This window comes from Nyctibius grandis, chromosome 2, assembly GCF_013368605.1.
Source record: "Nyctibius grandis isolate bNycGra1 chromosome 2, bNycGra1.pri, whole genome shotgun sequence".
Lineage (NCBI taxonomy): Eukaryota > Metazoa > Chordata > Aves > Nyctibiiformes > Nyctibiidae > Nyctibius > Nyctibius grandis.
Window position 1 is genome coordinate 12,193,811 of NC_090659.1, and position 144,179 is coordinate 12,337,989.

Genomic DNA, 144,179 nt, shown 5'->3' on the forward strand with positions numbered 1-144,179 from the left:
CCACTGCCTGGGAAGCAGGAAGGTACTTCTGGCCTTTTGCTCCTCACCTTATTACAATCCTCCATTTTCTAAGCTTTCACTTGTAATCCTGATAAATGGGATCTTACAGGGTACCTCCAGTGAGTCTAGTAAGATCTATGGCTAATCAGGGCAGGAGTAACCTGTAAACACTAAAAATCTCTCTCTTTTTTAAGAAAAAAATTATATTGCATTTTCCCCTAGTATACAGGATACTTGCTGGATATTTTCTGCTGCTACCATCAGGCTCACTTAAGGTGTTTTGCTATGACCTTGCTTCTGATATAGAATCTTTCAAATAGTGGCAAATCTTTTTTTTTTGTCTAAAGATTTTTTTATTTTCACCCATGTAGATAATGCCAGTGAGCAACTGGCAGGCAGCTAGAAGAAGAAGAGCAAATGTCAATGCTTGTGGAGATCTAGAAAACGTACATTTGTGATTAAAGTATGAACCAGGACTTTCCATACCAGGAAGGTGTGACTGGAAGTATCTAGGCTAAGGCAGACATTCCTCTCCTGAGAATTCAGTGTGAAACATATGGAAAGTAATATACCAGGCTGAATTTTGAAATAGCTATACTGAAGACATCTACAGAATAATGTGGGAGCCAACCAGCTGCTGTTTAATTTATATGGTGCAGTGGATAACCAATATCACCTGGCTACAACAGTGTAATAAAATGTTAAAAAAACTCCCTAGAACCAAGTATTACAAGATGGAAACTTTCCTACACTCCTCTGTCAATGTAAATCTTGGTTATTTCAGCCCCTCTGCTTAATTGGAGATTTCACTACTGGTTATATCAAAATATGTAGATTTGAAGCAGTTCTAGAAAAGAAATTCCTACACAACGTGAACTGAAATAAACAGCAACCTGGTTCAATAGCAGTTATAGTAACTTGCCCACCGTCATAATGAGTTTCAGGAGACTTGTCTGAATACATAAAAGTAACTTAAACTTAGTAACTTTCTCAGTTATGTGAAGACAACAATTTTGAGATAAATGTGTGAACACATGTTAGAATTCCTCACTCTTAGTTGAATCACTGGGCTGCAATCAAAAGCATGAATCCTGGAAAACAGGTATAAAACAGCGCATGAAATATTTTTTACATCTATTTGTTGAAAAAGTAATGTTTTTAAGAATCCCCACGGAAAGTAATTTCCTGGCATCCACAACCATCAGACATCATATCTCTTTGCTTATGAGGGTATTTTCATAGCAAGCTTTCACATTTGCTGTGGTTGATTGCATCCAATCCAGCAATTCCCATTGACTTCTAAGGGCTGTGGAGAAAGCGATCAGTGACCTAATGTTTTCTACCTCTTCTGTTTAAGTTGCTTTGAAGTCAGAAACGGATTTTTCAGTAGCACATCTTTCCTTCTTACATTTTCATTATATTCAAGCCACTAATACGTTACATTGAAAACATATACAGCTGTGATACTTCAAGAAGCTGTGGCATGCTGTTAACACAAACCTTCAGTGCTGGATGCTAAACTGCGGCAGAGTTCTCAGTTCTCAGCTTTATTCTAGAAAATGTGCTTCTGTAAATAGAAGATGACTTGTTATTTTCCAATTATTCTGAAACTTAAACCAGATCACTACTAATATCTGCAGACCTTCAACAAACTCGACAAAATAGAGCAGTTTTCGTTTCTGTCACTAGCAGGATAAGTCTGAGAAAAAGGTTTGATGACCTACTGACTAACAACAAAGATCATGGTCTTACACTTACTTACAAACTACTGATAATCTGAACCAAAGCAGACCAGCATTGGATAGCATTTGACCAGTGAATTCATATGACACATGCCATGATGCTCTCTACATAAACTGAACTGATATGCTCTGAGGATACAATTACACTTATGATCCTAAAATACATAACCTTGGAGAGAGTTCCTATGAAGGAAAACAAGAAAAATGAGTAATCAACAATTCCACTGGGAAAACAATCTGACTTCACTTTGCAGTCACCGCCAAATATTGCTGCAACCAGCTTCAGCATGCTTTCGAGATTCACATGCAAGTCTAAAAAGTACTTTTTTTTTTTTTTCCAAACAGAAGATGTACATTTATTTTACCAGGTAATGACAAGCACTAGCACTCTGTTGCTTTGCAAAATCAGAATGTATTTATAGAACTGTGAAGCACAAATCTCTTTCTTTGGTCCCAGGGTGTGGGTTTTGTTTTTAACTGCTTATGGCGCAGTCTCAAGTTTGTATTCAGACATATGGAATTGGAGAATTCATTTTCCATTGGTCTCTAGTGTGTAACGAAGTACTTTGAATAGCCACAAGAAAAGAGAACACATGGGTGGCTAAAAGAAGTGGTACTGGGTTTGACTGAGAATTTCTTTTGCTGGAAACAGGGAAGAGGAGGAGATGGCACTGTTGTATTCCATTCTGCAGCAAGTGACAAGCAAGTATTTAAAAGAGGTCTGGAAATAACTCATATCCTCTGTGGAAAGCCCATGTGTAGTGATTTTGGATGAAAAACTACATCAGGAATACGCAGCACAGGACTCATCTCATCCAGACTCCCAGTCACAACTCAAAGGCCTTACTTGGCCACTTTCTGCCAGCCGTAATTGAAGCTTATGACCTGAAGAGCCCTTTCTCTTTCCTGCTGCCTACCCCACAAGCAGCTGCTTCTAACTGGGTACTGACACGAGGTACATGGTACAGCTCATGTGTCTCTCAACAGCGGCAATTTTGAGAAAGAAGTTAGTATCTACATATCCAATAGAAGCTGCAAATCTGCTGAAGCTAACCCACGCGTGCCTGCCTAATAACGGCAAGACTATGTGGCATTTCCGGTGGGGGCTCTCAAATCACTCTATAATCGTTAAAGAAACTACTTCCCCAACTTACCAGCTATATATATGCTGAACTCTTATTAAATTATATTGAATTTACTGATCCACACAGAATTGTGATACCGACAATTAATGGAAGATACCATTAAAGCCCAGTTTATGCTACAGTATGTATCAGAGTTTGTAAAGCTTCTGTCTCAGTTTTCAGCAAATTTCTCTCTTAACATTTGTACGGCATATTTTTTTCCATCTATGAACTATCTTTCAGAATTTATCTGCTTGTTCACGCTTTTCTATTGAGAAGTACATTTAAAATACTTAATCCAGATTTGACCCTTGTCAAATTTAAATCTTAGCTTCCAACTGGTGACATATTTTAAAATGCTATATTTTTTCTCACACTAAGACCAAATAAGTGGCTCCTTCAGTAGGGCTGTTCAGATCCAAAATGTTTTTCAAAAACCTGAGGCAGTCTTTAGCAGGATTAAAAAACTATAACAGGATAACTCCTCAGAAATCAATAAACAAACATCTAATAATGTAATGCACACCACTCAACTTTTCTACATCAGGTGAAACATTTCTCAGTAATTGAATTTACCTCAGATCCTTTAGGAATGTTGATCAACCACATAGCTGCCTGGAATTAAAAATTGGAATATGATTCCAAGTAATTTTATTTCATACACAGTAGAAATTTATCACTGAAAGACTTGTGTCAAGGGTTCTTCAGCATCTTATCTAAAAGGATTGTAATGAATTTTCACTTGATTCAGAAGATGCCTATGTTTTTATTACTAAAGCCTCCCAAATACCTGGTGAAAACATCGCTGACATGATGAAGTACCACACAGTGAAAGCGGTGCTGCATACTAAAAGAAATCCAGACTGGTGTATGTCCCCAGTGAAAAATTCTCAGACCAGTTCTCTGCTGACCTACCACTCCTTTCACTGCACTTTAACATGGGACTGAAAAGAAGAACCCTGCTCTTTAATTCCTGGCATTATAGCTGGATTGGAGGTGAAAAGAAAGTAAAATACTGTATTCTGTTTTTTGATACTTCAAGGAATATTATTCTTTTTCCTATGGAGTAACTAGTTGGAGATAGGAAACCAAGGAATGAACCTGGTAGGACTGTACAATTAAGAGCTGTCCATTGAAATAAATCTATGCTTTTGTTTCATAGAAAATGCAGTTTTACAAAAGCTCTGTTTTCACACCATGTCAGCTTTTGGCTGGCTGCTGTATGCGACGTATTTTCAGAAAACTCTATTTTAGCAAAAGATGTATTATTGTAATTACCCTGCTAACTGAAAAGAGAGGCACCAGAGGTATCTATCAGCTGATGTAAATCAGCAGAGCTGCACCAAAGGAAAGATCATGATGCCAGTCTAAGACTTTTATCCCAGTTTGTTTTGTGACTGTGTATACCTTCAGCATACATAGAGTAGCCTGTTTAAAAGAGCTGTTCTGTGAAATTTGAAATGATTTTTGCTTGAGGCAGGAGGGATAATAAACAACCACCCTTACAGCAGCCAAACAAGGAAGGGGTGGACACTACACAGTGAGGAGTAGCAGCAAACCTGTGCAGTGGCTTCCTACTGGAGATACAGTCTCAGGTTCAGCTGCTTACACCGGATGCACATTACCACTGTATTTCAACATGAGAGTTGAACAAAACTAACAAGGAACAAAACCGAATTTGATGTTTTTAGAAATGAAGTCATGGCCTACTTTTACTTCCTCACCCCAGGCAAATGATTGACATTGGAGCAGACTGTGACCTGTTTCGACTGGTTTAGTGTGTCAACTGCCACCTGGTTTTATGTCATTGAACATGTAACGAGGCTCACTAAATAAGGCAGACCTAACCTAGAAAAGTGCATCAGTCTTCACTTATATTTTTAGGTTGATTTCTTCTCAAATAAATACCAACCTGAGCCATTCACTGTGAAAGTCTGTACAAGCTTTCCTGCGCTATCAAGAGAGATTAAGGCTTCTAGTCAGCTATGTGGTGTCACTTTATTCTGGGTTGGGTTTTTTTCTTTTTGTCTTCTTTTTTTTAGTTTTCTTAAACTAGCTCTCTTGTTTTGGGCTGAACACCTGCAGAGAAACAGAACCAGAAGTTTCTGTGTTTTCAGGAGAGAAGAAATAACAACAAAAAAAGGGAGAAGTCACCTGCCAGCCCCAGTAACTGGCCAATGCTGCTGCTCTTCCCTAGTAACAAGTTAACATTAACTCTATTTTTATTACTAGCATTGGACCCATGTGAGGAAACAGTGATCCTGCTGCATGCTTTTCTAATGGCGATTCTGATAGGACTATCCCAGCCTGCCACATTTCTGGGTGCCCTGCTGGGATCTCAGAGAGGCATTACCTCCATGGTACTAACCTACATTGCCCAGAGGAAGCTGAATACTTGCTACCTTTTATTCTTTACGCTTTGGTAGCCCTGGCTGTAAGTAGGCTCTGCCCTTGCATGAAGCAGCTGGTGGTTGGGCAGGACTGAGCCAGAGGGAAGGACTGTGGCACCACACAAATCCCAAGGTGGGGCATAGTGGTGTGACTCAAACTCCAAAACCAAGCTTCACGCTTGTCTTGCTCTCACAGAGATGATTCTTATCACTGTTCCTAGCAAGCTCATATGAGAAGTAGGGCACGTGTCAGTTGAAGCTGAACCCTTTTAAATTTTTTTCCCTGACTGAACACTTCTTAAAAAAGGATGATGATTTTGTCTCATTTTCTATGTTATTGCAGCACTGGAAGGTCTTGGATCAGACTTGTGGATGTTCAGTTGACTTTTGGATCTGCTGCAAAGCAATGGCTTTAGGCAGTGCCTATGGCTTGAAAAATATGCAGATGCTGTCTGTGAGTTATTCAAACTACAGTGCTGGGTCTAAACTCACTGACCCACTTTAACTTGCTTTTTGAGTGGCTGAGTTTCAGGCTTATCTTCATTTTATCTGAATGTTAAATATTGCTTGGTTTTCAGAATTATTGTGCATGGCTCCTTCTGTAGTCAATCTCTTCTCTAGGTAGGTGGTTTCCTGTCCTAAATTTCCGTTAGTAACTGTAGTCATTCCTAACGCACACAAAAAGCACCATCCCAGGCTACAATATCACCAATGCATGCTCTCATCCCCAAGAGACCTTCAGACATCTGGGGCATTATCCAGTTAAGCACTTCCACAGCTGAACATACTAAAGCAAGCGCATGCAAAAAAGAATAATTGCAAAGTGTTTGTTTCCTTAAAATCCTAACCATTGGCAGGCTATCAGAGCACCCAGTTTGCAGCAATGGAAAGCAAGTGTATGGGGAAAGATTAGCCACCAGGAGTATTACATACAATCAGGCTGTCAAATGGCAGAGGAGAGATGCAAATCTTTGAACACCCTGCGTCCAAAGGCAGCGGCCCAGACTCTGTCAGTTCATTTCAGTTGTTTGAAGAAGTGGCCCCAGTGCTTCATTCCTGGTGGGCAGATGTTAATATTCTCGTTCAGTGATCCCATTTACTTCCTGAGAGCCGTCTGTCAGTGTCTCTGGTCTGCGAAGCATGCCAACTGCTATCACAAGTTTTTCTTGCGAGGAATTTTCGTGCTTCTCTGCAAACGTAGTTGTACAGACTTGAGTTTCACCAACGTGAAAAAAGACCAGCAGTTTCAGACACAGAAACTTCCCCTCCCTTCATTGGGTGCATTTCAGTCTCTGTCACTTGCTTGGTTTGTGGAGTGGCTGAGATTCCTCCCTATCTGGTGACACCAATGACCGGCAGTATTGCCATTTCTCTGCACCCAGCATATCACCCCTCACTCTTGGAGAGAAAGGGGCAGTGAAACCCCTGGTCAGGAAGCCAGTATCAGCTTGTGTACTGTCTCCTTTATTTCAATAGTGTCTGTCTCCAGACTTTGTGGCAGCTCTAGCAGTTGTCAGGTTTCCTCAGACTACCTCAACTCTGTTAAATAGCTCATAGATCTGGGCATGGTAGAGATGCCGTACTAGCTCCAGTATTCAATTTTGTCCTAGCAAGACCTAAAGACACAGTGTCGGTGGCGATTCAGCTGGCTGTGAGATTTTATCAAGTTGTTGGTGGAGAAGAGCTGCCATCAGCAGAACCACTCTCCTCAAGCCCCGTCCCCCCCTTTCTGAGCAATCTCCAAGTGCCCCTGCGAGTTCTGGCCCCCAGAAGCCCTCTCCTGCGAGTGGCACGGTGAACCTCTCTCTAGCTCCCAGGACGGGAGGACTTGGGAGGAAACGCTGGCAGCAGCACATTCCCACACTGGGCACCTGTTTGGTTTTTACGTCTGCATCATACCTGACCCGGTCAGAGTGGCAGCATGACCCAGCGGAGTAGCACATCGGTACACTCAGTGCCAGGATAAGAGGGTGCGAACGGGTTTGACATGGTCCGGACAAGCCCAAAATAATCTCAGCTCTTGGCAGAGCTGACAGAATTTGTATCAGGAAACTTCAGGCTAGTCAGTACTCGTCATAAGACACAACAGATCCGCTGCATTTTTTAAAAGTGCATTTGAAAGAAAGGTTTGAAAAGTTCTTCGTCATCTTGGGGTTAGTTTTTTTTTTTTCCCCCTTTCAGGATTTACAAAAATATGTCAGTGGATGGTGCACATCTTGCAAGCAAATTCCATGCACCTTCCAGAGCTCTCAGAAACCACCACCAAACGCCCTGCCTGGGCCCCTGCCCTCTGCTCCTCCTGAACAAGGAAAAGTGCCTCATCTGAGAGCTCGACAGATGTTATTTTCCCCCACTCCTGCCATGGCACAGGGCTGCTGGGGACATGGCCCAGGCCACCCTCTCCAGCAGGGCATGGTAGGGCATCGGTGGCCGAGCCTGTCCAACCACCTCCACAGGGAGTGAAGGTGGCCCAGGGGCAGCCCCAGCCCCCATGGCCGCCGTGGGGTGGGATGGGCCCTGCCATGAGGGAGGCAGGGACAGGCCTGCTGTGGTGCCGGCACCCATGGTCCGGCCCGGCGGGGCTGGTGCAACGGGGCCGGCAGGGCCCTGCCCTCACGGGCGCTGTGCCTGCCTCCTGGAAAGAGGTCATCTGTGCCAGAAAAGGTTTGTCACAACGGCCCCAGTTATATGTATTTCATAAACAAACAACTTCACAGAAGAAAATACCAGAAATTTAGCATCAGCAAGAACTCAACCAGGTGTATAACCTGACGGTCAAGACAAATACTGTACAGCAACAGAGCCAGCTCCTGTGCTTCAAGCTACACCCATGTCTTTGCAGATGTAGGAGTTAATAAGTTTTCTTCACTTAAAATCCCCCTCCTGGTAAAACCCTTGTCAGCTCCAGTGTGTCAGCCACCAAAACCTCCTTACAGCGTAGCTGTCGCATCATGCCAGATGCAAACCCTTCCTGCACAGCAGCCCTGATTTTTTTAAAAAAATGGGAGCATAAACAGAAGCTTCTTCAGCAAACCACAAAGTTTTAAAAACACTCACGTTATGAACGCTTGCCCACTGCTCCCTCAGACAGCCCGTTTCCCAAAAGGGCTGCGTGGGGCGGTGGGCTTTCCCTCCAAGGAGACAGACCCCGGAGCTCTGCCTTCCTGTGACTCTGCCCCAGAAACTTTGCCTTCTGCACTGGAACCAATTGCTTGTCTATAAAAACAGATGATGGTCTGATCAAAACACAGGCGGTGTTCAAATTTGGGGGAAGGACCGGTGTATGTCCTGTGTGTTAGTGTAAGTATCCCTGGAGGGTGAGTTTCTCTCCCATAGCAGATACCCAAAGGACAGGACAAGAGTATTTGTACTGAAATTAACTTACACCACTGGGTGAAAAAAAAAACAACCCACCTTTATTAAAACCTTTGGTAGCATTTCTAAATCACAGTGACAAGAAATGTACAAACATAAAAAGAAATATTACCCCTGCTTCACAACGTTTGCACGCTCTCTACGTTCCCCAGCATGCAGACGCTCTAAATATTGCTTTAAAACAACCTTCTCCCAAATGGTCTATGATGCAGATCCATTGGAAACATAATGGATTTAGACATGCAGATTCAAAAGCCCACAGTTTCTTTTGCAAGAGACCTCTGCGTCTCCCTGGAATGGAGACGTGGGCTCAGTCAACTGCCCAGGCAAAGCCACCTGCAAGCGCCAGGAGCTACTCACAAGTGTGCCTGAGATCTAAATTTCACAGACTTCATACTGGCAGCACGGTTGCATGCCTGACCTTTTAAGTCGGTAAGAATCAATCACAATAGAGTTTATCAAATCATTTCTTGTTTACGGAGCCATAATTTACTTGTGTATAAAACTGTAAGACCCAGAAGTGTTTGCAAATTTAATGCTAAGTGTGCTTTTCTCTGTTTAAGTTGGGGCTGGAACAACTTGCTTTAAAATCTGTAGAAGCAATTCAGAGTGACAGTGTAACATTTAAAAAAAAAAAAAAAACAAACCATGGGAATTATAAAAGATGGGGCTGGCGTTGGAAGTTGAGATTGAAATTCACAAGCACGGCTGAGTTTGGAGTTGTCATGGTACCAGTGCTACTATGTGTGATTCACAGTACCATCAGATCACACTCTGAAAAGCAGCAGTTTTGCCTGCATACAAAGCGAGCAAAACCTTGAAACGAACTGTTCTGTACCTTCAAGGAACGCAACGTTCACTCCAATCTAGCAGTCTGGATTCAAAGTTTAAAAAGTGGTGAGATTTTGGATAAATTGGTGATTTTCTGCAAGCTAGGCCTGGCTCCACACTGCCATGGTTATTATGGAGCTGCAACTCTGCAACCTGTGGATTAAGTCAGAAGTACCAGAAACCCCACAGCTCTTCTCACAGTGTTGGCCATAACACAATGTTGAAGAAACACATGGCTTGCTTAGGAAACTGCAGCTTGTCCATGGCAATAATAAAAATCAACAAAATCCCTGTCTGTAATCAATGCCTGTATTACTATTAGCCCTTTTGTGCTCTGCAGAGAACCACGCACATTGTAGCACTTATAATCCATCACTATCTTGTTAAATTTATTTTGCAAAATTTTCTTGAATATGTAGGCTAAGGTTTGCTCCCTTTATTGCTATGCTCCTAATAACAGTGTGCAGCCAAGTGTAAAAGATCTTCTGTCTTCTCAATTAACAGACTATTAAACTTTCCCCTAAGAGTAATAAACTCCTGTAATCTGGCAGGGGCAGTAGTCCACAGATGCATTTTTTTTCCCAAAGTGCAAGCTTGTGTTTCCAGATCAGTGTGGTTTGTTCTAAACAGATTTTGCTGAGGAGACACACAGAAGGTATATTCACGCTAACTGACATGCTAAACAGGTGAAAAGTCATCTGGCATACAACTAAATCTAAATTGTTTCAAAATATTTCTTTTCATTTCATCAAGTGTTCCTGCATCTTTTACTCGTCATACATGAATAATCTTCAGAGACTGCCTCTCAACTGCAGACATTTTCCTAGTAGGGCCATAGAGACTCTGAGCATGCCTTGAAAATGTCTAAGCAGCCTATGAAAGGCAGCTAGAAAAAGCAAGTTTTTTGTCAGGACGGTCAAATTCACTGACATAAAAGTGTCTGCACTGTTATGAAATAAATGCAGGAGCCCATAAATTCCAGAACCCCTGCTCCAAATCGAGGAGTTGAGGAATGCAGAAACTGAAGATAATGGCAAATCCCCCTAAATGTAGCGTCAGATATCTGGAGAACAACATGCAGTTCACCTAAATTTATATCTAAATGCACTGTTGTTCAGTCTAAGTCTCAATGTTCTCCATAGAAAAGGCAAGTGAGGTTGGTCTGCAGAGGTGAGGTGTTACCAACACTCATTAAGTTACATCAAAGGAAGCCAAAGATCACACCCAAAAGAAACAAGCCTGTTTTGTTTTCACAGTGGAAAAGCAAAAGCTAGGCATTCATAGCTCAACAGATCCAATGGCAGAAGGTGTTCTTGGGTAATTTAAGAAAAGGACAAAGAATTCCTTCTTGAAATTTATGATCTGAAGACTTGAAGAAACCTGCCCCTTCTCTCCACAGTTTGCTGCAGAAAACAACCAGGCTCATCTGCTACCTGTGCTGCTTGGCTCCACTGTATGTGTGCAGCCCCAACGAGCACACAGTAACATTATGGAACAAGAGAAGGTGTGGGTAGGTTCTTTTACAATTTATAGAGCAAGTAAGGTCATCTGCTTCATCAAACTCTGTATAAAACCACGGCTTGTTTGAAACTCTCCCAAGAGCTATGCTGTATCAGACGTAATTTGTTATTTTCTTGTCCCTTGAAACCAGAAATCAGGAAAATTCCCTAAAATTCACTACTAGGAAGTCCCATTACATTTTTTTCAGCTTGCAGTGATAAGATGGTACTGTCAGCACTAACCTTTAACAAAACAAAGACTAGCATTGGGTTGCAATGCAGGGACCACCCACACGTAAGACTATACTTTTGTGCTAGCTAGTTAAAAGCAACTAAGAAACAAAGAGAGCACCCACAGACTTGGAGTCAGCTCTCTCCACAAAGCCTTTCCTGTTTTCACCTTGGTACTGCTCATTTTTCAGATCCAGATGACACTTCTCTGCTAAAATCTCAAGGCTAGTCTCATGCAAAGCCCTGAGAGCACGTCTGCGTAGCTCTGCCACTGTGGCTGTGCCAACATACCCACACTAGCTGTAAATGAGTTGGCGTGGGCACCAGCAGCATTTCCAAGAACATCGGAGCTTTTAGCCAAACACCTCAATGCTTATTTTAGATTTCTTAACCTATTAAACAAGGTTTTTTGCACTTTTTTCTCTCTGGGTCATTTAATAAGTAACTTCTCACTCCACTTTTGATCTTCATGTTTTTTCTTCATACTTATTTCTGGGTTCGTAGAATTTGTTTTAAGGGATCACTGGGGAAACCCACAGTGGCAGGCCCCTTTCCTGATCACCTCCATGATACAATCCATAGATAATCATTCGTGTTTCAAGCTAAGAAATAACACACTCCCTCCTGAAATAAGGAATCCCAATGCTGAGGCAGTAAATTTATCAATCAAATAAATCTTTCTCCTCCTCTACTCTTGTTTTATTTACCATTTTTCTACATTTCATAATATTTTGAATGCTCTGGCTTAACTCAACTCCTGAAAATCAGCTCAGTACCATCTGGAACTAGTGTTTCTTCACTAGCTCCAAACTAAGATCAGTTCTTATTTTGTAGTTGCATACATCAAAATTCTTCCTTCTTTCCCTTCCTACTCTCATCTTCCCCTCATCACCTTCAAAAGTTGCCTTCAAGTCCCACCATAAAACCTTTCCCTCCAGTTCAACCTGCTTCCCTCTTCTCCTCCTCTCCCTGACAGCCTCTTCAAATGGGAAGTCATCTTTCCCCAGCGTCAAGGGTAAAATCCACCCCATGCAGAGAAGCTGGTGCCAGGTCCACTTAAGTCTTCCAAACAATTTCACCTCAGATGACTTTCCCCTCTCCTCCTCCTCTAGACTTATTCTTTTCACAATACTTTTCAACAACGACCTCAGCCAGATTCCTTCACTACTGCTAACTTGTACCAGCACTTAATGTACTTTATGTGCCTCCAGTGTTTTTTCTGAGTTTGTAATAGGCTGCAAATTCCTTGAAGCATGTCTCATTGTATTTTTGTACAGCTCCACTCACTTTGTCTCTACTTAATAAATAATGGCTACTCTACAAGAATGTGCACTATACACCCCTACTGTTTTAAATATCAACCCTTGCATTGTCAGCTTTCTTAATTTTCTTTTGTCTGCATGAGTCATTGTACCCATCTTCTGCATGTGTTTATGTACACGTGCTCATTCACGTTTCTCTTCACAGAAACACTAAAATATTCCCCTGCACCAAAATTCCTTATTTTGCACATAAATCCAAATATTTTGTATTAGCTGGAGACACATTCAGCTTTAAAATTTTTCCACATTTTTTTTATTCTTAGAAAAGTTCCCCTTCCCTCCCAAAAACCTATCAGAAAGTGTAAAAGCACTGTTTGTGTTTGTGTTTGTGTTCTTGTTCTTCATGAAAAGCTATTTTAGACATGAGACTCCATGTTATACTTGCCCTGCTGTTGATATAAGAAATAATATGGCAGATGATAAACAAACAACATGCTAAAAATAATACACTCAACATTGGAACTAAGCCTAAGTGAAAGAGCTTTATGTTGAGGAAAACACAGTGAGGTGTAGCCCAGCTGAGAAAAAAAGAGTCATCAGGCTCCCACAAGCACAGTCACAATAAGGCACTTTCACTGCTGCAAGGTCTGATTTACTTGTCTAAGCCTATTAGGGGTTAGACCTGCTATACGATCGCACGCCTGGGGTCAGCTTACACAGGTTTCAGGTACAAACCATAGCCGGTGCCCTGCTTCCACTTAGGTTACTCTCTGGCTTCAGAAACCTTTCTTTCATTTTCTTCATCCTCATTGGCTTTTTAACTTGCTTATTTAATGCATTGTAATTGAGTTATATTTCCAAAATATTTCTCTTGCAAGTACATTTTAACCTAGTTTTACTCAAAGGTCTCAGGTGAGATGACCAAAGCAGGGGCAGGGTACAGAATGTGATTTAAATAACTGATGCAGACAGGAAGCAAAAGAGACCAGAGTTGTGGATTTTACCTTCTACTTTGTGATCTGTCACTTGCAAAGACATTTCTGAGAGACAGGTTACCAGATATCAGAGCAGTTCCATCATCTCCAGGGATTTTCCCATCTGATGGGAATCTTCACATTTAGGTGCTCCATACAGGAAGGCCAAACCACACGCTATGCCTTTTAACACAACAAAACTCGATACAGGACAAATGTCTATCTCAGGTACATGTACAGTTGACATTCTACTAGCTTTGAAGTCTCCCTAAAACAAGGAGAAGTCTTTTTTTTTGTCTATTTAACACAGAAATCCTGACATGCAGTATGGTCATATGCCCCACCTGAAATCTCATGAAACCCCACAGTCAACACAACGCAAACCTAGGGTTTCTCAATCATAATTTGGGGACCATCCCTCTTCTCCTGGTGAGGATGGTGGTAGGAAATATGACCAGCCATGACAGGCTGCAAGCACCACCTGATAGTAATATAGACCTTATCTAAGCTATGTATTTCCAAATACTGTGGCAAGGAGCAACTCTTGCTCATGGCAGGAAGACTGCAGTGATTGCTGCTGAACTTAAGTAAACAGTGATGATGTAGCAGCTGTTAACTTCTATGGAAAAAGAAAACAGCAAACAAGGACTTCTGCTTTTATAGGAGCCTTAGCATTTTGGCTCTGTAACCTGACCTTGTTTGCTCAGATGCTAAAGCAAAGCATCCTGGTACCACAATACTCCTCCTGAGGTGTTTTTCTGCATCTCCCTCTTATCCTGGACTCTTTCAGCAAGCCCAACCCAGACGTCAGTCCCTCCAGGCTCAGGATGATAACATCTACTCAGTTGGCCACTGTGTATCCCCCACCCCACTGAGCAGCAGTAGCAGCTGCAGCCAGTGGGGCCCCATTATATTGCCCCTTTTTGGTACCTCTTAATTCCTGCCAGGTCCCAGGTAACGTCTTTTAATTCCTGCCGGGTAACCAGATAACCATACTAGATAGAAAAGACAAGAGCATCTTTCCAAGCTCTCCTTCTTTGACCAATCTACTTCTGGAACTGTCTTTTGGCCTTGATGCCTTTTTGGACAGAGGTCTCTCTGCTTCACCACTGTCTGATCTGGTTCCTCACTCCATGGACTGTATTTAGCCCTGTAAGTGGTGTTCTCATTCATCCAATTCTTCCCCTCCTGGTTCCCAGCCCAGAAAAATACATGCAGCAGTGCATTAAGCAGAGGAGAGCAAACTCTAAGCATCCAGCATGGCTCCTCAACAAAAAGGAGCACTACCCTGCCCTACAGATGTTTCTACAGTTGTCAAGAGTTTCATATTATATGCTGAATCCTCTACTTGCCTTCAAAGCACAGGGCTCCACGCCACAGGCAGCCATGTGCCACATCAAAATGGACAGCACCATCTCAGCTCCAGTATAATCATGTTTGCTTTGGGTCAACTGGGCACATGCTCAAAGGGTGACACTGGCACAGCTGTGCCGTTAATGCAGGGTAACATGAATATAGTAGATGCCTGGAAACTGGCTGCTACTTCTGCAGCCCACGCTCTATGTACTGCCAAAAATTTCCGTATCCCCTTGATCCAAACTGGGAGATACAAAAACTGAACTAGGCAGATATACAGCGCTCAGTACGTCACACCACTAACGTTACCACTTACCGCTCCAGGCACGCTAGCAGTGAGGAGCAAGTTAGCCTGGGTCAGAGGAGACTTCTGTTCCTTGCAGGAGGTTCCCGGTACTGTCAGGAGACATTTTGCAGGCACAACTGTACTGTGTTACAGACATAGTTTGAAATCAAGCAAGTGATAGCAAGCCATATTTTTGTAGTGTAAGCACAACATAAATGTTTACGTAAAAAGAGATACAAAGATGACAGCAAAGCGGGAATAGCACCTTTCTTACTAAAGTGAACCAAGTTTTCAAGTGCTAAGCAGATGTGGGAAGACAATGAAAAAAATCTGTTAAAACCACTGGATACATTAAAAAAGTCATCTTTTTATGTAACTAGCTTTATCCTTAGACCTTCTATGTAAGTTTTAAAGAGTGGGATGTATTCAATACAATAGCTGCTGTCTGTTTCTAGACAACTATTCCTTCCGCTTCTAAATTAATAACCACAAATCTATGCCATGCAAAAATACAGGATGATTCTTTGGGCTGTTAACATTTTTCAGCAGGGGATTTCAGTGCCTTCTCTTCCTCTATCAGCAGCTGCCACTGTTTTGTTAGTGGTAAGAACAGCCGCCACCAGCTCCCAGCTCTCTGCGTCAGATCTCATGCGAATGGCAGCATTTGGCCCCCTGGGAAGCAATCACTGCCTGCACCACCACTGTGCCTTCCCTCTGGGAAACAGGTGGTGGGACAGAACAGGAGCAGGCAACACGCTGCCAGCTGGACCACGATGAGGACGCTTAAAAAAAAATTCCCTCTCTCTCATTTTCCTTCTTACTCTGCCCTTGGACTTACACCTTCTATTCTTTGTCACTTTTAAAAACTCTTAAATAGCGATTTTTTTGGGGAAAGGAGGCTTTGTGACATACACTTTGCTTCTTTCTGCCATGGTAGGCAGCATTCTAAAATAAAGGAAAGAGATACGGGGGGTAGGTACTGTTAGAGATCATCACCTCTCTTCTCAGTATGCAGGTGCTACGCAATGTCTTGGGTGAATACTTTCAATAGGAGAGACCGAGACATAGCATTCAGTACAGTCAATGCATAACATAGTACCTTAGGCAAGTACTTACTTCAAAGCATTTTTTTGTCTAAAAACATATACTTTATATGTCTCCTCTGCCCTTCATGGGTGATGACTGGGCTCCCATATAGTTTAAAAATGAGATGAAAGGACTCAAAATAATAGGAAAGAGGAAGGGGAAAACCGGCATGAGTTAGCAGTTGCTCGCACAAGAGATGGACACATCAGTACATGCATGGATTAGCGAAACTAATTCCTTTTAGATTTTCAAGCATGTTTACAGGCCGACCAACCAGCTCTTGGTACTTCTGCATAATGGAAATGTAAGGCTTCTTTTGATTTTGGACTAGGAAGTAAGTAAACTTGCATCAGTAATACTCTGAGATTTAAGCAGTGATACTGAACTATAGTTAGTATATTATCTATGACCTGAATAGCTGCATGAGGTTTTTGTTTCCTGGATGTATCTAATTCTTGCTGCAGATGCTAACGAAGACTTTCTCCCTGTGACCATTGAGATGGGATTAAAAAGTAAAAGGCACATAAGAATTACGTGTAGCTTGCTACCCTATGATTCTCCTTCCCTCTCCTTTTTCCTCCTCCCCTTAAACAAACGGTGGCCCAAGAGGTGAGTAACACCCCCCAAGTCGCTGGTTCACCACAGCAAACACAAAGGACAGGCATGCAGATACATAGAAGCATGGGGGGAGCGTGTAGGAACTGAAGGAACATGGGCTTCCTGCATGACCGAAGGTCAATCACGTGCTGAGCCATTTGTAAGGCATGTGAGTCACGTAGGTTTCTTTAAAAATAGCAGGGGTTTCTTTCAGAGCCAAATGTGAATAAGATATTTGGAAAAAAATTGCACAATAATAACAGCTAACAGAGGTATTAGAGGAACTTTCTTCCATCTTCCACAAAACCCCTAGTAAAGCTTTTCCCAAGTCACAGCATCCAAGGCACTGTGCATCAGAGCATTCAACTCCAGAACATGCTTGAATTTCATCTCTTCCTCTCTCTCTCTTGGTATCAGTGATGAGATTTGGGCATGGGTTCTAGTCAGGCAGAACTTGGAAAACGAGGACATTTTGCTGGAGTTAGAAAGGTGCAAACAGGCAAATACTAAGAGATAATAGCAACAGATTGGATGTATCTATGTCCCAGTGGCTACCCACAACTCGTTTGCAGAAGTCACCTTTGAGGTCTGTACTGAAATTTTCAAAAGAATTTCTGAGCATGCAAAAAGAGTGTGACTTCAAAAGCCAACACCAGCTTCAGTAAATACAGCGGCTAGATAGCCCCCACGAACTTACAGAATAGTCCAGTTTGCTTCCCATTTAGTGAGAAAGTATCTCCACCTCACCAAACTAGACTAGGCAAAGAGAATCAAGATCATCTAACACTGTGAAGGGGGACAGAGTTATTTTTCCAACACACCAAGGTGCACTGAAGGGACATACCGAGTTTAATTGCAGAGGTAGGCACCAAGCTTATCTAACTGGCACAGTCGCAAGTCAATAATGGTCATTTTTGCATTCAGTTAAATTCTGAGTAGTTTAATCAGAAAAGTAATCTGGAAAGAGTGACAAATCTCTTCACTCATTAAGAGCAAGCAGTCCTTAAAAAGGCAAATCAAAGTGGGCTGCTGTGAGCTCAGATCAGCATATGCTCTTTCATTAGCAGCATTGATATTTACCAGCAGAGACGATTTTCATGCCCCGAGTTTGTGCCATGCTCCGAGTCCCTCTGACAATCAAAAGGAAATAAAAATATTATCAACAATCGTTACCTGCGTGTCCTAGCCACTGCTTGAGGCTCACAGCGAGTCCCTACAGACGTTCCCATGGGTGCATTACACATGTCTAATGCACGGAGCTGCTTCATACAGAAAACCCTTGTCATTATATTCTCCAGTTTCAAAATCACATTTTTCTTGACAAAGTTTACAGTCAATGAACAATAATTTGCTTTACTTTTCTTATGTGTAGACGTGTTTGTATTACTGTTTCTACTCTGATAAAGGCTTCCGCAATGCACAGGCCTGCAACTGATCTCTCAGAGTCCATGTTTGTCCTTGATGCCCACAAGACTAGAGTTAATTTAATTGAGGAGCATGCGATTGGGCTGCCAAGTCCCATGAACACAATTGCTGGTTTTTTTTCCCCACATTTTGAAATCTCTGAAATAGAAACTTTAATTTCTTTATCCAGCGGCTGTTTTGTGAAAAATCATCAACATCACATGCATCTTTCATTTTGTGAGGAACAAAGTGAAGATCAGGAAGATTCCGCATGACCACAGGTCTGCCTGTAAAGAGTTCACTGGTGGTTTCAGGCATTCTTGAGGAAGTTTATTATGAATCACTAAGCAAATGTTGTTAATGCTCACTCAGAGCGAAATGTTTCTCATAATATTTACACCCATTCAACATCCTCATCACTCCCCAGGCTGTTTATCATACCATACGCTCAACTCTGCAGGCCTGTTTGTTCTGGGTAGATACAAAGCAAGTTTTCCTTGGTGTTACAGCACAATAAACTGAATAAATATAGTGAAGTTACAAGAGCCTGAACTCCCCCTGCGTAATAAAACAAAAATCAGTGACATTCAGGTGCACCAAGGAACTGTCCTAGGGCACTATCACTTGAGAAATAAAGGGATAACCATTGGTTTTGCTTGGTGGGTAGAATCAAAACCAAAGGAACCATTTCAGCGAGGAAGCATGTATCTCAGAAATTATTTGCACTGCCATTAGAAGACTAGATTGGCTCCTCAGGTATATTGCTTTTTCATGTGGCTGTATTTTGGCTTAGCCATTCATCCCTGCTACCAGGGGTAAGCCTACTTACAGAAAGAAGAGTCTATGCAGAAGCTGGGTCAAGGGTCTTCTCCCTCCGAAGCACAGCTGAGTATCGCTGGTGGCATTATATACGTACTTTAAGATGACATATCCAAAGACAGCCAATATCCCGATCCTGTTCCATTTAGGATATCAAACAATCAAAATGCTCAGTTACATACTTCATGAAGCCCTAGCTGAGATCTATGCAGCTGGAATTACTGTTTTTAAATTAACTTTATGGATAATAATTTATGCTTTCCAGAAAGCTTCCACAGAACCGCAACCTATTTATTGCTAAAAGATCAAAAAACATAGGATGATTCATGAAAATAGCTGTTACTGTTACCCAAGACAGTCATGACCCAAGTGCCTGCTTGCAACTGTACAGTTCCAGACACAGCGTGCCTACACATCTTGGAACAAAAACTCTCTGCAGAAACAGCACTTTTCACTCATGTTGCAATCCACCATTTGCACTAATGTCATAAGCTAACCTAAAAGCTGCAAAATATGATGCAAGTGCACTGTTAAATCTTTGTATAGTCTTCATGGGCAAATTGTGTTCACTTTTCTACATGTTTGCTTAAGAACTTAAATTGAATACAACTAAAAAGTCCTCTTTGTGATATGGACCAAAGCTGATTTTAGTGGGAAAACATACCTTTCCTGCCCTACACAGGGGACCTGAAAAATGGTTCGGCATCTGTTTAAAAGGATTTTCAAATGAAAATTCCCATTCAGAGGTTTCTGGTTTATGGTCACTGATTTCAAGTTAATAAGCAGAAGGGTATTTGAATAAAACATAATACAGTGCTTTGTAAAGTAAAGCTGCTAATCTGATTCAGATAGTTTCATTTCCAGCTCCAGGACTCTCCATTTCCAGTCAGTAGCCTTGTTGAAGGCTATGTGTCCCTAAGTTCCTTGAGGTATTTTTGCTGTCAGAAATTTATGTTAATAGCACTGATGCAAAGAGCCCGCTAACACTCCAATAACGGAAAGTACACATGAAATAAAGCAGATTTAAAAACCATCAAGACAATGCATTTTTCTCGTTTATTCAAATATTCTGCAGGAAGTAAACACTGAAAGATTTAGAAAAACTTCACACTGCAGTATGTACAGTTTTGTGACATCACATGAGGAAATTAATTTCTAATTAAAAAATGAGACCAGTGAGATAAATTACTGAAGACGCATCACAATAAAACTGGTTGTGGTAAAACCCCGAATTCTTATGTATGGCAATGAAAATCAATATTCGTTTGTTTTACAGGGATGGAATAGTCCTGGTACAATATTTCAATTATGCAAAATGGAGTCCTGAACTTACACGACTGATTATAGATGTATGAGTACTTCATGTTTTAAAAGTAGCTTTGCGTTTGTTTTTTTTTCCCCCAGACCCTTTTGATTTGAAGCACATTCTTTCACAAAGCTAAAATACCACAGCAGAAGTCATGTCCAGAAGTGGAATACTGTTGTGTTTTGAACTGACCTGACTTAAGACATTTTTTTTTGCCAACGCACAGATGCACAGGGTCCCCCATGCACTTTTCATGCAGCAGGTAATCACAACTTTAAATAAAAGTACTTTTCTATACATTCTTCCAGACTTGCAACTGTATACATACATGCAAAAGTTTTTAAGCCTATGTGATCATATTTACACTTATACATGGAATATACATAACAAAAAAGATTAAAAGGTCTTTTTTTCCTTTGCATTAGAACAATACAAAATATGTATTTTTCATTAAGGAAACCACTATTTACATCACCTTTTAAAAACCAATTTCAACATATTATAGGTGTAATAAGTCAATATATTTACATTATATATAAATATATATAATATATACTTACCAGTTTACTCCTCTGTAAGATGTGGCAGAGAACAAACTGGTAATATCATGTCACTGACGTCAATGAGAGCTGTAATACTTTCACCAACATTTAACAGGGAAAATTTAAACCATTCATTTCTTTCTTTTAAAAACATTTGTAAATTAAAAATTTAAAAACATTACTAAGAGTAAATGGCTAAGAAAAGTGAAAGTTATGGCTGAATTCCCTTTTGATCTGATAATGTTTCTAAACTTCTCAAACTGAGCCACCCGGTTATGTGGTATCAGTAGAGAAGCCCTCCAGCAAAACACCTCTGATTCTGTGGTCATGCGTTACCCCCCATCATTTCCTCAAACTTTGGCAGAGGAGACACTAGAAATCTGGTTATCTTAGTCCCATACAGTTTCCTCTGGAAAGAAAAGGCATATCTGCATGGCAATTACAGGTCAATCCCCAAATCTAGCTAGCTTGAGCACTACCCCACCGCAGCTGGTGAAGTGGCATGAGCCTGTAGATGCCCCCTCGAGCAAGGCACCGGGCACTCAGCAACCTGACTGCTGCTGCTGCAACTGCTCCGAGTTAAGCGAGGTTAAAGTTAATTCAGGTGTAAGACCCAAGGGGCTGCAACTGAAGTGTGGTATAGACACATCCCTAACTTAATTCACTGCTCCATGGGGTGGAGGCAGCTTTCTCCCAGCAGTCTCACCCAGCTACATCTGGGATGTGATCTCCTCCCCTCCCTCCCTGCTCCTTTGATGGTGAGATCACACAACAGCACCCATCAATCCTGCACCTCTTTGCCTACACAGCTGCTGCTGTCAACATCTGACAAGGCCCTGTTTTCCCTCAAGTCTATAGTCTAAAGGCCTAGCTGAAACCTCAGCCTCCTGAGTTTGCAGAGCTATCTTTGAAGCTTCCACTCCCACAGACTGAGGAAGCATATTGGGGACACCCAAAATGCATATCCTAGTAGTGAACGTCTACTGAACGAAGGAGACGGGAGTTGCTGAGAATATCAAGCATTGCTCAGATGACCTTGGTTTATCATTCATCTATATGGACTGGTGGAGATCAAGGATCTTTGAGTTGCTTGGGAAAACACGGCCAGCCCTACCAGTCCTTCTGCCGGTGCGGCAAACCCAGCTCCTGCAACCCCTTCTCTGATGGAAAAGTCCCCAAGGAAAAAGATGGTACTCACACACGCTACAAGATAAAAAAATGATTAAAGAGCCTTTGGTCCTCAGGTTTAAAGGCTGTAAATGTGGATAGGGCAGATTTTAAAGAAGACCTCTCTTCCTTAGGGAGGGGTAACATCAGTGATACTGGAGAATTTCACATAGGAGACTGTTGCCCTCTTAAGCAGCTGAGACTGAAGAGCATTAAGTTGGTGAGCCCTACCCTCTCTCAAGGGCCTCATCGATATGTTACATGCTGCTTGAGATTGCAATGTCTACAAGAGGTAAGATTCTTCCATGAACAGCATGTCCTAAACTAAAATTCTCGTGTATTAAAGTTTACTGACGTCTGTGAGAATAGTAATACCCTTCCATTAACATCACCTAAAAAGAAAGCTAAATCATTAACTGGTCAAGCTGTTAACATTTTAACTTAAATGTTTTATAAAACTTTAAAAACTAAATGTTCAAAAGTATATATTATAACAATAGACTACCATAGAATAAATACATAGGTAAGCACACTCCTAGACTCCAATATTACTTTTTGTTAGGGTTAGACTCTCCTCCCTACTTTTCATCTCAACTTTGTTTTGATGACGTTTTTCCAGCCACATTGTTTCACATCCCTTCAAGCTGCATTTTTCTGTGGAGCCCTTCAAGTAAATTATAGCCCTGTATTTACTCCGGGGACCATCTATTATTCTATATTGTATATATTTCCTAGCTATATACATACATGTTGTTTCAAGAAAATAATCAATTAAGACTTTAAGAGACATTTAATGGATGGATCAAATACCATCTTTTTAATGTTTCTGCTGGGTTGACTCATATAAAAAGCATTCAGTTCCACTGTCAATCCAAAATATACTTTATCTTGTTAATGATTATTGTATGAGACATCTGAATTGTCACTGGGCCACTAATAAATGCAATATTGAAGACAAACAAAATTTTATTTTTATATTATACTTCAGACAATGACATTTAAAATGACATTAGATTTGTGTGAAGGTTTTAAAATATAAATCTTCTTTGTACAGCCCATTAATATATTACGCTTCACCCAAATAACATAAAAATATATCTTTAAATCGCTCTGTTATTTCTCATATAAACCAGGGGGAATGTTTTATGTCAGATACTGCCAAATATCTGTGTTCCCTAAAAGAAGGTAGCCCCCAGGGAGGTAAAAGAGAATAGTGGTGCTTTTTCCAGCTGGCAGACAGGAGAAGTCCCTTTCAGTAGGGACTGCACTGGAAAGAAGGGAAACTGATCCCAGGCAGCAGGCGGAGGACGAGAGGGGGACAACAGCTCGCTCTGTCTCAGCGAGCGAGCAGTCTGGGAAAAGAATCTCTTGAAACCAAACCAGAAAGGAAAAGAGCAAAATGCCCCATCACTCATCTCTGCTATGCAAACATGAGATGGACAGAAACAGCAGTTTTGTCATGTCATCGGCTCTCAGCGGTGAAAATGGCTGAAATTAAAAGAGTGTAGCTTTCATTATCTGTGCAAGCCAATTATTTAGCTGTTTGCGGATAGCACAGGGGATTAGCAGTGAAACTAGAAGCTCCAGAGAACATTTTTTTCAGGGGAGTAAAAAGTTCAGCAAAACTTATGGCTGCCAATAATGCATATAGTTTAGAGGAACTGGATTTTGTCCTCCTCCTCCCCCATGAGAAATAAGGGCTGCAAATGGAGTTAACACTGACAGCGTTAACAGGAAAGCAGAGCTGCGTGGCTCTTCCCCAGCCAGCAATTCTTTTAAGGTCTCTCGGCTTTGACGGCAATTTTCAGTTACTCCCATCTCAGGCTGATATTGCCAGATGTTACAAATCACAGCACAGGTGGGGATTGAGGAGAAGGGCAGAGGAGGATTTCTCAGACATGTCCCACTATCCATTACAGAACATGACAAAACCACAATTTTATCCTCAGCGCAACCTGGAAAATTATTCTAAAACCAGGTTTTCTGCAGTGAAAGGGTAGTGCATTAAACCATGCATCAGCTGTTCAGAGAGTAATAAATATTGGCAGAATATGGATTCTTTTCCCTGGTTGCAGGAAGAGGCCAACACATTTTTCATTAAAATCCTATTCTGTCTTTGAGTGGAAGTCTGATGGGCTGCTTTAGCACGGCTGGTACTCTTCTGCAGGGGAAGCAGGATGGCGCTGAACAGGCAGTTCCGCTCATACGCTTCACAAACCTTCCACCATTTTCCTCACCAAATACATGTACTAAGCTTTCTTAATCGCACATCTCCAAGAGGCAGTTTGGCTTTGCCCTTTTAAGCGGGGAAGTGACAGGAATCAGGAATGCGCTGACAAAGACACTCATGCAGTACTTGCATGGCCTATGAAAATCTGCCTTCTGTCTAAAAAACTAGAAAAAAAGCTTAATTGTAACTAGTAACTCATAACTATGGCTAAGGATTCTGAGGAAGGCATTTGTCAAGAGCAGGGCAAGGAAGAAAAATAGATTTTACACCACTATTCTGGCAGGACCACAAACAAGATTTAAAAATAACAATAAAAATTTTGGAAGCACTAAAAAATACATTTCAGTGCATTTCAATTATTAACACTGACACAAGTTTTCCAATAGGACAAGCTAATACCTTGGACGGACTGCTCCATTTCTTAAAAATTATTCTTAAAATTTCAGAAAACATATTAAACATTCAAAAAAAAAAAAGTACGCTGTCTCTATGCTCAGGCTTCCAAAAAATAAGGGTTATTTTACAGGGAGGGAGGAAACGCAGCATTACCACCACCTAGGCTGTACGCTTACACTTTATGTTATACCAAAACCTTGCAGATCCAAATAAGACTCTGATCAAAGAGTACTCATAACTTAATCTGATGCATACAGAAATGTCTTGTACACATTACAACCTTTCTAGTTTCCTTGTGACAATCTATTGTAAAGCAAATTTTATCTACATGTATTTTAAATAACATCACCAGAAAAATAAAAAGTTTATCAAATGAAAACATATTTCAATTAGACCATGCTTTTCTAAAATCATGCTCAATTTATACAGTCGTCAAGTTCGTACTCGTTTTTATTTTTTCTTTTTTTTTTTTTAAAACAAAGATTCAAAATCACTGATTGTAAACTCATTGAGGAGGCTGTAGTTTATTCTGGCTCTTTTTTGATTGTTAGCACTTTTTCCAGAAGTCCATGCACTTCTCCATTCACACCATGTTGATGAGAAGTCTTATTCCCCATATAGCTGTTGTAAGGGCTTCTTAAATTACTAAAAGGAGTTTTAAGCTCTGCCTCGGATGTCAACTCCTCTTTGATTGTAACATGAGTTGAACTATCAGTAAATGAAGGTTCATTCCAGATTTCTTTGTCATGTGCTTCTTGGCTACTAACAGAGTTGCCGCCTTTCTGTAACATGTAGTACAATATTGGATTGGTTTTGGTCAGTCTTGGAGAGTCTTTTTCATAATCATTCTTGTCCATACCTGTGATCACCCATCTGATGGGCCCTTTCTCACTGGGCATGGGACACACGTTAAACTGGTCGGACTCGAGTCTAGATACTGTACTCCCCAAATGTTCAGGGAAGGGGGAACCGGCAGGACTTTTTACTGCTACAGGATACTGAAATGTTCTGTGATCTACACAATTGTTCTGTTGCACAGGGCTTGCCATTAACGCACTTACTGAAGAAATGCTGAATTCAGGTTTATTAATTGTTGCACTGGTTTTGTTTCCTTTTTTCTTGCCCTCCGTTAGTACGTTATTCCTATGTTGTGACAGATCTCTCTCACAGTTTTCTGAGAGAAGCAGCTGTTTCAACACATTAAAGCCTTTACTATCTCTAGACCAACTCCTGTTTTCACTTTCATTATTTGAACCATGACTTACACCATATTTAAATTCAGCATCACTTCTGCTGAATTTCAGTTCTTGCTGGCTAAGCAAAGGCCCATACAGTGCCTCTGTAGGAGAAGGGTGATTGTTTGCAGCATCAGACACACTACTTTTCATCTTTTTTAATGGACTTTCCAAAGGCCCAGCATGAAGCTTTCTCTTCTTCGGTACTGTGCAAAGACTCTTTGATTCAAGGTGTGTCAGCTCATTGTTTCGGTGACTTCTGTCCAGCTCATCTGCAGGGTAACCGTCTTGATTCTGTCTCAGCAACCTACTTAGCAAGCCATTTTTGGAAAAAGAGAAATCTTGAGGCGAAAGAGGCTCAGATTTCAACTCCTCAGATGCTGGAGAAGCAGCTGTGTTTCTCTGCAGTGAATGAACAAATCCCTGAAATTTGTTACCCTTGCACACTCTTACTTGTTGTGCATTTGAATTATAAGGAACATCTGATTCTTCAGATGGTTCAGTTTTTATTTTCACTGTCAATATTTGCTCATTCAAAGCCTTATCTGTCTGTTCTTGAGAACTTTCATCTCTTAAAAGCATCCTCTCTTTCTTTTCACTTTTACCTTTATTGGGAGTTCCCAGAAGCAGCTGAAGGACAGTGCGCCTTTCAAGGAGATTTTCTATTTCCGAACCTGGAAGTCCTTGTTCAGTGGGTGCAGGCTGACAACTGAATATTTTGTTATTTTCTTCATGCACACTCAATTTATTTGTAAGCACAGGACTGTTCAATCTATCAATCAAGCCTACAGGTTTATCTGTGTTCCCTGCTAGCAGCTGTTTGCTAGCTCTTTGTTCTTCACCAGACATGGAAGTCTGCATGCCGCACTGAGCAAGGTTCTGCAACAGTTTGCTGGCACTGAAAGCTGAAGAGTTCTGGGGACTATCGTTCCTGCTCAGCTTGGCTCCTTGAATTTCTTTGCTTTTAGAAAGGTCTATCAAATGTTTAGATGCAGGATTCACCAGCCTGTCAGGCTGGATGCTGCAGGCATATGGTGGCGAGCTACGCTTGATGGCTAACGATTGGTGCGACAGATTTATAGGAGAGTCTGCTTTTGTAGAAGCCAGCAAAGGCGGAGTGCTTAACGGAGTAATTCGATTTGCACTGGGACTATCAGTTACAGGAGTCCTTTTACCAGTCTGTACAGTGAATTTTGCCACATCAGCTGCACTGTGTGGTCCCTGAGGGTCATTGCTCTTGTCTAACTTTTCTTCACTCTTATGCCCAAGTAACAGCTGAAGCAGTGTTACTTTCTGATGAGGATTCAGCTTAGAAGCTTTTGGAGTGTCTTTGTCTTCCTTGTTCTCTGGATAGGAAACTTTTGGATCCCAGTTATGAAGCAAAGACTGAGTCAGGTTATCCAGCGATGCAGGTGGACCTGCATCTGGTTTATCTGTCCTCTGTTTAAAGGATAGATCTATAGGAAGACAGTTAGAATGGGAGCTTTCATCATCACTGCTGTCATCTTCCGTAAAACTAGGATTGTTGTCTGAATACTCATCTACAGTTGTTGGTGTGCTGCTGTCTTCAAAAATGCTGCCTCTCTCACTCTGTTCATGCCCTTTTACATGTTTGGTGGTATTCTGGCTTTTCAGCAGATGCAAGAGTAAACTGTTGCTGGGAGAGGTTTTCAGGTTACTCCTTTCCAAAGTACTTTTGTATCCAACGCTTTTGGGAGGTGAATGCATGATTCCCACCGAACTCTGAAATGGTGCCATATTGCTTTTGCTAGATACTGGTTTGGTTGATGATCCTGTTTGACCATTGAGATGGCTTGTCATTCCTTTTGCTACACCGAATTGGCCAGTATCTTTCTGAGCGCTTTCTTGCAATCTGGCCATAGCTGCAAGTCTCTCACTTGCTATTTGATTTGCATTTTGTGCTTTTAAAGCATGTTCCCTGGAGTACTGCTGCAAGTGAGCTTCACTTGAAAGGAGTAAAGCTAGCTGGCTGCATGCTACGCTGGGCTTCGGTGAAGCAGCAGGACTAGATCGTTTCTCTACCATGCTTGCAACAGCTTGTAATCTTGCAGCACATGACAGTGGCTCATTTATCACCTTAGGTCCGCTCTGCACAGCATGAGGAGATTCTATAAACCTCTCTTTGGGCAAGTTCTTTGTTATATCAGGCAGGCTGTTGTCCAGCTTCTGATCTTTTGCTTTGCTCTTCTTCAGTAGAGTCTTCAGGTGACTGGATGCAACGCCATAGCACCTTAAATCTTTCTCCACTTGTAAAGAATCATGGCTAAGGGAATACCCTTGCTCCTTAAGGCTCTGCCTAATCTGCTGTGACAGAGCAACACTCTGCAGCCTAGAGCTGAATGACTGAAGCAAAGAGGCAAGTAATGTGCTATCCTGTTTGCCTTTAGGCACATTTTCAACCACGCCAGCTAATAAAGCTTCCTTTTTTCCATCTAAATCCACAATGGAATCAGACAACCGCCTTCTCTTTGCTGCATTCCAGTCTTCAGAAGACTGCAACAGTCTTGCTTTTTTGAGGTGCAGCATGCCAGATCCCTGATATGTATTTGTGTTAAGAACTGGACCATTACTTTGACAGCTGGGAAATATATTTCCAGAAATCTTAAAGTTTTGATCCTCTCCACTACGCCCAGTAGACTTTTTGTCAACTGCAGTACCTGAGCCTCCTGCTGCTTGATGCATTAGTAATCCCTCTAGGTAAGTTAGAACAACAGAATCTTGGTGCATCTCAGAGCCAAGCTCTTCTCCATGAGTCATGTTCAATAAAAGTTTCCAAAAGGGCTCTGGTTCTGTTCACTTCAAAGACTAGTTTTGCTGTAGCTGAATTGAGATGCAGAGTTAAGAAATAATAGGTAGATGTCTATAAAGCTTTCTCACAGACTTTCAGAAACAATAAAAAATGTCATATTCCAAGCAGGCTTCTTCCAGTGTATATTGTTTGATGAGCCAGGTTTCCAATCATATTAATCTGCCGATATCTAGAATATTTATGAAAGATGTCTAGAAGCACTCAAAACACGGTTCCACAGTAATAAAGTTCCATTAAGTATTTGCCGCCTTGTTTCTCCAGGAAGCCAGCTTGTTTTTCATCTTTTTCCATCTCCACCAAGCACATAAAATTCCTAAGTGAAAAAAACAAAACAAAAACAAAACAAAACAAAAAAACAAGTGGTCAAGAAAGAAAATATTTAGTATAAGATCCAATTGCATAAGACTTTTTTTTTTTTTAAACTTATTGTCTTAGACAGAGATTCAGGGTATTTAAGCAAGTACCACATTCCAGAAGAAATTAAAGTCAAGTAACGGACAAAGTACATAGTAACTAATTTAAAGAACTTTGTGAAAACAATTCTGAGATTAAGCTTAACTATCATAAGCATAGCTACTACAAGCGTTCATTGAATTTCTCTATCCTAGAGCTCAAAACAAGCAACAGCAACCATGAAAGGAAAATCTTAAAGCACTCTAAATATAGTTTTTAAAAGATTACATTTGATTTTACTTCACAGTTGCATCAACCTTTCTTATTATTATATAAATTATATATATTTCTTACTATATAAATACACAGGACATGCAGACTATCACTCTAAAAGAGAATTAATGGGAAAAGGCATGCCTAACGTCAATGTTTAGGTTCATGCTGAATCCGTTTTCAAGTAACAGAATAGGTAGCATCATAAATGAGTACATTTTGGTTTGGCAGGTAGATGATACCACTAAAAGTAGAAACCAAGTTGCCACTGCTGCCCGGGACTATCTAGTAATGCAAAATCTAGTACGATAGCACAACAGGGAGCAAATCTGTTGTTCTTACTACTCCCAACTACCACAAGTCATTAGAAGAGTCATGTGATAGAAGTGGTGAAAAGGGTGCTTATGTTCCTAATATAAATCCTGATGTAAAAATCCTCCCTTCGCCAGAAGATTTTTACCTTTACATTCTTTTTATTATTAAACATGTAACGGCAAAAAAAACATGTCTTCCTTGAAGTCTTGTTATTTCCACAGAGTGTAGAATATCTCTACTCAGTGCTTCCTTGGATGAGGCAGTGGGCTATAAAAAGCTGTTTTAAAAAGCACAACAATGGTGCTTATGCTAGATGTGTGTCTTCTGTTTTAGTTATGTTACTGGTCAATGACAGCACGAACAGTTCAGACAGTCAACACGGTTCAATATTGAGATCATTACACCACACATGCCTACTCCTTCACTTGTTCAGTTCTAAACTGGCATAAATATTCAACATGAGCAAAGCTAAGTGCCTTTCCACATACCTAACTCTGCAATTTGCTTTCACAGACTAAAAGCCAATTGGAAACTTGTGTTTACAAGTTTAAAAAGGATGTACACAGATGAAATCCTTGCCTCCTTAAAGTGAATGAATATTTTATGATTGATTTCCCAGAGGCTATTTTTTAATTCAAAAGCTACAGGCAACTAGAAGTCAGAAAAATATCAGATCTGAAAAAAGTAAAGAATCAGAAGAACAACTGAGTAGCTGTACTGTTAACAGCCCATACATCCCCCGTGCAAATACTCCCTTTACTAGATTTTAAGTCATTTAGAGAAACTCTAAAACTGAGCTATCTCAAAAAAAAAAAAAAGGCAAACCAACAACAACCAAACAAGCCAGCAATGCATTGCAGTGTAAATGTGTATATCCATATGTCTAAATATCAAAACGAAAGTTGGTAGCTATTGCTGGGGTCTCAGCGCTTCTCAGAAATACACGTCTACATTAACCAGCATTTATGTAGTTACCTGTAGAAGAGACAATGTTTGTTCAAATATGTAACTACAACTTAAATGTTGATTCATCTAATTAAAAATTTCTGATCATCTTACTGTTCCCTCAAAAACCTGTGCACCTCTGGGTGGGCTTTTGCAGAGTTTCAACCCAAAATAGACTAAAATGAGAAATAACAAATCCTTGAAAAATCAAGGTTTCCAATGAACACATCAAATATCCAGCAACTGCAACATCAATACGGCTATACTTATTTCCTCAAATATTTGGGAATGCACTTTATCTGGAAAAATAGTTTTCCAGCTTCCAGAAATAACCTGTTTATCTGCAGCCACATTTTCATATTTCAAAAGGGAACTAAGCTGACAGCATGCTGTTCTTAAAAAAATGAGTGAGTAGCACTTGATACCCTGTGTTTTGTGTTTAAGAGAATAAAATTGAGATTTTTTTCAAGATTTCTTAGTATCTGATAAAAGCAAGCCTTACAGGTCACCTTTAAGATAAAGTCCCAAACAAATGCACCATTAAGTCAATATTCAGTAAAACTTTACTCATTACAGCTCTGGGTAATTAAGACAATGCATTTATGCAAATCCCTGGGGTACTCAAAAAGCCTGTTGCAGGAGACAACACTTGTAGCCAGTACAGTTTACTGTACTGTAAGAACTACTGTAAGAAGTGTTTTGCCACTTTTTTTTTTAAATTACTCAGTGCTAATGAAATATTGATAACTTTACAGAAATTGGGTTGATGAAAAGGAGCCTTCATTAAAGAGGACAGAATCTGAAAAGCACTGAACACATAAGGAATGGGACATCCGTGATCCTTCTGAAGAGCCCGCTCTGATCTAGTGCTGCAACAGGTATTACAGCGTTATAAAACCTTACATGACCTAACGTACAATACACAAATGTGATGAAGTCATCTGTCAAGAGCTGAAATTACATTTTAAAAAAAAGTCTCTAAACCTACACCTTATTTGTAATGGAAAACTAGGTAGTAAATTTCAGGCTTTGAAGGCAATCTCTAACAAAGCATTTCCAGCGAGTTCTGAAGCTTGTACGCGTTTCTTCCACTATCTGAAGCGTGGTCATGTGGAAACTGAACCAGCTTCGGAAATTCATGTTTAGCTGGACACTAAGGCAACCATTCAGCAAACTTTTAAAAACATATAGACCATATTGGAGAATTTCCCTGGACCTACTGAAATGTTAATAATTTTTCTCACTATTAAATATTATTTCAGAAGTTGCCAGAACAGAGGAAAGAAAAAAAAGAATGTAAAGAACTAATGCGGAAGGAAGAGAAAGGAGAAGCCCTACAGCAACACACCTCATATTTCCCAGTAAGAGCTGAAGTAACCTTATTGCAATGAGCCTCTAACATTAACCTGTAATATCTATGAATCTCTAGGCTTAAAAATTATACTTAAGCTATTGTGACACAAATCAATTGATAAATTAAAGTTGACGTGCTTTCTTGACCACGTAACTACTATATATGCACTGTTTTTTGTTGTTTCAACTATCTTCTCCCAGATCTCTGTATCCTAACAAATAAATAAAACACTTGTTTTGCAAAGACTATTTTCAGAACCTCCGTGAACACGCAGGGACCACAGCTCATTAAGCCCTGTTTACCTAGACAGAACTAAAGCAGCAGCAGGATTTGCAGCACAAACGCTGTAACCTGGGGAGATGGTCCCCAAGTGGAGCACACCATGGGAAATCAGTCCTACAGCCTTTTAAAATATGCCTAGGGAGAAACTGTGGGCAGAATAGGGAAGATAAGAGAATATAAAAATGTATACTGAACTGTGTATGTCGAGAATATTAATTCTACTTTTGCAGTTGTTGGAGTTATCTTTGCTTGCAAACTACAGATATACTTAGCCATCACAAAAATTTCAAAAGAACAATAAACTTTAAGATCCTTTGCTTACCATAAAGTATTACTGCTGCAAAAGATAATAAAATTTGAGAACACATCTTTAATAGGTTAAACCACAACATCTGAGCCAATGGCTTTTTACTCCTGAATATATATTTATTTTTAAAGAATTCTCTGAATTAACAAATGCCTCAACTGTAAAACCTAATTGGAGACTCTAAACATACAGCAGCCTCCTCGTTAACTCAATAGATATTCAGCTGCTGCCATTTAAGAAATTAAGAACAACTCACAGTTTAAACTAGCAAAATGACATCCATAAGACATTTTTCCAATATCCCAGACTAGTATTTCTAGTTAAATCCCTTTGCTAAATGGAACAGAGAGCCACAGTAAATTAACACTAGACTGATATTATTCAAGTAGGAGGGCTACACAATCTAATGGAGATAACTCATAAAACTTGATATTATCAAGGTGTCTTCTTCTGTAGTCTTAATTCAAGAATTTATGAAAAAAATCTTACAGAACCTATTAATGTATTCATTTAGGAAATTGGCAATGGCTAGCAGATCACTCACATGAACACTTATTAAAAGAGAGATTATCCAAACTCATTCACATTGTTAGAATGATTAACAGAGGTTGAGGTGTATACATATACACAGATAAAACATTTTTATTAACTGCATTTCAGAGTTCTTTAATGACTGTTAAATTCCTGTAGCAATTTTATGTTCCATTTTTAAGTTGAGATGAATCAAATGAATTCGTAGAGCTGAAATCAAACTGGTCTGTGAAATTAACATCTTTAGTTTTTTAATAAAGTCAGTGTTCTAACGGTTAGAAACTACTGGAAGAGCCAGAAAAAGTCTCTCACTAGCTCACTGCCTTCCCGTTCTCATATTCCCAAATGTAAAGGCTACAGCCCACCACATCAACCAATGGCTCAGACAGTCATTTTAATTATTACAGATTTGAGGAATGCAGTACAGTGATTACAGTGGCAGCTTGGGATCTAGGGCTCCAATTACTCGCTGTGCTGCAGACAGGCTGTCTGACTTCTGGTTTTACTTTTCTGTACCCTGTTTTCCCAGATGGAGTAATAACAGATGCAAACTTCAGAAAGATAACAGAGGATAAATATATTAAAGGCTGTGTGTTGCTCAACAGCTCCAGGAATAGCACTAAGTACCTAAAACATAGGATTTTAAATAATTCCCCATCCTTACAGCTGCCTGCAGGGAAATGCTGCAGAGCGCAATGAAATTAAGGTCTCCAGAAAAATTCCTAGATGCACTGGCAATTGCAACAGATTCTTGCAGTGAACTAAAGATGAGTGTGGAAAATGAGACTAGCTGTCCCAGAATTATTTTGTTATTAAGCTCAATTCGTACTTCTTTGATTTTAGCGGGCAGGAAGGATGTATTCTGAGTGGTGTGGTACAAGCACTTCAGTTGATGCTTTTTACTAAGGTTTTAAGTAGCGAAACGGGCCTGATTCAACAACCCTCTGTACCAAATCCACAAAGCTGCACAAATGTGCAGGTACTTCAACAGCACTTAAGCCCGTGCTTTAAGGAAATCAAGTATTTTAAGTGCTTTGCTAAATCCCTGCTTCATGCCAGAAATCTACTGAGATGAATGGAGCAGCTGAGACCTCTTCACAATTTTGATTCAGGCTGTCAAGACATTTTGAAGGTTCCCTTTGCAAATGTAACTTAGAAAAAGACAAAAAAAAAAAAAAACAAAACCAACACAAAAGTGATCAGATGATGGAGCAAAATTCAGCAATAAACAGGTGAATTCTTCCATTGTTGCACTCTAAAGAACTTGGGAATCAACAAGCCTTTTTTACACTAAATGAATTAAAAAAAAAAAAATTCAAGCTCCTCTCCTACAGTCATAGGATACCACTTTGAGAAAGCAAAACCAGGCTTCTTCCCAGGAGCTTGGCATGTTGTTCACTCCTTCGTTAGGCCTACTGGCTGACTCCGACAGACATCTCAAACATGGAAAGGACAGCCTGTCGCTTTTGAACGGCTGGGTCAGGAGAGGGCCGGCGGGGAATCGTGTTGCAGCAGCAGCAGCAGGAGGCCCCCCTGCTGCCAGGATTTCTGGAGGGGCTCCCGAGGCCCTGACCCTGCCAGGGAAGCCGGTGTCCCCCACCCCGGGCAGGGGGGTTCCCTCCAGGCTGGCGTGGTCCTGCTGCCCCTCCTGCAGCACACAGCAGCGTCGCCGGCTCTATCACACACCCCCTTGGGTAATGGCGGGGTTAGCCAGGGCCACGGCTTCATGGCTCCATCCCATGCAAGGATACGAAATGGAAAAGCCTTTTCCCTACTGTTTTGTTAAGCTGAGTACTGCCAAACACAGCCCTGACCTTACTGTCTTTTCTGAAGAGAAGTTTTAGACAACAGAAAGAGGTGTTGGGTTTTTTTCAGTATTAGAGGGGTAAAAGGGGGTAGTAAGTGGAAGGGAACGGACCCAAACCAGCGCAATCAAAACGTTCTGATGATTTTAGCAGCTTAAATGGTTGGATTTTGAAAAATACTGCAGAAAACCGATTCCATAACAGTTGATGCAACAGCTCAAAGAGATGCAAAAACTAACTGAGAGGTCTTAAGTCACACAGAACTGACAGGAACACAGAGCCAACAGCAAAGCAGACACAAGAAGCAGTTTTTCCTGTGAGAATAAGATTTGACAGACCACTGGACTGAAATGTTAGCAAACCAACAAATGAGTGGGGAAGAAAAAACCCCAACTGTTCTGGTGGTAGAGACTACTTAGATTTACTTGGGCTTTTAAGAGACTGCTAAAATGTAAATGCTAATTACTGTCATCACTTACCGTGGCCCCAGAGGCACATAACGAAGGGGAGGCTGTTCCTACATATTCCCTCTGGGGTGTGGAAAGGGGGATTCAGACACCTCATCTCTGCGTCCCTCCGCTCCTAAGATTTCACATGGGATTCTCCACAGTCCGGGAATCTGTGACTCACCCAGACCACGCAATACCACCTCACGGCAACCAGAAGCTTTGGGACGATACGTCATATGTATCAAGGGGGAATATAATATTTCCACTGTCTGCTTAAATGAGGTGTGGAAATGTCAGGGAGATTTTCATATTTATGCAGAGCGCCTTTCAGGGAGGTGGCACGGCAGGCTGCGCACGTCTGTGCCCACACGAGGAGAGACACAGAAGTCAGAACGCCTCAAACTCGGCGGCAAAGCATTTTCACGTGAAGGACCAAAAAAGCCTGAGTGGTGCTGGCTACACAGAACCATAGAATCGTTTCGGTTGGAAAAGACCTTTAAGATCATCGAGTCCAACCATTAACCTAACACTGCCAAGTCCACCACTAAACCATATCCCTAAGCACCACATCTACTTGTCTTTTGAATACCTCCAGGGATGGTGACTCCACCACTTCCCTGGGTAGCCTGTTCCAATGTTTGATAACCCTTTCCGTGAAGGAATTTTTCCTAACATCGCTGCTTTTACCCAACCGTGGGGAAGCATATTGCAAAGAAACGCCCATCCAGCTCTGACCCATATCTCTCCCCCAAGCAGGGACAGCACAAGCATGAACAACAGCAACCCAAGAGCAGCAACGCTTGGAGAAAAAGGTATGTCTGCGCTGCAGACTGACGCATACGGGGGAGAGCCAAGACAGCTCAGGTGCCAGAGTAAGACTAGCCCGGTGGCAAGGGACCCCACGGAGGTTATCCTGCCCTGCGAAGCAGGGTACTTCCACACAGCGCTGGTCTGCCGCAACTTGTCCAATGCTGGCACCTAACACATCTCAGCTACCTCTTCCAGAAAGCAGCGCACAGCTCACACAAGGCCACAGGCAGACATTTCTGCCTAAGTTACATGTGACTCGTGTTTTTTGAAGCTTACTTCACAAACCTAACAGTAAGGATGGGACAAATAAAATAAAAAAAAAAAAAAGGAAAAAACCAAACCCCATCCAAACAACAAAAAAATCCCTCACCCAACAACACCTCAAAACCTAGCAAATCCCCAGAACAGCTGAAGTAAGTATATGGGGAGGGGAAATGGGGGACAGACACAAGTGCCATAAAAGCTGAGTTTGTGAAAGCCTTAGTAGCAGCTCTCAAGGTTTACAAGTACACTCAAGCACTGTACACAGCTTAATCCAAATCTGGCCCTCACGTCAAAACCTCCGGCTAAGAAGTTCTGCTAAGTTTAGAGATGAATCACATGTGTGGCCATTTCTCATGCTTTTGGCATTCTTCAAACAATAGCTAATGTCAGCCTACCTTAAATTAGTATTTATTATTCTAACAAGTAAAAGAATTGAGCATCACAGAAATAATCACTTTTAGACGTGGAAAACCCCACCCTGTTCATATAACTTACGATTTAGCCCTGTAACCGAGTGGTTCATGGCAATTTCAGTCAATTCCTTATCACAGACCCATGCACATATATTTGTTCTTACAAATACTACTGGAGGAACATTTCTATTTTGCTCTGTAATGTACTGTAAAGGGCATCTTCGAGTTCATTTCTTAATCAGGATCTGCTAACACTCAGACATGAACTTCAAAACACACTCTCTGCCAACTCTTCGCTAGCTGCAGTATGAAGAGGAATAGACAGTTCAACCTACAAATGCCACCTGTGAAGGAATCGAGTATTTGACATCTAAAACTGCCTCATGAGTCACTGCTCAATGATCTTCTGCTACTGAAGACAAAACGGGCAGAAACTAAGTGATAAGGCAGAAAAGTTACACCCCATCCCGAATAAGGACAGGAATCCAGAAATAGCACGTATCACTAAATCTCAACTAATCTGGGTCATGTGTTGATCAAAGCTCAGAAGTAATGTGGGCAGAAAGGCTTTTGGTTATTTGAGTCTTCTTATTCAAGGGACCAAGAGCAAACAGGCACAAAAATATATACCAAGACCTGTTTTCAGGATAGAGGGGTGGATTATGTACTGGTAGGTACAACAGAATGGACAGAGGATGCATCTTTCCAATCTTCGTAAACCATTTGCCTATAAATAAGCAATTAAAAGGAAACTAACAACCAGATTCCCATTCCCTCCAACACCTACACCTACAAATGATTATGCATTTAACTCTACATCAGCTCCCCAAGAATGAAACTTTATTAGTATGCAGTGAAGAAATCAATGTCCTCTTCTGGACAATCATGCTTCTGAGTTACAATCAATGCATGCAGATAATGCATTTCCACACAACTCTGACCTTCTTCTTGTTGGGAGGGATCTAAAGATACAGGCCTTTATTGACATTACTACAATAAAATTGTGTATTTCTTGGATTTGTTGGAATAACTGTACATGTTAGGTGACTTGTCATATAAATCACTTTATGTTATTTTAACCAAGAATTGGTTTCACAGAGGCCAAACTGCAACAAAGCACTAAAAAGTAATGCACAGCTTTTATTGACAGTAGCAGTTGTGTTCCACTTGGGACCAAGCATCTCATGGTTAGTTACGAATGAGAGCCATTTTCTAGACTTTTCAACAGAATAGGTTTCAGCTAACTGAACACAAATACACAGTAATTCCACAGCAAGGTGAAGTATAGGACCACAGTCACATCGTATTCAATTATATGCAAAACCCCATAAATCTATGTTAAAGACCCAGGTGATTTGGTTGTTTTTTTTTTTTTTTTCAAGTCAGTGGAAGGACAACATAGTTTCTATTGTAATGGGAGATTTCAGTTTATTGTAGATATATTTCTAAAGGCTACGGACACAGAAAAGGCTCATATAATTTTAGTTAAGTGGGAAAGAAAAAATTTGCATTAGCAAGAAGGTCTCTATTAGTTCAATTACAATAAAAAAATGTTGTTGTTTTTTTTTCTCCAAAGCAGCAATAAAACCAAGTGGAATTAAAGATACAACATAAGAACCAACATTAGTGAAACCTGGAGAGAAGAGGCCAACAACATCCTGTAAAGAATATCACAGAAAGTCCTCATTTTACCACTATGCCAGACTTAATCTGAAAACATTCATAACATAAATCCCCAAGTAAAATACTAAAAGCCTTTTAAGTCATACAGATGTATACAAAGATGATCAGTTGGTTAGTTAGTAATACCTTCAAACATTAGGAACTGGGCTGCAACTCAAACCTTAGTCATGAGTCAAATCAGAACAATTAAATACTGACTTAGCTGAAATGAAAACTATGTTCACTGCCACAAAGCCATGGCAGGAACAGCAGATTGCTGGCAAGGGGAAGTGTTTAACTAACCCTCAATATAAGGGCATACACTTCGAAGTAATTTCTCAAATTTTATGTTGGTAAAAGTGACAAGCATTTTAAGAAGAAAGATAATATGCCGTTCCAAAGTTGGGGAAATAATACGTTTTATATCTGTCTGTCATGAGTGCTGCATGAAGAAATAATTGCAAAAGAGCAAGAAAAGACTATTTATTGTTACCGCTTGTTGCATTAATGTCAAGAAAGTTGAAACAGGTGCTCATGCCCATTTATAAACTGCATAAACCAAAACAACACAGATGTGATTGATTTCTGAAGAAAGTGTGTCATTTTCTATGTATAACAACATTGCCCCAAAAATAAAACACCTATGAGAAATTAATCTATTACTCCATACTTGCACGTAAGTATTAGCTAATTTGGGACCATCTTTCACAGTGCCTGTCAAACCAACCGCCTCACTAAGCCTTTATAAAGCCATATGCCCAAAGTGTCAGTTACACCAACCAACTTCACTGCCACGTTAGCATATGTCTAAAATTAAGCCTGGGCTCAAGATCCCTGCTGAACGCAAGCGGCACCAGCCCATCAGAGACTGACTGGCTGCTAGTGCGCTCCATTGCGATCTCTAGGAAAAAAAGGCCATCTCAGTCGCCATGAACAACAACACTGGTAATAGATAAAATAAACTAGCTCAGAAGCTGCACATCTAAATGTATACAAAAACATGGTTCCACAAGAATTTTTGTCTTATTTATGTGTGAAGCTGCTGCCAAAATGTGTAGCCTTGTCTTGCTCTACAGATCTGCAGCCGCCTGTGCCTGCCACCTTCCCGGCATTGACACAAACATCCCTACAGAAAGCTCCTACAAGGCAAGTCAGACTAAGGACCTCATCGCCATCAAAAGAAACCCCGAACATACTGCCGAGTGGTTGTTTCACAGTTCTCCAAGTGGAAACACATGACTACAAGAGTGGCAGGAGGAAGGATAAAGAACAGCGACTACTCCTTTCAGTGACAAACCGCGCTTACGCCAACTGAAAGCATTGTCACCGGTGAGGTTCTCCAAGAGGAAACCCCACTTCCAGGCAGAATGTCTGTGCTGAATTTGGAAGAGTTCATCGGTGAGATAAAGATGCCTTTTTAAGAAGCATCTCCTAAACAGAATTAAAAAACAAAATTTGCCAATGTATTCAAGCCCTCTGAAATCTGAAATGGTGACTGGAAATAGAATAATTGATTCAAATATTTTAATTTTTATATTTTACTGAGGTGTCCTGTGAAGCCGCAGTATGAATCCTATTAAACTGAACTTAGTTTGTCCATCCCTAAAATAGATTTGACATACAAACACAAACACAAGGTCAAGGTCACAGATCGGCAGAAAGATTACAAAGAGGACTGATGTAAGAGCTGGCATTTGATCAAAGCTCCTGGATATATTTTTTTTTTAGTACACTTACCAGAAATGCCACTACATTTTCTTCACAGTGGTACATTACATGTTTTAAGTATTCCCTACCTTTACGAGCAGCTGCCCTGTGCTTATTTATTTTGACAAGAGATGTTAGGCAGCATATCAAGTAAACTAAGGAAGAACTCCTATGTTAAATGAAAAGTAAGTGGAAGACACTTTTTGCCATCCTTCTGGCTGTATTCAGCTATGTGCTGATACATATTAAATCACAAATGCAAAAGGAGAACCCACTCACAAATATAGGACATGACAGTAAGCCCACTGCTAGAGCATCAGGACCTCAATTTATAACTTCATGCAGTCTGAGTTAACTTAATCTTAATATAGCAATTGTATATTTGGATGTGCACTTCCAAACACAACACTCGCTTATCTATCCTAATTATCTGTGTGCACAGCATATATTTCTCAATTAAAAAAAAGAACTCAACACAACATCTGTGCAGAACACAATCAAACTAACCTCTTCTGCAATCAGGACATTTACCTCCTAGAAAGCTTCTTCAATGCTGAACACTGAGTAAGCGAGCAGACAAACACAGCAGCAACAGTTGAAAGACTCATTAAAACTCAGCTGCTGAAAATAGCAATGAAAGTCATTTACTGATCTATCCATCCATCCACTCACCCACCGATACATTCTCAAAGCTTTAAACACATGCTGAAGAGAATTTAGCTTACAGGTCACGTCCACCAGACGTACCTTCTGACGCTTAAACAAGAGGAAGAAAAGGTGTCTTGGGCAACACAACATCATACAACATTCAAAGGCATACCGCTGCCACAATGTTTAGGTGCTCGTTATAATAAGCAGTAGTTTAAAGAAAAGTGTGGCTTGTGCTCTTACTTCTGAACCCCCACTTTCAACACCAGCACAGCTCTGATGTTAATCTAGACATGACTGGGAGCAGTTTATATTTAGACAGAGAGCTATGTCTATAAATAGGACCGTTCGTGTTGGTATAAAGATTTTATTGGAACCCATTTGGGGTGACCTGCGTAACTCACTTGTATGTGGGCATCTCAGACATCGCCAGTAAAACCTTCATGCCATCACACACTCTCCTGCATCTTGTTTCAGCTGTGCTTCAATGTTTGTTTACTGATTTTTCTCCATTTAATTTTTGTATAGGTATTACACTTGCAGCACTCTACCTGTGTGATTGGGTTGGCTCAGCTAGTAATGAAAAGGCCTTAAATGAAAAAGACAAAAAAAAAGGAGCAAGTTTAAAAACATGCCTCCTTCTTGCAAGCATCCTTGACAAGAATTAGATTGTCACCCTTTTAAGCTATAGCATCGCCTGAGCTACTAGAGCCAGATACAAATCACTCCTGAAGCCTGGGATGCGAGCTTCTCAGCACAATGGTATAGGTGTTTTTAGCCCTGATAGTGATTCACCAGATCTTAAAACAGTCACTGGTTTAAGATCAAATTGAGTTAAGTTGTAGACCTCAGGGCAATACAATTCTGCTCTTCCTTAGTCCCTCTTTTTTCTAAACCCTTTCAGCAAAACAGGAGAAAAGTGGAGGTTTGTTTTTTGGAGGTTTTTTTTAGTGGAATTTCTGTTCTTCCTACTCTGTGAAATGCTGAGAAAGCTTCTCATTCATTCAACATCCGCAAACAAATCAGCAACTTAGTCTGAGAAACAAACACACATGAAAACATGTATATAAGACATTTCAGAACCAAAAACATTTTTAAGAAACACATTAGTTTATTAGCAGTACAGCTACCTAACACTTCAAACCCTAAACCAAGCCTATTTGGGAGTCATATAGCTTATTTAAGTTTACTAACGCATGAAAACTCTAATGCGTGAAAAAGCTTTTACTTCAATTGAGCTATACTACAGTGAATAACTGTTCATTCAGTACCACGTTAGGTCTTCTGTCATGCTTACACTATAAAAACTTTCTTTCATCATCACAACCAAACAAGTCAGCAGCAGTTGCTTGGTTTTTTTCCCTGTTAAATACAAGTTCACAGTCTTTACATACATAACCTGCAGGAGCACGGGGTTTCTGCTGGTTCTGAATTTTGGATCAAATCCCCCACTTCTCAAGCAGCAGGGATGTGCCAGGCTGCTGTCAATAGGCAGTGGTGGTTTTAGTCTCTTTCTTACTGTGACACCACGGAGGAAACGTCCAAAACCCAATTCTATGCCATTCCTCTTTGGGGAGCTCTAACAGGCAGAGCCAAAGCTTTCCGAAGCACACAGAGTCTAACATAAGCCATTGCAAGTGTGCTGTCTTTGAAAAGGGGGTAATGAGAAACTGCAATAAATGACTAACCAATATAGCAACAAAAATGAATATGACAGCTAGCACAAAGAATAGAGTACTTCTGATCAATTCAGTAGTCCACAACAGTGGATTACCTTGAAGCACTGAATGGCTGCCAATACCCAATCTCTATATGTACTATATTATTTATTTAAAAAAAAAAGAATACTGTCTGTGGTTATATTTACACATGTGAAATGTCAAATCACGAAGTTTTAAGAAATGTTAAAATATCATTTAACTTTGTATTTTCTTTTTATTTGTTTATTTTTACTAACCGAAGCAGATCTATGGATTTTAATAGCACAACAAAATAATGGCAAGATTATGCACGCACACAGATTTGTACGAGACAGGCATCTAATTGATGCAACATATAGTAAGGTTGCAGAATGAGGCACATGACAGATGGACATCTACCATACTGAAAAACAGCAATACATCACCAGTTTAAGCATCATGATTACGAAAAGCAAACTGGTTCACATTCAAAATTTGAATATTCTTCTATTATTCAGGATACAGCAAAAGGTTTTCCTCTTCCAAACAAGACGTGCAAGATCAGTTATTCCAGCTTTCACATTCCTCAGTACACACCAACCATAGCAGGTGATATGGTTTCCCATATGCTGGAAGTCTGATACCGATTCATCATCTAACAAAACTGGCTGGTGGCAACAATGAAAGGCAGTGGGAGGTAGGTGGTGAATTTCCCTCTGTAAATCTTGTCTCAGCTTTGCAGGGGCGGGGGGGAACCCACAGAAATATCTCAAAGTTGTAATTACTGTTTTAACCTGTTCACTTAATGTCTACTGACAAAGTATGGAGAGAGAGGGAAATTATCACAAAACAAAAGACCTAAAAGTCATTAATCTAGCAAATAAACATGTGAAACTCCACCAAAGTAGCTTAAACTATGTATCACGTAGTATAAAGTTATTATCTAATAGTTATTATCCATAACCACAACTCTATCGATTCAGCTGATCAGGCTAGGTATTATTTCCAGCTTCATCTGCCACAGTAGAGATCTGAGCATGGCTGACAGGTCACAACCCATGTCCTTTGCGTTACATAAAGCCAGCTTTCCTTGATGTATCTGGAAGAGTCATTTCCCAGCTCAATATACAACCAGTAACTCACTCCAGCTTTTTCTGAATCAATCTATAAGACATCGTCAATGACTTGAAGATAAATTTTACTGCCTGTATTCTTACTAAACTGTACTTTTTGTTTCTTCTCTTTTTTAGAGTCTCTACAAGAATCCTGTCATAAAGCTAAAGAAGGTGGTTTTAAATTCCACCAGTGAACGATACCAAAATAACTTCATTGTAGACTACGTTAATGTGATTTCATTCAACAGCAGTTCAGGCTCATACGTACCTGAACAACATTACAGAACTACAAGATGACTCACAACTACCAAATCAATGTAGAAGCAAATCATACTGGACAGGGAGGTGCAAGGCAAACAGGGCAACAAAGGAAGACCAGAGGGGAAAAAAAAAAAAAAAGAAAACCCCCCCAACCAACCCAACCAAAACCCTCTCTTCTCAAAGAGGTTTTATGCTCTAAAAGCATACAATTTAAAATTCATTTGTTGAGAAGAGGCCAGAAGTTCTGGTGGGCAGGTAATCGTGTCTCCAGCTCCCAGGAAACTTAGCAGATTGTTAGCCTGGCACCCTAGTTAGCAATCTCAGGAGAGAGGTCAAAGACTGTCTGGGGATGTGAAATAAACTACCCTCTGACTCAGAATTCTTAAGAGGGATAAGGACCAAAGCTAATGTGAATCAGATAAAGTTACTACTCAATGCCTGGGGTGAGAAAAAATAGATGTTAATAAACTTCTTCCCAAGTTCAGGGACAGAAACTCATACCTTTCAGGTGTCAATGCTGGATCTTTGTGAATCTGCTTTTCACTCCACCCTGCCAAAAATAAATACATTATAATCAGGATGCAGAAACTTATGGTGGAAAACAATTTTATTTTTAGTGTAACAGTAAAGTCATTCTGCTAATTCAGCATTAGCTCACGAAAAGGAGCCTGTCTTACTTCTTAACAAGGTATCAACAGACTAAAATAGTTTTCCCCTGAAACTGGTTATACTTGTCATCAGTCTGTGACAGCATCAGAGCTTGACCAGTGAAACGGAGCTGAGGAAGAGGGTAAATATAACGTGCCAGGAGAGAGAGGATAGGTCTCCTTGTCCAGTTAATACTATCCACTTTGTCAAAAAAAGTTGTCAGCAGGAGATTATCTTTGTTCTGACTCCCACTATCCATTTACCCATGATGACTTAAAAAAACCCGACCAAAACAGTGTGATTGAGTGTGCCCTCAGCAAGTTTGCCGATGACACCAAGCTGTGTGGTGCGGTCGACACGCTGGAGGGAAGGGATGCCATCCAGAGGGACCTGGACAGGCTTGAGAGCTGGGCCTGTGCGAACCGCATGAAGTTCAACAAGGCCAAGTGCAAGGTCCTGCATGTGGGTCGGGGCAATCCCAAGCACAAATACAGGCTGGGCAGAGAATGGATTGAGAGCAGCCCTGAGGAGAAGGACTTGGGGGTGATGGTTGATGAGAAGCTCAACATGAGCTGGCAATGTGCGCTTGCAGCCTGGAAGGCCAAACGTACCCTGGGCTGCATCAAAAGCAGCGTGGCCAGCAGGACAAAGGAAGTGATTCCGTCCCTTTACTCCGCTCTCATGAGACCCCACCTGGAGTAGTGTGGCCAGCTCTGGGGCCCCCAACATAAGAAGGACATGGAGCTGTTGGAGTGAGTCCAGAGGAGGGCCACAAAGATGATGAGAGGGCTGGAGCACCTCTCCTATGATGACAGGCTGAGAGAGTTGGGGTTGTTCAGCCTGGAAAAGAGAAGGCTCCGGGGAGACCTTAGAGCAGCCTTCCAGTACCTGAAGGGGCTACAGGAAAGGGACTTTTTACGAGGGCATGTAGTGATAGGATGAGGGGGAATGGTTTTAAACTGAAAGAGGGTAGATTTAGATTAGATATGAGGAAGAAATTGTATACTGTGAGGGTGGTGAGACACTGGAAGGGGTTGCCCAGAGAGGCTGTGGCTGCCCCCTCCCTGGCAGTGTTCAAGGCCAGGTTGGATGGGGCTTTGAGCAACCTGGTCTAGTGGAAGATGTCCCTGCCTGTGGCAGGGGGGTGGAACTAAATGATCTTTAAGGTCCCTTCCAACCCAAACCATTCTATGATTCTATGAAAAAACAAACACCACCACATAACACACCCTTGACATTGCATTCTGCTTTTCTAAAGCCTTACTAGTCTTCTCCCACTATTTTCCTGAAGTTACTCTCTTTAGTCTTTTCTCAGCTCCCTACTTCTACAGCCCACACTTCTGTAACATTACTGACATCCAACGACCCTTCCACACTACACAAAACACAGCTGTTGTTGTAATCCTTCCCCTCAAGACACTCTGACCATATAGCCCTTTACTACAAGTTTTCAATTGTTTTTCTCTTGCTCTAGATTAAGTTTAGAAATTTTAATCTGAGTTCTACAGACATTAATAACTCTTTCATTTCTACCCACATAGCCTAACCACTTACTGTGTCCTTCTTCCTTACCCTTTTGTTTCCATAAACACTCATTTTTACTGTAATTCTCAGGCACCTCTCACACAGGAAATTCCATTATGCTTCTGCACTGCTCCCCAGGCGAAGATCATCTACACTCTGGAGCCTATTTCTTCCTCTCCTCCAACAGTAAATCACCATAGCAAAAATTAATCCAAATCCACCAAAATACGTCCTGCAAAACAACAAGCCAAAACGCAAATGATGTACGTTGATTGCCTTTCCTCACAGATTCACTCTGTACTGTTTGTTCCGCTTCCCTCATCATAGTCTGTATGAAGTTTAAAATAAATACGTCTACACCTGGGAGATGCTGAGTACGTATATAATACAAGTTCAGATGGACAACAGTTAAATGAAGTCCTAGAGGAACACCGGCCTCCAGTATAAGTATGTTTTCCCTTCCTCTTACAAAAGAAAAAAATGCGTTTATTGTTTTTGCAGTACAACAATATATGTTGCTGCAATAATACAGTTTTCACCCGTTACCTTTCTTTTATTACATATGATCAGAGGGGAAATAAAGAGTGATACACACTAAAAGATCAACAGAACACAAAAATTAATGATATGGAGAAAAGGGTACAGAAGGGGTAAAATATAACGTAGAAGGGCTAAAACACAGCATCAAATGGCTCCCCTTCTCTTGAGCTGCTGCTGTTAAAAATCTAGCGAGAGCTCTTTCCCTTCTCTGGCTGGTACAATCACAATATCCCTACCCCAATGCAATCTGTTTTTTTTTTCAGATGGCACAGATGGAAAAAAGACCAGAGAAGGAAAGGAAATACTGCAAATGGTGTCAAAGACGACACGAACACGGAAACTTTTGAGGAGGAAGATGAAGGCAGAGAAAGTACCTGTCCCAGGGACTGGTTAAACATAAACCCAGACCTCTGAACGCAACAAAGGACGCTTTCTGTGTCCTAGCTGCCTTAATGGAATAACCTTCTGAGTCCAAACAGCAGACTTAATTCTGCAAGTTCTCCACTTTTTTGAACATAATTTCTCCTCCTACTCCTCAAATCAGAGGGATGTGATTTACTGGGTCCACCTCTGATTTCAGTTTTATTGCAAATAAAACTTAACCCTTCCTTCCAAAGTCCCTTTGGTATCTCTCTACTAAATCACATAACCCAGAGCTTGCTTGTAGCACTTCTAAAGGTGAACAGTTTGGCTTACCAAGAACAACCTACTGGGATGCAATTCCACTTGCCTTCTTTATATGCTGCCAGATTTATGTGAGCGAGTCTGTCTGCGCTTGACATTTGCTGGGAAACACTGCATGGCATAATTACTACTGTAAAACATTTTATATTCCTGCGAATTCAGACCACAATCCAAAAGTCCTTACAAACTAAGACAAGACAGAGGGATAACTAAGCAGAAAGGAAGGGCTGTAGGGAAAAAGTAGGTCTAAAGAAGAAAAGCATCGATGGCAGGTGCAGGCAGCGAGGCTATCCAAGCTGCCTGGGACACTGTCTCGCATGCATGAAGTCCCGAAGAGAAAGAAAGAGAAGAGCAGAAACAAAATGATGTAGGATACTGCACATTGCAAAAGGATACAAGCAGTTTGCTTCATTAAAATATAAAGCCAGAGGTGAAATACTAGGTAGCATGGCTTCTAAAACATCAGCTATATTTCTCTACCATTGTAGGAAGTTATTTCCACTGAACTGCAATAAACATCACGTTACAATGCATATGGATGGGAAGCCAAAATCTTCAGGGCTTACATGATTTTTATTGTGATCTTGACCAACTGAATAAGAGGTAGGATTGGAAGATCTAGAACATCTTGACTCTATATGTTGTTGAGAAAGGGCTGGGAGGAAGAGAAGGAGAAAAATCAGTACGTTTCTCCCTATCCATCATCACTCAGACCAAAAGCTCCACTTACACTGGGGGCTGGTGGGGAAGATTCCAAAATGAAAATTAATAGACTAAACTATTCTTGTAATTCTCTTCTACATATGAGAAGCAATGCGTGCACTGAATGTAAATCATTTTTGTCAGTTGCCTGATAAGACATGAATGACTAAAAGAACAGGAAATAACAACAGCCTCCTTTTTGCTAATACGTCTGAACACAACATATTACTGAAAGTACCTTTCTCAAGTTTTCCATGAATTCTTGTATTCACCTTTAATTACCTTACTTCAAAGCAAATGGATATTTTCCAAGAGCAAGCATGATCGTTCCTCACAAATACCAATCATAAGAAAGGTAATAGTATTTATGACAGTCTTCCTAACGCACATCCAAAAAACCCAGACTATTTTATACAGATATGTAAGCAAAATCTTTGCCACTCTAGGTACTGCCACTAAAACCACTCTTGTTAAAGATTTTTCCCTGTTCAATTGGCAAATTTGATTTCGAGTTTAATTTTTGCATAGTAAAGCTCATCCAGCCATTTTTCATTTCAAATTGGTTTGCACTCCATCATGACTAGCTGAATGCTACAAAAACCTTTGACATAGCAACCTCATAAATTGTGGAGAACAGAAGAAATGCTCTTGGGAGCAGGGAACTGTTGATAAGAGACATTTTCCTCCATTGACTGTACTCTGTCAGCTGTAACTATGTGCAAGAGTCCACACTTGCAAATTACACAAAACATGCATCTGAACTACCCTTCCATGAAATTATTTTCTTTGTTAAAATGATAGGCATAGATAGAAAAGCTGAAAAGAAGAAAGTGTCTGAAGTTGACTGAGCATTCTGTTTTTCTTCGATGCAACATACAGCCATTGTTTAAGAACTCCATAATTAAAAAAAACCCTTGATGTATTCCACCACAAAGCTGCAGACAGTAGGCAACATTCCAAACTCCAGAAGGGATTTTCATAGACTATTCATCCACTACATGAATCTGGAAAAGAAAATCCCAAACTATTTGGGACTTGAGTGAACTACAGAATTCAATTCCATATTATTGATACGTAACGTGAAGTCATCAAACCCCCCCCCCCCCCCCCCAAACAAACTAATGACAAATAAGATTTCAGTTACCAAAGACCTATTTCAAACTGACATCTAGACATCTGATGTTAGATGGCTCCTGCTCTTTACAAACTGATCATAGTAATTTCACTCTTTCGTTGTTCACCAGGACCTCTCATTACATGCACTGTGAGGGTCTAAACCACGTTGGTGGCTCCTGGGCACTGTCAAAAATGCAAGAGAAAAGTTATTCTGTCTTTGAACAGAACAGAACACTCTACAAACATCAATGAACATATCACAGCAGTCCTTTGGAGTATTCTCACTTTATACACGAGGAACAGCGAGCGCAGGGGAAGATTAAGCAACTTGCCTACAGTCAGACTGAAGTCCATATCCATAGCAAAGGAAGAAAGATTTTCTAAATCTCAGTTTGGCCCTTTAATAGCAAGATATTCTGTCTCTACAGTTTGTGGGTGGGTGTGTGTTTTTTTTTTTTTCCTACTGGTGAAACAAAGCAACAATTGAGTACACTAAACTTGAGGAAACAATGGGGATTACTGAAGGAATAGGACTTGCACACCACAGTAATTGCCTTTATCTTCCAAAATAAGAAAAATCACCAGCACTGCCATCACCCTTTGAGGGAGATGTGTGTTAGTCAAGTAGAGTCAATACAGGTCTTCCACTATGCCTGCTGAAACAACGTTCTCTCCAAGAACACAGCTATGTCAGTACTGAACTGAAAAGATGAGTGATGGCATTAGACTCAAAAACATAAATTTCACCATCTTTTCCTACTTCTCAGAGATCTGACATGCTGAAACAGTCCTAATGAGCTGGGCAAGCACTATTTAGTTGTTTTGACCACTGCACAGCAGCAGCAGATAGAGTTTTGCAGCAGTGGCTCTTCTGATCCACTGCCCACTTTCAGCTTCTTTCCTAACCAAGAACAATAAAGTCCTTTTTATCCTCAAGCAAGGATCTTTCACAGTGAAGGATGTATAAATGTGTACACACATATCTAAGCACTCCCTTCCCAAACAGGTCCATTTTTACTTCCTTGCTTTAGAAAGCTGTCAAAACCTGCTTTTTAATAGTCTAATTCAGCTGCAATACAGTCACAGCATTGGATTGCTCAGATGGACTCGAAACAGTGTGTGTGTGTTCATCCATACGTACACCACTGTATAAACAAAACTCCAGCAGTCCATGCTAGAAGCAGAGCTAAGAAGGAAAGGTGGCTGAAGCTGCAGTAGCAAGTGAACCCAGACAGGCAGCTTTTTTATGTGTGCTGAACTGCTCTGTGGCACCCAGGCTCTGAAACCCTGAATGACACCAAGCCTGACCGAGCACCCTCTGCAAGTTGCACCAGTAACTAGATCTAAGCCTGCATAAACGAGTTAGCCTCCCATTTAAACAGAGCCACAAAGCACAGGAAGAATATTCATCCCTTAATAAACAATATTAACATTTTTCCTGATGAGTTCTCACAAACTCAAATTCCAGCTTCAGAAGCTGGAAGTTTCCAAATTGACCAAACTCACTAAATAACTTAGTTCCTATACTTATTCATCTGTAGAACCTGCAGATAACCTGCCACACGTACTCTTTGCCAGAGTGAGAGTAAATAGATCAAGTGGCTGCCATGGGCTTTACAAAACATGTAAGTATGGGAGGAGAAGTATCCTAAACCTTGTAACTGCTAATAGTCAGTGCCACCTACGGTTGATGCTGCAGAAGTAAAGATCCAAACAAAGGAAAAGAGGTGCCTGGAACTTTTAACAAGACCCAGGTTTTTCAGATGACTTTAGGAGAACAAAGTAGACAAAGAATATTAATAATCTTGTCTACTTTAGATCATTTACCACGACTAAAATAGCGTAATCATGCTAGTACCAAAACCAGAACCCGATTCTTTCTACAATTTTACGAGAACATCCTAAAAACACACAAAAACTCGTACGTGCAGCTTTCCACTTTCTTATCTCACCACGCTTGCCCCCTCAAGTAAGACTGATCACGTTTTTATTAACGCCTCCATTTCAATCATTCAATACGATTCTGCTGCTGCAGATACTTTGTCCAGTGGTCAGGAAAAAGATGCCAGAGCTTATTTCATCAGGCCTTGTAAAATCCTCCCCCATCATCCCAACAGAGTATCAGCAACACTTTTAATTTTCAGGCAAAGTTAACCAACACAATAGACAAAATAATTCCCTCCAGAGGTTTTGCAGCAGTCTCAGTTCAGTACACAAGGCCATTAATTACACAACTGCCTTTAGCATTAGCAGGAATCCAGTAGCTACAGCACTGGTTGAGTTAAGGCTGCCTTTGGTATCTGCACAGAAAATCTATTTACTTAGAGGAGCTATGCAACACCTCAGCTTCCTCTTTTCTTTACTATGGTAAAGCATGATAACAGAAAGAAAGGGGGTGGAGATGGGGAACAGGCATTTCACAATCTTAAACAGGGCACATTTACCTTTCAAAAACATACTGAGGCTGGAATTTGCCTCTCAAATCTCCCCAAATTGATGATACACTCAAGCAACAACTCTTACTTAAAACTTGATTAAATACTTCCTGAGGAAAGGCGGTGTTAGACAGTTAAGCAATGCTGGAATCAACTGCATGCCTCCAAGTAAAGTAAGAATGTTTTTAAAAATCTGATTAATTTTATTTGGTTAGTTTTTTTTTGGTTTTGTGTCACCTCCCCACCCCACCCCCCCCAAATATAGCAGTTCACTCCAGGCCAAGTTGTATTCCAAAATCCTCACCAAAATTTTAGTGTTATCAGGCATGCTAATTCAGTAAAGTTGGCAGTAAAAGTTTTAATTCTGCAAACACCATTCTATTTTCCATTTAAAAAAAAAAAAAAAGAAAACCAGGAAAATCACATGCTACCGAAGCTGATATATTCCATGGCACTACGAAAACCGAGATATCAAAAACACACACTCATCAGTCCTCTTCTAACTGTGATCTAAAGAATCTACCTCATATCTCTATTGATACACTAATAATTGACAAAAAAAAACCCAAAACAAAACAAAAACCCCCCAACTCCCAGAACTGGCTCTACTCAAAAGAGGAATTATAAGAAGTCTCAAAGCAGTCACAGAGATCTTGACTGGTAGAATTTTTTCAAGGGCTTGGATTTAATCACATGCCATTTTCTTTTCCTCTAATCATTTATTTAAAGTCATAGGTTGAATTATTTATGAACAAAAGTTAATTGCATTGAAATGCGTATTGCCCTGTATTTATCTAACACCTTCTTCAGAACTCAACCGCCTGCCACTAACTGGTTAACATCTACAAAAAGTCAATACAGAATTTAAGATAAGATTTAACCATTTCTGCAGTATTACTGCAATTAACTTCCAAAATCTTGTTAGATATGGTCAAGTCCCTTGATCTTGAGATCTGCTGTGTAAATTGTGCAACTGTTTTTACTGACTTTTGTTATCATTGCAACATGTGTTTATATTTCAAAAAAAATCCAGGTGGAAGAATAGCTCACTCGCAAAGTATCTGCTTTGAGTAACTAAGTTTTGACTAATTAATTGTAATTAATGTCCTCATTATCTGAGTACAAACCATCACATCACAGAGCCTCCCTACCCCGGGTTCTTCGAAATTTTCTTAGCTGTGGAAGGAAGGATCCCAAAGATCAGCAACTTGCATGCATAAGGCTGTATTCACACTCTTTGCAAGGTGTAAAATGTAAGTTCAAGGGTACACTCATATAAATATACTGCACATCTATAAAGTGTTAATCGTAAGTCAGCAAAGCCATATGACAGAAGTAACTATTATAGTGCATGACTGCTCCTCAGCGTACAGCCTTTTCCAAGTCCCTCATTTCCTTCAAGCAACTCATTTATTTGTCACCTGCCAGGACAAAGCGTAGAGAGAGGATTTCGCAAATACCTCTGTGGCTTGTGCCTGGTGATAACACACCAGGAAAGATGGATTTTCATTTTCTCATCAAGTTATTACATTAGGTTTACATGTAGATTTAAGTGCCCAGGAGAAGTTTGCCACCTGTCCTAAACTTAATTATTCGGGAATGCCCGCATGACAAGAGCGGATACTTCAGATGTTTTGGAGTTACCACAAGCAAACATCCAAATAATCAGCAACACGACTTCAGTGATGCCAACAACAAAACACTAAGCACAACTTTCTGTGAAACAGCCTGAACTTTATTAATGGAGTGCTTCATACTTCCCATCAAACACAAAACTGACATCAGCTGAGTATCTATAAAACCAGAGAATCAACTGTGTAAAGTCTGCAGCTGAGTTAAGGAACCGAAGAGCACTAGCTTTCTCATTAAAATATGGGTGCATGTTTACACATTATTGGGGAGGGGGAAGGGAGGCAGAGATGAAGGCTCAAATCCTGTAAGACTTTTCCTCAGCTTTTTTCTTGTTCTGTTTATCATAGCAGCACATCTAAGATTTTCATCTTTTTATACCTCCCCTCACGTACCACCACCCTTCCCCCACGTAGGATGAGCGCAGCAGATTAAAAACTAGGAAAAACCCTCACATTTTCATTTAAAGAGGCAAACACATCCACGTTCAAGTATACTCCACATTTAAAAGCTAAACCAAAACCCCCTTAAAAGGTTAATTAGAGTTTTATCTGTGTAGGTACACAGTAACTACTGACACAGATGTGAGTAACGGAATATAATACAGAGCGTTCAGTTATCCATCTCCTTACGTTGCCATTGGCACATACAACAAATTTGTCTCATTAGCAGGGGCTACTTAGTTCGTCGTAGTAAACAAAGCTGCCGATAACGACAGCCTCGCATACTTTTCATTCATTCAAACATTTTTCTTTACGCAGACTTCTAGCATGTGCCACAGAAGAGCCGAACGTTAAACATTCCTGGAGTGTCACAATATGTAATACAATAAAACAGATTACAACCGTACCTTTCTTTCACAGCAGTGGTGCCAAGCACAGGTACACCGTAGCAATCAATTTGTTCTGCAGACAGTAAGGCTTTCATAGAATACTAATGCAAAATCTCTTTTCTTTCTCCTTCGACTTGACTCCCCAATGCCCGGGTCCCGACCAATACAAGGAGGAGGGCGGAATGTCTTCTGCTGAGATAACCACAACTACTAATCAAGTATACGTGTACAAGGGCACAGGATTAAACCTCCACCAGGCTTGACTCGGGCGCCGAGAGCAGCTAAACACATGCACAGCAAGGTCAGAATTAAACACATACACACACACACACACGCGTCATCTACTTGAGTGAACTAATTTATCACACTTTACCACTGACGGCTTTTTACCTCGGGGGAGTAAAATTACATCCTGGTGAACGGACGAGGTTCAGACACAACAGCTTCCAACAACAAATCAGATCCCACAGAAACGGGAACCGTGCTCCTAGGTGAACACTCCCCTCCCAGCTTAACAGGCTGTTTCAGAAACTCGGTGCGTGCCGCGCGTGGCCGTAGGTGCTTGCATGTGTGCGTGCACACGTGTGAGTGCAAGCGTGTGCACACACGCATATGTGTGAGACACACCATTAGGTATCGGCTAAAACAAATCGATAGCGTTAAAGTTCAAAAACAGGCAACAACTCCCTCCGAGAGTTTTCTTTTTGATTGTATTTACCTTTACCTCTTAACATAATCAACCTATCAAGTCTAATTACTCCAGAAGAAAGCATTTTATTATTGTCTAACATAGCAAATGTCAAACAAGCTGTTCATTTACCTTGAAGTTTATTAGCATAGAAATGCAACATGAAGATGCTCTCAAAATATTGTCACTTGTATTCACAACATTTTCCAAAACCCACTTAGCAGGTTTTTATTGCCTGGCATAGATGGATACCGTGTTAGTTCTTAAAATAGGCATGGCATTATCTTAACTCTATCGCCCTTGATCTAATGTAAGTCTTTTTCTTTAAACGTTCAATTTATATTTAACTTTTCCCTTCGGTTCTTTTTATTCAAACACTTCTCCCACATTCCAATCAGCTGTACGTATGCAGATACTTGTGTTTTCATAAAGGTTCATACACGCATTTCGAGTAGGAGTGAAAAGTGAAATGCTGAAATTTAAAAGCAGGGATTTTTTCCCCCTCCTTGAGTTCTGCCCCGACGTGCATCCTTCCTGGCATTTTCCTTACAGTACCTGCAGATATACATTTTACCAAAAACATCGAGATGAACCCAATAAATTATCATCGGCGGGGGTTTAACAACACTGCTTTTGCATGCGATCTGTACTGGGAACAAAACGCTGCACAAAAACTTGCAAAAATAACCCCAAAAATAACGTTTGGCACTTTACCCAGAATAAATTAGCAAAATATTTTTGACATAACAGTGGCTTCGCAGAGACACCAGAAAAAAGCAGCATTAATCAATACTGATGAGTTTGTCCTTGACATACTGACCGTGTCACCGGGCTCCTGTCATGTGATATCATGTCATTTCCCCACCTGGCTCGTGACCTTGTCCTTTAAATGACCCAAAGCTTCCCTCAAGTAGCAGGAGGCCCCTCCCCGCTGCCTCAGCAAGGTCGAACGGGTCAGCGTGTCCTCATCTATAATCCAGCACCATTTGTCAGCAGGGAGGCTGGAGGAGGCAGGCTTGCTACAAGGGGAGAATGCCCAATTAGGCAGCTGTCACACAAAGCATAGGCTGCAAAATTATCCCCTGTCAAAAGAAAGAGCAGCTGCGGGTGCCAATTACAGCAACCTTTCAACCCTTTAGGTACTGGAAACTACACAGAAGTAAATGAAGTACAATTAGCGATAACAAATCGATGAATTAGGACAGTAAATTAGAAATTACTAGCAGGTGAGCTTAGGTCTCCCATAATGTTAAGGGCACGGCACACCCCAGGCAAGGGCAGGAACGTACAGATTTCACAGAGCACATCAGTTTTGTCCTATCCATCTTTCTTGCGTGGAGCCCATTTTCCTCCATCGTTTTCTTCCCACAAGCTCTGTTCAAGCTGGATAGCATAGGGAAAGGAAAAAAGCAACCCAAAGAGGAAAGAAGTTGTAGCACCTGATCTTCCCATCTTTATCCTGGCAAATGCAGTTTCCTCCTTTCTCACAAGGAGGTCCTCAGAGCCAGCACAATCTCTCTCTAGCAAGCATACTCCATTTCAGCCCAACATTTGACACTTGCTGCGCCTCGTGTTCCAGCCGAGCAAGATTTACCCCAGAAAAAGAAAACAAAACAAAAACCAAAACAACAAGTGATAAACTCTCAGTAAATTTTATGTCATTTACACTTGAAACACTTAAATCTGGGTTAACTGCTAGACTTTTGACTACAAGGGGAATACTTATTTCTCCACATTTCAGTTCTCTGATGCATCATGCAGTGGCATCTCTGAGCGTACATAGAGCCCTAAGTTTGTCAGCAAAGTTTCTATTCAATGCGTTCTTTGCTTTTTTTCCCCCTTGGTGAACAATTTCTAAATATTTTTCCCCCCCTTTTCTTAAGCAGCCAACATGGAAAGTTGTGTGCTGGTACCAAAAGGCAGGTACTACAGACCACAATAAATCCGGCTTCTCCTCGGGTGCAGCAGGTCAGCCCCTCCAGCAAGTGGAGTCGAGCTGCCCGTGGGCCCCTGGGGCCATGCACTCCCAAGGCAACCACAGAAGTGTGGTCATCTCACTAGCCCCCAGGCATTTCCAGAACAAGAAGTCAAGAAAACAGAAAAAAAAACCCTGGGGGATAACATTAAAAGGATGGATAATTAACATACAACCACCTCAAACTATGGTTAAGACAGTTGCACCAATGCCTTCATATTTAGGTGCTTTGAGTCAAAGAAACAAACCTGATTAACAGAATTCAAATTCCAAGATGCCGCATACAATTAGTCTTTCCAGCCAGCTCACAGTAATTTCTAACTAAGTGAAGTTGCCATTTATCTTGTTAGTTTTCTCATTCCTCATTCCCTAATCTCAAATCCACCTTCCTTATAACCTTATGCCTTGCAACCATGTTGAGTACTGAGGACAGTAGTCCACATCTCTTCCAGCAGAAGCTCTGGAACAATACCTGTATACTTGCACTGTAATTCATACACGTACTCACACACACATGTATTTATGCTAATACATCCACCAAAACATGAAACGCGGTAGAAATTAAGTCACTGATCTCCAAGAAGCAATTTCCTACGGCTATCGCTTGATCTCTAGCCAGTGCGGAATATTGCACTGTTTTTTTAAAAAAAAAAGAAAGAAAAGAAAAAAAAAATCTTGCTTTCACAACTCTGGTAAGAGCATAATACAACCCTACCTATAAGTAGATGTATGAATGTTCATTTAACAGCAGTTGCAGTAATGCTCATCAAGTTTGACATTTTCTTTTGACTAGCATATGGAAACTGCAGAGTACTGAAAGAGTTAATGTGTTTAGAATTCAGTTTCCATCATACTTGGGTGACTATCTCTTTAAATAATTTAAATCCTCTCCATCAACTACAAAGCTGTTTTGAAGCCATTTAGCTTTGTTCTTTACATGTGTTCTAATTAAGAAATGACCTTGTCATCACACACACCAGAAATCCTGGATTATTTCCTGCAGCAAAAATCTACGAAGAAAAAAAAAAAGAAAAAGAAAGACAAAAAGAAAAAATATATATACACTTATTCCTTTAGTGAGGAACTGAGGAAGTTGTTGGTTGGCTGAATGCTGAAGCAGTTTCACCGCATGATTTTTTTTTGGTGTGTTGTTGAATGTCACAGGGCGGGTTAGTGTGACCTTGAGCTGCATCAGCAGCACAGCAAGGGTCGAGATGCCTGCAGGCGCCCTTGTACTGGATTTGCAAGACAAAAACCTTCAAACTGGCTGAAGGACATCTTAAATCTCTTCAAAGGTTTTCCGAACTAATCTGGGCTGCTCTTAGCCGGATCTGTGCCAGTGTGAGAGGCAAAATTAAAAACAAGGTCTTTGACAGGATGTTGTCTCCTCTTAACCCTTCCCATGCAGGAGGCAGAGCATCCCGGGCGTGCTGGAGGGACACCTGAGCCAGCCAGAGAGAGGAGGCACGGTTCAACCAGCAGCATTCTTTCATAATGAAGTTATGTAAGCAGCCATCGACTAGGAACGGGGCTCTGCACAGCCACCCCCAGCCCTCTCCTCACCCCAAACTTACACCGTCCTTTCCCCCACCGGTATCAGCACTGCAGTGGCACAGCCTGGCTCCCTGCAGGCTCAGGATACAGCCGGGGGAGAGGGGTGCTCTGTGCCTCACGGTCCCCCATAAATACTGTGGGTGAAGATTATTTTTCTGACTGAAAGTGGCACCACCTGCCAGGATATCTTGTGTGTTTAGGCGAGGCAGACAGGAGGAGGAGGAGGGTCAGGAACACACAGAGGGTTGCTCTGGCAGGCATCATACATGTTTTATGAGAAGAAATTAAAAAGCGTCCCAACTCCTCATCTTAACCTCTTATTTCCTTCTCAGTCATCCTGAGCCAAGGAGGAAGTAAGAGGAGAGGACATTAATATGCAACAGGCCTACCAAGAGTTTGGGAGCATGACTGTATGCACTGGGGAAACAAAACTAAATAAATTAATCGCCCGGCCTGCCTGCTCTTGACTGCTCATCACCTGACAAGTGACACAGACGCTTTCTCAAAACTCGAGCGAGCATCCAGAGATAACCTCCAGGAAAGGCCCTAGGAACACACGGTTACTCTATGAAACCACAAGTTTACCCAATGGATTTGGCAGCATTATTTGAATGCAACTATCAACACATCAAAGGGATGGACACTTTCTTCAGAAAGATATTTGCACGCAGAACCTCTAACTTCAGTAAGAGTTTGCCAACTAGGAGTAGCCTTCTGCATGCTTAGTTAGAAAGTAACATGGATTCCCACATCTAAAAGCAGAGAAAAACCATCACCACCTTCTCTTCACCTGTTTTAGTGGTGTTATTGGTCAGATTAAACTATCAAATTTCTGCAGGAAAAAAATAAATACAAATGGGTTAAAGCAACCTCAGTTTAATCGAGAGGAGCCAGCATCGCACTTCAGAACTGTCTTTTACTAATCTCTAGGATATCCGCCAGGCAAGTCCTTGAGGAGAGGAGGAAGAAGGAGCCACTCGTGCCAGCAGAGGGTGGTGTGATTCTTCTCTGGTTGAGCACTGAGGGCTTCGTTAGCCTGGTTTTGTACGATCATTTTTTAAGTACTATAGTCTATTAGACAGGAACAAAACACCTTTAAGTTTACTGAAGAAGGACACGGCTTTGGCAGTTATGTCACAACTGCGATAACACTACTCTACACCTGCTACTAAAATAGATTCACTCCGTCAACTCCCAAGAACTGTGGCTCTTCTCACAAAATACCCTCCTTGTTAGAAGGCTTTAACAATTTTAAGTGTTAGTTTTCAGTAATATCAGCGATCGTGCTTTCTGTACCAGCAGAGGAGGAACTCACACCACACACACGCTTCTCCAGAGACCTGCCAAGGTTTCCAAGGCATTTGTTATGCTTGGACAGAGGGCCACGGCGTTCCCTCAGCGCCTGGATGTCAGAACAACCCCTGTGATTACTCAGAGCAGTCTCAAGGCTTGCTCTCCCCTACGGACCCAGCCCGCCTCTGCTCCGCAGCCATAAGGGAGTGGGAGGCTAGAAGTGGCACGCAACCACGCGTGCCTTCACCACCTCAGAGCCTCAAGCAAACAAAGACTGGGCAGATCCACACATGTGGATCATTCATTGATCTTTCTGCACAAATGTGTCATTTTTCAGGCCTCTGAATGACAGGGTGCCATACAGGCAGCCAACTGTGGTTAAAAAAGAAGTTTGGTCAGTTCGCCTGTTACACAATTATTGCAGAACTGGGTCCTACACAGTGTTTCCTAGAAAACTTCCCAGTTTACCCAGAGTTACCAGGAAAAGGCATTAGCAGAGATCAGTTTAAGTAGTTCACATGTTACATGTCAGCCTAGCAGAAAATACTAAGAAGTATTTTCATGGTATGCACAGCTGACCAAGTAACGCCCACAGTTTCTTAAGTTTCTCCAACATGTAACAAAACAAAAATACATTATGGGTTTTCCAAACATCAAGTGTTGTGAAAACCCCCAAAACAAAAACAAAGAACTCATGTTGCAATGTTCCAGCTGAGCAGGGTGATTTAAAGATGCAACGAAAGCTTTCAAGCCAGGTAGTCGTTGCTGCCAAATAGGGACACATTGTGTGGCACTGTCAAAAGCAGAAGCCAAAACCCAAAAATACAAATTAGCAGCTTTCTTCCAGGGCCACAACAGTCCAGCGAAAACCTTCCAAACCAGGCTGTCCTAAGAACGTCAGACAGAAGCAGCAAGTGTGGTTAGTCAGCACCTAGCCATGACACAAAAGCTACAGCAGCAACCTGCACACCCACACACACAACCATCGTGACACCGTATACATAAAGCCAGATATTCATTTCTGACCATCTGATAAAAATGGTCTTTGCAGCTACAATTTCTCATGGCCGGCAAGCGCAGAGAGGCAGGCTGCTCTCTGCCTGCTGGGCTCCCCACGCAGGCATGCTCACACAAGCATATGCAGGCCCTGCAATGGACGGGACGAGCGTTTTACAACCCATCCAAGTACAGGCTGTCCACGCAACCTTAATTCTACCATTTTCTAACTGCTGATTCTGACTATACAATGTTAACATTCTTCAAGCATAAAGCAGTTATTTCGTACGCAGTATACCTCTGCGCAGCAAAAACAAAAAAAAGGGATAAAGATGGTGAAATTTAATATAATGTATTCTCTTCCCACCCGGACCCCACTACTAAATAAAACCATGTCTGCTAAAGCAAAGATGCTATTGACAAAAAAATTCTCTTGGGAGCAAACAGAGATACTCCCATTGGTACTAGTATTAAAAACGAACAGTTGAAAAATTGTCCTGAGACCATGTCTACCGACGTTGCTGACCTAACTTCCCAGCAGCATCCAAAGCAACCCTTGGTCTATCACTGCACGTGAGAGTTTTCTAGAAAAAAGAGCTGTAAATTGTGATTCTCATTATTATACATTCTGTTACACTGTTTATGAGCTAGCTATAGTGTAAAGCAATTACAACTCATTTTAAGTGCAAATTAGGTAAGGGGGGGCTACTTTTTTTAAGTAACCTGACTAAATAGAAAATTTGATAAATTGCTCTTTATAGTGCTATTAATATATTAGTCATATTAATACAGTTAAAGTAAGTGTGTTTTCATGGAAAAGGACGCATCACCAGATACAAACTAAGTACTGAAATAACATGAGCACAGATAAATCTTATTCTAAGATTTTTTCTTATAAAGAAAAAAAAACACACTTGAGAAATTAAAATGAATACGATCACGAAATGTTAGGTACATCTACTTGACTATAGATATATGTATAGGTCTATATGAATTCTACCCATCTAAACTAAAGTCACAGAAATTAGATGTAAAGAAGCAAAGGCAGAGAAGTCTCATCATTAGCGTATTCATTTCAAGTATACTTAATATAGCTAGCATTCTTACACTAGTATGCAATATACTACTTGTGTATAAGAAATTAATATAGTAACTACTGCTTAAGAGTAACAGTTAGGGCAAGAAGTATTGAATAATGTAGATTAAAGTGATCAAATACAGTGATTCTTTCCATGTCCACAGGGAGGGGAAAAAAAGTCTTAATAGATTATCAGTGTTTATACAGTTACAAAGGAAATAACCTTATTCTACTGAGATCTCAATACCCAGGCATCTTCCGCACCTCGATGGTAAAACCAGGAGTTTAATTTAGGTCTCCCAGCAACTCTCAAATACTCACAGCAACAATCCTCTACAGACGTTTTGCCAAAAGTAGTAACTTCCAAACCTGGGGACACCTCTCCACAAGATGGATCTCATAAAAGAAGGCTGACTACTTGCACGGATAGCACCACTCATTTTGGGGGGTTCCTTTCCTGCTTCAGACATCTCAGATACCCACCTAAAGACATTATCAACACTTCGTATTACATACACCCGTGAATATAGTTTATTCTAGTATTTAACTTGTGTCCTGATCAGGAATTACATGAGCATTTGCAGAAGAATAAGGACTTTATCCATGTTTAAGATTAAGTGTGTTTTGCTGAATCAGTGCCCTGAACCTTAATGCAGGTTTTTCTCATTGCTGTGCCAGTTTATTTTATTCAGTACAAAGCCACCAACAACCTTTGAGTTCTTCTGCTCAAGGTCATTTTTAACATTCACAAGCACAGCTTTTTGGCTGTCTGCAGAGCAGAGATTTTTTTTTAACATGCATTTCAGAGCAAAGTGATGTCTGGAAACACCTTTAAATGGTGAAAAACATCCTTTAAAGTTGTCTCAATCAGTTGTCTGTTAGTAATTCTACTTGGCTACCTTTATTACTGTAGGCTCTAATTTAGCCTTCAATCTCTGCAGCCACCCATATCTGGAAGGTATAAACATGATCTAAAAATCAGTTTCAACTCCTGCAATCTCAAAGTCTAAGCTACACCTCCCACTCTTAGCCTTTGAAGGCACCCAGCAAAGAACCAGGTCCTTGAGCTCCTTCTCCTGGTCTGCCAGACACAACCTTTTCCAGATTTGCACTTAAAAGAGGTGTGGGGAGCAGCCTACACTGAACAATAATTTGCAATATAAAAAAAGTTTATTTATACTATGTTTTATAAAGAAGATGCCCTATTCCCCCGTCCTCTTCTTTCATCATCCCAACCAACCTCCTTAGGCTTCTGTATCACTTCCTTCTTCTTATAATTAAGAATGTGGGATTGAGGGGGAAAAAGTAAGCACTTATTTTACACTTTTGATTGCACTGTATTAACTATTATTAATATTTTGTCAGCACCTGATTGGTAAAGAAATATCACAAGCCTGGGAGGAAAAAAAACCCACATTGACAAATGCATCAGTCTCTGTATCATCACAGAAACATTACACTGCCCATATTCACCTTCAAATGCTCTTGTTTAAATACTCTTCTATCGTCTTTGGAAATCTCAGATATCATTACAAAGCAAGAAGCAGCATACTGATGACAGAAAATACAGCTAGTTACGAAAAGTAAAAAACTGGAAGCGTCTGGCAGGCAACCATCTTTTGTATACAGGCACTTCATTTCCATGTACGTGCATCTACATAGACGTGCGTACTTTATCCTGGTACCCCAGGCCACTTTGAGAAGAGAGTAAGAAGCTGACAACCAGATAAGCACAATAGGAGAATTAATTACACTTGTACAGTTCCAGCAATGATCACACTGTGATACTGTTGCCATGTGTCCAACAAAATAGCTGAAGCCAACAGTAGTCAGCAGTGATTTCTGGTTATTGAGTGTATTTGCGTACTCCACTGCCAACTGCATTTCCTTCTCCCAAACATGCTCCGTTTTATCTTCAACGATACTAATTCTGAGATCATACAGTGACTCAAACCTCTTCTCTTCTCTAGCTAGCAAGAGTGTCAGAAACCCATCTACCACACGCATTCTCTTACTATTTAGTTATTTCACTTTACAGCATTCTTAATTTAGGATTGTTTTGCCTTATACTCAAGCCACGGATTCCTGCTTTACTGCATACATCTAAATTTGCAACATATTAGGCTCCCCTTTTTTTTTTTTTTCAACCTTAGAAATTCAAATGTTTATGAATCTCTAATACCTTTGTAAATTTCAGACCTCTTGACTATTTCCTACCATATAACTCAGAAGTAGTATTACATCTCACATTAAAGTCAACAGAAACTTTAGTAGGAGCAAGTGAGATTTATCCTGTTCCTAGTCAAAGCCACTGCCGTAAGCTTACGTATGGACCAAGTCATCAGAACCAGTAATGTTTTTAAATTAAAAAACAAAACAAACAAAAAAAACCCACAAAAACCAAAAAAAAACCAAAAAAAAAACCAAAAAAAAACACAAAAAAAACAAACAAACAAAAAAAAACAAAAAACAAACAAAAAAAACCCAACAAAAAAAAAACACACCACAAAAAAAGAAAGGAAAGAAAGTTCTCAGGCAATTATCCTGAACTATTCTCTTCCCTTTCTGTGAAACACTAGACAGACCCTTTTGGAAACAAGGGTCTAGTGTTTAGAAACAATTTGTCTTGTAGTAAACACAAACCCTCAAACCAAACACATTGCCTCGATAAAATGAATGCGCAACATAAAAATTTTTTAAACTACAGTGGATCTTGCCAAGTTACTCGCTTAGGAAAATACAGAGCACGCTAGAATTGCTCTGTTTTTTTACAGAGGACACATTAAGTTTATATTTAGTGCACATCACAAAAAATAACTCCAGTTTCTCAAAGTGTAACACGGTCCGTGCAAGTTTGTCTTATTCTTAATATTTTGCCAGTAGTACAACCATCCCCACCACCCTCCCAGGCTGATTGATTTAAAGAATCAGAAATATGAAGCTTTCACAAATTTTTTAAATGCACCCAAAGATTTCAAAACATTTACAAGACCTTTGTCACTTTTCAATTATTTTCATTTATGGATGACTAACAACATGTCTGAGTGCCAAACATTGACACAAACCACAAGAGGCATGAATCTATATAAAAACACAGATTTGCTAAATTAAAATACTGCAAGAATAATTATTTTCCTCAAAGAAAAACAAAAAGCAACTTAAAATTAACTTTTTCAGCTTTCCAAACTTTCATTAACATCACAAAAATGGTTTGAGCTATTAGAAATGTACACAACCTCCATAATCATGAAAAACAACATTATTCCATTATTTCATCTTTTCTGCTGTACAAGTAAACTACTAGTGAAAAATCATGGATAAGCAGAACCTGCAATATTGGGAAAAAGCAAACTCAGTATTAATTTCAAAAAGATAAAGGAAGGGGAATGTTTTGGTTACTACTAAATATAACTTATATCCTTTATAAAACAGTTGTATGCATAAACATCAGATGTCATCCTACAGGTTGTTTCAACTTTCAGTGGTTAATGGATCAGCCATATTAGGGAGAGATCTGACCCAAAACCCTAAACCTTTCCTCCTTGCATTGTTTTGCATGTGATTAACAAGCATCAAACAAAGCATCACCAATCAACAAAGTATTGACCATTGAAAAAATAAGAGGACCCAATCTATTTGCTCAAGAGAGCAAAATTAGCAGTATAGTACCTCCCCCTCCCCCCCCCCCCCCCCCCCCCCCAAAAAAAATGCCTGAGACAACCAACAAATCTAACAACCATACACAGAGCGTGGCTACACAGATGGCTTTGCGTCGTGGATCCCAACATTACCCAAAGGATCTCCCATGCTCATGAAGCAGCCTCCTCCTCTGATCTGTCACCTTCACCATCGGAATATAAAGAACAGACAAGAAAGCGCTGTGGGAATAATCTCATGGAAATTTTCCTTCCCTTAATTCTTTTCCTAGGTATGAGGTTTTCCACAGCAGTAGCACTTTGGCTCTGGAATATTCATACTCACTACCACCTGACATCAAGGTTCATTTCTCTGTGAAAGAGTCTCCAAAGGATAATAAAGTAAAAGCCTGAACACTTGCAAGAAGCATGTAATAACGCAGAGAAGCACTGAAGATTACTCCCGCCCTAAGCAAAGGGAATAAATAGATAATCATGGAAAAGAAACTACTAAGATCTTCCAAAAGCCTTCTACTTAAGAGCAGAAAAAGAACCTGGTCTTTAAACAGAACAGCCATCAACATCTACTGTATGTGTCTTTCGAGGCAACCTGGGTCAGAAATTCATATAATTCATATAAAACCTTTTTTTTTTGTTTGTTTTGTAATCCAAACCGGAATGCCCAAGCTGCAGCTTGCTGGCCAGATCCAATCCACTGTAACAATTTATCTGGCCAGCTGCCCACTCATTGCTGTCCTCCCCAACGGCTAATTAGATATGGGAAGGAAGCAGGCAAGGGCTAGAAGAATTACTCTCACATCTGATTTCCCACCGCTGTGTTTCATAAGAGCCTGCAGCCTCTGCCCTGTCAAAAAACTGGTCATAGATTATCATGCAGTAGCGATGGTGTTCACGTAACTGTCACATGAAGCAAAATTCACATACATTAACAGGCATATCTGTTAGCATGACCAGTCCTGTGTCAGCATGACTGTATATTACCCATACGCTTCTGTTACAACATATACATGCTCCATCCTAACGCAGTTATCCACGTGGCTACAGGCACCGTCATCTGCTGTCCAAACCCTCCGTAACAAATGTTGCTCCCTGGAGATGCTGGTCACCAGTTCTCCGTATCAACAGGTTTCACACTGATCCAGGCAACAAATGCCTTAAATTGGGGTGTGTTTCTTTCTTTCAGAACAGGTACAGTTCACTGAGGAAGGCTCTCCATGCTCCCTGAGTAACATTTAACTGTAAGTTGAGAGTGACTGCTAGCTGCCACCATAACTCGATCAGGGCATGCATACTAATGCTCTTGGACTGCTGCCATGTTATCCATACATGTTTTATTATAGCTCATCTCTTTAATGTGTAAGACATTTATCTTTGATTCTTTCAAAATGAGAAAGAAAAAAAAAAATCCTGATACTGTAGAACTGATTTTAGCACAGTTCAGGCTATTTAAACCCGGTCACTGTAAGCTCTTCAAGCAGATGTTTCTTTGTCATCAGACAAGAGTAACAGCTCCGAGTCATTTTTTGCCTTATTAACAAACTTTTCTGAAAGGTAAGGGCTAGAATTTCTAGTAACGATCAGGTAAGCTTCTAGCCACAGTTTTTCCATTTATCAGCAGGAGGTTCCAAAATTAAAAATACAGAAAAAGAATTCTGCCTATGGAATTATCCTCTCTATTTTACTGAATCTTACCACAAGCGTATGGATAGGTAAGTACAAAGACAACAGTGACTGAACCTGAGCAGAAGAAATCTAATCACATGAATCAACCTACTGTCTTCGACACCAGTTAGTCATGGCGGGGGTGGGGGGGGGGACACACAACAGATGGACAATGGGACAAACACAAAACTTGCAAAATTGAGTCCATAAATTCAAGAGCAGATTAGTGACCATGATGGGGGGGGTGGGGGGAGCCACACAGACACTGACCAACTGTCATCGGAAATATGAAGATCTTCCTATTCCTTAGGCAGACAGGGAAATCAAGGAATGCAAAAGAGAAAAGCACCATGTCAAGAACAATGAAGGCTCATTGATATGCCCTTTTGGAACAAAGCTACTGGATTGTATTCTGTTATCTAAAAAAATAAAACCACCTCTTCCCAATATGGTTTTTCTCAGGATGAACTGTATCAGATGTCTTGCAAGAACATAATTAATTCCAGAAACCTGAGTATCAGTGGTGTTAAAAAAAAACCCAACCAAAATGTATACTTGAATTAACTTGACCAACTACTCATAAAAATTTACCAACCCACATGGAAACAGGATTTACTAGTCTTTCACAATGGTAGAGAACATGTAGAAAATTCTTTAATCCACCCATCAAGAAAACAACTTTCTACTTCTCAGTTGTTTGCTTTATTGGATTTATTTCCTGTTTCACTTCAAATGTAAGCAACTTCTAAAGTCATACCTTCTTACAACCACTAACATGACATATAAGTGTCACACAATGTCATTCACCAACACAGAAACAGTGGTTACGTGTTACAGGCATTATATACACCACACTACCAACCCCCATACGGAAAGCAGCAGGAAAGGGCCAAAACATCTGACTAATTTTCACCTGTACTTAACACAGTTGAGCTTCTCCATCAGAGTAGTTAGGGTTTCAGTTTCTAAGTAGTAGCCTGTACGGGTTCACGAAAACCACGGTACAAACCTGGACATGGATTTGAACTCTGGTTTCTGGGTCTATCGCTCTATGGTAGAAGTGGGTGAGTTCTTTTCCTCTACCAGCTGCACATGGCATTTACACTCTCCTACCTTGTTCTCTCTTCCTGCTGTCTCCCCCTAATTTGTTGCCAAAAAATGTACATTGGACAAAACATGTCCATGCTCTTTTTAAAACAAATAAAAAGTTCAAACAAGTAGGGCTTACAACCTGCTGAACTTGATAACGTCCCCAGAAAGGATTTTTCCCCTTTAGTCAGATGTAACACACCATAACTCTAGTTCTGTGGATGTAAACAAAAACATTGAATAGGCAGTCTTCGACTGCACCCTCTCAAAATACAACTCAATTCAGAAAAAAAAAAAGTTCTTGGCAGTTCATAGCTTGATGCATAGATGATGGCTTTATATGGAGAAAGATACAGAAGTTTTTTAGTTATTTCTAATAGGCATGCTCTTTGGCCAGAACACTCCTGTTCTCCCGTGTGACATCTGTGACTGAGCCGGAGAGCGTAAGAGGCTGAACACTGCTGTTCCCCTGAGAAGGGAAGGAGTTGTTCCCTGGAGAGGGAAGATACGCAGGGCAACAAAGCTGCTTCCCGTGGAGCCTGGCAGGCACAGGCAAGACCTGGGCTTTGCTGGTCCACCCCTCCAGAGCAGCCACCAGCACAGCTGAGCACCTGGCTTACTCTCTTCTCTTGTAACAGCCAAAAGAGACATGCAGAAACCAAACCACAGAGTCAGTTTTCAATCCAGTTCCGTCTCACATAACAAAATTTTTGCAACAGGCATACATAGTTGCAAATCCTCCAGTGAAACTCAGATTTTGCCATGCCAAACTTGGCTTTTTTTTATAAGTTTCTGGAAAAACTTACTCTGGGAGAAGATAGGAGAGGGAGTATATTTTAAATAATCTACACTAAAAAAATCTGAAGGATACAGCTGTTGCAGGCAAACAAAAGAATAATTGTCGATTCTCATTTTTGATCTAAAGAAGGATACTGACATCAACAAAAGACAAAAAAAAAAGTGATACATGACCTTAGACACTCGAAATGAAGAGGTTAAAGGATTCAGGCTGATTTCTCATCAGGAAAGAAGATATTCTGAGATGACCTTAAGTTTTCAAAGTTACATAAAGCAACTGGAAATAGAAGTAAATAGATAGGTCCTGCAGAAGTATTTCATGCTAAGGGTGGTGGAATAAACTACTAGAGGTGGTGACTGAATCAGAAAGTTTAGATGAGTTCAAGAAAGACCAAAATTAGTTTCCAAGTCAATGATGGAGCAGCAGCTTCAAAACCAGTCACTTTGCTTTTTGTTCATGCAAGGTAAGTCTTAATATTACATGCCATCATTTTAGAGCACCTTTTATGTCTTTAATATTGTACCCCATTTGCCTTTATTAAAAAATTAGGTTGTACATCCATTTTATTAAAACATTACAATGATTAATCTCAAAAAAGAAAAGCCGACACCATAGCCAGCGTGCAGCACTCATGCACAGATCGGACCAGCCTTCCCAAAAACCACATTTTATATGGACGTAGGCCACCCCAGGCCTCAGATGTGACTGAAAGGCATCCTGAAAAGGACGCTCCCTGGTACTACAGCTGCCCCAAGCTGAAACCCGCATACTCAGCCAGGTGTGACGTCTTTCCCACCTCATTTTCCTCCCCCCAGTCACACAAGGGGAATCATTACGCAGTCCAAAGCTGTGAGACTATTTCAGCCTTAATCTGTGACTGCAAGACGACCTGAATACAGGCCTCCGGGGCTATGCTGAGTTTGGGCACTGTCGAAAATCTGTACTAAGTTCTCAGAACATTTGATGCTGCTTCTATTATTTTCAAGACCTAACTCAACAGTAGAGCTGTTTGAATATGCTTTGAAAGAAATGCAGAGGATATACAGGAAAGTGAACAGCGCTTGGGGATGCTGTTGGGCCAAGCCGTATAAATGGAGGCCAAAAAAAGAGGAAACATTTAGAAGAAAATCAAGGATTCAGAAAAAAAAAAAGAGACAAAAACCATGCAGAAAGCACATCACCCCAACAAACAAATAAAAAAAGCAATAACAAAATGGAAAGCAGTTAGGATTAAGAACTAAAAAAGTAAATCAGATTTAATCCAAATGCTTTTAGTCAGCCATGTTGCAACACAACTGTTGCATTATTTCCCACATTTCAGTCAGCATGCACACACTCACCCAAATAGCTGTATCTTAATCCACACCAGTTTGGTTTTGCTGCTCAGCTCTAGACTACATCCTTGTCTTGCCCAGGATTGAGAGACTTAATTAGGGTTTAGGTCATGCAGCATGGCTTGTCCCCCTGTGCACCTTTTAGTCCAAGACAGACAGCTTCTCTCAGACCTCTCCAACCTCCTCAGTAGCATCTTCTTCTAACACTTCCAAGTCAGTGCCTGGTTCACTCACAGCCCCAGTACTAGTGCAATTCCTCAGTGGCTGAAGGTCAGAATGCATACTTGAGGATGGGGAGAAGACATGGGGGGTGGCAGGAAAGAGGAAAAAAATTAAGGGAAGAGTAAGAGGGGAAAAAAAAAAAGATGGTGTTTCCAAATACGGAGTGCCTATTAGAAAAAGAGAACCACTGCTTTAAAATACAACTTCAGGCTTTAAAATATATTAGGTGAAGAATCAGCCTTACTAGTCAATTAGCTAGCTTTACTGGGTATGAATCTAGCTGCTAGTATTACCTGAGCTTTCTCCACCCCCACCCTCCCCCCAATCAGTTTCATTGTGGAAGAATTTAATTATTATTTTCATTACGATATGCATACATTATAAAATGAGCCTGCACAGAGAAAATGAGTACTTTAAGAAAATAGGTGTAATAATGAGTGATCCGTTTATGGGTTTTTTTGCAATAAAAATGAAGACACTCTCAACAAGGCCACCTTTTAAAACATACTTTTAATAAAATAATTCATAATAGTCATAACACTAAATTTGACACCCCTCCTTTTCTTAAAACAGGATTAGTCCAGTGCCTTGAATTTTAATACAACTTAAAATCAAATCAAAACAGGTTTTTTTATTAACTTCCCTATCAAAAATTTCCTGAAAAACTTAACTTGAACACATTTCACAATAACAGAATATTAAAGATTTTTGGTTTGGTTTGTTTTTAAAAAATCAGTTCCAAAGACATCCATTATACTGCATTCCCAGAGAAATAATACTGCAGACATCATATAATATGCTGGTATTCCAAATAAACCGTAGGGAAAATTGAGAGGAAAAAAGTTAAATGGAGTTTGCAAGTAAAATAAAGATACATGTATTTATTTAGGAGTTCTGCAGCATAAATAAAAATCTCAGAGCCCTGAAGTAATAAAAGCACATCTGTATGGATGCGACAGAAATAAGTGAGAGAATGCTAACACCTGCATACTACTTATAGTCCAAACAAAACATTAGAATTACTGACTTTTAGTAATAACAAAACATGAGTTCTTGTGTTTTATGCGGCCCTAGTTAACAACACAGTGCAACACTTCAATTTCACCCACAAACCAGCTTCAATAAATTATTTACTTTTCATGGCCCACCAAACACATGCTAGGTGATTTACAGGTAAGCACCAAGCCTGTCACCAGAACGTACACTCTGCTCTCCAGCAAGTGTCCCTGTGGAGCTCACCATCTGACCACTGGTCATGTCTACACACGCTCACCTGTAAATCAATCACTGCTACATGGGGACCATTCAACAGGCTACTACTTCCAGCTCTTTGAAGGGGCTTCCTGCTTCAGAGCTGGGTGAACAGTACACATGCTCGTGTCTTGCCAGTGACACTGCAGGACCCAGCCTCGTAGCCCAATCCGCCTCTGGTGTCCATGTATACTGACACAAGAGGAGCAAGGAGTCACAAAGAGTTTGCTTCTGCTGCCCATGAAGAGATGGCACAGGGGTGATGCCCCTGCAATGCTTCAGCATGAATAGTTAGCCCTACCTGGGCAGATCTCTGGAGGCCCTGGAATGCCAACTTCCATTTTGAAAAGGTGTTGTTGAGTCTTCACTCAACTAGGATGAAGGGCATCTGACACAACCACAAGCCATAATAACAGAGCATCCTTGCCTTTCCATGCTTAGATGTGGATGCCAAGCCAGAATTCACTTGACCAAATAAAGATGTTTACAGTGTAGGTGTCTGTACCTGAACAGGTCATGTTAGGCTCCCTTTACAGCCCATGCGAAGAACTAGGCTCTTGTACTGAACTCATCCTATAGCACATGTCTAAAGGAGGTCAAATGAATCACACCCTAAAAGTGCCCATTTCTGTCCCTTGCCTGGTAAGAGCTCTACATGGTTCCTGTTTCTCTTTTCTGAATATAGGGTCTGCCCCTCACCTTCCACTCAAGAGGCAGACATCTATAATGCAAGTGAGATAAATACCACACTATGTCCTAGCACAATCTTAATCCTCTTCGTTTAAGAATCAGTAACAAAACACTGATCATGTAAGTTCTCAGGGTTTCCCACTCCATACAGTGGATGCCTGCTAGCGGGTAACACCAGTCCTTCCCATAACTGCTTTTAGTTACATGACACCAATTAGATTGTTTATTTCAACATAATCGGCAGCTTCCACTTACTTCTTCAGTACTTTTCCCCTCAGATGTCACAAGAATTGCCTCACTCCGGGTAGTAACTCTTCTCATTAGCATAGAAACTTCCTCTCGTCCTTACCAGTCTTCAAAAAAGACTTACAAAAAGATCTTTCCCTTTAGGTGTGACCTATATATTTTCGTCAATTTTACTTCCTTATTCCCTTTAAGTTTTCTATTTCTTAAGACTCTTGTCTTTTGTTCTACACTTTTTTTTTTAAAAAAAAAAGTATTATCCAAAATCTGTTGAAACGAATGAATCTTCAGTTGACTTTGAATCAAACCACCTGATCAGGTTTATTATCTCTGTTACCTCTTATTTTTCCTTGTGGAGTCCTCATTTTTATTGGATAGTCAATAACTAAAATTACAAATATTCTCAAATTCTCTAATTCTATTTCTGTTTTATTTCCTAACCTTTTCCAGAAACAAGTAACTTTTTTCCTTATTTCCGATCTCTTTAATGCCTCTCCTTTCTTCTCCTAAACTGTGTTCCCAAAGCTCTCCAGAAGCCAGACTGAGTGGAGAAGGGTTAAAACGTGTTCAGGAAAGGGAGCTGGATAGACTTTTTCTCTTCTGTCCAATGCAGACATACAAGCTGAATTCTCTCAGCCTGCAGGACCAGGTAGTCCATCAGCTAAGCAAGAAGAGGCATGATGTAGCTGTACAGCTAGAAACTGGTCCCAGCTCCCTGTACTACAGTTTATGGCTTTAGATCAAATTTATCTCCCCTCTTCCTCCTTTGTATCCTTTTATAACCATAGTCATCTTGGTCAGCTGTTGGGCATTTGCCAATACACATTCAGACATCTCACAGTAGTTGTAAGAGAACAGTTTTTCCAGGCCAAAGGTGTGACTGTATTTATATTCCCCTAGTTCACTCCAGCTTTGGTGTGCAGTTGACATGCAGAGCTCCAGACAAAACCCCTCCTTCTCAAAATTACTTCTGCTCCTCAACATTTTTCTTCACTGAACTGACCAACCTCATCAGAAACGGCATGGCCAGGAAAAAAGCATCGAACACCTTCTCCTGGGGTAAAGCAGGCCCTATTATAGTCTATTCAGCTGTGAGGCTTGGGGAGGGTACTTTAAGCTTAAAGAACTTGTCGATGGCTTTAATGGTTTGATAAATCTCCTTTCCCAGCAGGAAGGAAGCTTTCTGTGCCTGGCAGTGAACTGTAGTCTTCCACAAAGCTGAAAGAAAACAGCACTTATCTAAATTTAGCTTGCCATATTTTCAAAAACCAGTCTGTGTGAGGAAACGTCTTTTGCTTTCATTTCATGCAAAACGTTCAATTAAATTCTCTCAGGAAAAAAGCCCTTTTATGTATAAAGGCATGTATGCTATTTTTTCTTTAAAATATATTTCACTCGTCTTCCCACATGGCTGAAGTGGAAAATCTTAGTGTAGCGATTATAAACCCACATTAACCTGCCTTTCTTCAGGGGTAAAGGAGAACAGGAGAAGCACTGAACAATTCCTCGTCTCCACAGGCAAAGAAATAAGATATGCCTGGTGCTGAGCCTGCTCAGCAAGCTGACTCCACCAGAGCAGGTTGGGAGCACATTCCACAGTCAAAAGTCCTTCTCGAAGAACTTCCTGCCAATGGCTACTTGACATTAAAAACTAGGATGATCTAGGTCAAGTATCCCGGTTGACATTAATTGCTATGTTGGACCAAAAAAGCAGGCAGCCTCTCAGCCAGAGCTCAAGTCACGTTAGGCTTAAAAGCAATCAAGGCCAAAACCTTGAATTGCACCCAGAAGCCAAAAGGAAGCCAACGCAGCTGTTGAAGAACTGCCCAAGCGTGTTCTTGCCACCCATGCCCTCTCCGCAGACAGGCAGCTGCCTACTTCTCAGGCTGAAGCTTCGTAGCACTGGTCAAGCGCAGCCTCAAGAACAGACAAGCCTGCAGCCTCACGTGGTGATCACAGTGTCAGAGACTGCCACCATGACACAGAACCCCCTTAAGGAGACTTTTTTGTGTCCTGATGCAGAAGGCTGCGAGACTGGTGGCTGTACATACCTCAGAAAAACAGCAAGTTACAAAATGTTTATATAAAAGGACAGATGAAATGCTCCAGCATCTAGCAAACTAGTACTACCTACCTTTAGTGCTTTACCTCTGTTTGCTGCTACTTTTATCTCCACATACTCTGAAGGGAAAGAGCATGCTACATCCAACTGGAAGGGAAAGATGACCTGGAAAAGCAAGTCATCTTTTTATTGACAAGAGCACAAGACTGGATGACTCTCAACTATCCAGAGAAGTCAACAAATGCTTCAGAACACCATGTGAGAGTGTGTTGGCTGAAAACAGAATAAAAAAAAAAAAAAAGGAAAAACCAAAACACACACAAAACAACACACTCCCAAAGAAAGGATTGCTTTTTTGTTGTTGTTTTTCTGTTTTTTTAAACAGAAAATGCAATTCTGTTGGACTATGACATGAAATAAAAGCAACTGCAAGACGACTTTTTTGAAGGCAGAGTACATAACAGTGCTGAGGAAGAATCTGGAGAAAGAAAGCAGTAGCCAGACAGATCAGCACTCCAAGGAGTCACAAACAAACACACATGACTTTTTGAGAGGGGACAGATAAACACACATCACACAGTAACAAAGTAGTCGAAGCTATCACTGTTGATGAGGCAAAGACCAGAATAAAGGATTTAAAAACCTGAAACATTCATCTGATACCAAAGATCTCAGATGATTTTTTTTTTTTTTTCAAGGGAAGATGACTGATTAGGAACAGTAGTGATTTTGAGAATGCACCTTACTAGTGCAAACAAGACAGAATTCAAATTCACATTTTCAATCCTAGAGTTATCATCACCGCCAATGCCAAGGAATCACAGAATCAATCAGGTTGGAAGAGACCTCTGGGATCATCGAGTCCAACCGTTGCCCTGACACCAGCATGTCAACTAGACCATGGCACTAAGTCACTAAGGAGGTCGATTCTGGAACCACTACTTATGCTGAGGAGTATCTCCTTCCATATACTCTTGCAATTATTTCCAAAATATTACTTGTAGTAGATGAATAACATTTCAAGGTATACAATGAATTCACATAAAGAAGAGAGGCAACTCCTAGAGCTCTTGCCATTAATATATTTTCTAAAGCTGCAGCTGGAACAGAAAACAACCAGGCGCTCATCTTACTTATCCACACGGCTTGAACAACATGGTCTTTTATACAACGGAGATAAAAGGAACAGATTAATTTTTAAAAAGAGAGAGAGATGAAAATATAGAGTTGTACTCCATAACTCAAAGCAGGTTTCCAAATTATAATCAATAACTCCCTTTGCATTTAAGCACTGCTGAATCTTAATGTTTTTAAAATGTCTAAGTGCCAGAAAAAATAATTTTATTATAGATAACTATATTAGAGTCTGACTGTAGTATTTGAAGTTCTTTGCAAACCAAATATGGATTAAGTGCCCAGTTGTATTGTTATAAAATTTCCTTACAGTGCTGTAATATGATAGCTCAAGCGACAGACCCTGAGTTAATATTTAGCATACAACCTGATAGCTACATGTAGACCCAAACACAGCTGGAAAACCAAAAGTCTACAACAAGTCCAACAATATTTGTATTATTTTATCCAAAAGATTAAGAATACAGGTGTCATACTTTTCAAAGCAGGAACAACATTTGAACTAAGTAATTTATCAGTCCAGCCAACTATTTGGCAACTACAGCATGTACAGTACTGTGGACATTGACAGCTCGGTCAGTCCAATGACAACACAAAAAGACAATTTTAGCCCACAAAATACCAGCTCTTTAGCCAGTAAAGACACCTAACACTTTGTACAAGTTTTCTGAACTTACTATTTCACATTTGGCCCAAAATTGTTTGTGTTAAGGATCATACCCTAAAAATCTAGCCAGTGCCATTTAAAAAAACAAAAAAACCCTAAAACATAATGCCTTAAAATAATTTTTTTCCTGTTCTATACAGTGCATACTGTTCCAGATCCAGGTAAGGAATAAAATGTTCAAATATGGCAAAGTCAAAATTAACCCTAAAAGTACATGTAATAAGAAGTACAAAACATTTCTCAACGTAAGCCAACAGGAATCACCACAGTCTGTCTGTATTACAGGGAGAAAGTCTGGTGGATGTCCCAGTGATCACGTTCTGCAAACTAGAGCAGACCTTTCCCTTACCCATTCGGACATTAGGAAAAGGTTCTTCACTGAGAGCGTGGTCGGTCACTGGAACAGGCTCCCAGGGAAGTGGTCACGACACCAAGCCTGTCAGAGTTCAAGGAGCATCTGGACGATGCTCTTAGTCATATGGTTTAGTTCTCGGTAGTCCTGAGAGGAGCAGGGAGGTGGATTTGATGAGCTTTATGGGTCCCTTCCAACTCGAGATATTCTCCAATTCTATACCCGTATTTGCAGTCAACAAAATGTTGATAACCTATTAATACTTTTCAGAGGCTTCTTTGATTTGGAAATACGCAATCATGCCTTTTCTGCTCTTTCATTCACATGAGGACATCAATACTTTGTTATAGGTCTCGTACAGCCTTCAGAGCAAAGCTCTGCAACACTGCATATCGAACAGGTATTCACGTACGCAAACTCCTAGCACAGACAACAGCTGCACAGATCCAAGATTGATGGCAGGAACCAAGAATACCAACCAGCAAGTCCAACTTCTGTGTTAAAGGAAAAACGCCCCCAGAACCGCAGATCTCAGCGCCCTCTGCTCAATCCCATTACGTGTGGCAGCCAGCTACATCCCAGCTATCCATGGGGGAGCAGGCCAAGGTTTCACTTGGCTTTCGCACAGCCTGGAACTGCCACTGCATCAAGCAGAGAACCCAAACACCAGGACTATCCAGGACCCCTGAAGGTGACTAAAAAGGAGAAAGGCAGAAAGGGCTTCTTCAGTTCAGTGCATTCACGCTGAACACGCAACGCAATATGGAAACCACAACACACACAACCCCACATCTCCCTTTCCAACACACCTCTTTGGAAGTGCCCATTTCTGCTCCCAGATTTACTTGTTTACTGCAATTTAATCCTAGAGCCCCCTACACCCATCTCCCTCCTACCACTGTTCAGTGATGCTTCTACACGACACACGCACAAAAAAAAGAGGAGAGCATTTAAGGGATATTTATCTCATTTTGATTCAGAAGAAGTGCTACAATGAGTTGTTAATTATATGTTAGGGGGTTAGAAACCAAAATGCTTCTTCTTTCAGCAGCAGAGAAGTTAGTCTTTCAAAGCACTTTTCTATTAATGTGCTATCAGCATTTCTAGACAAATTTAACAAGTACAGAATTAACTCCTATACAGAATACTTCATCACTTGAAAAACAGACACTGCTTGCTTGTCATACCTCCCTAGGAATACTACTTTAGTTAAAACAGCGTATGTTTTCTAAGCTATTAAATAAATTGATGCACTTTAATATTAGGGAAAAAAAGTTTTGGTTTTTTTTTTTTTCAAACACAAAACCTATAAAGTGGTAAACTAAAGACCATATTTCCATTTAGTCTGCTTACTGATAATTCAGTTTGGCTATTAGCTAAGAATGTTTTCATGTTCCTGAGTCAGAAAAGTCCCATGAACCTGAACTTAAGAAACTAGATCTGCTTCTTGTGATTCATGCCTTCTTATACAAGTTATACTAACATTTTCATGTACACCTACTACTTCTGCCTACAGTGTACTTCTGGATGACAGAGGAGCCTGTTTGTTGGAATGGCAATTTCAAAAGTTTGTTCCACTTTTTAATCCTGTAGGCAAACTTGTAAATAAATTAAGGCCTGTCCTTTTCACCTGTTATTACAAAACTTACAAGAAATGAGTGGTCTTCATAAATTCAATTTATTATTTTTGTTTCTTTTTTTTAAATTAGTTTAGATTATTCAATGCATTCAGAAGTTACTGTGGAAACATGTGCCTTTTCATACAATACTAGGCTAGAATAGTCACTTATTAACCACAGTGCAGAACTGCATTTTATGATGAAAGAATGCAACACATATGAGTCAGACATCTGATTTAATAAAATTTTCTTTAGCAAAACTAAAAGTAGAGTATCTCATAAGCCTGACCCAAAAACAACCTCTTACTTAAACATCTGATTATGTTTTTGCTTTACTTTGGAGACGTGCTAAAAATAAATAAAATTGGAAAAGGAGGACAAAATAAAAAGGGGGAAAAAAAACAGAGAGCTTCCAACACTGATAACAGCCTCTTGGAAGGAAACACTCTTCTTGTTCAGAGAATCACCTAACACATATAACTCATGTTTTGTTTATCCAGCTCTTGCTGCTGTTCTTGATCATCCACCCATAGACTCAGGTGAGCCAATGAGGGGGGAATGGGGTAGTGATAATTAAAATTAAAAAAAAAAAAAAAAAAAAATCATCACTTCCAGTCCCCCACTTTTCTTCTGCTTATGCCCCCATGCAAACCTTTCCTTAAATATCACATCCTCCCCCAACCCTTTGATCAGTAACAGCACACTCTTTCCTGATCCTGCAGTAAGCTGGCTCAGGTAATGAAGACAGCAGACACATTCATATTTTTAATAGGACAAATAATTGCACCTCCTTCAACTGCTCCCTACAGGGTAATAGCACTGTCTATGCCTGTACCAGTGAAGTGGCGGGACTAATGGGCCAGGGATAGGGCTTCCCTGTTCAGTGAAACCAAGCTGTAATATCAGTCTGTGTACTCGGTCTTTATAGATAAGGATTCACTTTTGCTGCGCTCTTGTATTTCCATATCTAATTAAGTGAATATTCCCAAGCTTTCCCTCACATACGCAATGTCACCCTTCTGCGCAAGGAAAATCTCATATTATTTGACGTTGGTTTAAAACTAAAATTTATTAGCAGAGGTTAGACAACCCCCACTGATAACAACGTTGAATCCCAACTGCATCAGCAACATACACAGGTAAGGGAACATCTGCCTCTCTATTAAGAGGTCAAGTAAGAGAAGTACTTCAATTCCCTAAACTAAAGCACAGGTCAGGTTCTTGTTGCCTTCTAATCTCTAAGTCTAGCAAGAGAGAAAAAGATAAAAACCAAAATAAGGATATTTATGCTATTTGTTTCTGAATGAAGACTATGTCTGGTGAGAGGGTTACCTGCTGTCTTACCTGGTCTTAGTTTTGTCCCTAACTAATCCACAGGCTGGTCTAATACAGTGCACTACTAGGAAGATGTTGCCGTTCTTGCTAGTTTTATGGCAGCACTTTTCTTATATTCTATTGTCTTCTATTGTCTTCTATTGTTAAATAATGCCTCCATGCAACTAGAGCCAGGTGTTTTGTCAGTGCTAGACTCAATATCCACCCAGGAATGCTGGTATAAGCCTGTGGAGGCCTGGGACGAGGTACACCCTTGCCACAGACCTCTCTTCTGGATGCTCAGGCCAACTTAAGTCCCCATGTTTTAGTCCCACACCTGTACAATTTTAACAGTTCCATTCTTACTCTGTTTGGGCACGTGCATGTGGTTCTACACTCCAAAACACAGTGGATTGCTATTTCCAGATGTAATTTCTGTGCTCCTGTATTACAAAACAATCATTAACATATGAAACAAAAACCACAGTTAGACTTGTGTGTGGAGGAGGGGGGAGGGGGGAATATCACTTTTTCCTTGGATACAATCTACTCCTTCCAGTAAAAGGGAACAACAATAACCACACCACCAACTCACAGCTTCACCAGTTTTCATACTGAGTTGTTCCCTGTGGAATCAGTGCATGGTTAAGGGACTGACGTCCTTGGAAAAGGCACATTTACTGCAATATAGCTACTAAAAGAAGCAACTAAAATAAACATTCGCTAGCATATTAAAAAAGTGTTAACTGTTTGGTCACAAACTCAGCCCCTACCTCTAAAAAAGAGCAGGCAGTAGGGCCATTTCCCCTAAATTTGGGTGTGTTCCACTTTAGTCTGATATTCTCTCACACTCAGTATTGAAGTTTGCCAGAAGAGCGGGAGGCAGTGAAAGCAAACAGACACAGGCTTCCCTCATAACAGGAATAAATATTTTTAAGCATCACGAATGTGCAATGTGGCACGTCGCAAGAGACGCACACAGCTATCCCTTCAAAAAGCCTCTTTTAGGACCGAAATCTTTTACATTCTCTTTCTCACAGGTATATGTTCACATGCTCTAATCTATTTTTAGAATGTCCTTCCTAGATTAATTTTTAAACTCGAGTCTGCACACTTTTTCCCTGCTCTCTGCCCAGATATCCCTGTTGAGCCTGTCTGTTCCGCTGCGGGAAGCAGCAAGGGCATTGAAGTCAGCCTGCCACAGGTTTGCATCCCACCTCTTTCCCACTAAGAACAGAAAGAACAAAACAGGGAAGAGTCACCCCTGTACACAGGAACAGGGCACAGCACCTACAGGCCAAGACCCGTAGCCTCCTACAGCATGCGTGCTATTATATGTACTTTCTGTCACAGTAGGTGACATGAAGCTATCTAATTAAATGCTGCAAAGCTTAAAAGAAGAAAGAAAACCAGCACTGTTCCCCAGACTTCACAGGAAATAGAAAACATAAGCATACCTGCCTTCTTTCAACAGGTAGCCAGCCCAGGCTTAGGTTTGACAGTATCTCTGTAGCAGAATAAACCCACCACAGACTATAGCATAAAAACATAGCTAAACCTTCTGGCAGTTTTCTCTTTACTGGATATAATTCAACTTCTGTAGCCTTAGCTATGCACAATACAGCTCAAATGCTACATTTTTAACTGAACTCCGTTCGGTTTATAAGGGTCTTGTACCTGAAAGCCTCTATACAACACGCATCTTTTGAATGGAAAGAAACACTATTTAAGGAAGAAGTAAGTTGCTATAGATTAAGCCAGTTCTTCCCATTCTACTTGCAAACAGCTGGGGAAAAAAACCCCCAACAACCTGTAACAGTGATTAAAAGGGGGTGGGAGGGAGGAATTTAACCAGCTATTTTACATCAGCTAACCAATGAGCAATACCTGCAGACCAGAACTCAAGCAGCCACTGATGGAAGTTAAAGCCCCTCCCCAGAGCTAGGAGGTCCAGCATGGATCTGTTCCTTCATTTTGCTGCCTAGAAGTACTATGTGTTTTTGGGTACACATCACATTTTGCCAATTTTTCACTTGTGAGAGTTCATGCCGTAGACTGGCTACCAGGGTCAGAGCAGTTCCACCACAATATATAATGTATTTTATAAAAACACGCTTTAAAGCTATTAATGCAATTATTATATCAACAAAGTACCAAAAAAGGGGGTGTGTGGGGTGGGTGTGTGTACAGAACAGACTCTGGAAGTCCTACACGATGACGATAGCCCATACAACAAACCAGACCATCCAATTTTTTTACCTTTCACCAAACAACTTTCTCCCAGTGGCTCTCAGATCCACAGAACAGCACCCTTGCCTACTGGTCTCTAGCAGACTGTAGTCTCAGTAACCAGAGCAAGCCCCACGTTCAGAAGGGCACTGACAAGGTTCATAAGCCACATGGTGCTCCTGGCAGCTACTCTTTCTCCTTCATGAGACAGTCACTGGGTGCTCCAGAAGCCTTGCATACAGTCCTGTTGCTAAAGCATGCTTCACACAGCACCTCCCCACCACCATTATCACTCTTCCCCTCCACATGGTTGCTCTTTCCTCTCCAATGTTCAACAAGTTGTAAAATTAAAGGATACTCACAACTTAGCCGAAACAGATTACTCAAAATTCCCATCATCCGCACACTGCTAAATAACGGATTCATTTTATGAAGGCTTTCCCCACTCACCCACAGAGACAGAGAATCAAACAAGTCACACGGAAGTTAAGGTGCCAAATCGAGGCGATATCCTTAACTCTCCAACAAGTGGTAGTTCCAGAGACACAAGTATCAATGTTCTCCAAGTTTCAAGTATTTATGACTAGTAAGTCTTAACATCTCTACCACATTCCTATGTGCACTGCATTAATAAGCTTTCCCAGAAACTCAGGATGCTTTTAGCATCTCTAAAGAATGCCCGCTGTTAGATCCAACCCATTCACTCTCCAGCTTATCCATCCACACTCTCCTTCACATTCAGATGGCACAGAAAAAATATTGGGTTCTACCGTTGGACCAAGACAGCTCAGCTATCATTTTCTCTATATGCTCTTAAGACAGGACAAATTTCTCTTCACAGCCTTCCTTCTGATCAGTTTGCTCCAACAGTATGCCTACATATGATGCCTACAAATGATTGCCATGGAATATATTAAATATAAATTACCACATTTACCTCATACTTATGGGGGGAAGTGCACATGTTAGTGGGTATTATCACTTAGGCACAAAAAGATATTTTTCCTTTTTTAATTAAAAAAATGCTTTCCAGTATATTTAGAGCCTCTAATACAAAAATATTTAAATAAAAGATGTACACCTTAAACTAAGGTCCTCAAGTAACTTCAAAAACGTAGCTGACATCAGTTCAGGCTTGTATTACTGATGCATGTAGTCCGGAGGAGTGGCAAACAGTACCTGTAAACTGAGAGGAAGCAATGCCCACAGACCACAAAAAGTATCAAAATACTCAGTGCTGGTCAAATCCAATGGGAGACAATCCTCCTGGTTGTACCATGGTCATCGAACAACTCAACATAAACCACTTATGCATTTCCAGAAGAAAATGTTTTATGCACATGTTACGCATGAGCAATCTGCAAAGATTAAATAGGACACACAAGGTAACCAAAGAAAGCTAATAGAAGTATACAGAAGACATCAAACTTTTTTTCTTCTCCTCTGTGATCTCATTTTAGTAATTATCAGTTATTTCTACTATCTTAAGTGACTCACTTGTAAATAACAAATATAAGAATACAGTGCTGGAACACACCATCAGTGTGTGTATGAGGAGTCAGAATTCAGAAAAGTCAGTTTATTATTATTTTTATATTTACACATTCGTTTGTATAGTCTAGTAATCAAATCAAAAGAGAAAGTCATAGGGATATCTGTCCCTACCTTAATTAGTAAGGTTACTTATGCAGGCTGAAAGGTAACCAGGTGTTTATTTCCCCATCTCATTTTTATTACATGCGAAGAGCATTACATTATTTGTACTCTTCAAATCAGCAGAAGCCTCCTACCATCATTTCTGCAGAAAAGGTTTTTAGAAGTGACATTTAGAAATTTCACATTTGATCCATCCAAGACCTGTTCTTCCCAGAAAGAATAAGGTTCTCACTCATCAGAAACACATGAAAGCATACAAAATAATCACAACTTACCCCCACCAGAACTTCTATCACGACTTTTTTTTTTTTTTCCTAAAATTTCTGCAGTGATGACATTTACTTGTAATTTCAAAAATGTCATAAGGTGGCCCTCTGCCCTAATTCTTCCTAATGAGAAGGTATGAGGTCATTTAATGAGAGGTTTTAAATGCATAATCTAAATTAGGATTAAAAAAAACAACCAACCAAAAATAAAAAAAACACCCCACCACACCACAAAAAACAACCACCAAACTCACATCCCACAACACCCATAAAACCACCCCCACGCTATGGCGTTCATCCCCAGGACAGCATATCAGCTGTTCAGGAACTGAAAAAAGGACCCCATCCATTACTTCCCTCCCAGTTTTAGGAGCATGGGATGTTGTAGCGTTGATGTTCCTAGTATCACCAGCTCTAACATACCCATTGTCACGTGCCCTTCCAATAACTTTTCTCCTACCTACACTTTTGATACTGGAGCACAACTGCAATATTCAGTAATATTTCAGCATTTTATGTTTCTTTTCTGAATTATTCAAACAACCACAATCCAGGGCATCCTGTTAGAGTCCTCCGAATCCTCCAGACGATCTCCACATGACATGGGCAAGTTGGTTTGTTTTTTTTTTAAAAAAAAAAAAGTTTTCCACAGAAATAAAACTGTATGATGCACTCAGAACAGCTGCATTTCCAAGCAACTGTCTTTGCTCAACAAGGAAGGGCAGCAGCTGAGGAGACAACACACCCCGACTTTTGCCGTCCCACTACAGGAAAGGGACCTGGGACTTCCAGCAACCTGGTCTAGTGGAAGGTGTCCCTACCCATGGCAGAGGGGTTGGAACTAGATGATCTTTAAGGTCCCTTCCAACCCAAACCATTGTATGGTTCTATGACCTTCTGCAGAGGAATGGGGCAGGTCACTAGGGTCAGTTGCACCGCTGTGGATAAACCTGACAAAGTCCACCTGCCACAGCATCAAGCAATAAGCTAACAAGAATTAGATCAGATAGCGGACCTACAAGTGTTTATAGCCCATGACTCAACTTTCCCTCCTGTACAGTGACCTTTAAGGAGGACAGGAAAAGAAGACGAGCATGCTTATATGTTAAATTCATACAATCCATTATCCAAAGAGTAACTGATATCTGAGGCTCTAAATCTACTTAAGCAGCAGAACAGCAATGGCCTACAATATCCCCAAAAGGCTGCAACAGAGGAAATTTGATTTGTTTCTGTGCTCCTGGTATCTTGTGAAGCAGGCACAATATTCATCAAAAAATAACAACAAAGTCATAAGGCAGGAGCCACAGAAATAGTGTGATCATCAGCACAAAGAGGGTATTTTAAGACCTGCTTTAGTGCTTAAGTCCAGTTTTGCAGAGACAAAATACAGCTGGTATTTTCCTAGGCAAGGCTTTGAAGACATCAGAACTGGAGGAACCATACAGCATTGTAACCCAAAAATATCCACTGTTCCCCAAAAGGTAGTGTCCAAATATTATTCATCTCCCCTACTGCACTTCAAAAACAAAACTAGAGCAGGGTAATGCAAAAGCGAAATTGCCTGGAAAGCCTGAAGAGTGCACTGAACAGACCCTTTCTCCATTAATGGAGCTCACAGCAGAAAATGACTAATGATAAAAGCTGAGGTCCAGAAGATAAAGTTTGGGAAAGTGACCTTTTATGCATTTCAGATCAAAGACCAGTTCAGTTCTATGTGTGCTGAGACAGCCTTGGGCACATGACAAACTAGCTAAAAAAAAAAAAAACCAAAACACCCAAAACCAAACAAAAAAAAGAAAAAGAAGAGTTTGTGAGCAAGCACTCAAGACAGCTGTGTTGAAGAGCTATATGCAAGAGACACTATCAGACTTGCATGTTTGATATTGCAATCCAAAGACAAACCAGAGCTCAGTAAACAGTAAATGTGATTCTGCACAACCTTGTTATCTTTTCATCTCGACAGCTAAACCTACGTGAGGAAGTGCAAAGAGGTTACAAAATCCTATCAGCACAGTTTATTAATGCTCCTTTTGCACTTATTTTGTAGCAGGATAAAACTTTAGGTAGCAGAGAATTAAACATTAATAAGTAGAGAGGACCAGGACTGATTCTTGAGAAATCACCTCCAGCAGCAAGGGGAAATTTTTCTTCAAGAAATTTTGCATTCTTATGTGGCCACTGTTGAACAGTTAGGAGCAGATATGCTTTTTGTATGTTAACTAAGCAAAAGTGAATGGCAAAGGTGCATAGATTTTTTTGCCTTATTTCCCATAAATAGGGCCAGAAGTAACAGATAAAGGACATTTTTCAGCTGTTTTGCCTTTCCACCTCGTAACCATATACCTCTTCTCCATTATTCACGGAGTTCTACGACTTTAACATGTGATATTGGAATTAAGGTGAAATTTTTGGCCTTACTGAAGTCAACAGCATCATTCCTTCCAATTTCAAAGGTGAAGGATTTCACACTTATCTGTGGTGTTCCTCCTCCCCACCTCCCACTCCTTTCAGATCATAATATTCTGGTTTTGAACTTAAGCAAAATCTGTCTTGATGAGATGTGAGAATGAGGATAAAAAGCTAATATCTCTTCTGAAAGCATCTTTAGATCACTTCACGTTATGATTGTTATTATGAATTCAAGAAAGATCAAGCTATTGTCCTAGCTGCACATTTAGGAAGCACGGACTAGAATCTGAAGCCTTCAGCTCCTACATGAATGGAAGGGGAAGGATGCTCTTGGGTATGAGTTATAGGGCATCCCCACAAGCTAGAAGTACTCAGGTAAGACTATTCATTGCATTAATCAGCCTTTAAAGGCTATTCTCATTGTTGCATAATTAACTTAGCACATAACATTCTAGTAAGCAGAAGAAAGTTAGCTACCTCAACAGCGAGGAGCCCATGTAACACTCTTGTTACATGAGAAAAAGAATTATAAAAGCCAGTACTCCGCAAAATAAGGCCAACATAGCCAGCAGTCCTTGTTGGTTCCAGAAAGAACTGTGCAGAAAGAGTTGCTTCCAAGTTTCATGTAGCTTTGTCCTTCCTCACCAAACTCAGCCCATACAGGTCTGACAGAACACACTTGCTGGGACACGACCACCCACCAGGGATGTCTGCTTCTCCAGCTGGGAACTGCATTTCTAGAAAAATGGCCATGAGCAGGAGAAGAAAAAGGTGTGGGAAAAGAGGAGTTGAAGTGACACTTGTCACATACTCACCTTTTTGGTAACTACAAAAACTCTGAAGTGAGCTGAGAAAAAACAACACTCAGGCAAGCAATTTTTTCCATAAACAATAAGCAAAACAACTACATTCAAACAAAGTTGAAGGGTACAGACAAGAAAGTGGAGGCCTAGGCCCTGTTCTTTCTACTGCCTGAGAAACAGAAGGCAGAAACCAGTAACTTGGTATTCTTCCCTGCTGTTTTACACTGCTTTTTAACCTTATTTTGGCAGCAGTGAGCGTAAAAACAAAAGAAGCACCGAAGAACAAAGTCTGAATCCCATTCCAGCAAAAAAGAGGGAGGGGGAACAAGAGACATAAGTGGAAGTAGATGGACAACTTATAGCAATTATTGTCAAATATTTTTGCACTTCCTTCCTTAATGTAGTTCCTTTCCTACACAAAGGCCTACAAATAATTTTGAGAGGTTCCCTTTGTAGAACAAGGAGAAAGGAAGACTGTAATAAGACTACGCAATGAAGATAAATTTTCCCAATAATGCAAGCTACAGGAAACACATGGAGGTCAAATAAAACTATTATTTGCCTTTTCAAACAGTATTTTCTTCAGCTGCTAAATAAAAACCATTTTACACAGTAAAATTTAACCTTATATTAACCTTCCATATTAAGTAAACAAACCTTTCTAGCCAATAAGCATCTCTGTGAACTCTCCAAGATGATAAGCAATACCTTAATTACATTCATTTACATGACTTTGAAATTGTTCCAGACCAAAGTCAACGACTACAAGGTCAAAGAGTATGGAAATCTAAAATAAGGAGAAATCCATAGTTGGCCAGTTCACACAAGCATGGTGCAGCATCCTTTCTACCCAGTTCATAAAGGATCAGGGATACCAACCTTTTCATCAATTACATGAAAAAAGCAAACCCTTTGAAACACCAAAGACTGAGTGCATCCTTTTTTTTTTAAAGACTACTCAAAATTGAAAATAATGGACACTTTAGAATTGTTTTTAATGCCTCATGGCCAATCAAGCTGCATGAATCTTTTACGCAAATATTTTATAATAGTCAACTGAACGGCACAATACAAAAGAAGAGATATTTAAAAAAAAGATGCAGCCGATTCACTGACAATTACAGAATATCTGGTATAGTGCCCTGTTATATTCAGTAACGCTAAGCTGAATAGTTTTGCTGAGATTTATCCAACGATGAAAGTGGAACAGTAGAAGAGAAGCCACCGTACTGATTCCACGTCACCATACTCCATGAGCTGCGCAGACTCGGAGAGAAGCTCAAGCCCAATAAAAATAACTGCCTAGACTTCCACTCTCATCAACAAAGCTAGACTATATCCTTAAGATATGGATATCCCGTGTTGTAGTCCAGAATGCAGTCTTGAGCATGCTACTTGAAAACTTTTATTATTCAATCTGTGCTACGCTTAGAGCAGAAAATGCTAATTACACTCAAGCAGCAATTACAAAGATTTTAACAACTGTTGCAAGAGACTGGCTGAAGTATGTTCTGCCCTGAAACAGCAGAAAAGCAGACAGAGCGTCCATCACATTCCCAAGATACTAGATAATGGCTCAGGTATGATCAATAGCAATCAAATTAGCCAAAATATAGCATACACGCACACCGCACTAATGGATCGTTTCAGGATTATATTTTTGTGTATTATAACCATGAAAATATTACAAATATGCATATATACGAAAATCTAAAATACAGCTTTTGGATTTATGCAATCGCATATCAATGCACTGCAGCTGACAACATTTTCTTAGCATTAAATTAGATAAATCTCCCTGCACCCTCACTTTACTAGCCAAGCACTTTTTACACAACTCTCAAGCCAACAACCTTCTGCAATTTAAGTATGATTTAGTGCAAGAGAAGCAATGAGTATTATAAAATTTATGCTTGTTCACCTTCTCTCCCCACAGAGAAGGGCAAGATGTTTTTTCATGTAAATATGTATTAGATCCAAATCATTTAAATAGATATTATTCCACAGAGAACATGATGCTGCATATGCCCATTTCAGCTCCATGTTACTAAATAAACTGCAAGATAATGATGTTGCCTTGCTCATCCTAAAGGACAATGGAAATATTTCTAGGCATTTCAAACGTAAGTAAAAGGAAGAGGCTTTCACAAGTATAAAACAAAAACTAAGGTGGCTTTTACAAAGCTAGGTAAGGTGAAGATAAGTTACACATATATCACAAATCAGTAAATCTCTTCAGTAACAGGCCACAGCTGTTACAGCAAAAGTATAGCTCAGGTACATGGAACAGTCTTTATAGTACGAATACCAAGTCATTACTATCTTCAATTTTTATTTTCTTTTAAATGGGGCAAGGGGAGGATAATCATGTGTGCAAGGAGAAAAACAAGACATTTTAGAGAGGTGCCTAATTTTAAAAGTTAATGTAGGAACGTTAAATGCAAGGTGCCAAATGCTTATTTCATGCAGTTTTATTTCTCAGTTACATAGAACTACAAGTGTCACTGCTTGAATGGAGAGGAGAGAAAGAATAGGGAAAACAAACAATGCCTTTTAAAAATGAGAGCTTTAAGCAATAGTTTTAAGTGAGTACACATATCTCACTGCTTTTCACAAAATACAGAGGAATTTTATCCTCTGTAATAAAATAAAGCACAGTTACAGTTAATTTAATTCAAAATCCTGTACTTATTTAGAGTGAGGAATACTGTCATTGGTCTTGAAGCTATCACGTATCATTTGGGCCACAGTCAGTTATCTTACAATACAGTCTGACCTCTGCTTGATTTTAAAATAGGATAATCACCTTCAACTATGTACGAACCTTGAACATTATCAAAAACAGTTTTATTGCATCAACGATTTATTAATAGTCTTATATTAATAGTAATGTAACTTTGACTTTACAAAGTCATAAAGATGACGAGAAACACAGTCAAGACTTACTGTGCTACCTATTTTATTTTAGGCTTATGAGGCGACCTCATGATACGATCAGAACTATCCAGAGAGTAACAGCTACAAAGGGAAAAAAACAATAGAATACACACATATCACCCCAGTTAAGCAATGGAGTGGGAAGGATACAGAGAGTGTAATGAAGTTAAGATAAACACTGAAACCTCTTAAGTACTGAAATTCTTCTCTAGCCAACTGCGCTTGGAACTGGAAAACTGCTCGTGCTGAGGAAGGCAACTTCTGGACAAGCACAGTAACAGCAACTTCTATACAGAAAAGGTGAGCCTTAGGTAGGAGCGCATTAAGCTAGATTCCCCTTTCAAGCAAAGCATTCAAGATGACCAAAGCCTACAGGCCCACATTCAAAACAAACCTGATGAAGGAGGAAACGTTCCTCCCAGACCTCTCTGGTTCAAAACACTTGCCGCAGCAGCCCTGCCGCGTTCTGCGCATTGCACGGTCACTTTTATAGCTGTTAGCCCCATTACAACACAGCTGACAGTTTAAACAGAGCAACTAAGAAAGTACAATATTCTATAACTGGCATTTACAGCACCGGCCTTGGACTTCTAATCTTTACCAGACGGGCACACAAATCAATCTATCGGCTCATAAAGGTGTGCTTTTTTAACCTCTAAAACAGATGGGATTGGCCAGAAATGTCTGGCATGTCAAACTGCTAATCACTGCTGCCCTTTGCACAAAATAACCCACTTAAGTTGAGGCATGGTTGCACTGTAACAGACATTAGTCTGTGGGAAACCCATTTCACTGTCACATACTCCCGCCACTCCTGCTCTCCCTTAATTAAGCCTAATGCCTTATGCTTTGACCTTTTGTTCTAGCCTATTAACCCTATCTAGTACGAGTTCAAATATGTTAAACTTAAAAGTTTGCTGTAAAATATTAAATGCCAAGCTACCGAAAGAACGAGGGACACTTCTCTGCCCTGCAAGTTACCAATCCCTTTACCAAAATTCCTAGGCTGACAAAATGGAAGCACTATGTTAGCTCCCAAAGACAAAATACATCCAAACGCTAATTAGTTTCACAGCAAAGAGGTGGAGTTTCTTCCACTTGCATAACCTACCTTTTCCTCTTCAGAGGAGAAAGGAGAAAAAAAAAAAGTGAAACTTCTGTTTGCAGCTTCATATCCTCAGGCTTTGGGTTTTTTATGCAACAAGAAAAGCACATACTATCAGCCAAGATCACACTACACTCATTTGCTGTTCTCTGAAACCTATCATTAAAAATAAGACATAATTGTTTGTCAGTGACCAATTCCTCCTCAATTAAAAGGCTGCCTCTACCAACTTCGCTCACACTGGGTCATCACCTTGTTCTTTTAACAACACAGTTAAAAGTACGACTAGTTTTTCATTCTTGTCTGTACCTTTTCATGCGTGGCATCTTTTGAGTTTCTTAGGCTTGCATAAACTTAAAATAAGGACATAATTCATAAATTTTAGCTCACTGCTACAGACTTTTCTTTAAGATAAGCTCAGCTTTAGACAGCACGACTGCCTTCCCCTCTTGTATCTCCTACTACATGATGGTTACACAGCATCAACAAAATCAACAGTTACGCTTGCAAAGCAGTCCTCTTCTGGAGGAAGACCATCCTAATGGTCCAGAACTCCAACTTGAAAGAAGAAAGCAAATTCCAGTGATGAAAACAAACCTCTAATCAAGACAACTCTACTGCACTCCACATTAAAGCTATTCCAATGGTATGCAATGCAAACTCATATACCAACACAGGTATTCTACAATTAGTGCCTATAACCAATAAACAAACCTATTCTTGCCCTGCACTCCCCCAAAAAAAAAAAAAATCAAGACATAGCACATAATAACTGGTTTATAATGTTGGTTAGAAATGGAAAAAAGAATGCAAATCGCGTCGGGATTACCAGCTATGTATACACTAACATATGTTCTCTCAAACCTTTAGTTTAACCACCTTACTGACAAGCTGAATACTTGGTGCAAGATCCTTACTTGCAGCTTACACTTTTGCAACACTGACTAAATAGAATTGCTTTTAAACAGAGGTGACAACCTTGGAACAAAGCTTTGAATTACTTTAACTATTTTTGAAGATGTGTAAACATTTCAAAAAGCTTGTTGCCACAAAAGCTACTGTCCACTAAGTTCTGTTAAGGCTGTATAAGTGACCACCTGCTGCTGATCACAACATTCTCAAGTTTTAAACAGCTGATCAATTAACTGTGTTTTAATTCCAAAGTGCCTATCTTACCAGTTCCGAGACCGGCAAGTAACACAATTAACTTTCCTGTAAATACAATTGCTCAGACAACTAAGAAGCACTACAGCAATGCTAGACTTTTTTTTTCTTTTTTGAGGAGTCAAATAGGAAACATTATGGGAAAAAATGGATCCCTTATCTTGATTTCCCTTTATTTCCAAAATACTGATTCTGGATAAATCCAAATCTCCTCAATTTAAAAGCGGAGGTATTTTCTAATTATTTCACTTTGCTATATTCTATTGTGTCGGAGATGCTCAAACTGCAGTACACAGACCAATGCTATATTCAAATGAACTCAAGCAACACATGGATTTATTAAGAAAAATATATCCTTGCATCTGCAATTGGTGTCATTACAACAGATAATGGCGAGAAGTTTTGCAGGCTGGGATTTGATATGACTGCCTCCAGCTTCTAGACCTTCCCTACTAATGCTCACAAAAGTTGCCACTGGAGGCAATGCAAATGAGTCCTAAGAGAGACCAGAAACAAAACAACAACTGCTTGTCAACCATTACATGCCCAAATTGTATTCTTTATGCTCATCAGCATTCTCAAGTTCTTAGGCATGCATGTAGGCCCACCGAGTACAGTGGGGCTACTCAAGTGAATAAAATTACTCACAAACCAAAGTGCATATACATAAGCAATCACTGGACAACACTCAGGGAATTATTCCCCGGTATCAAAGAAAAATAGGATTTATGAAATGGGAACCAAGGGAGCAGATCCAAACAAAATGACAGCGGTGCTAAATGTCTACAAGCCATTGTAATGTAATATCTAATAATGATTTTACTGTGACGGTCCCTTGCCACAGAAGCTCAATTTGGATTGTTTTATTTAAAAAAATAAGAGAGATTGTAACACAGTAAGTTTTATTTAATCTCCCCTTCACTTTAAAATTACATGTAAATCAGGTTCTTCTCTATTTAGCAACTACCTCCCAAACAAGTAGGCTAAATCTTCAAGACTTACCAGTGAATTCCATACAAAAAGTTCAAATGCTACTAAAATACTTATTTCTCTTTAATCAGCACACACTAAAAAAAAAATCTTACAGTAAAAGAGAGGGATTAACTTGAAAATTTATCACTTTAAAACATATTATAATCCTAAAAGACTTATACATGGCAGACAGTTGTCTGACAGATTTGGCAAGACAAAGAAGAAACCCCAAACCAAAGAGACAAGGTAAACAACCCAAACAAATTATTTACCTTGAAAGTGGTCCCATCAGGAAAGCTCTTCCTTCAGGAGCCCAAGGATGCATTAATTTTCTTCCCCAACAATTCCATGTTTGATCTGAAAAGAACAGCAGAAAATGCCCTATGAAAGTCTGCATACCAATTTTTCCTCTACAATATACCTCGATCTACTTTCTTACTGTTGGTGTGACCGAAAGCGATGCTTTATTTTGAACAGTAAGAACTGCAAATAACATTCCTATTTCAGAAGAAAAACATAGCTTCAAACTTCAGAAATCAAAATCTTCTGAACAGAACCATCAGTAAAACAAGTAGAAACAACCTGCGTTGTCTAGACTCCTATTGACTAAGCGGACAGTATTTCTGCAACAACATAATCCACGTTCAACTCTGATTTAAAGCCACAGTCCTCTTTTTCTTCCTTTCATTCAAAAAGGAGCAGTGACATGAAAGCCCTCCTTCCTAGGTAGCGATTACTGCTTAACACTTCAAACTTGCACCTATGCACGTCAAAATCACGTTTTTTAAAGAGCCCTTATTAATTTAAATATATATATATATACACACAAGTAAAAGACAAGAGCAAGTATAACTGGTGAATGTAATGCTAAACACCACAAAATTAGTAAAAACTAAACCAGCAGAAATGATAATATTTGCTTTTGAGATATTTAGGAATAGTATATAATATCATAGTTAGAAGACATTATCTATCACAAGCACCACCTCAAAAATTCTTCTGAGCACTTCTCTATATTAATCCTAAGTGAACTTTTGCTAAAAGATGCAAACTGACAGCTAGCTCTAATCATTATTTGTACTATTTTAGCCTTGTTCTTGTGACGAGCCTCATTATTAAAGGTTATGTTAAATCTTCTGTCACGAAGTTACCACCCAAGCAGCAAGTTTATTATGCATAAAGAGTCAAATTTAACTACAATCAAATATTTAAAAAAAAAAGAAAAACAGACTTTCTCCCCTGTTTGGCTGAACTTTCACCTCCTCTTGCTTGGCAGAGGGAGAGTTCCTCTCCTCTTTGCTTCACCTTTAGCTTCTGGTCTCACAAAAACTGCGCACAAAAGCCTTTTAAATGCAGAATTTCTACAGCACAGAGAACCCCACAGGTGGCTAAAGGCATTCAGAGTGGAGAGGGGCAGAGTGGGAAGCGTGTGCACTGGGGGTAGCTCATAGCATTTCCCCTTCTGCAAAATCACTCAGGCTAAAGTCAGCTTCGAGAAAACACCATCCCAAAAAAGACCTATTTAAAGGTTTCAGGTACATGAAAGATAACAGAAGCATGCTGGACTACTGCCAGCATCAAGACCCAACAAAAGCAACAGATCCAATTACGCTGAAAAATAAGCAAATACCCTGAAATACTACATGCAGATACTATTTCAAATCATTTCCCTATGTGTGTGTGTATATATATATATATATATCACAAAATAAAAAGCCAATTTGCGCCACAGAACAGTAGCAACATCAACATTTGGATTCAATTAGGGGGAAAAAGAAACAAAGTTACCACTGCAGTCAAAATAAACAGAGAAATGAGTGGTACAGTGACAAAGGTGGTAATAAACATAGTTCAAAGCCTTCCCAACTCAATTTCACTGAAAGGGCAAATAAGCTGGATGTGGAAGCTTTTATGATCAAAGGAAAAACAGGGCAAGAGGTCCCTCAGAGCAGAAGAAAGCAGCACTTTTAGAAAATATATTCACCTTTTCAAGTCACCTGAATTTGAGAAAAAATAGTTAATTCCAGTATTTCTATTCTATACTATAGATGTAGACAAAATGTTTTCCACCACTGACAAGTGGTTTTATTTAAGTATTCCTACTTCCAAGAGAAGACAGATTTCTATCTAGTATGGGGGTACACGCCCCACACTGTACTGCCATCAAGGTTCAATGTATAGACAGGATTTCCTTTAGGTCAGCATGAAACAGTCTTTTCTGCACTGTTCCAAGCAACTACAAAAGGTTTATAAGAGTTCAGAGAAAAAGAGAACAAAAGAAATTGTTATTTCTGGGGGAAATTACATATCCTTTTAATAATGTTTTGAAAATAAAAAACAAACAATACAGAAAAAAAAACTAAAACCACCATAACAAAAAACTTTTCTAGAATAATACTTTAGTCCCAAAAACTTCACAGCTGGATCACTTGGTTTGTACACCATATAGTTTTTCTGAATGTTAATTTGATTCCTATTATAAGTTGTTGAAAGTGGGATAGGTGATGACACAAACAACTCCAATAGGACAACCTCCTGGGGCAAGAATGATCATTTCTTTCTGCCTCTGAGGAGAGCTCTGCTTTCTACATCACTGAAAAAGCCTTTTCAATTTCCAACGTCACTTTCATAGTGGGGTGGGGCGCAGAGATGAAGCAGAATGCCCGTAGCCATGAACCTTAAAGTTCACTGTGAAAAAAAAAAAATCAGCATCAGAGCAGCAGTATCAGCCTAGCACTAACGAGGACAAAAATACAGTACATCTTGCTCGCAGAAGAACAATGTAGACACAGTTCAACACTAAAATTCACAAAGCGCTTTTTGGGGCCAATTAAATACTTCCTTATTTGTTTTCAAGTAACAGTTTCAGTCAAGACTGAAACACATTTTACATCTAGTGCCTGATCTCTCATGATGACTCCCTCACAACTTACTTTCTCGAGAGGAGGAAGGGCAGCCCACCGGAAGCCTTCCCCAACACTGAGCTACTTTTCTACACTAAACTCAATCTCTCTGAAACCAGTGACTAACAGAAGATCTGTAGCTTCCGCTTTTAATCTGATATTGTCTATAAGCAAAATTGGTTTTCCTCTCCTGAAGACAATGATATTTACAAATAAGTGGTATGAAAACACAATTTCTTTCAAGACAGGCAAAGAAACAGGCACAATGAGCTCCAGTAACAATTTAAGTATGAGAAGACTAAGCCAGGAGGGTTTGACCCAAACTAAGATGGCTAGCAACTGCTTCTTCCCCTTTCTATACATGAACGTTTATTTACAGGAATCTTAGTTCCTGTTCTCCGTCAACCATCAAGTCAAGTGACCTGCAACAGACGGCCAAATAAATTACCGAATTAATTTTTTCAAGTGCTAAATAGGTCCATTCACATTTCTAAGTATTTGAAATAAATAATCTAGAAACACTAAAACACAGACATCCATCTTTACCAAAAGAATCCCTCTGCCCACTTTTCCTGAGGCAGATCTTCCCATCGGAGAACGCAATAAAGTTTTTATGTGATCACAGATGTCCACCCAAAGTACTGACTGCCAACTGTAGCATGCAGTTTTCTAATTCAGTATTCTCAAATGCAGCTAGCAAAACTCTTAACACTGTAATATTCAAAAGAAGTGTCACAAGCCTTTTAAATACTTCCCTCATAGCTTTCCTCATATTTGCTACAGGCAGGCCAGCACAGTTACTGTTCTTATCGTTTCGGCCTGTTGGCAGGAAGAAAGGGCAAACCACAAGTGCTGTTACCATTAACCTTTTTGTCTTTAGTTTTAAGACTGTTTAGACAGACCGTCAAGTTTATGGTATTTTATCTTTTTTGGTACATTTGTGCATATTCTTTTCTACATTTTCCTCCTGTTCAGGCTTCATTCCCTACCTACATTATCTTTCCACTTGCCTGTCATTAAAACCCTGCTGAGCAGTAATGATTTATACTTCAAGATTTACGCTTCTTGTCCCAAAAGGGTATTTATCCTTTTTTAATCCATAGGATAGTTACCCTATTTATCCTGCCTAGCGCCCGTAACCCAGCCCGTCACTCGGCGCACGTCCCCCAGCAGCAGGGAGGTCAGCAGGGCTGAGCCCAGCCTCCCCTGCCTGCTGGAGGTCGGCTACCACAGCCCCGCTCGCAATGGGGCTCGTGACCCCACACCAGGCACCCAGATGGAAACACTACGCTCTCCCCAGGCCCTCTCCTGGACCCCCTCCACTCCCTATACATTCACATACAGGGAAGAAAAAAAAAAAAAACAAAAAAAACCACAAGCCATTTGGGTTTTGAGGTTCAGGCAAGTTCTGAAGAGCTATTCTAAAATTAACAAAATATTATGGTCTTCGTGGCTTCTCTGAGAGCCCAGCAAGGAGGTGTCAAGCACAACCCTTGAGCAAGACAGCTGACTGTGGGAAATGCAACTCCCTGGCTTTGCCTTGGGCAAGTTTATACATGTGCTCGGCACAGCGCAAAACATAGTTTATCTTTTAATAGAGTGACGTCCTGCACTGTCACTGGTAAAATTAACAGTGCTCTCACTGCTAACAATAATACAGCTGGTATTACAGAAACCTTTAGTCAGTGTTCAAAGCCAAAAAAATAAAGTTAGTTCTGAAAAGAAAAAACAAGCTTTAAGCAAGCAAGCCTTTGTCAATCCCTTTAAACCAATCCCACATTAAGCAAAACCTACAGGCAAATATTGTCACCATAAGGTTAATTTATGTTTGAGTTCTATAACCTTCACTGAATCACTTAAAAAAAAAAAAAAAAAACAAAACAACTAAATTTTCCTTGATGCCTTTTACAGAACAGATTCACCCTAAATACAGCTATCAAACACTGCAGGTGATACAACCACAGCGTCTACATCACCCATTTAAGTTTACAATATAAAAACATTCGTTCACTTTTACTTCTTTATCAACACAGTTTTTATGACGATAATAAAATTTGGTTATTTCATTTTCCTCCTATTTTGATTAGTTCATCTTTCACTTTAGAAAAATAAACAAGTATGAGAAGCACACAGGAAGAACATGTTTTCATCTGGTAATTTTCTACCCCAAGACTAACAGGAAAAAAAAAAAATCTATCCAGAATGGTTTGGCATTTGTCAGCATCTTGTATTCTGTGCATGCAGAGTCTACAAAAATCTGAAAGCCACTGACAGCTCTCACTCATTAGATAACTTGGAACTGTAGGCTGGTCTAACAGGAGGCAAGATTTCAGCCCTACCTGAAACTTGCAGTCACTCCTTGTCCCCTCTTCCATCCCACTCAACAAAAATGTACACCCCTACGTATGCATTTCACTCATGACAAGCTTGCTGTCTTGCTTTGGAGTCCACATCAACTCTATGTCGAGAGACCACTGATAAAACAACAAGTCGGACTTCTCAACCACAAGTTTGGGAAGACAGTTGCCCCAGACAGCAGAAGCCCTAAACCTGCCTGAACATGGGTCTGGATGAGAACTTTTGCTCTCCAAGATGCCAATTCTTGCCACCCGCATAGCAACAATTACTCAGATGCCATTAAATCAGATTTTAACCACAAAATATCCTCAGCTCAGAAAGCTTTTGTCATATGGCATCTTAACATGTCGCTTTCTGGTGCGTTCAGTCAGCCCCAGAAACAGTAAATTGCATTTGAGGATTAAAGGTTTTCTACCCCTCGCTCAGGGATACACCACCCCCTTTCCAGAATGACTGCTTCCTCCCCGTGGGTCTTTGCAGCCTGGATTCGCACTCTTTGTTAAATAAAGCTTTACAGTATCCCTGAACATTTATAGTGCCATGACTCAGTTAAATTCTAATCAGCCTGTGAGCTGTCAGACACTGCAAGCAGGTCCCCTCAAAATAAACCAAGGAATAACATAGTCTCCAGATTCCGGAGAGATGAGGCAGAAGGTGACAACTTCCATTTCAGCTTTAACATCCAACATAATCCCAAAGCCAGAAATCCCACCGTTTTTTCAACATCTTCAACACGTGTCAAGCATTTTAGCTGAATTCTTCTTTAAATTAAAAACCTACTCAATCATCAGAATTCACAATACGGGAGAAGGAAAAGAGAGGTGCAGCACAGACACAAGGCTGTTTGCATGTTACAAAGCTGCCCCTTATTTTGCCTATGCCCCCAACATCACGTTTCTTCGGGTTTCACCACCTTTCAACTTAATTGCCAACAGAGACGTATAAAGAACAGCCTCAAACAACGTATTCCGTAGGGAGACAAGGAAAGGGAAAGGAAAAAAAAAAAAATCACCTTTAAAGGGCTTCAGGGACACAAAAACACGTCTGGAAAAGTAACCTTTAGTCTAGAAAGGAAACAGCGACGTCCCTAAGGAGCCCGAACCGATGAGAAGGCATCTTCGGGGGAAGCAGGGAGCCGAGCGTGTGCCACACGCAAGAGGCAACGGAAAAGGCACGGAGGGCAGAGGCTGCCCGCTCGCAGGCAGAGGTGGAGCGGGCAGTACCGAGCAGTCGGGGGGGGAGGCGAGAAGAGGGAAGCGTGGCCTTGCCCGCAGCTGCTGTGACAGCAGCCGGGCGGCGGGAGGCGGCGGCAGGCGAGCGAGGCCGCGGCCGGCGGGGACGGGTCTCCCCGCACCCCCAGGCGGCCGCCGCAGCCGCTGCGCACCGAGCTTGCGGCTCCTTAAATAATTCACACGCACACCGGGAGGAGGAGGAGGAGAAGGAGGGTGCGCCTCCGAAACGGGGACCGAGGCTTGCAGACAGCGCTCGGAAAACACTCGCGGGTCTCGGGGGTAAAGACTAGTAACTTTTCCGTCCCTCCAGCTCCCCCAAGCCCACCCTGGCCGGGCAAACTTTCAGCTCGCACCGGGGGTGGGGGGTGCCGGACAGCCCCGGCCGCCCCCGCGCCGGGCTCACCCCGGCATTGTTCCCCGCCGCCGCCTCCCCGCCCGCCGCCCGGCAGCGCAGCCCCGGCCCGCCCCGCTCGGCCATTTCCCCCGCCAGCCAGCACGGCTGCCGGCAGGAGAGCGCCGCACTCACCCCGCAGCGGGCCTGCGCACCCCCCTCCACCGCGGCGGCGGCTCCTGACGGGCGGGCTGCCTGGTGCCCGCCGGCCTCGCCTCGCCTCGCCTGCGGGAGAAGCTCCGGCGGCAGCCCCCGCGCAGGCAGCGGGCACGCACGCCGCCCCGGCCCAGCGGCCACCGCAGGCGAGGGCTCCGGCAGTCAGTCCCGGCGCGGAGCTCCGGAGAGCGGCAGCGGCTCCCAAAGCTGAGGTGGGCGCCTGGGTCCCCCGGCTGGAGGGCAGGGCAGGGCAGGACGCGCCGCCGCCACCACCACCTCCCCCCCACGTCCGTCCGTGCGGCCCCCCCGCCCGGCCCCGCGCACATACACGGCGAGCTCCGCTCCGCTCCTCTCCGCGGCTCGGGGCTCTGCTGCAATGCCTGTGAGGCTGACTTTCAAAGCCTAACCCGCAGCCGCGATCCTCCCCGCCTTCCACCTCGCCCGCCGCGGCGCAGCCCGGCCCCTCCCCGCGCCGCGCCATTCATCTCTCCAGCCAAGTTTCTTAACCCTTTTCTAACCCCCGGCGAGGGGAGCGGAGGGCGGGCGGCAGGCGGGAGGGATGCGCCCGCCCTCGCTCCCGCACCGCTCGGGGAAGGAGGCTGCGGAGCAGGTTGCCGCTAAGGGCGTCGCACGTACGCAAGTGGCGTCTCGCCTCCTGCCCTCTCTAATTAATCTAACTGAAGGCGCAGAGCCCCCGGGAAACAAACTTAGAGCGATAGCACCGGAGGAACCGTATTTAATGAAAACAGCGGAGGCTTAAAAATAACACCTTTTTTTTTTTCTTCGGCACTTCCAGTGGTTACAATTTCTTGTCGTTTTAGAGTTTATATTTTCAGCCTTTTCTCCGAAAAACACGCGCTAGAAACTTTCTCTTTTTTTTTTTCCCGAGTGCAAAGCCGAGGGGCTCCCGCCGGGGCACGGCGGCCGCGGCCGGGGGAGGGTAGCGGGCGCCCCCGCACCTGCGGCTGCTCCCGACCGGGCCCGCCCTGCCCTCACGGCTCCCGGCACGTCTCGTTGTCCCTCGCCTTCTGCCTGCCAGGCCGGGCGGCGGCGGCATGGCCACCGCGGCCGGGAGAGGGGAGGGCAGTGGAGCATCCCTCCCTCCCTCCCGGCTTGAGCCGGGGCGCCCGGCGGTCCCTGTGCTGCGGGTGGGGGGAGGCCCGCCCCCCCCCCCCCCCGGCTCCCAAACTGCTCCCCCCCCGCGGCAGCAGTTGGAGAATCGGGGACAAAACGGCTTATCAAAGCCATGCCGTTTGCCCATGTGGCAATAAATACAATTTGGGAGAAAAAACAGCCTTGGGCAGAGCTCCGAAGAAGCCTCAGCCCTCCATTTTGGGAGGTGGCATCCCCACAACCTCTGCTGTCAGAGATTGCATTATACGTCAAGTTGCTCTTTAGACTTCGCTCCCATCACAGAAGAGCGTACCCAGAGGTGCACGCTGAACTTCGCTGTGTGAGCGAAGCTACAAAGTGCGTGTGACCTTCACCGCACCTTCCGTGTGCCTGCGCTTCGGAAACGGCTCGGCGCGGTGCGGGGTGTGTGCCAAGTGCTCTACAGAGCACTTCGTGACACTTCACTTCTTCTGGAAGTTAAAGACTGAGACAAGAGAAAGAAATCTGTTTACAAGTCGCTTATAAATTGTGTAATAATATCTGTGTTAGCACATGCCAACATTTTAGTTCTAAAGCTCAGGTAAAATAATTATAAATAGTATATTCAAGCATCTTTTTAGTAAAACACTAATATCGTTAAAGAACATACGAATTTCCACTTCAAAGAAAGCAAAAGGGAGTCACACTTGTGAAAAGCCAAATATTTTAACCTAGGGATGCCATGAATGAAAGTAGATGTAGGAATGTTTAGCAAAACCTCTTTCACTCTGGAATGTACGGATTGTGTACAGGCTTACAGCGGAGCTAGTAATGTATTACTTGACCTATTTTTTTTAAGCCAATGAAAGATTTAGGTTAACTTCAGCATCGTGTGTTTTTAACCACTTTCTTCCAGAAACGCAGCAGCGTTTTCTAAAGCTACTGCATGTCACAGTGTCTATACAACGGTCTCTTTTTTTGGGAGTGTTAAGGCTCATAATACAGCCTGATCATACTTCCATTAAAACAATGTTTTGCTCTTCATTTCCGTAGTAGGCTCATTAGCAAATTCTGATTATACAGAAATGATCTTTAAATTTTTTATTTCACGAAGAATCTCTATCTCAAAAATGTTTCAATGCTAAGCAGCTGAATTATCTAGGGAAAGGAAAATTTTCTCATTACTGCAGCAATTTAGCTGCTATTTCAATCAAGAGTGTCTGTAGTAGAGACCTCTTTCATTCTTAACCTTAGGGAACTTATTGCGTAGACAAGAGACCTACAAAATGAGGAATCTTAGACAAGCAACAGAAAAAATGTGCACGTGGAGGATTTGTTAAAATGACTGTTGTTAGGTAACATAGAGTTGGCTGAGGACACAAGTTTCGATATGATACAATCAACTGACACTGTATTAAATAATACAATGTATGGATTTAGGAGGTTATTTCCAACACTTAATATTCATATCACACTGAATTGTGCCACTTGGTCGTATTTACATAAACTATGAGAATTCAAACAGTACATTAAATAAATTCTCTCTACAAGTACAGGGAAAATTCCAGCACACAGTGGACTCGGTCTCTCAAGTATCAAAGTACTGATGTGTATTTGTTGATTCTTCCTGTGCAGTCTTCAACCAAACCTAAACACACACTGACTCTCCAAGCCTAAAAGATGTGCATCTACCAATGTACCTACTGATCTACCATCTGTGGGTTGTGTCTGTAACTTTACTTCATTATAGACATTGCAAAAGGAGACATTTTTAGAATTTTTTTTCTTCACGGGGAATTCTTCACGGTAAGATGCCTGTAAATGGAAGGCCAATTACGACAGGAAAATGTGAACTACTTTTGGATTGGTCTTGGAAGAGAAAAACACATTTATAGAGGTTATGTTAGAACTCACTCCCAGAATTGCCAGCACTTAGTGGAGAGCTGTTGGTACCGTACTTTGGTAATATCAGTGGATGGCTTCTTTTCATATTTATAAAAATATATAATAATACACACATACATACACCCCCCCCCCTTCCCTTTACAATTGCTAACCAGAAATGTCAAGACAGAGAGGTATGGTTTTGACCTAGTAGGAATTCTGTCAAAATCAAAATATAATTGTAATTCTGAAATTCTTGAAGAACAAAATTAACCTGTATGATCATTTAAAAAATGGTTAAATAAATTGTTGACTTGCCCCCAACTTTTGCTTTGATCGCTTTGATGATTACAATAGTGCATTTAAAAATGATGAACAAAGCTACAGTTCCAGTAACAAAACTTTGTCATTATCTTGCTGAAGTAAAACATGTAGGTCTGTGCCATGCAGTGACAAGAAACATACTATTTTCAAAAAGAAAAAGAAAATGCTATTACATGATTTCCAAACATTTTTAAGCTAATGCTAGCCTATTTTTAAATCACCTAAAGTGCTTTGAAGAGCTTTGGTGAAGTACAGTTGCTCTTATTTTTATTTTCCTTTAAGGCTATTTCAGCCTCTCAAAAAACTAATGGCTCTGAAACTACCTTTTTCAATCAAAATAATTAAGGCCTTGCTTTATGGCATCCAATCATGATATGAAAGGTTTAGGATGTGGTCGAGAAGCTAGCTAGCTTTACAAAAATTCATTTCCAGACTAAATCTTACTCTAAAATAGTTTGTCAGCCTTGCATAGACAAATAATGCAATTCTGTCCTTGACTCAGCCTAGTTCAATTCATGTAATATGTCAGATTACCCACTATTTGGAAGGTGCCTTCACAGAGGATTAAATCACCTGATAGTCCAGAACTTACGTAGGCACACAAAATAAACTTAAAAAAAAATCATTATGATTCTCACTTATTCAATAATTGACTTCGAAGGAGTCATTCATGTTCATAAATAAATGATAATCATGTAACAGTGTTCACCCATAAATATGAAGTAGTGAAGTGGAAAAGTCTGCCTTTCTTCAGTGCTATCTAGGACTAACTGAAATCAGTGGGAACCACGTGAGTGTTACCAGAGGAAAAGCTGGTCCAGGGCAAGGGTTTCTGCAGGGTGTACCATAGTGTGTACCCTATTTTGTTCATGACAGCAGCAAGTCTGCAACTATTGGAGGTAGAGTTGAATTACACAATAACATGTAAAGGGAAGAGTGATATACTCTTTATACAACTGAAAGATAGCAAGAGTGCATACCACTTGTTACTTTATCTACCTACATTTAGGATGATAAAGGTTTCTGCATGCATACGTAACTCATATCATTCCCTACTGAAGCTGTTTTCTGCTGGTTTTTTTTTTTTTAATTACACTGTTTACTTACATGTTTACAAGTACTTCGAAGCAGGTCATCTGAGAGAAATGAACCCTTAGTACCTCAAGTTCTTTTTTTTTTCTGCATTATTTAAAAGTAGACTTCAGATCGTGACTGTTTGATCTAAGAGTAATAAGCAAAGGACCAGATGCTGGAGTCTTTTCAATTACAAAAACATTTAAAGACAGCTGTACCATATAAACTCTCACGGAGGAATCATATGCTTGCAGCATCTGGTGAGTTTTGGCCGTGCCTCTAGCACACTGTATCTCTTCTGATGCATGAGCTTGGGTGAGGTTTACGTTCCCATATGCTTTTCTGGGTTGTGCATTTTTTGACCATAGACAGGAACTAACACTTTGGGTCTTGTATTTGGTGGCAGGAAATAAACACTACTTTCAGCCCCTGTAACACCTTTCATGGAAGAATCAAAGTAGTGTATGCTAAGTTGATATGACTACTTTACATTAATTGGTGTATTTTACCAGAGTAAAATACTGGTGTTTTTAGCCAGAAGAACACATCCTGTACTTGTGAATTTTCTGCAGTTTCATCCCACTTGCACAAACAAACATGAAAAACATACTTCTGAGAATGTTGCTCTGATGAGTCACGTTCCTACAGTGTGAAGGTGTATCCAGAAAAGAGCCTGTCTGGAGTCACTACTTCCAAACTAACTTGAGAAAGTCCAGCAGAGCAGGTATAACAGTATGAAAATACTCTTACTACTTGTAGGTCAACGGTGATGCAAAGATAAGGTTTGAGAAGGTTATAAGCATGTAGCTGAAACCGTTCAGAACATGCATTTTCCTTTCAGACTTTGTATTTTCCTCTCTTCTTTGACAAAGACAGTCCCTGTGTCAGCCATAACACATTGAATGAGAACTGAAGAATCGTTGGTGCCCTCTCTCACACTCTGCATTCAGAAGTTACTCTCAGTAGCAATATTGTTTACAGCCCCATTTTTCTGGCTGGCAATCATGAAATCTGGAGAACCCTTTGTCGTGGTTCTCATGATGACACAAGCCATGTTGTTGAAACAGTATGTTCTAAAATAAAATGAACACTATGTACAAATTATACATACGGCAATCTGGCAGCCAGTACCACACTGCAAATGAATAAAGTCCTGGAAAGGACCATTAGGAAGCAGCTAAAAAAATGAAGCTAAAGTGTCCTGTGCTTACCCTTCAAAATAATACAGGTACTGGGCAAATGTTTTACAATATATGAACACTTTAATTACATATTAAAATTGTAATAATATTCTTCAGTACAAATGATCTTAAGTGCTCTGACTCAAGTAAATGAAACTGCTGTGTTAAGCTCAACTGTGTATCTTGTGTACTTTTATTAACTATATTTACCTACTCACATATTAGCTTATGAACAAGAGAACCTTTGATGGAAAACCAATAATATAAAATACAACTTATTTTAATACACTTAAGCTATGGTTCTACCCATCCACTAACTTGGAACATTTACTTGACTTACATTAAGTCAAAGTTTTAATTTCTTTATTCTTTTTCTCCTTTTAGAAGAAAAATAATAAATAATAACTTATTTTATTTAACAACAAATAAAAGGAAAACAAGCAAGTCCTGATTTATTTTATCTGATTTCAGTTACACCACAGTGTAAAGTAAATATCAAATTTCTAATATGGCACAGGGTACCTTACTTTAGCCAGCTCAGTCCTCATACCTCAGAAGAATGGATGTTTTATTGATGAAAGAATATGATACCAGCATTTTAAATGCCAAAGTAGGATCTTATCTTTTCCATTTGTCTGTAATTTTTTTTTTCTAAGTTACTGATTGTTTTCTTTCTTTTTTTCATTGTGAGAGTTGGGAGGGAGAGGTGAAGAAAAGCGGCTGGCCTCAGAAAATTACTGGAATTCACAGGTACTGAAGATCTTTATGATTTTCTTGGTTTATAATGAAAAGAAAAAATATCATTTTGGAAAAACGTACATTAACTATTTTCACAAATGCACAAAAACATAATGGAAAGAGAAAGAACATGGGCTACTACCCAACATTTCCTAACATCACTCATGAAAGCCCTCAGAAAAGTAACAACTAAGAAATTCTGAAAAAAATCTAGCTTCTTTGGCTAGGTACCTAAAAGGTGACTGGAAAACATGGTCCCAGTTATGAGGATTAAATATTCTCAAAAAAATCGGCGCTTACCTACCTAACGTCACAGATTTAGTCACAAGTGACTATTGGTTCTGTTTACCTACAGATGCCTAATGGGAAAATCCATTTAAATTGTGTCTCAAAAAAACTTATGGAACTCAAATCACCGGGCCATGTAAGCTTAGATAAGTTTCTGCTTGGTTGTATTTTATGTGATTAGTTTATCAGAATCAAATTAGCTGTGTTTTTATAACTGATCCCACTGTGTCTTTGCATATTTTTATTAGCATACAAATATCTCATTAGATAGTTTTATTAGAAGACATCAGCTTCACTAAATGTTAGATGTGTAACAAATCCAGCTTTGATGCTGTTGATCATCACACCTATATTTTACATGTGACATAAAGCCGGCAGAGGCATAGGAGTGATTCAGCTCACCATAAACTAGATAGCAACAGTTACGTTCACATAAGTTACATCCCCTCATAGAGCTGGGAAATTTCTCTTGCCACTTTTTGCATATATTTTAGAGAACTGCCTAGCGAAGATTGCTCTTGCTTTGAAAAAAAACGGAGTCAGAACATGGGAATACTTTCATATAGAAACAGAAGATATTATAACCTGTTTCTATATATGTAATTCTAATTTTGAAATAATTGCATCTCTTTTGTCTTGTCTGATATATAATAAAAAAAATACGTGAAAGTATTTTCTGTAGAGAACAAAATTCATTCTGAGTTTTGATGACTTAGCACAGACAATCTCTGGGTTACATTCTTCATTTGAACAACATCCATTTTGCTGCATTACAATGGCCAAAACAACTTTTTTAAAGTAAAGCTTGAGTGCAGAAAAATAATTACATTTTGTGAATAGTTTGAAAGTTTTGTTTCATGTTTATTTGGACTGAGAAGCAACATTTTAAGTCCTCCAATATTATTATAATTATTGCCCACTGCACAATTCATTTGGGAAGCGACGACCTTAATGTTGTTGTCTTGATAAAATACTCCAAGAAGCCTGAACTTGGAAGCCCCTCTTACAGAGGGAGGAGAAGTTTGTGCTCCTAGGGATTCCTGCTTCTCACTTCCTCTCCCATCTGAGGAATCAGATGGTCAAGCAGCAGGAAAAAGAAATATTTCAAACGTTTTCATGTTGAATTTTGTCTAACCTGCTGCTGTCCCTACTTTTTTGTTTTGTTTGTTATTTTGTTTAAGCACAATTCTCTCATCTCATCCAAAATACAAATGGATTCATGTTTTTCTGACAAACTCTGTTTAAAATTACTCCATTCCCTAAAATCCTTTCTTTAGTGTAAATTACAGTGGAACATCAGTTCTTTAACACTATGGCTAGCTTCCTTAATAGAAGGGTAAAGACTCACATGACTACTTACAGGTATCTTCTAAAATATGTTACATTCTATATCCTTAATAACTCTTAAATATTTTACTGTCTGGGAGCATTGTCTACCAGCAGAAATGTACAAAAAAGGTTACTTGAAAAAATGTATTTGAAAAAAAAATTGTCTTTTGTGTGGTTTGTCTAGAGCAGATTTAAACTCTTGAGAAGGTGATCACTATTCACAGCTATTTAACAAATAATTAATAAGCAGTTAAATTTGCCAGGTCAACACAATATAAATTAATTAAATCCATAAACATTTCTTCACCACTCCCAAGCCACTTTATGTACTAGTTATTTGTAGTTTTCTATTCATGCTATCTGATTGATGTTGCTCATATGAATGCTTAAAGAAAGCTAATAAATGAAGCAACAATTCAGATGAATTCTTGGCTTTTTGAAATAAATAGTTTCATGTGTTTTCCAGAGTTATTCCTTCAATTGTAAATAGATTTTGTTCATTTCCTTTCTATAAAGAAAAAGAAAAAGCAGAAACAATTTACTGTGTTATTACTCTCACTATTCTCTACTGAAATTCTCTTTCCCAGTATCAGAGATCTACTGCGATTCCAGTAATAAGCTGTACTTGGATTTATGAGTAAAACACAGTGTAAATCATGACATGAAGACATGTAATTCTGTTTTTTATGACTCATCAGCTTTTTCCTAGTTCCCACCTTCACATAAAAAAAAAAAATCTATTTTTTTTTTAAATTGTGGGGTAAATTGCATGGTCCAGACCATACAAAAGAGGAGGATATTCAACCTTTCCTCCTGTTGCACAGCTGTTCTCTTTCTTACAAATTTTTATTCCTTCTTTCCCCTATCTCTTCACTGAGAGTTAAAATATCAGTGAAAATTTTCCTCAACATTTTCCAATCCTGCCAGAATGCTTCTGGTAGAATATAAACCAGAAGATAAAAGGTAACCTGTTGAATGTTTCCTCAAACTCTTAAAAATTGATAAAAATTTCAGCACGTTTTACCCAATTATTATGATTAATTATCTTTTCTTGTCTGTTCTGGGGTTAAATGAAAAATAGTAACAATAAGCATTATTTATTTGCTGGAATCCAAAAGAAAGCAAGAGATGCAACACCATGCACAAATTCTGTTATATTGAAAAAACAGCTATGTTGATACAAAACACAAAGTATAAAATCCCTCTGTGAATTACTCTCTTGTTTTAAATTCCCATAATCCAGCATCACCAAAATACATAAAAGATTTGCCATTGGCTTCAGTGAGTATGGAATCAATTTCTGTATTTTGGGTGGGGTTTTTATGATTTAAAATTTTCAGCGAGACAGCAGTGAGACGTAACCTTCTCCTAAAGACAGGTTCTCATTCTCCAGCTACTCTCATTTTGCTAGATCTTAATGTTCTTCTTGAATGCCTGAGAGACTTTATCTTCCTGTTTGGCACAGTTCTAAATTGGCTTAAATCATATTTATCCAACAGTTACCTGCATTACATTTTCAAGGGTAATTTGTGTCCTTCTCCTAGAGCATTTATTTCTCGTGCTCTGTAGGGTTCCATTTTGGCCCCGTTCTTACTTAGCAATCCAAAGCTGCCTGTGCGCAGGGTTGTTCATTGGCATGATGCTGGGTTTCATTTCTGTGCCGACAAGACACAGATCTATTTGTCAACCGTATCAGCAATTTCAAACTATGCTATTACCATATTGACAAGCTGGTGACTATAAAAACCTCTACAAGCATCAATTTTCTTCAGTTAAAATCAGACAAAACAGAGCTGTTCATGGCTGAATCTTGCCATCAGCCCAAACCCACTTGAACTTCTAACCCATCTTTAAAATTCAACCCAGGTTCATTGGTTAAAAATCTTACATTGTTTTTGATTGCAAGCTCTTCTTTCAGTATTGCAGTCAAAAGATTAAGGCTTCCTATTATTAGTTGAAATAAACATGCTTTGCTTATTGCTCATTCATGATTTTATGTTCCTTAGACTATATTATTTTAATGCTCAGCTTGTTGATCTGCCGATGAGACCGATTATCAAATTTCATCTTGTATAGCAAGTTCTGTTTCCAGGGCAATGTATTGTACAGACTAATGTATGTTTCATGCCTGCTGTTCTCTCATAGTGGCTACTAATACACCACAAAATCTATTTAAGCTATACTGCTCTTGCCCTACCAAGTTTTTCATGAACTTTGAGTTATTACTAAGAGATATTTGTCAGGAGGCTGACCCTACCAAGTTAAGTTAATGGAAGCTTTATCACTGACTTCAGAGAAAATGAGCTGTAAACACACGTAGCCTCTGCTCATGTTCTTAAAGCTATTGCATGGACACTGGGTGATGACTTTCTGCTTGTATCCTATATATTTTTCACAAAGAGTTGGTGTATCCCAACTGGTAGATTCAGAAGCACTTTTCAGCTCCTGAATTATAGAATTACAGCGTAGTTTGGGCTGGAAGGGACCTTTAAAGGTCATCTAGTCCAAACTCCCTGCAGTGAGCAGGGACATCTTCAACTAGATCAGGTTGCTCAGAGCCCCGTCCAACCTGACCTTGAATGTTTCCAGAGATGGGGCATCTACCACCTCTCTGGGCGACCTGTTCCAGTGTTTCACCACCCTTATTGTAAAAAATTTCTTGTATCTATCTAGTCTAAATCTACCCTTTTTAAACTGAAGTTTAAAACCATTACCCTTTGTCTTATCACAACAGGCCCCACGAAAAAGTTTGCACTTCTTGGGTGGTGCTGCTGAAGTCTGTGAACACTTTCCATAACAAAACATGCCATAACCTAAGTCAGAAGCAGTCATGTGGCAGTCACTAGCCCACCTTACTGGCCCTCCTGATGGCATGCATTTCTGCTGGAGAGTTGATTGCTGATTCTTGTGGTCACTCAGGTTTGCGCACTCAGGTGTGGTTGCGCTGATCTGAAGAGGGATCTAGCTTTAGGACTAACATGTTTTATTATTTTCATCCAATATGGTTTTTATCAGTTAAAAAATAAAAGGAAAATTATAAGAGTTTTGTCCCCAGGATTTGGTTTTTAAATGACCAGAAATTAAACCTGCTAGAATAATGTTATTAAAACCTTTCCCAAGAATTCAGAAATTAGAAGGTGAGTAATAGGGAAAGGGAGGATTTATGACTATCTTGCCACTAACAATGAAGGTAATTTCAGAACAGACTGCAAAACTTACTTGTTTATAGCAAGTCCTTACAAGGGCAAGAGTTGCTGCACAAAGGAGTGCCTCTGTTTAAAAGAGAAAAACCAGTTGTAGACCCCCTAAAGTTGTAGCTAAGAATATGGTCCTACCGGGATTATATTGAAGATCAAAATACTTTGGCTGCTGTAATGAGAATACATATAGAGATAAACTGACAGAGCTGAAAAGTATTTAATTTAGATGACAGCTTACAAAAATTAATGTGAAAATGAGAATTGCTTAGAGGTAATAGATTGAGGGTACAAGATTCATTTTTTGATTCATTTTTTAAGTGTTAACCTTTTACATGACAGTGTGATACTGTAATTAAAATGGCAACATTCTTTGTTTGGGGAATTTATTTTACATTTCTAATTGCTTTGTAGTTCCTAGGTTAGAAATTTTTTCAAGCAATTTCTGAGTGACAGAAGTCAAGGATTTTTCACAGCAATACAATGGAATGAGTAAGCTTCATTGTACTGAGCAAAAAGATGAAGCAGCAACTTGTTTTAATTGTTGTAAGTGATTAAACTATTCTGGAATATTAATATTTGTTCTGGTCCATGTTGAATATGAACATGGAAATTCAATGAATTTCTTTCTGGTAACCCGATCCTTAAGAACTTGCCCCAAACTTTGAGACGCTTTGATGTTCAAAGGCTTTGGCTGAGATCAGAGACAAGAAGAAAAAAGAATGGGGACCTCTTCACAATATTTTTACCTTTGAAGTCTCAGGTTAAAAGTACTATTACTGTTTGCTTAAACAAGCAACAGAATGAAGGATAAGATCATGAATTATAATAACAGACAAATGACAAATGTTTTGCATGAAGTACATTTCCTTGTCAGGAGAGAGAACGTTCTTCTAACAGATTTCCAAAGAGTTAAAGAGAGGGAGTAAAGAGATATATCGTTGTATTTTGTTTGTAAGCGTTTAAGTGGGAATAAAGAATTCACGTGGAATTTTTCCCTTTGTTTTCCTCTACATTTTATACTAGTGGTAGCAAGCATGCACATTATCCAACTGTCAACAAATCCCCTAGACTCAAGCCTGGAACAGTACATCCCACATCTCCGCCATGAAAGTCTTTCATGAACGCTCCTCTGTCATTCAAGATCATACTATTCCCTCCTCTATTTATTTCTAAGTGTCACTCAGCTCCATTCCACCAGCTTGGAAAAACGTCAAGAACTTTTATCTTCAGAGTCAGTTGCCAGTTCTGTTTAGTGAACAAGCCAGCAGGGACCTCTGGTGCCATCAATGCAGCTCAGTCAGTGCCCCTCTCTTTAGGGATGGAGTATATCATTATCCCGATGGCTGGACAGAAAAAAAAGATGCATTTTTAGAATAGTTCTCAGGGAGCAGTTACTGGAAATCTCCTCCCTTGAGACAGTCTATTGGCAACAAGTTTTGCTGCTGTGACATGAGGTATTGCATCAAGGCCCAATCCTGTCACTAATAAAGTTAGTGGGAAACGTGCCATTCTTTTCAAGTGAAGTCAACGGGATTAGTGTAGCAAATAAGAGCTAAAAAATATACCTTGCATCTGCAAATGCAAATGGAAACTCATGTCACAAGTGGGAATGTAATTTTATGTCTGTTTTCAGAATCTGTCTTTGTTTCAAATCAGAATAAGCCCCTTCCCCAAATTGAAAACTGAGAGTAAATAAAATGGAAATTTTATTTTCATATTACATTTCCATTCTTGGTTTTGGGGTGTTTATTTAAGTTTGCATCTAAAAAACAGTCAAGACCAGGCTGTTTCAGTGTTTGATTTTTTTCTTCCTCTTAAAAAAAAACCCGCTTTTTTTTAGTTTCCTCTAAAACAAGACATAGAGATTGTACAGATTTTAATTTTTAACACAGCTATTTTCTGATAGAAAAGTTTACTTTAAACTTTTCCTTAACCAGCTCTAGCAGGCTCTTTTAATTGCCAAAAGACACATTACATGGCTGTGCTAGAAAATATTACTTAACCTGCTCAGCCTGAATGGAGAATTTCTGTTGATTTCAGCTGTCAGACCCACAGGCTCTTGACTGCACTAACAGGTAACAGTTAGTCCCACCGACTGGGCAAGTGCAATTTTCCTATAGAGAAATAACATGGTGCTGGGATTTTTTTTTTTTTTTTTTTTTTAATAAGTGTTGGTTCATTTTTTCATAGGATATTATCATACTTGGCAATACTGGGTTTAATTCCACTTAAAATGACAGAACTGAATTGTCATCATTTTTAATGGGTAAAATCTATGCAGTTTGTCAGAGGTGCTGTAAAATCTAATCAGAAATTAGACCGTAAAATTAATAGCCCTATATTCTATATAATGCTATTTTATAAATCTGAAACTCTAGCCGATTTAGAGTTTCACATACAGTACGATTGAGCAGGGGTGCAATCTTCAGTTTAAACAAATAACCTGTGAAATAACCAGTACACCACACTAAACAGTTAGTGGCTGTGTTTTACTTTGAGTAGGAGGGTACCAAATCCATTACTTCCACACCTGGGCTTTCATTTTAGTGTATTTCCATACCACAGCTATAAGCCACAGGATAACTTCCCCGGTCTATTTTTACGCACCAAAGGTTGAGATGTAAGGCGCTGGTTTTGACCAGGCAGCCCTTGTGTGCGGGTACCCCTGCCTGCCAGGCGACAGGAGAGCAGTGCAAAGCCATCCCCTTTATTCAGAGAGGAATAACAGGATAAAATGTAAAAGAGAGGCATGAGGCAAGCTAAGGCTGGAGCCAGAGTACAGCCTTTCCTTAGCAGCATCACTGAGAAAAAGGGGAGCACAGGCAGGGGCTCCCCTCGCCGGGTGGAGTGTCACCACCTCCTCCTGCCCTGGGCTTTTCCCACAACCGCGTACATACACGCACGGAGGCACAGAGCCCGGACCAAAGTTTCCCATGCCTGGAAAGTGATATAGGAAAATCCCAAGCAGGACTCCTCAGGATTTTCCTCCCCATCACAGCAGAAGGGGGGTGGGGGATGTATTTGTTGTGTCCCCCCCAGCCGGCAATCTGGCTAAACATATGTAACGGAGCGTAAGGCTGTAGGAGCCACTGCTGTCGACGGTCAAGGATGGAAAAGCGGCAATAAGCAGACAGCCAACCTTCCTTCCCCGTGCTGAAATGATTCAGTTCTAATGGTAATTTGCACCATTTTAACTCCGAGTACCTCCCACGTAATGATTATACAGTGTTACTATAAAACCTCGGGGTTCATCTGCAGAAACATTTCTTACACTGGAGTTCTCTGTGGAGACATACTTAACAAAAATTGGTATGAGAGGAAGATTAAATAGATAAGAGCATAAAAACAGATTATAGAATAAATACAGTCTTGTAGATCAGTTCAGCTGGGAGGCAGGAGCTTACACTCCCAATTCTCCTAGTGACTTCTGTAATACTGGACACATTGTTTCGTCTCTTTGCATCACAGTTTCCCAGAGTTGAAAGTAGGGTAATGCTTTCTTCAGCTCTTTCTTGGCCTTATCTCAGCACGCTGTAATACAGCAGGAATACTTTCATTAGGGCGATTAGCACTCTGCCTAGCCTATGGAATCTGGATCTCAGTTTAGTCTTCTAACTTGGAACAAATAATTACCAACATATAAACATATTTCCTTTTGGGTTTGGTTTGTATTCTATTTTCTTGTAGATTCTACTATCCAGTCCACCTCTGTCTCCATCCCAAGAGAAAAAGAACAGTGTTTGCCAAGAGCAAAAGAGCAAAATCAGTAGAGAAGTAATTTTTATCTTTTTTTTTTTAACAACTTCATAGAGAATACAGCACAGTGAAAAAGAGAATTTTTTTAAACCTAGTTTTAAAAAAATCTTTAGTAGTATTTCTTTATATTAATAAAGCCATTCACTGAAGTAATCTTGCCTTACACCGTTGATGCATGGCAATGCAAAACAAGGTGAAAACCTTTGAAAAAGAACTTAAAGGAATAAATCTGTAACGAGGAGTATACTTTCTGTCTATCATAATTGCACATTTAAGAGGCCTCTGCTTTTACCAGTGACAATTCAGAGCAACAGTGCTTGGCTTAATGCTGTCATCTTGTAGCTACTATTACAGAAATTGTAGTTGTACAATTTTCAAAGTGAGCAATTTTATGAGGTTAATTGTGTAATGTTGTTCATGAATTTAAACCACACAATTAATGTATTATTCACAGACATGCATAATGGACTCTTTGTATTGAATGATGGTTTAAGAAAAAAATGTAGCTGATTTTGGAGCTACAATGATTGATTTATGAGGTAAAATTAAAAGTGCTAAGTATGTATTACTTGGCTACTCACCAGCTAAGTGGATGGGGGTAGTATGAAAAATATCTATATATAACTAACTGCAATGTGTGAATATCAAGGAATCAGAGAAATAATTTAAAGCGAAGCAAGAGGATTAACCTAGAAGTAAATGGTGAAGATTTAAGAAAGGCAATTGGCTATCAAGGGAAACTAGTCAAGAATTAGATGTTCTTGCCTATAAAAATGGTATCTGATGTAATGGAAGCTTTATTCTTTGAAATTTTAAAACAGCTGGATCGAACAATATCAAATTAAAAGACAGCACTCCAGTACCATCTCTCATTAATATCTTGCTTTTTAAGTAATGGTGGGACTTTAAATGAAATGCTACACATTATGAATAATGGAAACTACCTGCCTCTAATGAAGAAAGGACCTCTGTGGTACCAAGGGATCTGACTTCTTCGTACTTACCAAGAAGTACTGGAAGTACTTTCCATTTTTAATTCATTAAAAAAAAAAAAAAACCAGATGTCATTATACATGGTGAATGTCACATGAGTTCATGGGCAGTTCCATTAAACAGCTTTACACCAAGTAAAAATTCTGTTTAGATAAAAGTTGTGCCCTACTGTTCTGCTCTAGCTTTTTATACTAAAAAATTTTAACTGAACAACAAATTGAAGAAGTCACTTGTTTTATTTCACCAGTTTTCTTCCTCTGAACTGATAGTTTAACAAAAGTATGTAAAATCATATTAACGTACATGGCTGATTTGGAAGAAACACACCAAAGCAATACACTAAACCTGCTTCTTCCACCATCCTCTTCACTAAGCAAAGGAGAGTCTCAATGGGTCACTGTTAGCTGAATTCCATAAACATCCCGCTATCCCTTATTTGAGCTAGACTGCTTCAGAAAAAAATAAATAAATATGTATTTCCAGGAAAATTACTCTAGTAAAGGACAGTTCCTCTTGTCAAAGGGCAGAAGGAGATGGGTTTAGCAAGCATGTTTGTATAATTTAATAAAAAAGTTAATCTAAGTGTCTCCATATTGATAGGTCTTGATTTAAGCTCTAAAAATAACGAAGCTTCACATTTGTCTGAAACAGCGATGAACAGCAAACTGTGATTTGCTTTTAGGCTAAAGCAAAATACCAAGTACACTTTTCCTAGATTGACAACTGTCACATATTTTGACACAGAAGCAGGACAGATGGATCATATATTACTTTGATTTTAGATACCTAACTCCAAAGTATTACAAAGCAAAAACATTGCATCAACATGGAGCTTTTTATCCCTGAATCGCCGATAAGCAAAATTAAATAAAATCCATCCAGATCGTATGATTTTTATTTTCTGTTGAGCATGTGTATATAAATGTCTATGTTACACAATCTTTGTGTATGAACAATGTAACATATAGTGTATATATAAAAGCAGTTTCATTTTCACTCAGATCCACATTACTGTCTATTCCATATTACTTGTAGCTGATTAAGTATTAACTTAAGTTCATTTTACAACTCAGCTTTGTATGCGTTCTCCATTAATTCTCCTGCCAAAGCAACCTGACCCTTCTTCCACCTGAACATTAACACACATTATAAGCTTCAGTTCTTCCCCTTTCATTTGAAAATATTCCTTCATACTTTGTCAATTTTATATCTCATATTTTCATTGAGTTTCAGTCATGAGACTATAACAGGTCTGAGTGACTACGTTTGAGTGTATGTTTACACTCGTATGGCATGGAATGACATTATGAACCCCCAGAAGAAGCAGCAGACCATGTGTACAGTATATCAATAATGTTTATAATATTTATTATAAAAATGAAATGGAAGTTCATCATAATCTGAAACTATTGCCTTTTCTAGTGTAATTTATTGGACTTGTAGCCACCAATTTGAAATTTGTATATATGCCAACAATTCTGCTCACCCACTCCACTGGCTGAGGTGTGATTATATTCTCCCCTAAGAAAAAATTGCCATTAAGCACAATATGATAACTAATGGAACGGAGAAGTTCATATTTAGCAGTCTAGCAAAATACTAATAGAAGACCAGGTTACAAATAAATAGCTGCAGTTGTCATTAAAAAAATAACTTATCATCTGCTAGATTTCATTTGTTATTGAATAAATTAGAGTACAGTCTACTACAGATGACCTGGTGGCCTTCTAGGATTACAGACTAGAGCATGGGCTATTCAGCCCAAAGGTTAGGGCCTGTGTCCAGAACTGGGAAAGGAGCCGAATGTTCATGGCCAAAAATCGGGAACCAGAAAGTCAAACCAAGGGTCAGCAGCCAGCGACAGGAATAAGCATCTGCCTAGGAATCACGAGCTGAAAACAGAAGCCCACAAGAAGAAGTTACAATCGCAGGGCACAATGCAGAGGTGGCTCTGAAAATGTACAGTATGATGCGAGAAAGGATGTGCTCAGTTTCTGCCTCGGAGACCTGCTTCTGAGTCACTGGCTGACGTGCTCTGCCTAACCCCTTAAAAGCGGGTCCAAACTGCAGAGAACCTGATTTACTGCTACAGAAGAAGGTCTTATCCCAGATTATCAAGACAGAGGATAATGTGAACATAAGGCAGTTGGTATATCTATGTGCATGGTACATGCAGTATGTATTTGCTTTCATCATGCTGCAAATGGGACAGCCATCTACCAGCCCAGTGCTGGTAGATACATGATCTGCATTGACTGACAAGACACAGTTACTAGCAGAGAGAATTCCCCCTAGTTTCTCACAAACCCAACAACCAGCTATAGTAGGCGTATTCTTGCAGAGGGTGAGTGCATATAAAAATCTCCATCACTGCATTACAATTGTAAATAGTCTTAAAACAGATTCTGGGTTAAACATGTTCTTCTTTGACACTTGTTATTTTGAGAAGAGGTAGTGAGGACCTGAAAGTGAGGGGGAAAAGCTTAAAAACCCCTTGGCATAAGAAAGATTAATATTCACATACCTTACACGTATCTACAAGAATATTCAAATGAGTAGTAAAACAAGTGCCAATAGAAGGCTATCTTGTTGCATCAAGATAATTGCAGCCGCAGAAAATTTTTCCATGAAAAATATGGCAAATAAGCCAGGCCTCTTATCCTTCCAAACTGTGTGGGTGTTGAGAGAGATGGAAACTCTTTTATCAGTATCATACCTGTTAGGAAGATTAACAGAAGGCTACCATTTCTGCTGCTGCTGACCCAGCAAGTTCCAGAGGTATCACATCCACATAACGCTTTTAAATTGGGTACTAACATGCAACTTCTGAATCTGTTAAAAGCAGGAATGAATTAAAACAAACAGATCAATGTTGAACTAGTATGAATCATTAGAGTTTTTATAAGCTTTTGACCTTCCTAAGGCTTTTTCTTAGTATCACTGCAGAGAGCGGTGCCAAATGGTCAGACTGGACTTCCACCTGTAATTTTGTATGCACGAAACAGCAGTGGAGGAAGGTTGTATGCAATGGGACCTGGAGTGAAAAATACAGATCAAAAGATTAAGAATAAATCCTAGCCCCTTGGATTTCCCCAATGACAAGTTTTCTTTACCTTGGACTGAAACCTTCATCCTGCCAAGTCAGAAGACTTTACTCTGCTGGACTACTAGGACACAAGAGAGGGCAGCTCTCCATCCTTGTACAGTTTGTGCAAGGACTAGGAGAAATTAAGGCCCTGCACACTCAGGGACACAGTAACTCCCATGAATCCTTATGAATGCAGTTGTCTCAAGGAAAGCAGCAAATTCTTTGTGGAACAAGATGGATTGGGAATATAAGAGTAGTTTGAACAGGAAACATGTCTCCAGTGTGTTGGACTGCACCAGGTTCAGGGGAAAGAATACCTGCTTCATCTGTTTTCTAGATTCAGTATGGAAGTGAACTGACTACAGATGAATCACAGAATCGACTAGGTTGGAAGAGACCTCTGGGATCATCGAGTCCAACCTTTGACCTAACACCACTGTGTCAACTAGACCATGGCACTAAGTGCCACATCCAGTCTTTTCTTAAACACCTCCAGGGATGGTGACTCCACCACCTCCCTGGGTAGCCCATTCCAATGCCTAATAACCCTTGCTGTGAAGAAATTTTTCCTAACATCTAACCTAAACCTCCCCTGGTGCAGCTTGAGGCTATGTCCTCTAGTCCTGTTGCTAGTTGCCCAAAGAAGAGGCTGACCCCTACCCCGGTACAACCTCCTTTCAGGTAGTTGTAGAGAGCAATAAGGAATGGTGATGGACAGATGTTAGTTACTGTCTACTACTTGGGCATGCAGTTCTTGTTGAAAGTGGCAGCTGTGGGGTACGTCTCTATGAGAAGAAAGGTTGAATGGTGGAATGGTTGAATGGGCCATGAGCTTCTCCATACCCACACATACAGCTCTGCTTAAGCAAGTTTTGGAGCCACTGCTTCAGAAGTGCTGCATTTCCCTGGACTGGAGTGTTCTCCGCTGTGGCAGTGCAGCTTCTTGCCATAACAGTTCTCATTAAACTTTTCCAAATGGTTAAATCTAGTTTAGGTATATAAGATATCTTAGGCACATAAGAATTTAAATATGCAAATATTGCACAGTGGGTCAGACCACCAACATCTTTCTTAGAAAAAAATCATGTTGAGGATTTTTCTATGACCTCACCCTATTTTTCTACTTGAACGAAAACTACTGTCTGACTTCCTGCATAGTATATTCCACATCTTATTGACAAATCACTTGTGACACTAATTTATTAGCATAAAAATATTACTACACTCAAGACAGTCTGCTTTGATTTACCACATCAGGGTTTTTCATGTGCCAAGGTCCTATCATCTCTGCTTGATCATTAAAAGTCCCGTGGCTTTTTTTTTTTGTGTGTGTGTGTGTGCAACAGAGGAGTTTTGCCCTGTTGCCTTGGCTAAAATCCTGAATATCAGAATGGCTTTGCAGCTCAAAGGAAGATTCACTGAGATGATGCTTAAGAAATACAGGATGGGTTCTTCAGAACCACCTTCTTTACATTAGCTCCTTGCGGCAAAAGTCAATGGCAAAGCAGGGAAAAACAGGTGTACATAAACACAGAAAAGTAAAATCTAATGACAGTTAGAGACAAGATGCTTAAACTGTGAAAACTACCTTTGTTACATGCAAAGGGAAGGAATAAAACTAAATACACATATCACTTTTCCATAGAGGTAGTGTTTCAGGGGTTGACATCTGCTTAGTTTTGTGAAAACAACAACACCCCGTTGCAGAAGCTGGACCCACTGACTGAACCCAGAGGCACCTGCTGAATTCCACAGATGAGAGAGACATGAAGAAGCGTAGCAATTAAAGTTTTTTTGCTAGCATCATTTTGTTAGAAGGAAGATGGCTGGCTAATTTCATAAAATGCTGTTCCAAGTTTTTTCCTCTCCCATGGGTTTGCCCTCCCCCCCACAAGCTTCGTTTCACTATGGCAGTGACTGACTCCTGGTACTAGTCAAAGTAAGCAAGCCCAGCATCACTAATATTCCAGACTGCAGGAGTCCATTCAGAAAACATATTAAAGATAGAAAACTGAGAGTAAAATTAAAACTTATACTCTATCCTTCACATATATTGATTTGGTATTTTGAAAAAGAAATCAAAGTCGGAGCTTGTGGCTCAGAAGAAATCCATGAAAAATCAATTGGCTTATATTTATTTCAAGGATCTTTTTCTGGAAAAAGAAAAAAATACATCTGAACACATAACTGAAGATAACCAATTATTTTATCTTGTCTCCACTTCTTCAACCAGTAATAACTGAAACCAAATAAGCCAAAACAATTTCACTATTATTTAAAAATGAGTTATCTAAATGGGATATGAATAAAAAAATCCAGAAAATCTTTCATTCATTCTCAGAGATTTTTGTGTAGATGTTTCAGCAAATGCTATTTTAGCCATAGCAATAAATTTGAACACCTGTTGTTTGTGTAATGTGTACCTACCAGTCTCTCAGCCCGACCAGATCATGTTGTAATATGTTTCCAAAGAGTGTATTCTTATTTTGTGGGAAAAGTAAACAATTCATCTGCTTACAAGGAAACAAGTTTTCTTGTGAGCACAAGTTGAATAAAAATTAATAAATATATGAATAAATATATCAAAAGAGTATATAGGTCTAAGTTCAATTCATGTAAATAAGCAAAAGCTAATTAGTGATCATTTAAGTTGCATTATGGAACACACCCTACACATGCAGGCACACACCTTAAAAGCTGTGAGCAGTACACTTGCTCCTTTTTGATCTTCACACCGCCCACCAGCACGGCTGATAACGTACTGAAATGCCCTAATATTTTCCCTTCCCTCTCCAACAGATATGAAAGCACAATATATACCCACCTGCATCAAATTCTCATTCAGAAACCAAGTCTTTAATAGGAACCTTGTACACATATCTATCAAAAAGTCAGCGCATCTCATTGTCACATACGCCACGCATTAGAAAGCTTATTCTGTCCTAGGATTGCTGAGATACTTGGCAAGACAGACGGCCAGCCTCTCTGTCTCCCCGATGGCGTCTGCATTGCTGCAGATTTGTCATGTAATTCATTGAGTTGAACTTAGCACATAAATTTTCAGTGATGACTAAAAAGTTATAAAATTCTCCACGGATTAAAACTACATGTCCATACTGATAGTCAAGCTTTGGGGAATGAGAGCAGGAACAAAGGATCAATCCCAGAGAGTGAGAGTGGCTTACAGAAAGGAAGAATAAGCTAAAAGAAACATTGGCAAGAAATAAATTCTGTGATAACTCTTTAAGATCCTTCTACTTCTGTCCATTTTCCATCAAAATATCATTCAATATTTAAATCACTTCCACCTTCGGTGGCAGTTTGTTGAGATTATTTTGAGAATTGAGATCCCAGTAAACCAAAAGCTTCTACCACAATCTGAACGCTGAATTTAAAACCAGCATCTCCACAATAAACCACAGAGTTCCATCCTTAACTATGGCAAACCAGAGCCCAGATCCAGACAACAGACAAGGTCATGCAGAACCTTCCACTTAACACAGAAGCAATACAAATCTGTGTTTTCATACGACATCTTGTGTCAGACAGAAAGCCCTAAAGGAACAACGTCCTTTCATAATAAAGACTTGAACCTTTCACCAATATTATGCCGTAATTAACGGGTTGTAGGCAAATTTGATTATTTTACTCTGTTTTTCTTAGAAAAGCAGACTTTCAATCATTATTTTACATAGGGTAGGCCATGCTATAGGACTGAAGTGCAAAAACCCGAGGTTCTTGCCAGTGAAAGATTTAACCTGGATGGAAGGAAAAAAAATTACTGTTTGAATAACTCTTTTGAAGAAGTTTGTCAAAATCCTTACATGGCAAATATATGTATACCTATAAAAATAACTTCCTTTTAATTCACTGTTTCCTTCTAATTTTGTAACAATGTGTGCCACTACTCTAAGGTGTACTAGTTCCATTATTACCAACGAATAGAGTAGGGAGCTACCCAGAGATCTCTTCTGCTTTTAACATTTACCCAGCATACATTTTCATTTTATTTGACATATGATTTTTAAAATTAAGTAATTATGTCACTCAAAGTCTTAGTGCACAAACAGTTTTACTGCATAAATATGACATAAAATAATAGATGTCAATTGGCTTTACAGAGCATTGTAAGTATCTGTACAAGCACCTTCTTACTGATTAACACAGCCTGCATTAAGAAGAAGCAAGGGGTGGTGAAGGGTTTGCCTTTATGCCAGCAGAATAAAGCAGTAAAACTTTAGCTGCAGACAAGCCCTCTTACTCTGCCACTCCAGTGTGGACAAAACTGAATGCAGAAGACATGCAGAAAAGAAAAATTCTGAAGCGGAAGGCAAAACCAAAAAAAAAGAATCAGAAACAAATAAAAACCCCACCCCAAGGGCAGCTGTGCCTATTTTGTACTATTCTTGTTTGTTTTCTTCCAGTATTCCTGCCAAAGGAAATTCCTCTGTGTTTTCTTAAGACATCTGAATTTGAATGAGAAGAGGGAAGCTAGATGGAAGGAGGGCTTTTCTGATAGCCTTACCTGAAGAGGTTCAAAAACAGGGGCTGGGGAGTGTGTAAACTGAGAAGAAAACAATTCACAGGCACAGATTCTTAGTGGAACGATACTAGTTTCAAGATAAAAAACCCTGTAAGTCATATCTGCATGCACATACCCTTTTCCTGTGATTTTTTTATCAAAGAGGGGCAGATAGCAATAGTACTCTTCTCTTCTAAGGGCCTCAGCCCCTTCAATAAACTGATTTTTACTTACCTGTTAGGTCTATCTCAATAGTAGGATCCCAGTAGATCTGCAGCCAACTAGTACCAGCACAGTCCTAACGCCAGGATCTGGTTCTTGGTTCAGGTAGGCAACAGGTGGGATGATTCTCAAACTATCTGCTGAGAAAGATAATAAGTAATTTTAAACAAAAGCAGATACACCCAGACCCGCCCCCGCCCCAAAAGAAAAAAGAAGAAAAAAAGAAAACAAAAATTGACCTGCAAGTAATTTTCCTGTATATTTTTGTATTTTTAACTGAAGCCAGGTGACATAGGCACAGAAGACTGTCATGAAAATGGGGAAGAGGAAGGCAAGAGGGAGAGATACAAACATCACCTGTCTGCTTCAGTGGAGCCAACAACCAGAATAGTTGCTACCTTGCAAACCTGGTCCAAGTTCCTGTTTTGCTTGATTTGGACTATGTACCTGAACTTTAGCCTACCACCCTAGCCCACGCCACCTCGCTAACCACAGGGCTATAGGGACTCTTCTCCTTCCTCCATTATTATTAATATGTGGTCAATGCCAAGAGAAAATAATGAAAGAAACCCACTCCATGCAGTAGGTAATAGCCTGACAGGGCCATCTTTTTGGATGAGGCAAGCCAAGGCTCCGATCTGTAGTTACTACCCAGCAGAGCTCTGTCATCTGAAGGACTTCTATCAGTGCAGTAAGCAATGTACATGTTTTACATCTGTTAATTTCATCATCTTCTCCTCACCTTTTGTAGGTTTTCAGTAGCCTACAGTGCTGGCAGTAGTCACAGTTCCTTAGGAAACAAAGATTTCAAGGCCAGGTATAATCAGTCTAGCAAAGAGATGCCAGAGACTTGGGTGGAACTTCAGCAGTGGGAGCAACAGAAATTGTTAATCACAGGTGCTGCTATGTCAGGGATTTGCATCAGTGCAGACCAAATTAACTAATTATGGATATGCACTGCCAGTGTCGCTACTTACTATGAGTCTCAGTGACTTGATCTGTTCACTACAGTGAACAGATTGCATGGATGGATACAGTGGTTGCATGGATACAGCAAAGAGTAAGAGAAGAAAAACCTGAATACTCCCAAGTTTCCACACTCAGGGACAGGAATGGAACATCAGAGATGCATTTCCTGGTATTTCTCCTTCCCCACGTCCTCCCAGGAAAGGCTCAGCCATTATAACACGTTCTTTTGGATCTCTGGACCTTGGCTGCATTTTTTTTTCTTTTTTTTTTTTTTTTTGAGGACTAAGTAGCTCATGTGCCCATCTGAACCCTTACGAGCCATGGTCTGGAGTGTTCACTGTAGGGTCTCTGTTAGCTTCTCAAGTATATCACTCAGAAGTGGAAGGTTCGACCTAGAGTATTAACCAAAGCATAGGACTAACTCAGAGGAAGGCTGCTCTGGTGTTTGATGGACTCATGAATGTTTGTAGGAAAGAAAAAAATCATCGCATCTAAACACACAAGTCTTTCAGTCCAGAACTCATGTTTTTGGCTACTACAGTCCTTTCTTGCATCCTGTTTTTAATTGTGGCTCTCAATGATTAAATTTACTGAACCCAGAGAAACAGAAGCTGTGATACAAATGGGGCAGATCTCTGATGTCTGAGAAAGTTTTCTGAAAGTCCATGTTCCTTTCAGTGAAGTGAGATGACAGCAGTCTGCTCAGACCTGCAGCATCCTGTGGGCACTGAGCGCTGATGACTTGGTTTACCACCGATGGTTTACCATCCTTTCCTTGAGAAAGGATGTGGCAACAGATAGAAAACTTTTCTCTGTCTGTAATACAGCTACAGCATTGCCTGAAATATAAATTCCTCCAAGGGTGTTTGTACCAGCCTTTGCTCTCAGCCATCAGTCTCCATTCTCACCCAGGGTCTGTGCTTGGGTACAGCAGCCTTTGATATGACCACAGCTAATCAAAAAAGCAGCACAGGTGGGGTTTGCAGCCCTTCTGAATAAGAAAGTTGGGGTTAGCTTCATAAAAAGCCTTTGAAGGAGGAGAAAAAGGAGGATTTGAAAGCAGGATATCCAGACGTATTAAGTTCTCTTCACCCCCATGGTGAAGAGAAACATATGGACTAGCTTTTTTCTTTTTCTTTTTATTTTTTAAAAAAAGAGTTCTGATTCTTCTCTTTGTATATAGAGAATTGGTTCTTTTACTTCATTTTTCCTCATTTAAATCATCTGAGGAGGAAGGAGAATGCAAACAGGCACTATTTCCTGCATGCATCATTTTGCTAGTCTGTTCCTTCAGTAGGGTTTGGTTAGGTCACTCTATTACACAGCACATCATTTTTAAACAGTTCAGCAACTCCTTCCAAAATGTTCCTTCTTTAATGAAATCTCACATAACAGAAAAGAGAACGGGAAGTTTTTGTTGTTTGTACTTATAATCTTAAACCAACTATTGCTTATCCTGAACACGTCAGATAGCAGGGCAGACAGAGCCAGCAAGCCTTCAGACGCTGAACTCTGAACTTCAGCCGGACCTTGCCCTGGTCAGCTCTGTGACAGGAAAGCAGGCAGACTTTGAACCCGGGGCTCTGGGGCTGCTGCAGGGTTGCGAGCAGAGAAACAGCTGCACTTTGCAACACGAACTTTGTACTTAGACACATGCACATTTAATCTCTATAACAGAGCCTTTGTTTCATTACTTATTAACATCTCCTCCTTGAGTAAAGTTCTTTGTTAATGAAGCTTTAAAGCATGGTGTGAGGGTTTTCTTCCACCTTCCGCTCCCCAAAAAAATAAAAGCCACTACCCGACTTGACAAGATTACATTAACTATTAAAAAGTACCAAAAAAAAAAGTTAGATTTTATGCACCTTCTGAATACTGTGGGTGTTTGTTGTGCATTCTCTTCTGAGCAACTCAGTTGTAATAACCAGAGCTAATTATGGAAATCGGGCAATATTCTGGGGCCTGTCTTTGCACAGATCACTTCTTGAGATGACACCCGCAGTAATTCAGCCTGCAGCAGCATTCAACCTTATTTAACAAATCAGATAAAAAAATAAAATAGTAGGAAAGTGTCAGCCCACTCACACTAAAAAGCCATACTTTAAGAAAGTGTCATTGGATGTTTTAAAATCGCACAGCTTTTTGCTACTGCTTTTGCTTTGGCACAGTGTCAGTGCTTGGCTTCTGTGTATTTCACCGTAACATATGCTAACACGCACAGCACAGCAAACTCGTAGAGAAGATATTCAAGGCCTAGATCCATTTGTGCCCCATCACTAAAATAAAACTTTGGTCAGGAACAGAAACCTACCTAAACAAGGACCAAATGAAAACTTCAAGAGAGGGGCCACATATGATGCTTAAATCATTTCTATACCAGAAGTAAAAGCTGAAGATGCACATATGCATTTACTGTAACAAAACCGAGTAACAGACAGGTACTGGAAGATCCTGGTAATGCCCCATTGTGTGTGTCTTGTCATAACAATATGAAGTGGCAAAGGAGATTAAGAAAGTAAAGGTTTCCTGAACAATTCTTCATATGCAACTAGAATAAAACAAACACTTGGAAACATGTTTTCTTTGTCTTCAGATACTGCAAGCCTTTTTGAAAGAAATTATCCACAGACAGAGGGATCACAGTTAACACTCTTCCTATTTTCCATCACTACCATCTTCTCAACATGAATTTCTTTCCATGCCTCTGTGGTCAGCTTTTCTCTCTTCCTTTTTTTTTTTCTTCCATATGATGGGAGAACACACACACACACACCCCCCACCCAGCTTTCCTTCCTTTTCACTAGCAGAGTGATACAAAAAAGGAAATTTTCAATTACTCTAGAAAGACAGGAGGGAAAAGAATAAATCAAGTCAAGTGATTTCAAACCACTTCCTTGAGTGAAGCTGGGCTGACAGGACTCAGAAGCAATTGGGAGAGGATGGTCAGCTCCTGAGCTTCCTTGCAAGAAGCCCATGACTTCTATTATTTGGATCTGTTTGTTTATCCATCACCTTCAGTGCACTGCTTTGAAAGCATCATCATTCATCTAATCCTAGAGTTTGATTTGCATTCTTTGCAGAGAGCGGACTGACAGAAAATGACAGAATTACTTTTCTTGTCTTACTGCTATTTTGGGTACAGTGCTGTTGCGTTCCTATGACTGCAAAGCAGCTGGCACAACTACAAGAATGTTACACCTTGTTATTTTTCCTTTCCATATCCAGAAAGCCATGATTTCTCCTCCTTGAGGTGCCCCCCCATGATAAGGCATGCATTATGCATGCCTTATCACCTCACCCTGGAACGTGGCCCTCCCATCACACAGGTCTACCACGATGATCATAAGATTTAGCTGTTGCTAAGAATAGACACAATCGTTTGGAATAGATCCTGCTTTATTTCTGGGTACAGTTTCTGAATGGTGTTAGACACTAAAACCTTTAGGTTGGATTCTGGATAACACCTGTTTGCTCTTTCCATCAGTTCATCAAGGGCATCAGACCTGTCTCTGTGAGGGCAGGCACAAAGATCTGTACCATTTGCTTAGCTAGGGACAGCCACAGACATGAACATGAATGAAGTCAAGCAAACCATAATGTTTCTGTGAACAAAGCAGGCAAGCCTCTTGTAAACTACAACACCTTTAATTAAAATAAATAAATAAAAATGAATAAACTTGGAAAGAGTGCAGAGAAGAGCAACAAGAATGATTTAGGTCTGGAAAAAAAAAAGGCTTCTTCCAATGAGACATTGAACTAAATGCATTTTGCTTCAAAGAGAAGATTATAATCTTTAAGGGACTAGACAAGAAGAAGATATTTCAGAAGACTCTAAATTAGTGGGCAGACACACAACAGAATCTAATATTTGCAAGCTCAATCTGGAGATAAAAAGCATGTTTTAAGTATAATTAGCTACTGAGATGAATTGTGAAAAGATGCAGTAAATTCTCCATCACTAAGAAACTATTTTAATTATTGTATGCTTAGCTTACACTAGAGCCCAGAAGTCTCAGTCAACACAGGCCTAATAATCTTCAAGTTTATCTAGCTTCTATCACAAGCCACCCTCTCTGTCTGAAAATTGTTCCTGCTGCTAATTCCAAACTAGATTTTTTTTTCCTGAGTAATCTAAGGTGGGAGAATCATGACAAGTGGATAATTAGTGCATACAACACCAAGTCACGTAGACATTATTTATATAATACTAGCATTCCTCAGTCCAGTGCTTCCAGGAAAAAAAAAAAAAAAAGAAAAAAAAAATTTCCCTGATTCAGGTTAGAAAACAAAAACAACAAAAAACCCCAACCAAACAAAAAGGGGTATCACTTTATATATAAACTTAAAAATATACAATATTGTGTATAGTATTGTGATGTGCTTTTATCAGATCCAGAATCCACCACAGAGAGGAAAGGTTTCAGACGAGCACTGTCAAGCACTCTACCAGTTCACTCCCAGAACACTTCAGTATTGTTCTACACCCTAAAAGAAAAATATAGCTAGCAGAAAATTCTTTCTCTCTTTGGTCCTCCTGGAGTTTACATGAATAGCTCCTATTAACACTGCTCAGAGTTAAGGGCAGAAATCCCCCATGGACAGCCATGTTGTCTGGGGATATGTCCATAATTAATATGTTCTAAGAGTCTAATTTTGAAACAAAATAGTCAGGCTTAAGATGAGTTATATTAAGACCAATAAACCTCTGACTGCATATTTGCCTATATATATATACTGTATCCAATGTCAGACCAATGTATAGTTTACAAGACAACTTCTGGTAAAACAAGTTATATCCTAGCTATATTTGGAAGCATGAAATATATAAGAAGAAAAAAGCACAGTGGGGTTTGTTTTCTTTTTGTTTCTTACTCTTCTTTGTAGCATATCTCTATTATAAATGTTAATGCTCATCATTGCTCTTTCTCACATTGTAGTGCCCAGGCTCAGCAAAGCTAGCATAATCCTAACACTTCTGATGTTACAAACTAAAATTACCGTGCAGCACCATGGGAATATTTGTAATATGAAAGATGTGGAACAGGGACTTTGTGACAAGTACATGAAGGAGAGAAGAGGAAGCTAGATGTCTTGAACATGAGTGGTTTTGCAAGTAAGAAATGTTGTAATGGGACAAGGAATAGAAAATAAAATTATGTCAACTGAATTTGGTTTTAGTATTATTTAGGATTTCTGTCACTGAAAGAGACATTTTCAAGTCTGAGGCTGCTGATGCTCCAGCACAATTGATGCCCAAGTCATACATAATGTATTATACAACACAGTATATTAACTCAGCCTCAAAGTGTTAATATGTCATGAAACTTAATTCAGATAACACAGATTATGCAAAGGAGAAAGAGATGTGGAAACATGGTCTTGTTTCTCAAAGGTGTCAGCCAGACTTTGCTGTGTGTCCCCCAGTCCAGGAGGACATACCAGCAGCTTGCCCTAAACCTCTTTCACAAGGTGAGGGCTGGGTGGCCCGTCACCCCACTGTTTTTGGCAGACATCCCATACTGAGGGCAAAAAGATGCATTGAAAAAAAAGGAGGAGCCTTCAAATACAAGACAGTAGCCCAGGTTTTTCAGTGCCACAGCTGCAGATACATTTTATGCTGCAGATGTGAAAATTGTGTAATATAAACACAGAAGAATTTATCTTTATCTACAATAAACCAAAGTCCTAGCTTTAGTGCTGTATGGGTAAAGAATCTAGCTGTACTCTCTGAATGTCCCTGAATAGGTGGCAGCAATGGAGACGAACTGTTTTCTTGATCAGCAGCGGAGAATAAAGACAGCAAACCTTCAGCCCCATTAGCTCAGTTGGGAATGGAGTTGCATGGAGACTCATTTAGTGCCTCTGTCAGCTAGGAATGGAGCTCATGACAATACACAGTACTTAAAATGGACGTAGAGACCTTCTCCCATTTCCACACACACTGTTTTTGTGAGTCTCTCGCTAACTGCTCTCTCCCTGAGAGCTTCCAGACTTCATACAAGCTGCTACTAAAGGAGACCATAAACAACCTCTACCAAAATTGCATTGGAAGCAGCAGAGGGAAAGAATCCACAGGAAGCATTTTTTTGTGGTATGAAGTTTTCCAAATCCCCTTTGGAGGCACTTCAGCTGAGGGAAGAGGAGTGTGGTCCACTGCCTAAGCCTAAAAATGAAGTTTAGTTCCTGACACCACCATGTCATTCTTGCATGACCTTGGGCCCTGACACTTTTAAAAAGAGGTTTGAAGAGATAAATCTAATTGTCTCTGTGTGTCCCTTCATCTGTAGAAAAGGGAAAAGAGAGGACAATTTTCTACCTATAGAGATAATATAGGTAGATACTATTAAGCATTGAAATATTAAGCTATTATGGAGTCATATTAAATATTTAATATAGAGTGCCCACTAGCATCCATTTTCTTTTTGGGTGTTTAACTTCAGGTAAAATAGCCAAGGCTTTTAAAGAATGTGATTAGAAAATATTGTTAGGCAAAATACTTAATGATTTTATTCAGAAATTCTGTAGGATTCCCATGATTTGAAGCAAGAATTCAAAATATAAACCAAAGATGGTTAGATGAATGCCTTTTTCTTTGTGAGGAAAAATCCACCTATTTTTAATTAAAGCACAACTGTCTCAGAAACCACACACACACACAAACCCAGACCCAGAAAAACCGCCCTACCTCTTGAAACTTTGAGAAATGTACTTTCAGTTAGTGAACTGTGGGAGCTTAAGCCCTCATGATTATCTAGGCTATGTTTTTCTTTTTATTGTTTGTAGTAAGCTGAGAGGGAAAAGGGATGGTTTCATTATTCAGACTTAAACACACTCAGAAGAACAGACTCAATTTAGACTAGCTAGGCAATCCAGTGTATTTGGAGACAAAGAAAAATAAACTAGGGCAAGAGATGAAGTTGAGGATTCCCTGGAAGAAAAACCAGCTAACAGGACTGATCACAGCCCTGTACACTAGTTGAAGCAGGACACGTCCCTCCTCAGCGGCCAGGTTGGGGAGGGTGGGAAGAAATGAAACAAAGCAAAAAGATGCCGTCTGCAGTAGACAGCTTGCAGGGGGAAGCCGTGTGCAGGAGACAGTCCCCACACGCAGTAGGGAAACCTTGCTGTTATTTAAGAATACTGAGAAGTAATGAGGAGTTGTATTCTGTATCCTTTCATAATCTACTAAAAATGTTCCTTCTGTAAGATCAGCATCCAATGCCACCAGTTGCCCAAAAAGCGTTTCCTTGAACGTACACTCAAGAAAACATTTCTGGTGGCTGACAGACAATTTGGGAGCCTGTTAAGCCATCCTGTTACAAACACACACCACCAACACAGAGTTAAATATTTTTTAAAATTATAAAACAGTAAAACACATCACCAGATCATAATTCACCATCAGCTTCTCCCTCAGCTAGTTCAGGGGGCATCCATCTCCAGCCTGCACTCACCAACTTACTTCTGTCCCGTTCCTTGGTGGCAGGAGCTCCAGGTTCTCCTCATCTCCCCTTGGCTAAGTTAGAGTGTCCTCATCTCTCTTAGGTGCTCCTCAGAAGCACTCTCTTCCTACTTTCTCCTCTAATGGCAATCTCATTCCGGAGCTTCTGCCAAATATGGCTGTGAAGGCTTAGTTTTCCCATCCCCTGTTTTCTGCAATTAGACTTAGGATATAATAGAAGACTTAGGATATATAATTAAGGCTTAGGTTGTAATAAAAGAGACGCTCTTTTGTTTAAATTGTCTGCCCTACTGTGACTGCTTTAAATTTGTATTTCTATCATTCTCTAATTAGTATCTCTCTTCTGTCTTTAGGCTGGCTTTTCCTGTTTATAAGGCTGTGGTAAAACATCATAAATCATTTAACCTAGAAAAGTGATCATACCAACAGTTTACAAAAGCTACAATTATCGGTTTGCTCTCAATATTACCTAGACAAAAGAGATGACAACGATTCTAATAGAAAATGGGTATGAGAAAGGGGTTACTTGAATGATTTAAACTCTTCTTCCTACACAGAGGGCACAACTTCTGGGGACTTCCTCAGCGTAAATAAAAATATCTCTGTGAGGCTAATTAGTTCAGGTGTGGCAGCAAGCTGATGAGTCTAGAAGGTGAACCTGGAGTTGGTTCAGGTATTCACCCGCTACCAAACAATATGAACATATTTTCTCCATCTCTCATGCTCTTAACCTTGTTTCAGCAAGCGTCCTAGCATGCAGGAAAAGCAAAAGCACAGGAGCCAAGACATCAGGCTCACCAAGTCCAAGAGCAACCCATTAAAAAATAGAAAAGGCAGAAGAGTGTGGTAATGAGGAACACATAGGAGTGATTTCCCTCCAATTCTTCTAGCATCCATTTTCTCACATCCCTCCCCTCGTTCTTCTGTGATAGCTCTTCAGGCTGTACAGTCTCCGTTCTGGTTTACCCCATCAAGTGCTTGGATTACAGCTGCCCGTCAACGTGTTGCTGCGTGCTTGCACACCAAACACAAACCTAGGGAGAAGCTAAGTCTGTTTTCCCAATGTCAGAAACAGTGAAAGGAAGCAAAGCCTCAAAACAAGTCAGCCATCAACTTTACAACAGGGCGCTGCAAAACACTAATTCCTTCTTCACCCTTTGTTTCAGTCCAGTAACACTATCGTACTCAGTATACACTTCAAAGGAGTAAAAAGAATTACTGTCAAACACGCACAAACTCTCTTTTTCCATCTAAAAAGCACACATGTTCAAATTCTGTCCTCTTCTGCAACAAAGAAAGTGTGTGAAGCTAACTACATGCTCAAATGGGCTTTCAATTCAAAATAACCCAAACATAGAATATATACCTTCAACTTTACCATAAGCCAGTCAACTATGCATTAAGCACTGCTCAACAAAACCAGCCACAGCAGAGCTCTGACAGGCATTCAAAATAGATTACACAACAAACCAAAAAATCATCGACTTCAGCATCGTGATACGACTCTCAGTTCGTTGACGCTGGTCCATGCAGTAATGAATCTATTATGCATCTTTGATCCTGCACACCAGCCTCTGCCAGCAAATCCACTTTGAGGATATTCCTAATGTCCCAAGTTTTGAGAAGGTTTACTCTGTATTAATTAATTTAAAAAGAAAAATAATAGAAATAAATTTAAAAGATATCGATGTGCCTTAAGGCGATATTCAGCTTGATCCCACTGACAGCTTTCCTTATGGCTTTGAAATCCATTACCTTCTGCAAGAATAGGAGCTTTATGGCAGCTTTCAAAGAGAATCTTCTACCTTCAACACAGGAACTACAGTTGCTTCAGTGGCAGATCAAGGTCTCCATGTGGTACAGAACAGCAATTACCCAGTGAATACAACAAATGTGCCAGCAAGCATGTATGAAAAAGAGTATATGTAAAGACAGAAAGCTCTGATAACAGCTAGTTAAAACTCATCCCAGAAACTCTTTTCTGAGCAACAGTTGCTGGGAGAGAGGAGGGGAGAATTAAAACAAGTCTGGCTGCACATCTTGCAGTTGCTGAAGTCTGAAGACATTTATACGAAACAGAATAATTTACTCATAGGGGCTGAGTTCTTCACTTTGTTTGTACAATGGTTGGATGCAGGAGGAACGGAAAATTCCTGCTAAGAATTCCTTCTCCTGGGTCAACTGGACCTAAAAGGATTTAAGAGAAATTGGATGCCTGCTCTAAGGAAAGCCATTAGTGCAAAAGTGCTAGCAAAACGTAGACTTAGGAGAGCTTCGACCCCATTTACGGATGCTAGACCAGAACATTGGACACAGACTCCTTTAAATGTTCTGCTAGAAAAAGAATTGCCCTACCACACAGTCAACAACACAGATGCCAAAACCATGCCAAAAATTTCCCAGACCTTTTCATTTTTCAGAGGAGGAGACGATTTAGATCAGGTCAAACCTAAGCATGTCTTCCATTCATTCAATATGAACACGGTTACCTGTCAGACTTTCTTTCTGTCTGAGTTACAGAACCAGTTGTGGGGTTTGCACCTCACAGTATGTATCTGTGCAGTAAGGATGGGTGGATCGCTATGGCAGCCTTCTCCCTTTGCCCATCATCGTTTCCAAAACGAAGAAAATGTCTGTAAGGTCAGTTCTGAAAGTTGGTTGATAATTACACAGACCATTTATTAGTCTTTCATTTTAATAATTAGCATTTCAAAAGTATTTTATTAATCAGCCTTGTTAGAGGTAGGGATCATTGTAAGCTCTGGAATTTTTTTTAATGCTTCTAGAGTCTTTTTTGTTATTAAATTACTATTGAGGTTTCCAGAGCTGCTGTTATAGAGCTTGTAATAGCTTGACACCCCCCACCTCTCTTTGAATTCCAATCCAATACCTAGGTGAATCACTATCTAAAATTATCAGTATACTCTCCAGTTATCACTATCTAGAATAATCAGGCTCCTAATGCTTAGCAGATACGGTAATAACATACCTAATTTTTAACTTTCTTGATAGGGTCCCTCTGGGACAGAATTGAAAGAAGATTGATGTATTATTAATATTATAAATAATTAAAATGGATTAAATATACCAAAAGTGGAAAGCAGGAACCAAAGGAAGAACCAGCACACAAGCCTCAGTGCAAACTATTGGCTCTGTATCTATACAATACCAGCCATATACGTTCTGTGCTCTTTTACATCCCTGCAAAGCATGCATAAAACCTTACTAGATCAAAATGATACAATTCCCCACTCATTTTCCACACATGGAAGTATCTACAGAAGGTGCAAGGCAGGGGAGAGAGTGGTCAGTCAGTCATGTTTTAATTTATAGCTATTTTTGCCTAAGCCCTGAATGGCCTGCCAATTATGAATAGTACCAGCTGGGCTGTCAGGAGAGCAAGCTAAGAAGGACACACAGAAGAAGAAAATAATAATAATGTAAAAATGAAGAGCAGGAGAAAAGTTTGGAGTGGGGGAGGCCTGATGAGGATCACAGCTCTGGTGTTAAAATGCCTCGCTACAGTCCTATCTTCCCCACCTCCCCAAATAAAAATATGATGATTATCATCATCATTATCTGGACATAGGCTTATAACACAGCTAGAACTATGTCCTAGACTTCTGGGGGCATAATCCAGATACCTAATAAGTATAAAAATTGGGACTTTTCTGTACTTAAATAAGCAGCAAAAATAAGAATTGCAGATGATGATGAGGATGAGAATCTTTTGAAGGGTCTTCTTTTTGTTTTCAAATAATTAATAACAACTTACTAGTTTTTTTTTTTATTTAACATAATCATTTTACATGAGTTTTATGGGAAATGTCAAAAAACCAAAGATTTTCAGTAACATGGCAGCCCTACTGTTTTTAAGAAGCTCTTTCCCCAGGCCATGTAACAGAGAGAGTATAGAAAATAATTCTTCTAAACAAAACCTGATGAATGCCCATCAACAGAGTCATGTCTTGAGCAGCTGTTGAGGGAACAAAGAAAAAACATGGGCATTAAAAGAGAAAGAATTTTTTTTCCATTGCTGTTAGGATGTCAGTGCTGGATCCACACTGGTATATATATAGAAATGTTGCATTTGGCAAAGCAGTAGTTTTGGAAACTGGTCTGCTTTTCATGACTACTCTTATCTTTTAAAAAATTAAGATATTTACCCCATGCTTTGTTGTAATCTGTGTACTTACGGATGCAGATCAGTTTAAAAAGATGAAGCACATTTATACTCATGCATTTCACTGCGTATCAGCATCATACTGATAAATTCTGCACTAGCCTCCCCTCCTCTCGTTTTCATAGCCTTGTGGGAGAGGCAAGGCAGACAAGCCAGTATGAAAAGCCAGCAGGCCATAACTCTTCTACTACAGACAAGCAACAATGAATCACGTTCACCAGCTACGCAGGTAGCTCTTGTCCTTTAACACTGAAGGAAACAAAGCTCCTCTCTCTAAGGACTGATTGTCCAGGTGATATTGGAGATCTCAGAAGCAGCTACTGAGCCACTAAGATACTTAAAAACGAGGTAAACCAAAACCTAAATATGCGAGTCTTCTGCTATTATATTAATCCTTACTTTTCAAGGGAGCATTGAAAGCGCAAACAAGTGCTGGAGTGGAACATTTATCACTATTTTTCCCTGCAAGATCATAAATTGCTCCTCCTGTGCCAGGGGTTCAAGGTCCCTGGGGCTCATTCAGGCTCTGACCACAGCACCCCTGCTTAAAGGAGAGCCAGCCTCACTCATGGCTGTGGGAGTGCAGCACCAGGGGCCAAGAGACATCCCCTCCCTTGGAACAAGAAGGAAGAGAACAAGCCGTAACACTGTCAAATACGTCTTCAGTGGGACTAAGAAGAAAAGGATTATTGCTTTTTTCAGTTTTGCTTTCAAGCAACGAACCTTTCTGGTTTAGCTTTCTCCATATACGCGTAACTCATTGATTCATTCTGACAATTACATAATGCTTTTGAAGTGCAAAGAGAGACCAAAAAGCACATCCAAAATCTGGGACACCCATAACTCATCTGTTTCTTATGGTTCCCTAGCATAGGTTTTATTTCCAAGTAAGTCAGTCACATTTCAGTGAGTGTAACAGAGTTATTTTTGTAACCCTTCCAAAAACCCTTTGACTAAGACGTGATGATGTACTGACCTCTTGGAGGGGTAAGAGGATACAGATATAATTTCATGAGACCATACAGAAATGTTAAGATTATCTGTGGAATCTCTCCTTCAGTCACTTAGCAGAATCCAAGCACTCAGAAAACCAGCTTTTTGAAAAAATATATGGGTCTTATTTTAGCTGCTGAAGATTATTTAACCCAGTACTGCTAAATAAAAAAACCTCCATGTCGCAACATGATCCCCAAGTCGAGGGAGCCCCTCGTTGGCTTTGCTAACTCAACTGAAATCCTCATGAAAGAAGAAAACTGCAACAAGAACACATGAAATGAGAAGTCCTGTTTGTTATAGAAGTAGACTCATCTCACTTTCACACAGGCTCCAGCCTCCTGTCAACCCAAAAGCTGATGAAATGAACATTTCAAGCATGTAGGTCTAAACTGTAGGCAGAAATGGGTGATGATCAGGGCATGTCAATAATGTCACACAACTGGAACACTGCCCAGTCCGTGGTGAACAGCTGTTCTCCAAATGACTAATCACACAGGAGAAGGTAGAATGTAAAATTCTCCATTTTCAGAGAGGAGGATACTGCTGCTTCTGATGACACCTCTTGTAATTAGTTTTTCCTTTTCCTCCTTGTTTCATGTTGGAATAGTCTAGCCAAAATGTGTAAAGCAACATCTCATATGTGTAAGTGTGAACTTTAAGCGTGCCAGTGTTTTGCTTCCAATGAATCATCTAACCTAACAGCAGTGCTCCCCTCCAGATGTGGAAGGATTCAGTGATGAGTGAATTAACTTCTGAAATTCTTTGAAAACAAAAGCAATTTATAGGAGTAAAATATTCTTCCTACTAATGTTTGCTTACAGACAAAGTATAAAGTTGTTGGGTTCTAAAACAATCTGACTCCAAAGTTTAGTCTGTTGAAATCATCACCTCAGTAGAGGACTCACAAAAGCCTAGAGCCAAAGAGGCCCCGAGGTGGTAGATATAGTAGAAACCAAGCCATGAGGTACATCAGTTTGGATGTACCTTGCCTGTGCAGCCACAAATACTGGGAGGAAATAAAAAATTTCAGAATAAAATGCAGGAAATGCTTTTTATAAAAAAACCTGAGTTAGTCCATCTAAATGCAATATTTATTTCCCAGACACTGAGAGATGATAGCAGGCAGGATAACATCCATAAAGCAAAACAGAATATAGCTTTCATCATCTCAAAAGTGTTTGAAAACCCAGCCCATGCCAGGACAAAATGGCTGGTATTTGCCTCTAACCATTCCAGTCATCCTATTTTTGAGGATCACAGTGATAAACAATTCCCTAAAGTATACTGTAATTCTGCAGCACTGATGAGCCCAGTATCAATGCCTGTGTTAAGGGCAAGTTCAAAGACTATTCAGTATTTGCTTGATAAGCTTCTCGGAGAGGTCATTAACTAGGACAGTTCGTTATCCTCTTCACTAAAATTTTCTGTATTTTTTTTTCTCATCAAGGTCCCCATGTTAGGGAACCTTCCCCCGCTGCCTAGATACACCTAAAGGGAAAGGTACATATATAGCAGTAAGCTGATACACACATACTTTAACCTGTACGACTAAAGCCTGTTTGTGGTTATGGACTATTAGCACATATGAGACCAGGAAATGGTTTTAACTGGCTGAAGCATAAAGCTCTTACAGGACTCAAGAGAAGACAGGAATGCAGTGGAAAACATTCGCAAGGCTTAGGCTAGTGAGCAGGTTATTCCAGGAGATGCTTTGGGTAACTCCTGGTGATACTCATCTCCAGTGCTCAAACATTAGGAGTAAACAAAACCAACCAGATGAGAACCTTGGTGGTGCCTCATCCTCCAGAGTTATTTGCTGCTGGTTAAACCTCTAAAAACACTGATGGTTTGATGTGTTCATGTGCTGGCTCTGCACATGACGGGGTAGTGGAGGTGACCAACCTCAGCCCCTCAGAGGCAAACAGCTGTTGCACAGAGCATTCATCAGGACAGCTCTGTTCTTCAGATGACTCCTTCCAGAAAGTAATCTACAGAGTCTAAAATAATACCAAAGTAGCCCCTTGCTGATACAGGAATACTACTCTACCACGCCAGCAGTTTTCACTTAATGGAGGAAGAAGACAGAAGCAACTTTTCTGTTGTGACCTCCACCCTTGCAGTTGCCACTATCAATTAGCTATTACCAACAAACTGCTCCAGTAAAAAGTTTCAACTGCATCTACGCAAGGTGCCTGCTGGTTGAGCAACACTAATCCCTGTAACCCTGAGCAAGACAGACCTGCTCAAGTCCATCACATAGACATAGCTCCACGGGGCTGAATTAATGGCAGCTTTGCAGTGGATCAGCTACTGTGTAATGTAGGACCTAGAGGCTCCACCAAACATGTTTAAGCAGCTCTAAAACCCAGAAGAAACCAGAGTTGCCTAAGGCCATCACAAGCATAGGACAGACTATTCATCATGGCAAGTCTCAGAGAGTACCTGGGGTGTCTCTGAAGGACTGTTGGCTGTTCCCTGGGCTCGTGGAGCAGAGGGAAAAGCATGATCCAGAGGTGCCATGAGTCAGAATGACCATGAGAAACAGCCACCTGAACAGATGCTCAAAGTAGGAAAGACGACAATTGAGAACAGAAGATTCTCAGTTTTCCAGTTTTATAGCAGGAATAATTCAAGCAGGAAGAAAACTCAGCTGACAAAACCAGCAGGATAGCATTAAAGAGATAGGAAGAAAAAGGAGGAGAAACCCCAGCCCCTCCAGTGGCAGCTGCCAGGGAGCTCCTTCCTCCCCAGCAGCAGTGGGGTGAGGGGGCCGTGGCAGCAGGAGAAGCAGTGACCACTCTGCAGGGCCTCACCAGCACGGCCACACACCTCTCGCTGGTACCAACTTCAGCTTTAGGAGTCCTGTCAGGACACACACAGAGAGCACGGGGCATGGAGGAGAGGCCTAATATACATATCTTTCTGCTTTCTTTGCTCCTCAACAGCTGCTTTTAGACTGCATGCTCTTTTCTCAAGTGTAACTTCCAAGTAACCATACAGACCAAATATAGTAGATCTCACATATAAATACTGTTTTTCATCTCAGAAGTTCCTACTTGGGTAACGTCATCAAGTCACTTCAGCTTTGGCATGAAAGCTTTACCCTCCTAGCAGTCGTGCACAGACGTGTAGGTACCCACTTGCAGCAGAGCCATATGTGCTTCCCCGGACTGGCTGCGAGCCTTGCCCTGCCAGCGGTAGCAGTGACTCGGGTAACATGTGCCATTTCAAGAATCACATCTTCCAGCCACAAGGAAGCTGGAAGTACAAGGGAAAGCTATGGTAACCTTATCTTCTGGTAAGTGTCGTCGTCTTCTTTATGCCTAGTCTTTTTGGGTTTTTAACTGATTTCTGCAGTGCCAACTCCTCTTTAAAAAACTTGCTCAAGTATATGCTTAAACCAAAATGATGGAGGAAGAGCTATTTGAAACAATCTATAGCTGCTCTGGGCAATCTGTTTATCTTAGCTGATCATAACTATTCTGAAATCTAGGTTACATGTAGATAGTCATTGTTGATACAAAAGAGAGTGCTGTCAGTCTCTCTCATTTACTCAAACATCCCCAATTCCTGAGAGCCTCAGATATTCCCTTCCAAGAAGGGAAATGAAAACAAAGGGGGAAAAGGAGGGGAAGGGAAAACCATGCAGAATACATGCTTCTTTTTCGACTTCCCAACAGATGCTCCTCAGAGAGAGGCTGACAAAGCCTGAATACTGGAACAGCCCAGCATTTCTGTTTATTTGTCATAGATCCACGCTTCCCCACCCGTCATTCAAAAATACGGATCCAAAGGAACAAGACTTCTGCCCAGGAAGGCAGCACTCTGACCACATTTTTGAGCCATGCAATATTTTTAAATGTGCAAAATTCCAACAGTATGTATATTGTGAGGTTTCAAAATGAAATACTACATTTCCCATTTCTAGAGGGACATTGACTACGGTGGAAGTTTAACAATTTGAAAAAAATATATAGTCAAAATTGAAACACAGCAACTCAAATTCCCCTAATTTTACTGGTGGGTAGAAGAGAAGGATTGAGAGAGGACATACTGTTGATTTTCTTTTTTTCCCCCCGCCAGCCTTTCAGCTAACGCTATCAAAGAAACATTTTTTGAAATCTCCAACACTCTTACACAATAGGGAAGAAAAAAAAGCACAACCAAATCAATCACTGTCCAGCTGATACTATTGCAGAATAAAATCCATCCAGAGATCTCCTAGAGTGGAACAACACTTCTGAGTTGCAGCAAATCATATTTGGCAATAATAGGGCTGCTCTCTCTTCTCCCCTCCATGACAAACAGAGGCACAGGTTATCTACTCCAGCATATAGTTGAAGGAGCTTGAATTTAGCAAGTCAGTTTTTATTATCAGTCCACTTTCCTAAGGAAACCAGTTCATACAACTGCTTGTACAGGTGTTTCTATCTATTTGTCTATTTTGCAAAATAACTTCCAGTTTTCCAGGGCAATTTCAACAAACTTTTGACAGAATGGTAACGGATATAAAAATATTGTGTCTGATGGAGTTTTGTACATTTAGAGATGGTAGGGCAGAAGAAAGATAGTGCTTCTGCTGAGGAAAACTTGCCATGTTAATTTATTAGACACAAGAAAATACACATATTAAGCACAAACCTATAGGAAATCATATTTTGTAACTTTTTCTCCTTATGACACCACTTTTTCCCACACTTGTGAGATACCCAGAGAGCACAAAACCCAAGACAAACAGAAAGATGCATTTTGCAATGTATCAGAACTATCTTTTTTATATAAAATAGCAACTGTAAAATATTGAAGTAGCTGGGTTGATGCAATAATTTAACATATCTGCAATGAAAGCACATATACATGACAAAATTAGAGAAGGGTCCAACAACAAAATCTCCACTTGGATTTTATGACCTCCACTGACTCAATGTATGTTTTTATACAGGGATGTGGCTTACAATGATCGTCAGTATACATATAGGATATCACAGGGAATGATTATGGAATATACAAAATGATGACAGTAGTCACATCTCTGGCAGGTGTTACTTGTAATTTACCAACATGCTTGTGAAAGCCTGTCCAAATTTTTATTCTGAGTGAAGATTCTGGCGAGTAAAATGGAAACCATGCTTTTTATTAGGTCTTTATCCTCCAAGTTCATGCTGTTCTACGAGGTCTCTGAATACATTGTAAGTAGGGAAAAACAAGCAGAAGCAAATGCATTTTTAGTTTGCATTTCAACCAAAGAATCAGATTTCTCAACAAGATTGTGAATATTGTGCTATGAATTATTATAGAAGTTCTGATTTAATTTTATTTCCTCTGCAGGTTACTGGGTAAAGAAAAAATATTTGATTTTTGTATTCTATCAATAATTGTATTTTGTCTGCTGAAGAAACACCAAGCTATTTTACCTAAAGGCAAGGTTATCTAGCCATCCTTGATTTGGGGCAATCAGCCATCACAAAACAATTCCTGGGAGTAAACACTATAGTTAGAGACATGCAAACAAATACTAGAATTATAAATGATAGTACCACACATGAAAGAAAAAGAAATCAAAGGGATTACTACATGAAGGAAATCTGTATTATGCCTCCTACTGAGTCGTTATATTTTCCATGTACTCTGCTTTGGGCAGTTGAGGTTTGTTTGTTTGTATGTTTTTGTTGTTTTTTTTTTTTTTTTCTTAAGGAAAACCACATGTTCCAACAGGGTAAATCAGGTAAAACCATTTTTTAATTTTCATTTTTGGAAATGACATACATTTCTGTGTCTACCTCTCTTCCAGTATACCAGTGTAATATGTCTCTCAACGCAGAGCTCAAGAAGACTTAATAGAATTCAGTATTAAAAAACGACATACAACAAACAACAAAAACCAGAGCCACACACAGTTTAAGATATTGCCAAATGGTTTAAATTCAGCTAAAAGAAAAAAGTCACATAAAATCAAGTATAATTTTCCTACTAATTTGTGACAAGGTTGCCTTTATGCAAACATCAGTCAAAGCCTTGGGCAATGGGAAGGGGTGTTAGTCTGCTACAGGCAATGGAGCTACACTGATCTGCACCAGTATTTGATTTGGCCAAATATTTGGAAGAGACAATTATTGCTTCAAAACAGGAGGTCTCTTTGCTGAAAGGAAGGGGCCCTGTTGAAAACTTATTAGCTAAGTAGCACATCAATTCTAAGTTTTATGCGTGAATCATCTCAGGGAAGATTCACAAATACATCCTTAATTAAATATTTTTCCGCTATTCTACCACTCTGAAAACATGAAGAGAGGAATTAATTACATAGGGACAGATCCCGAACCCTCAGAGCTACCATTAGCTGCTAGGCAAGTGCTATGTATCAAAGAATAGACCCCAACATATAAAATGTCATTAATGTCATTAAAGCTTAGAGTCATTTCAGCTACTGGTAAAAGGTAAAAAATATTTAAAACATTCCCTGGGAAATGTAAGTAGATTTGCTTTTTGAAAGACTGGCATGAATCTACATGTAATCAATCAGCTCAGCTGCTATAACTGCACTGTCAGAAGTGCAAGAGTAGATTTACTATAGAAAGGCAATGGAAAAAAACTATGACAATGACACACAGACA

The 144,179-nt window shown here is 40.1% G+C and overlaps 1 protein-coding gene across 11 annotated transcripts; it reads right to left on the reverse strand.

The window, feature by feature from the left end:
• Positions 1-20,018: 20,018 nt before the first annotated feature.
• Positions 20,019-100,816, reverse strand: NRIP1 (nuclear receptor interacting protein 1). 11 transcript variants are annotated; one of them, XM_068422310.1, is made up of 7 exons: positions 100,596-100,816; positions 93,500-93,584; positions 74,670-74,762; positions 70,136-70,412; positions 46,116-46,299; positions 44,397-44,445; positions 20,019-28,995 (listed from the first exon to the last, which is right to left on the reverse strand). In XM_068422310.1, exon 7 carries the CDS (start codon positions 28,628-28,630, stop codon positions 25,142-25,144), a length of 3,489 nt encoding a protein of 1,162 aa, XP_068278411.1. In that variant the 5' UTR covers positions 28,631-28,995; positions 44,397-44,445; positions 46,116-46,299; positions 70,136-70,412; positions 74,670-74,762; positions 93,500-93,584; positions 100,596-100,816; the 3' UTR covers positions 20,019-25,141. The 11 variants fall into 11 exon arrangements, with proteins under 11 accessions (XP_068278411.1, XP_068278403.1, XP_068278427.1 ...); XM_068422302.1 differs by lacking the exons at positions 70,136-70,412; positions 74,670-74,762; XM_068422326.1 differs by lacking the exons at positions 46,116-46,299; positions 70,136-70,412.
• Between the last annotated feature and the right edge of the window lie 43,363 nt (positions 100,817-144,179).

What these genes read in the sequence shown, in the direction of transcription:
- NRIP1 (XM_068422335.1), bottom strand. Translation starts at nt 28,630, where the DNA reads ATGACTCATGGAGAAGAGCTTGGCTCTGAGATGCACCAAGATTCTGTT.